This window comes from Amblyomma mixtum, chromosome 3 (assembly GCF_055824585.1).
Source record: "Amblyomma mixtum isolate Tamu chromosome 3, ASM5582458v1, whole genome shotgun sequence".
Lineage (NCBI taxonomy): Eukaryota > Metazoa > Arthropoda > Arachnida > Ixodida > Ixodidae > Amblyomma > Amblyomma mixtum.
In genome coordinates, this window is record NC_143014.1 from 192,050,971 (window position 1) to 192,172,866 (window position 121,896).

Sequence of the window (121,896 nt, forward strand, 5' to 3'; positions counted from 1 at the left end):
CGCTTGCTGTGCAGTACCACTGTGCAGGGAGAAAAGGCCAGTGACAGAGCAGCTCCCACAAAAGATGGTGAAGCTCAAAGCGCTGTGACCAAAGGAACACAAGTATGACTTCCTATGAAGCCTTAACTAGCAGCACTGGAAACAAACTTCAGAGCATAATTTGCAGCAGTTTCCACAATGAATTATCAGTCTTCCCCAGTTTCGTGTAGCATCACAGATATTTGTTTTATCACGATACAACAGGATTGTTAATTTTCTATGCAACAAAGCAACACTGTGGGCCAAGAAACTTGTCATAATGGAGGCCTACGAATTAAATTTGTAAGAAGCCTCAGGCATCTTTGCTGCATGATTTTCTTTCTTTTCCTATATCCTTCCATTTTAATATTTAAGCTCGGCTACAAATTTTATTGTAATACTACTGTACAGTTCTTTAAAGTTTATCACTGCATGCTTCAACATTTTTCCACCCTATATGCTCTTCAACATTAATACTACACATTTTGCATTTTGCCACAATTTACTTCTACCCAGGACACACACCAATTGTGGAAAATTCAGATTGCAGTTTTTAGCCACATCATTTTGAAATGAGTTGCCTTGTAAAATAAAAAAAAAAAGTGCACTTGCAGCTTTTTAAAAGGAAATGAAGGATGTTGTATAATTGCTATTAACACTTTGTTTTATGCCTTGTATCTTACTACTTGTTTTTTTTTTTTCCAACGCCGGCATAAAAAATCCTGCTCAGTTAGATAACCTGGGGTCCCTCAATCATACCACCATGTTGTAAAAAGAAACGAATCAGATTTTATTTCCTCTCAGGGTTTAGATGCCATGTTCAATGTATGAACAAAACGTTCAGAACAAAGCCACCTTCTTGAAAATGGTGCTGTTCATTACTCCTCTTGATGTTCTACATCCTCTTAATATAACTTTTCATGCCTCTCCAATGATTTATTATATTTCAGCATTTAATAAATTTTAATTCACTAGTTATGTACAAAGCACACATACTGCTGGGTACTCTACATAACTGCCAAGCATACAACTCGAGTTTCATTCTCATGAAGGGAACAAGCAAATTTTTAAAGCCTGATCTTTTTTATCAGAAACACTCAGCACATCTTGTCTTTTCGAGAGAAACTTTTATCACAGAAGACAAGTAGAACCAGGCTTTAAGGGGTGCTTTGGCAGGCTTAAGAAATTCTGAATGCATTAACAGTGTAGAACACGTGGTTTTTATCACCCCGGCAAAACATTACTGTTTTGCGTGTCACAGAGGAGCCCACTATGCAAGAAGGCCACATGCACTTCTTCCCAGTGGCTGCAAAAATGTCCTTGGCCCCTGCCTCCATATAGGCTACCGCTGATGAAAGTAGGCTGAAAAAGAAATAAGGCTATGTGTGCTTTGGCCATGTGCCGGGATATTTCACCACTGCTGAGATTCTCGCCAGAAATGCCATCCTTGTTCACTGCAGTCCTCGAAAGGAGCCACACCATGTGCCGATGACTACCAACACTTCAGTTGGTCAGTTCATAACATTTACCATCTTCCCCTTTTACCATGAGCTAGGAGAAAGGAGAATGGCGTCATGCAGTATGGGTACAAGATTAGATGACCGACTGATATCCAGACAGGTGTTAACCCGCCCATGTAGCCCGACTTTGCTCATGGTGTTATGCATGGCATGCTTATACATGGATGTTTGTGGCGTGCGTGTACTTGAATGTGGATGAAGGGGTCACAAATAACTAGAGCAAAGTTTCTGCCCACTGACTGTGATTCGTCACTACTTTCCCTGCATTAGACCTGATTCAATCAGCTCCATCTTGGTGAGATATTTTAGCAGAGTAGCATCTGGAGGTTGTGAAGTAAGGAAGTGCTCCAGGTGAGGAGGCAGCAACAGCTTGGCCAAACTTAAATACCAATACCTCTTCTGTTTCCATTATCTGGTTTTGTAAATAACGTGGGTGCATTCATGCGTACGTACATACACTTATGTACATGTGGAAGTGTGTACTTACTGGGGACAGAAGTCTCTAAGACATGCATAAAATGATTTAGATGCATATACTTTGTTTCACACTTAGTGGGCAACAAGGTGGAAGCTACGCAAGCAGTGTGCCCACAAAAGCTTATCACTCCGGTGGATAGGTCGAATGATTCACTCATGAGTAGACTCACTAGCGCTCACTCAGGCTCATTTCAGACCATGATCCGAGTCGTGAGTGTGCCCGGACTCACATTCAGATCATGATATGGGTCGCGAGTGATTCCGGACTCGCATTCAGATCATGATCCGAGTTTTGAGTGAGATCGGACTCATATTCAGATAATGATCTGAGTTGTCAGTGAGTCCTGGCTCATGTTAAGATCATGATCTGAGTCATGAGTTCGGCCTCACATTCGGATCATGATATGAGTAATGGTGAGAGTGGGCTCACATTCAGATAATGATCAGAGTCCTCCTAGTCAGTCCGGTAGAGTGTGAAAAGGAAAATAGTGCTGCAAAAAGACGTACACAAGAGAGACTGACACAGGACTTGCGCGTTTTTTTCTGTCTCAAATAATGCACCATCTAGCCCAAATTGACGTTCTTCTAAACCGGTAGAGTGTGGGCATATCAAATCAAATAAGTCCATGATGTGAGGTCGAACAATCCCATGATCCAAAGTTAGTCCATGATGCCAATTGAGCAAGAGTTTGCAATGTTCTTAAACGCCAGTTTTCTGCACACTCTTAAGACTGAAGAGGCTTTTATTTTATTTTTGTTTATTCAATACTGCCAGCCACCTTGTGGTGGCCAAGGAAGGAGTGGGGATGCAATTGCACAGTGCTTTGTCAATAGCAAACAAGTCAAGATGATTGTCAAGATGATGATATAGAGCAATTTCATTTTAAAAAGACTGTTATTCTTAAGTATCTGTGGAGTAAGGAATTCTGCCTCCCGTACGTTCCCACTCAAGCATTACGTCCATGTGATCGTTTAATTTTGCTCAGAATAAGGACAAGATATGGACAATGTGTACGTGCTTTCTATGTGCCAATTGTGTATGTGTTGAATGACTTACCAAATGATGTTTTCTCTTTAAGCAGCCGGAAAGATGTGAAGTCTGTTATCTTGAATTTGTATGCTTGATTTTTATTTTTTTTCTTTCTCTCCCTCTCTCTCCTTTTTCTTCCTGTCTATTCCTTAGTTTTACTCTACTTGTTTTGCAATAAGAAATGAAAGTGCCATATGCTCCGAGTCGACCCATGCTGCCGGGTACTGCCCCACAAGCCCTCTGTTGGCTTGGGCAGGCTCGTACAAGTACCATGACATTGCAGCAATAAAGAATTTATTATTATTATTATTCATTCATGGTATGTTATTTTTGTGGCTTCTGCACTCTATAACATTACTAAAAGGTGAGAAAAGTTGATTAGTCACCACGCTTGGTCTTGTCGGATATTAGCTGCGGCTTGCTCTATTGCGGTTGTCCTAGTTCTTCCTTTACTGTTCTTTAATTGGTTTCCGAACACATGCAGCGGCCTCAGATTTTTATGTCCCTGGGCTTTACGTCGCTGGGCTCGTAATTTGTGAGGACGTCTTGGGGCTTCTGCTGCTGCCAGTCAGTGTAAACATCTTTATCTACCACGGCACTTTCACCTGCTATGAAGTGGCAAACAAGGTCGTGGCACTTCTTGAAGCGGCTTAACCAGCTATCGCTGAATTTGAAGTTTTAAATTTCCATCTCGAGTGCAATGTCTCTCGCCTTCTCCTCCAAAATAGGCCCAGTCACTGGAAGGTGGAGCTTAGGGCATGCTTGAACCACAGGAAAAGTGTGTTCTCAAGGTCCTCGTGGTCGGCCAGATGCATCCTTTTCCTATCGGGGGCGAAAGCACCGCTGTTGTATGCCTTCTCAATCTTGTCACGATCCTTCAGAATCCTTGAAAGCGTGCACTTTGGGATGCCATGCCTTTTCGCAATAGCAGTCTTCGACTTCTTAGCACACCTCACGTCATCAAGAATTTTCATCTTGGCTTTTAAAGACAACTCATTATGGTGACGTTTTTTAGCAGCTCCTTCCATATTGCACGCTCATAAGAAGCTAGATAACACTGCTGCGGAACAAAGCGCAAAATGGCGTCCACACGACAAAAACAGTGCGCAACATGGAAAAGGTATCCTTGGATTGCATTTCATTCTGAATATCAACATCAACGAAGACTGCGTATGCTCAGTTTCGGTTTCGCTTATCGGTGTTACATGCAAAATGAAGTTTCGATTGTCGAGCGCGATTCAGCACTGATTTTACAGGAAACCGATTACTTGTTTCAAAACTGTTTCATATAAGAGGAGTTTTCGTTTCTGCAAGCTTCGTTTAGCGCGCGTCTACTGTACATGAACAAAACATACTCGGGCAATTTTATCTATACCAGCTAAAGTCCTTTGTGTGTCCTTTTGTATTTTTTTTACCTTTCCTCATAACTGGCTTTTTTTGAACTGCACCACTGTTACGTAACACACCTATGAATGAAGGAGGAAGTAAGATTGACTGTTGACTGAGATACCACACTTTACGCTGCATGCAATGCGAACACCTATACCTCCTTTCTTGCATTTTTCTGTTGAAGTATATAGACATCATGAACAACAGTTACATCAGCTATTACAGGGCAGCATTTGTGCAAGTGGAAGCATATTTTCCAATCTGCGATTATTTTAATCCTCTAATATCGAAAAAAAAAGAAAAACCAAAGAAAATATTGTTACCTCCACATTATGAAAGCTAACTGACCCACATTCAAAAGTCAATATCAAACTTTTGCTAGCGCCACTAAAATTTGAAAAATTGGTATGCTGCCAATTAGCAACAATTAGCATTTAGTACATTTCATGCACGTAGTCTGAGTGGTTTGAAAGAACAAATCAATTCAAGCCAACTCGAAGGTCTATGGACAGTAGACAATTTTTTATCCGAGAAATGTCTTCCTATTTTTCCTGCAATAGTTGTCAGAAAATAAGAGACGAGGAACCGCTGGATGCCGGCTCAAAGTCACACATCCGTGCCGCTCTTTTCTTCCCACAGCTTGCTCACAGCACTCCAAACATTTTGACTGGAAAGTGCTGGCTGCTGAGAACATGTTGACATGAAACTTGTATGCAAGATTCATGTAGTAATGAGTACATGGTGTGTAAACACTAACACCACTAATTCGTGACATTTGGCATTAAAGGGTTTACAAAGTAGCCGAAGAAACTTTTACTTTACTGCACTCAGCACTTCTAAAGGGTCCCTGACCACCCTCTCATCGAATTTTTTTTTTTTAAACATTAACAGCGGATATAAAGCCGTCACAATCAAGTCATTGCATCACACTACTCTCTGCCACGCTCTCTTCAAAGAAGCACTTTCTCTCTCATCCACTTAAACCAATATCCTTTGAAAGTAAAACCTCCCTTTCCCCTCTACAATGTATAGCAGACGCCTGTGTCCCGCCTTCCCAGGCACTTTTTCTTGCTTTCTGCTACATGGTGCATTGTCGACAGGGTTTTCGTGCACTCAGTTTATATTGTGTCCAACCAGGCTGATCATCCCAGGAGGATTCCTTCATGATTGTCCTCTGCATTGCAACGAACCGGCCTTGTGAGCACAACTTGACAGACTTGTGGAACAAATGATTCCAGTAGAATGGTGCGCCCCTGCAGTTTGCTACTGAGGGGTGTTACCTACGTCTAGTAGGTCATGACACTTATCATATGCACATGTTGTCTAGAGACAGCGCTTTACGGTGCACAGCACTATACATGAGACACTATTATTTAAACCGCAGAGCAGAGGAGCATGGCAAGGCATGTGCAATGGACTAAAAAAAGAGCTATTCTTCAGCTTCCTCTGGAGATAGACTGCTTGCAAATATGCTAACGAAAAGATAGAACCAGATAAACGACAAACAGGTGGCACAGCACACATGTCACGATTAAACATACATGTACCAAAACAAGCAAAAAAAGCCAGTTTTTTCATGACCGAAAATGAACAGCACAACAAAGAAGCATAGGCACAACAAGGAGATGAGACATTGTGAGACGTACTACGTCATTCCATACTATGTGTACCATTTGCCCATCAATCAGCATGATGAGCCAATAAAAAAAGCTTACAGCCACTCCCATTACAGGTGTGCCTTAGACTCCGATGGAGTGGATTAGGAGATTAGCTTTGTTGAGAGAGAACAAGCTACAATTAGAATTTTCATCACATTTTAGGGTGCATATGGCTACAACATTTTTAGGGATGATTTGAAATCCATCAATTTGAAATCTATCCACCAAATTTGAAATCAAATTTGAAATGTCCAAACCAGGTCAAGCACCTCTTAAAACAACTGCCAGAATACCTTTCAACATGTCTGCAAGACGTGAACTTCACGAGTGAATATTATGCAACAATTACTAACATTGAAAAAAAAAAAGCATATGAGTCTTCTGTGCATAATCTGCAACTAACACCAGTGCTATATCAAATACAGAGATGTGGCTTGTGCAAATGAGATGTTTACAAGAGACAATATGGGATGGGCACAAACTTACCACTGAGGTTTATTCGAGACACATACAATTACAGTAGACTCCCATTACGACACTCAGTTAGGGTATGAGGCCGCTTTTGAAAAGCAATATTTTTGATAAAATTCATGTTTTCAAGTTTTGTTTAATAAAAATGCGGTATCATTCCTGAAGGAACTGTAATAAAAATGATGCTTCTAATTAACACCGTTACAAATATACAGCCAAAGTTGTAACCCCCTGCATATTTTTGCGAAACCAAAACTAAACACTTTCCAGCCAAATAAACACCTCACATTTGCGTTATTTTTTTGTTTGTTTTTCAGTTCAGACTCATAATAACTTTTTGTTACCATCTATGCCTATTTTTGTTCGTATTATAATAAAATAATCACAAAAGCGATGCAAGATGTTCAGAACACATTAAATAGGTACGTCAGGATGCCAACACTGCAGTTTGGTTTGTACGATGGCATGAGTCACTTCAAAAATGGTAACAGAGGAACGCTAGTTGTTCTGAAGCACATAACTATCAAACCGGGTCCGCTAACATAGAAAGCTTGCCTGATAGGTGGCCAGCAGCATATCTGGAAATCTCTCCTTTGGTGCACTAATGCGCAAAAGCACGCACGCGCGCGCACGCACGCACACACGTGCACACACACACACGCACACGCACACACACACACACAAAAAGTAAGCGGCCACACGAGCAAAATCAAGGAAAAGCAAGACTAAGGAGAAGCTGAACTACCAAATTGGTGGATTTTAAGTATCCGGGACACTGGCTTAAGGCATTTGTAACTATTCTGAATTGTTTCTTTGAAACTGATTATTTTGCCATTCCTCCTTATGCGAGTAATCTCTGTGTGAAATTTTTCATCGAAACTTTGCACACTTATTTCTTATACATCTAGCGTGGTGTACCTGCTCGCGGAGTTGGTAACAGCTATGCTTCAGAAGAACAAAAATAAGAGACACACGGCTACCTTGCTGGGCATTCGAAGCGCTCGCAGCAGGATGGAAAGCAAAAATCAGAGAAAAGCCCCTCCCCTCCCGACCACCTACCCACACACGCACACACAAATAGCAGCCGCTGTGGTATACAGTGAGAAAAAAAAGATGGTGAAAAAGAAAATAAGAACAATACAACTTTCAACCAGGATAACTGGAACCTGTTTCATGCTCTCAGTCTCCAGCTCACTTAATGCATAGTGCAATAAATGCTCTATCTGCAATTATTCTCACTCTTAGAGGATATTTTTAGACCTATTTTTCTTATTTTTAGTCCAATCCTAATGGAACTGTACCACCTTGCTCAGTTTTTTATACTGATTTCAACAATTAAATTACCTTTCTTAAAAATTAGTTGGTTCCCAAGATAATTAATTTTAATTAGTCATTCATTAGTACCTCGGTGCAAAAAAAACTGCTCAATAAAAAACCATTTTTAATCCAGGGCCGCATAGTATGGTGAGTAAAGAGTGCAATAATCAAAACCATTTTTTTCATTTTACCCTCATTAGTAATTTTACAGCATTTGGAATATCAATGTTCAAGGTGTGAATGTAGTGCATCAATAAACTTTGTGAAATTATAAATTTTTGAAGTTCGATTGAACAAACCTGCTTCGATTATTGCACACACTGTGCCTTCAGCTTCCCTTAGCAAACAGTATGACATCTCTATCTGTCCTCGATGTGGAGATATCGACATATTGAGACAGCCAGATGTCCAAAATTTTCATGCCATTAAATTGTCGGCTCCTGCATAGATTCAGCCCACACAATGATCTGAATTTAATATTATCGTCAAAATGTTGATTCCTTGAAGGAAAAAATGGTACAGTTGGAAAATAATAGCTGTAGATTCCACAAATCTCATTTTTTTAAAATCGATTTTTCGGTCACTTTTTGGTCTCAAAGACCAGTGTCCCTCCTTAACATAGGCATGGTGACGGCAACTATGCATGACGTCCGAGATTTTGTACCTGGCTGTTGCTTGTTCACGGCGGCCTCAAAGGCTTCAGCAGCTTGCTGAGCTAGCTTTGCTGTTGAGTGATGGATGACCTGACCAGCGGCAAGATACAGAAAATCAGGTGTGTCGTAGTATCGCTGGTACCCTGAATCCGAAGCCGCACAGTCATGCACAACACCACGAAACGAATGAATTGAAGCTTTAGCAGATGTTTGCTGCGCATCTTTTAAGGCATAAGCCTTAATTGCCCCACTGGGAGAAAACCCACCCCTCTCTCTCTTTGTATGTGCGTGTGAGAGAGAGAGAGACAGAGAGAGACAATACTCGATGGTACCCATAAAAGATGGTGTCCTCATGCAACCTGGCAGGTGGCGGTTAAACCTGATTGGTCGCGCAAGGTTGCTCCTCAGGACAACCTAGATCGCACAAGTTCCACCGGAGGCAGCACCTGCCATCACAGGGCAGTGGCGCACCACTTAGCCACTGCACCACTGTGCCAGGAGTAGTAGGAGGACTCCCAGGGATCTATGAATGTTATGTAGAGAAAGACCAATTCTGCATATATGGGCACTGATCCATCAGAAGGGGTGCGATGGCTACGTAGAGTGCCATGCAGAGGTAGAATTGCCAGCTGCATGGCATCAAGTTACATCATGTTGGAGCGCGCGGCGACTGCGTTCACAAAGTGAGTGAGCGGGCTTCCACCTTCTCATACGCAAGTAGTCTTAAGTGTATCTGCCAACTTTTTTTCTGGTGCCTTTGGTGTCAAGTTCCATGCGCCTGGTTGCAGTCATAGCAGTCAACTTATGCAGTGTGCCACGGCACAGTGGTTTCGAAATGTCGTTTTTTTGCAGTAATTATCACGCCAAAATGCTTCAAGACAAGATTGAAACCATGCGTGAAGTCGACATCAGTGCGTTTTTGAAAGAGGATATTGCCAAAAAGCACGCTCATTGGTTTGGTACTTTGCGACTCGGGGTCGGAAAGCTGAAAAATTGAGCAATGTACGTGTGGCCATCCTGGCTACTTTTGCTTTTCGACCTAAGTGGTCGCGCAACATCCACAACTCGCAAGTGTGAATCTGTGAGTCGCGGAGGTTGCACTATTGTTTTGATAGAAAAGCGGCAGTCACATGATAGTCACACGCTGCTCGATTTTTCCAGCCTTGCAGCCATGCTCACAGGCGGTCGCAAGCCCTTCGAGCCTCCGGTGCAGTCTCCCTGCTACCCAGCTGGGAGGTGCTGAATGCTGCCCACCCCTTCAGTTTTGAAGGCGAAAAAGAGGCCTTCAGATATTTTCGGCCTTCGGAACAGAAGGTGCTGGCCAATGCCTTCCAGGAATAAGAGAGAAAAGTGATGACTGAATATTTTATAAAAATAAAATAGGGTAATCTCACTACCAGACTGCTTCCCGACTGCAATGTACCACATATTGTGTTCACTTTAGTTAGCTCAAACTTCAGTTAGTTCGAACTGCACTGGCGTCCCCGTGGAATTCGAATTAACGAGGTTTTACTGTATGTTCCTCCAATTACCTCATGGCATATATGTTGATTTCATGTCATGACAGTGCCTGTAAAGATATAGTAATACAATGTTCAGGGTTTCTTTTTCAGTTCTTGCGTTCAAAGTCTGTGATTTCAGTGTGTATAAACTTTGCGGCATAAAAGCGCACTTCCCTGGCCAGCTGTTCAAAACCAGACAAATTCTTGGTGAATACTTCATTCTTTGGTTATACACTGTGGCGCTCTCAGATTGCATAAAGGCTAAATTAAATGTGCACATAAGCCAGTCACCTGTAGTGCCCATCTTCTAAACACTTCTTTTGCACTAAATATATTGTATTTATTCCAATGTCAGGTGAGTTCTTTTACCGAAAATAGAAGTGAAAAGATACCCCTCACATTATAATAAAATATTGCCGCAAATCTTTGTAATGTTTATTTGTTCACAATCAAGGCTGCTGGAACGCAGCTTTATCACTTTGTTTATGACGCAACATGCGACCATACTTAGCTTGAATGATTGTAGCCAGGTGGAACCTATTCTACGCTGTTTGAGGCTGTTGTGGTTACTTTCCACACCGTATCTCTAAAGTTCTTTGTCAGCTTTAAATTGAGCACGGCCGAGAGCAGTAGGCATTCTTTCTTTGACAGCCGGTGAGCATGCTTGTTGCTATCATTGCTACCATCGAGTTCAGTTCTTTGTGGGTGCAGATCAGCCCAATAAAGAGCATTGTTTGGAAGCCTTTCGTTGTGTTCCTGCCTGCCGGACTGCCGTCACTACAACATGATATTATTATATGTGTTAGAATTGAATATTACTCTGAAACAAAAGCATATTATGTCTTATTTGCTCACATATTCTTTAAAGCATCGTGCAGGCTGGTCCCCAACTTCGGGAAATGGAAGAGTAAAAAAAAATTTAGAATGCCACATTGATCGACCAATGGAAGCTCCGAGCCACATATCCAACTAAGGCGAACAGCACGGCGCATCACACATCGAAGCAGCAGCAAAGCAGCTAAAAACTAGTCACTGGAAACAGCGTATTTGCGAACTGAGCACAAATACAACACATCATCATGAGGAAATGCGATAGAACACTCGATGCATCTGGTGCGCTTTATGGTGACGAACTTGAGTGCTGCCAGCATTTCTCTGATGGCTCCACATGCAAGATGACTCATTCAAATGCTGCTGAGAATGGCCACCCACATTCGGGAAGCATTATTCGCCCCATGGTGGAGTGACTGGGTTAAGTTTCATTTTTAAGGCTAAGCCTCTAAAGTGCATGGTCATCGTGATGATGGTGTGGTGGCACTCCCTGCTCATCTTTGTGTCTGCTTTATCTGATAACCCTTTTTTTTTTTTTGTAGCTCTCTTGGAATAGAAAGGGCGCGTGAAAGCCATTTTTTTGAGGTACTCTGGTTCATCAACTTCTACCTGACTTTCCTTACGTGGCTGCTTTCTTTGCGTTAAATTTGTGGTCTTTTTTTTTTGCACACATAGTCGACCCTCATGTTACAATTGTATGTGCATTTTTTACCCCATTTCGCACCCACAAAGTCAACCCTCATGTTACATTCAAACAAACACAGTAAGTAGGCAGCAGACACAAAACAACTTTGCCAAAGGCTTTGCCACGGTGCTTTGTTCCCTTTTCTCACATTTGATAGATGCACCAGTCCAATGCAAGAAATATGGAGCAGAACATGAGAATTATCGTCATACTGTTATATTATGACCTCAGTAGGAACAGAGGTGAAACTAGTAAAGCAATCTAAAATCAGTAAAGCAGATAGCTGCAAGAGCAATGTCAATTAAACTAAGGCATTAAACTATCCTTCTATGAAAGCTGATTCTTTGTCTGAAAGTAAAACTGATAAGATTTTTAACAGATTTCACCTCTTAATTGTATATGTCTATATATTTTACTTCTGCCGCTCTGTCTGAGCAAGACTAGGTTCCTAATGCTGAGATTTTAGCCCCTATTCCTGGTGGGGTCGACTTTGTGTCAACGTATATACATGTGTACTGTGCTTGACACGCAGCTATCTTCTTCGTGGGATCCTTAGTGACAAGTTTTGTATCTTTACTAAGACAATGGCTCCATGATTCCACTGTATCGAGTTGGAAAGAGTTCTTATTTTTCATGCACCGTCTAGGTATAAAAGCACGCTTGATTTCAAAATAAAGCCGGTGCCTGTATGTCTCGAGTGTTTTCTTCTGTTTTATCTTCTGCACTGTTTTTCTGGAAATATGCCATGCAAAACCAACTAGTCCAAACCAGACTTTTGATTAAAACCTCTCTGCTCATGCTACAAAACCTGCTGCTGATGGCAGTGCCGGAAAATCTTTTCAACATTGTTCCAGAACACTTGTCTGCAGCACATGAGCCAAGCCTTCAAAATGTTACCATTTAGGAAGTTTCGGCAAACTAATAAACTGACTACTACAACTCTTGAACATATACACCCCCTCACCATTTTCCAGCTACCACAACTAAAGGGCTTATCTGACTCATGACTGAAGATAGAAAACAGCAAGCAAATGTTATTCCTGCTAAAAGGAAACAAAAGCCTCGACTCCAAAATAAAACAAAGTAATATTTTATGTGGCTTCTATTGACCTAGTTCGAAAAAGCTGCTTCTCTATGCAGTTATGAGGACAGAGCTGCAATTTAGCCTTAAAGAGGGAAAGTATAAGTGTTTGGGATACGAACTCTTCTTCTCACTCAGAACAGCACAGTTGTGTATTCTGAACAGAAAACCCAGGCGCAAATTCTCACTGACATGGTCAGCGCCTTCAGGACACCCTCATTCCATTATAGCAAGCATAAATCCCTCATCCCAGCAACTGCAACAGCACGCAAATGCAAAGGAAACAAAGAACCACAGAAGAGCTAAGCACCACCAAACCTGCCTTTCCCAGTTATCTCTCTTGGTTCCAAAGGACCTCAAAAGCCTACCACATACCAGCGCACCACTGCAAGTACCAGCAGCCACTGCTGCTTGGGCACAGATGCTTCTATACCTTAAAGTGCAAAGAAAAAAGAATGCTCTGTGCTTTGATTCGAACAACCTCAAAAATAGTTATACTAACCAAGATATTTAAATATTATGCATTTCAATCAAGGCAAACTTAGCCTGCTCTCAAGTGGCTCAAATTCTCTCAAACGTGCAGAAATATGCCACCACAAACCAGCAAAAATTTTTACTTAAGAGCTCAAACATGGCCATGTTTCCCTCGAACTTGAAAGATAACTGAAGTAAACAAATTTATTGTTGGCAACTTAATCAACGTGGCCGACAACACCACAACTACAAGGCAAAAATACATCATTCTACTGAACTGTGCACAGGTAAGCACATAGCAACGTGTTTGAGTGTGTTGGTGGGGTATGTACACACATGTGCTACAAAACGAATTCACTTCACATATGACTGAATTTCTGTCCTTTCAAAAAGCTACAAGCACAATGCACTTTTATGTTCACTCACAAATAAGGAGCAAAGTAAACCCACCTTGAACATTCGATGTAGTTTTAGGACAACATGACAGAAGATAAACCTCAGCATCAACAACCTTAGGAAGTCATCACCATAGAATTGCAAGTATGCGGGATCTAGGGGACAAAAACATCAATACACTCATCAATACACCAATACAATAAACATCAAGTGCAACTAGGACTTCAGCATGCAAGTGTAGAAAAATCTGGCATTAAAGAAAACCGAGAAATCAAGGTGTCTACCAGAACAAGATTACCATATTTACTCGTGTAATGAACCCACTCACATAATGAACCCACCCCTCCACTTTTGATGTTGAAATTTTACATTTTTTTTTTAACCATTAGTTTCTCACGATGGGTTCCTGCCTTTGATGACATCTGCAGCACAGACTTTAATAACACGCCAAGATGCTGGTGACAATAACATCCCGATGTGTTTGTTAATCTTTTGACGAGAGCTCTTGCGAGGGGGGGTGGCGCGCTCGGTGAACTTGGTAGAGTGCCAAGACGTTGTGCGCCCTTGACAGAAGTGCCAGCGGCGATGGCTTGCTCGGCATTCTGCCTTGCACTGGCTGCGCCGCTGTATGCTCAGAAAGATAGTGAGTGCTTGAGCATCGGAGAGGAGCGTAGCAGTATAAACCAGAACGCCATATAACATCCTCTACACTGCAAATGCTATGAAGGAAGCAGGACCTTCAGACCCCCAAGCGATTTGGTGAGCTCAAGATCAGGAACAAGAATGCCTAACCCCTCACCACAGCTAAGGCTTAAACATTCGAATAACACACTCGTGACAGTCCTGCGAGTTTTTTTTTTAACCTCACATAAAAAATGCACACCTCACCTTCAGGGCCAGTGTTCAGCATTTTCATCTTATCTAGCTGCGATTGGTCAGTGCCGCTGGCTATCACAAAATTGTCAAATCGCGCCCAAAACTCCCAAAACTCCCCCAAAAATTGTTAACTTTTTTTTCCCACATAATGAATCCTTCCCCCAAATTGATGTCAACTTTTCTGGGGAAAAAGTAGCTTCATTACGCGAGACATCAAATCCCTTGATTTCTCCAGGCTTTTTTCCTGGCTGTTTGATTTAAAATTTCCTGAAAAAGTCGCAGTTGTAAACAGTGATGCCAGAAGCATCCTACATTACATGGAGTTATGAAATAATGTACTTGATGGATGAACCATACATAGCCCTGCCTTCTTATGGTAGCTGATCATAAATTCCAGCATGAGGCTGACATAACAGGGGGCGCACACACTGATAAATTCTCGGTAAAAATCATCTACAGCGTTTCCGATAAAACTGCTGCGGAATAGAGCACTTTTTTATTTATTTATTTATTTATTTATTTATTTATTTATTTATTTCAGTACCCTCAGGGCCCGAGGGCATTACAGAGGGGAGTGGGGTACAATAGACAAAATGACAAAAGAACAGCAGTTACAAGTAACACAAAATGAACAAAAATATGGCTCGCTCAAATCAGTAGGTTACAGCAAATACAATCAAACAAATTAACAGTCATTTAACACGAAATTATGAGCAAAGGATAAAAGTAAGCATACCACGCAAACAAAAAAAAAAACACGAGGAAATTGTTGAAAATGGCAGGAAAACACTGGTGCACACATTCTGTCATGCCCTTAAACAGCAGAAATTGTGAAGGGGAAAAAAAACAAAAAAAACACCAGGTCTGTTTGAACTACAACATATGCTGAAAAGAATAAATGGCAGGGCGCAAGAATTACATGTACTATGTTACCATCAAGTTAGTTAAAGCTGATTTAAACACAGAATGGTCACTTATTTCGACGACCGATCGGGGAAGGTGATTCCATTGTGCCGATGTGCTGGGGATGAATGAGTTGTAAAAGTGGTTTGTTTGGCATGAAAGAATACCAACTTTATGACGATGATCGATCCGAGCTGAAACGTAGCAAGGTGGCGTTATAAATTTTCTCTTAAGGATGGGGTTATCATAGTAAATCTTATGGAATAGACAAAGGCGGGATATATTTCTACGTTGCGTCAGTAATGGGAGTGATAAGCTTGATTTCATGGCACTGACGCTAGAGTTACGGTGATAATTCGAGAGAATGAAACGGGCTTTCCACAGAATGCTTTCCGTTGCAAAAAAAAACTGGGTTCTTAATATTCACTATTCTGTCCCTTAATGGGGAATGCGGGGAATCAAATAAAGAAAACCTCAAAAAAGAATGAATTTTAGAAAACACCACATTTCGCATCTTTAAGGTTTTTAATTACCCTATGTACCAAAAAATGTTCCCTGCAAATAGCCCAGAAGTGACTTTAAAAATGTTTTACTGACTGCAGGTACCAAGAAACTGGCTGAAATAACCGTGAAAATGCCAGTTTTCTCAAAAGCGTTTTTTGACCCGACTGTCCTGCTTGCAGAAAGCACAGCACAACAACAGCTTCATAGATTTTTATGCAGTCTGTTGCAAAATTCTTTATGCAGTGACATTCCTTTATTCCTGAAATACTTTCTCAGTTTTTCACTCTTACTAATATCACATGACGATAAACAGTACATTACGCAAGCGTGGATATAATTCTGTGTAGAAAAAAATCAGGCTGCTAAAAATATTTGGAGAATGTCACTGCATCAAGTACTTCTTTGGGTAAAACTTGACTTTTTTTGTCCCGCCAGGTTTTCTACAAGTAAGGTATAGCAATGAAGTACGTAAAAATTATTAATGTCAAAACAGCTCCAGTCCATGGTAGAGAGAGGGTGTGGTTGATGGTTCTTTGCGATCACAAAAATGAACAAGGGAGGGGAAAACCTCAGGTTGCTTGAGCCAACGTTTCGACAAGGGGACTTGTCTTCGTCTGGGCAAAGCGTTCATCATTGGCAGGGATTAAATAGGGCCTTCGCTCCGAGGAGGAAGGCCCCGGGGGTGGGGAAGGAAAGTGGTGTGAGAGGGGATGCGTGTCAGGAAGGGGAGGGAGGTGGACCTTGATTCGGTGAACCTTGACACGCATCCCCTCTCACACCACTTTCCTTCCCCACCCCCGGGGCCTTCCTCCTCGGAGCGAAGGACCTATTTAATCCCTGCCAATGATGAACGCTTTGCCCAGACGAAGACAAGTCCCCTTGCCGAAACGTTGGCTCAAACAGCTCAAGATATTTTAGTGAAATTTTGTATTCAAACATTCATTGGACTTCCCAATTAGCACACCAAATTTAATTGCTCTGCACCGAAATTTAAAAAATCACCTCTGAACCCCATGTCCCTTCAGCATAAGCTGTGGTGCAAGAGGGGTTAGGAATTTTCGCTCCCTATCTGAAGCTCACCAAATTTCAGTGCTCAGTGTTCAAGTTTAAACTGCTACGCTCCTATCCGATGCTCGAGCGTTTGGCGGCTTTCTAAGCATACACTGGTGCAGCCGGGTGTGCAGCAGCATCTTGTGCTCTGCCAAATTCGCCGAGCGTGCCATCCCCACAAGAGCTCTTGCCAAAATATTCATGCAACATGATGCGATCGGCCCACAGTATCTTGGTGCGCTACCGAGGTCTGCGCTGCGGAAGACGCGAAACTGAGGAACATGCTAAGAAAAGCTAAAGCTAACACTACAATGACAAAAATGGTGGGCGGGGGACAGGTTCATTATGCAAGTGAGTTAATTACCCAAGTATATATGGTAATAAGTAAGGCAATTATCGCTATCCTGAGGAAACTGGCCAAACAAAAATCATGCAAGAACACTGCAGGTTATGAAAGCACAGCAGGAAAATAGGAACCAACTCTTACACTCATCACTACCAGTGGCAACCATATCTGAGCATTGGACTCTGTGCGAGTAAAGCCTAAATAAAAGCCTTCACACCTTTCTGTTAAAATATAAGGCATTTACAAATCAAACCAGGCTTTTAGTCCAACCATTATAGACATTTTTAGATTCATACCATTCGTTCTTTCATGGGCTGATAATCAGGCTATCGCTGGGATTTTCGGGAACCTTGTAGACTGAAATTAGATTCTGGAGAGACTCTACAGCTTACAGTAAAAATCTTGATATCGTAAACATTCTCTCTGGTACCTAGAGGTTGGAAATGGCGAAGTTCTACTGCACAATGCATACATGATTCATTTTCCTTGTGGGGAGGTGCCATTTTCGTGTCCCCCAAAGTTTAACTTCCACGCATAACACGTGTGAATTGTCTTGCTCTGCTATACTAGTAGCTACCAAGAGCAGGAAGCAGTGCTGAGTCACATCAGAGCAGAAGAAACAGTTCTTTGGAGTTGAACTTGGGCCAAGTCTCACTTGGGAAGAACAGAGCTGTATCAGTCAGCCATGTACACCAATTTTATAGAAATAATTTATTAATTACATTAAACAAAGTAATTATTTATTTCGTATAAAATTGGTGCACATGGCTGTCTGACGCAGCTCTGTGCTTCCTCAGCGGAACATAGCCTCGGAACCCATGTCGTCCAACCTCAGAACACTCCCAGTACTGGCATGGGCCTTATAACAACAATGCTGGTGAGTCAAACATCCTCAATCCTCTAACAAACTCCTTCCGAAGAACTTCTTGCTCTGGGACAGTAAGCAAACTTATTATTTTAACTGCAACAAATTTCATTTGTGGCAGCATGTGCTGTATCCCTATGTTCTCAAGAACATACCCTATTTTGGTCAGCTTACACTCTCATTTAGTAACTGCGATCACAAGGTAGTGTGACAGCTTGACTGTGAGTCAGCCACCGAGATCGTGCATTTCTTCCAATTACTATCCCAGAACTTAAACTGACTTTTGCACCACAATTATAAACACATAGTAGTGCTGACTTCTTAGTGTCTAGACTTGCAAAGATAAAACTAGACTGCAGATTTCATCTGGTACTAAATTTGATGAAAATTAAGTAGTTCATTCAAAATTACTGAAAATCTGGTGCTTTTGCAAGAGGCTGAACAAAATGTCAAAATGTCAGGATACTCATAGCTGTAACTACTATGGCAATATCTGTTGAGGGAGGAGCATCTCTATGTAAACTTCTGAACTCTATGGCACACATACAGTCCTCTCTGACAGATGGCACAACAAAAACTTGTGTGCATAAGTTCTATGCCTCATGACCCAATGATTCATACTGAAGAAATATCTGGCAACACTGCAAGAGCGGGGGCTAGTTGGTGCTTCATACTGATCAATTCGCGCTACAAGGAACATACACACGGAAACACAAACGCACGAAGCGCGCTTCGTTCGTTTGTGTTTTCGTGTGTCTGTGCCTTTTAGCACGAATTGATCAGGAAGAAATATGTATACCATATTTACTCGCGTAATAGGCGCATTTTTTTTTCTTCAGAAAATCCGGCTCAAAGTTCGGGGTGCGCCTATTACGTGGGGTACAATTTCCAGAAATTTTTTCGACTCGTGAAATTGAACCAACTGCATAAACGCATCCGTGTACGGGCCGCACCATTTTCCCAAAAAATATTTAAAAAAAAGGTCACTGTAAGGGCTGCACCCAAACTTTCCACAACCCACGCGGGAATAGCTTTCGAAATGCATGCGCCGTGGCCTCCGCGATCAGCTCCGGCTGCGAGCAACATGCGCTTGGTGCCGCCCCAGCTTCCAGGTGCCGCCCACGGATGACGCCCGGGGCCACACTTATCATCAACTTTTTCCTCCACCGCAAGCTTTCGCTATCCATATCGGCATTAGCATCACCAGCTCCAGTTTTTTGTGGCTGTCAAAGGCCCGGGATCTGTGGTAGCGTGTTAGTTCATCGTAGTTGTGGTTTTCGTGTGCTGCTGCCGAGCGTTGCTATTTTAGCACGACGAGCAAGTACCTAAATAGCTACACGGCTGGGAATTCGCTCTCGAACAAGGCAAGAGTGCGGCGGGCCGGAAATTAGACGTGGCCAAGAAGTGCGGCAGTTGCAACTGCGGTGTGCCTAAATCTTCGTATGTGGCTCCTAGTGCCGTGGTTTTCATGGGCCTAATAAGTCAGGAAGGTTTCCGGCTGGAGATGAAGCTTTCCAAACAGACGTTTAAAGTGAGCATCCCTGAAAACTGTATGCGGCTGTTCCATGCGATGCTGTTGTACGTGCTGTGGGTCCACAGCAGCTGCAACGGCAGCAGCACTAGTGAGGACTGGTAGTCAGTTCAGCAAAAACTTTGTCAAAATAAAGATTGGAAGGGGGGGGGGGGGGGGGGGGGGGGGAGACGTCGGCTTGCAATCGTGTAAATACAGTATATTGATCACAGTGCCAAGTTCGGGGTGTGCTTATTATACGCGGAAATAAAAAAATCTGATTTTTCACGACCAAACTGGGGGTGCGCCTATCATGCGAGTAAATACGGTATATGTCCCCAAAATGGTGCAAAGTTTGCTATACAAATAACTATTCACTCTCTAGCATTATATTCCATCCTCCGGCATAATCGACACAAGTCCCAATCAAGCTTATTATGTACATAACAAAAGACAAGGTATGAACCCTCTCGCAATACAAGCCACAGAAATGCATGTATTTAAGGCACTTCCCACAAGAAAATACAAATCACACTGCAATGTTGTCCAAGTAAACCGACCACTGCAAGTTGTACACACCACAGTGAACGGTGCAAAAGCGGGGAGAAGTGCACACAAGAACATTCACTCCCTCACTACAGATATTAGTTTGGGCTAAAAAAAAAAAATTAAGTGAAATCACACGGAATGGAATTGGCAAAAGGTTTCTGGAAACCCTCTAGCATGACTCTCTTACCAATTTCTACACATAAAAGGGCCAGCAGTCTGAGCGTACCTATGCTGCGGGAGCGTATGAGGACCCGACTGGCCTCTGCCATGAAGCGGTTGAGGTGGCCCAGGGCCTTGTCCCAAAGAGACACTGGCACATCCACAACATGGCACACGAAGCACAGGGCTGTCAGTGGGCTGTGCAGGAACAGTGTCAGCAGGTTGCCCTTGTGCTGTTGATCTGAATGGGCAACACGCAAAGCAGGTTACAGACTGAGTTCAACGTTTTTCAGTCAAAACTGAAAAATGCAGGAAAAAGCATGAAAAAGAAAGTATCGAAATTTTAAACCAAAAGCCAGTCCAATGAAAGCAAGCATAATAAAAGTGGTGAGCTTGGTAATAGTTTCATCACCGCTCTTGTGTAGTGACATGTCATTGCCTATGCCAGCCGCACACAATCAAAGACAAACCAACTACTCTGCCTCTGAAAAAGAATGCCTCGCCACCGTGTGGGCAGTTTCGAAATTCAGATCATACCTTTATGGCCGCTCTTTCAAAGTAGTGACCGATCATCACGCACTATGCCGGCTAACCAACCTCAAGGATCCCTACAGCCACCTTGCACGATGGAGCCTTCGACTTCAAGAGTTCGCTATCACCGTCATTTACAAACCTTGTCACACCCATGCAGACGCCAACTGCTCATCTCGTGCTCCCATGTAACCAGCTCCAGACGACGCTGCTGACGACGAAGTATTCCTGAATGCAATACACACCAACGATTTCGCCGAGCATCAACACACCAAACCAGATCCCTGCAGCGCCATTCGTTATCTTGAAGGTGCCAGCAGCAGAGTTCCTAAAGCTTTCAGGCGTGCTTTGTCATCTCTCTGCATATGTAACGGTGTTCTCTTCAAGAAGAATTTCACTGCGAATAGTAGGCAATACTTGCTGGTGGTCCCCGTGAACCTAAGCAACGAAATACTTCACGCCTATCAAGACAAACCACGTTCGCTTACAATACAGCCGCACGGGAAACAACTCGCATGACACTGTTTAGTCTCGTTTATGGACGTCAGGTGACAACACTCGATGCCATGCTGCCTCATGTCGACGACCACCGAAATGACGACGCTGCATCCTTCTTACAACGCACCGAAGCTGCCAGCCAACTCACATGGCTTCGAATTCAAAACCAACACGGCCAGGACATGCAACGCTACAACCTACGGAGGCAGCATATTGAATACCTCTAGGTGTATATTGAATACATGTTGTCTGGTTTTGGCCCCAAATACAACGATGCGGACTGAGTGAAAAGCTCTTGCGCCGCTTTTTTGGTCCCTACTGAATTGTGCGACACCTTGGAGCCCTGAATTATGTCATCCCTCACGAGACTCAACAATCTCGATGCCATCACCACCCCGAGGTGGTCCACGTGGTTCGACTGAAGCCCTACTACACAAGGACACCATAACTCTTCTCGAGACCCCCTGCTTTCGTTTCAGCATCGGGTCGATGCTTTCGGAGGAGGAGAAAAGGGGGGGGGGGAGGGGGGGGGGGGGCTAATGATGCCGATGCTCGTGCAGATGAACGCGCCAGTCAAGAAAAGAAAGAACCGTTGTGGAAGCGCACGTCCAGGACTACACCGCTGTTGACCCTCGGCCGCTTAAACCAACGTGGCAATATGAGCACCCGACGTAGTAGAAAAATGTGCTTGACAAGAGTTTGGAGACAAGCTAGTGTTTGCAAGACAATGTTAAGAATACTAGCACAGGGATGCTGTTTTTGTACCCTCACCGGATTCTTGGCTTTCTTTAAAAAAGGTATCATCAGACTCTGAGCAAAACTGCTGGTCAGAGAGCAGTTCAGTCAAAGACTGGTGGCAGCTTTCTCTAGGTGTCACACCAACAGAAAGGTGAGCACCTGGTTGGGGGACACCTGTGGTCATTAGAAATCTGCAGGATCAGCAGTATCAGGACCTGAACCCAGCACCTGTGACATGCTCCAAACCATCACCAAAAAATTTCCAGCAGAAAATAAAAAGAAAAGAGCAAAACAGATGATGAAAATAATATGAGAATGAAGGAAAGTTGAACTGTAGCAGAGAGGAAGAAAAATGAAGCGAAAGAAGCAACCAAGCCTAATTGGCTGAAAAAAAAAAAAAGAATAAGAAATGCTAGCTTCCTAAATCATAAGTCCATGGTAGAGAGAGGGGGGGCAGATGGTTCTTAACAACAACAAAGTGAACAAGGGAGGGAAAAGCCTCAGGGTGCTTGCCTGAGGCTTTCTTCTCTCTTGTTCACTTTGTGATAAGTGATGAGAGTTAATCATGACAAAAAAAAATAAACTAATAGAAGAATTCAATCAGGACCACATATCAAGTGCTTTTGAAAACTCTCGTTTTCGCCACTGACAAGGAGATGCACTGCTTTCCAAGCCTCTCTGAAGGTATCAGGCATGATTTGGTCGATTCCATGCCACCAGCAGTGTGCCATAACGAGTTTTCTCGAAGACCACCCGAGGTCGACCTTGGCACTACACTACAGAGTAGCCTAAAGTGATTCACGTGAGCAAATGAATTTTTCTTTACTGATCGTAAACTTCAGCATCAAGAGCTGTAACTCTGAACACTCCTTTCTTCTAGAGTAATGTACATTTTTTATTCTCTGATTTTCTGAGTGAATATATTTAATATCTTTGTGAATTTTTGCGCCAGTCCCTAAAGTTTTTTTGAATGAAACATTTTTTTTTTTTCATATCCTGTTTTTTTCTTTACGTCCTCAGAAAAAGAGCTCTATTAGCTACACTATGATGCGCTCCAATATAGGAAAGGTTTTCAATTCATGAATAAATAATTATTTTACGCACACCGCCCTGAAATTGCTTGTTTTCCCAAAGTAAGGAAAGAGTTAATGCGCACTGGCATTGCACAGTACACGGGTCTGTAGCATTTCGCCTCCATCGAAATGCAACCACTGTGGCCGGGATCGAACTATTAGGAGTTTTAGAGCAGCGCAATCTACTACAGAGATCCACTTCTCCGGGGACCCAGCGGCACCTGCACAGTGTCAGGTGTGCATTCCTCGGGGCTATCTGTACTTACTGTGCTTACTGGCTATATCTCCTACAATATAGCAGGACTCACTTGTAGGTGTCATCTAGAGCAAGTGGCGCAAAGCTAACACTATAACAAACACTTGTGACAAAGGCACAATTAGCTGAAGAAAAAAAAAAAAGTGCACACCATTTGTACTGTTACACGGGGGCTCTAATTCCCAACCTGGTGGCTGCTGGATCTGTTAGCCACAAACAATAAGTGACAGCTTACTTCTCAAACACATGCTCAACACTTCAAGCACAAAGCACAAGTATGGATGTACTAGTCTGTGGACTAGTCAGAGAGCACCTAGTAATTGTGGCTACGCCAATGATAGTGCAGCATGGCTGCAGTAGGCTATCACAGCAACTTTGGAATGATGCCATGCCAATATGGCACTTTAGCGCCCTGCATCACCAGTACAGGCTGCCTCACCAAGGTCTACAGGACCTAACGCTTTGCGAGCCTTTAGAATACAGACTTTCAAGTGTCTGCAGAGAGCACTGAGCCCTTACATGAAATGCACAGCAGTCCTGACAGCAGCAGGTATGTAGGAGCCTGTGTACTTACCATGAAAAGCAGGTGGCACATCCTCGGGAGACATGAGGGCCACCAGTGGCTGGCCAAAAAAGCGCGGCATGTGCTGGAACACATGGCTGTTGTCGCTATCCATGATGAGGAAGAGTGGCTTCCGTGTGTATGGATACAGGTCACCGGGGTACAGACTGGGTCCATGCGCCCCCCATTAGTAGGAGCCGACAACCGGAAGAAGGCCAGATAGGGAATAGGTTTAGCAGAGAGAGAAAAAAGGAAAACTCAGCCCCACTGCAGAGGAGGAGACATGCAAGGAAACATGTCACCAAAGGACAAGAGTGCACCAGAGAAGGTGTCAGTAAATGACAACCACCATGGTTAGTAAAAAGCATAAAAGCCTTCCAAGGCCCCTGCCTCACCAGTGCATATCTTTGAGCTGGACGTTGCGCTTGTTGGAGTGGTCAGGTTCCCTCTTGCTGTTGGTGGTCACTCCACCGTAATCATAGCCAACTGCATAAAGCAAGCAAAAAGATGCAAAAATTTGTCTCAGCTTTTAGCAACCCCAATTTACTCACCAACCAAGCCATGGATTCTGAGTGTTAACTACACAGAGAGAAAGCAGCAAGGATTAGAGAGCAAACATGAGTTGAGGAAATTTTTGCGGAAATTAAAAATAAGAGCTAGACATGGGCTGGCCATGTAATGCACAGAACTGACCACTAGCTGTTTATTAGAGGCCACGGTGGGTACCAAGAGGAGGAAAGCACAATCGGCAGTGGTCAAAAGCCAGATGTAGCAATGAATGAAGGAAATTTGCTAGAACAGCATGACCATGGCTTGCATAGAACAGGAATAATTGGAGGTCACTGGGAGAGGCCTTTGTCCTGCAGTAGGCTTAACTGGATGATGATGACAATTATGAAGTGGTTTATCATTCATACCAAAAAAACTCAAGGGTGTCAACAATTCCAGAAAAGCATAACTAATCTTAGTGCTCCCGGAAATAGAATTTGGTCACTTCAGAAATGGGGCAATATCCCAAGCGCTTAACACACAGGCACATTTCCTTTGGCAGTGCTACTTCATAAGACTGATGAGTGAAATCTCAGAAATGCAGTAGAGCCTCCTTTGCACATTGCTTCAGACTTATGTGCCCTATTCCGAAAATCCTGCTACGCCACAGAACCTAGATCAACTGCGACAGTGAGTTGGAAAAATGCTCACTCACCCTCCTCAGGATGTTTCACATTGGGGAAACTGCCGTCAGCAGAGACGTAGAGTAGCAACACCCCATTGGGCGGCAGCTCCTTGAAGCCCGAAGCCAGGAACACAAACAACTGGCTGAAAGTGGGCTTGTAGAGCAGGTACTTGTGTGGGTTCTCACGCTTGCCAGGACGGCTGTCACCTGTGCCCCCATTCTCAGGCTGCATGCAACAAAAGCCCACATCAAGCACACTGCAACACACCTGCAGATCTGAAGATCCTATCAGTCAATGGCTTCTCTTTATCAGACACAATCTGATTATCGCATATTCAGTGGCCTGACTGAAATAAAAAATATTTCAGCAAAAAAAAGTAACAAAATATAAATAAAGTATGCCATATGGTGTCTCCTTGTGGTAAGATATTTAGGCAAATTTTGCAAAAAATAAATCAAAATAAATAATGGTCTTGTTCTATCCCCTCGCCAACAAAAAAATTGAGCTGCAGCGCCAAGTACCATCAAAATCTCATTACAGGTAAAAAAAATTAAAAAAAAAAAAACTGGCAACAAAGCAGCACCTCACTTTTTTATCCAAATTTGTGGCTAACAGGCTTTATCTCACTGTCAAAAATTCAAAGACAATCTTGGTCATGCCACGGTTGCATAAATCAGCGCTAACATTTTCATCCTTGTTCATTATTCATAAAAGGCACTACTTTTTTAAGCTACATCAATGACCCCATTCAGCCCAATCATTCTTCATTTGAGCTAAACATGACATTTTACATAATTAGTCATTTTGCAGACAGCACCAAGCTGTTTATGCATACCAGAATTCTCACTGCAATAATTCCATTCGGAATGAATGCTTAGTTTCTAGACACCAGGCACAAAGCCTCTAAAGCCAGGTGGAATTCACCACTGCTTCCTCAATGCTTACTGCCCTGACATTCAGCTGGTACTTGTGTTCCATAGCCTCCAAGCTATGGACTATTACATAACCTCCTGGGACCCGGCAAAAAAAAAAAAAGTGTCCAATATACTGGAGAACAAAAATCACAGGCTTGGCAGCCATAGAAGAAGGTTTAGTTTAGCTCTGAAAACTCTGCTATGCCAAGTTACCTCATTCTTAATAAACGAAGAGGATACGGTGAAGTATGTGGGTGGGATACATCTAATGAATGTTGCAACGCTAAACGCGCACCACGAAATGATTCTCTTGGTTAAACTACTCGGCTGAAATTTGACACAGAGGTGGCATATGACAGTCTTTTTGTTTCAATATTACATTTCGATGATGTACTCCACTTTTTCTGCAGCATTGGCAACCAATAACAAGCAGCTTTCGCATAGAAGATACAGGTGGCTCCATCTGGTGCCTATCCGAGGAACGATAATTTTGCCATTCAAGTTGCATGAATGGGCGGGGCGGGGAATGACCGCCTCATTTGAAGATGCTTTCTCGGCTCCTTTAATATTGAGCAAAAGCAGTCGAGAAAGTATCATCACTGAGCCACTCATTACCCCCCCCCCCCCAATTCATCGCAGATTCAGTGGTAAAATAATCGTTTTTCAAATAGGCACTAGATGGCGCCACCGGTGCCACCTATGCAAGGTATGGGCTGCTGATGCTGCAGAAAAAGCGAATTTCCAATCAGATCTGATTGAGTCAAGCAAGTACATTAGCCAACTGTAATACCGAAACAAAAAGACTGTCATATGCCATCTCTACATCAACATTTAGCACGGATAAGAGAGCGGTTTAACCGAGAGAAGCATTTTACGGTGCGCGTTTATCGTTGCAACTTTCAATAGATGTGTCCCAACCATACGCTTTACTGTATCCTCTTCGCTTATAAAGGATTAGGAAACTTAGCACAGAAAAGTTTCCAGAGCTATAACTATACTAAGTTGGCAGAGCAAATAACGTGCAATGATGACAAGTGCGTGCTCATGCATGCATGATGCAGTATTCTATGCCAAGCCATGGGGAATGTCAGTTCCACCATTTAAAGTGCATACTGGCCTCTGCCTTTGTTTTTGATGAAGCCAAGGAACCACAATATACTCTATTCACATCTTCAAAGCTGCAAGGATAAACCAACTGGTGGCCCCATGTTTCTTCTGTTGAAAAATTAATTCTCAAGTTAAGTTTCACTTCGCAAAAGCTTTAATGAAGTAAACACTGCTGTGAAAATTAGTTGTTGTGGAGGAAAACTTGATGATGCTTCAGAAACAACTAGCTCGCCAAAACGTATTAACACAATTCAACTGTACTACCACCTTTTTCATCAAAATAAAGCAATCTCAAGGGAGAGCAATGTACTCAGGTGGTTTGGCAAGTAGGTAAAGGTCAATCATAACATGCTTGCATGCGCAGCAATATGCTGCAGTTACTGGCATATGAATGAGCTGTTCATAAGCTCAAAGATCATATGTCTGCATGCTGTGTTCATTATCACCCACATTTCAGTCAAAGTGAAATATCAGAATATGTAATTGGTTGCGTCAGCCTATACATTACTTAAAATCCGCCATGTTCTATCACAACAGTCTACAATTTCTTACTGATTCAAAAAGGCAAACGCAATGCTGCAGCTGTATGTTTAAATATATGGTGAAGAAGAAAGGTTCATCTCCTTTTCAGCTGCCGTAACTGACTGTAACCATGCTCAGCAACAGACTAAAGCTCCGCCAGTGTTATGAGCATCTTATTTAAAGCATGACTACCTTCTAGACAATGATACCTTTTGAACAAACTGCACCACAACACTTTTTTTTTCACCCATGTATTTTTATGTACATCATCTGGTTAAAATGTTTATTCCACTTAACTATCATGTTTACATGCATATAATGTGACCACGAATATAATGCAAGACACTTTATGAAAGTGAAGAAAAAACAACAAATTTTTAAGCAATCACAGTTTGTTTAAAATCAACTGCAGCCAAAGCGCCGAGGGGTTGGAAAAATAAATATGGAGACTGCATGCAAAAATAGTGAAGCAATGGATATGGCGACATTATTTGATAGGCAACGCCTCAGAGATGCACACGACACCATCGACTGCTGCAAAGCCTCCGATGCTAACACACTCGGTCTGCCACGCAGCAGTAGCTGCCATCACCACCACACCAGCGCTGCTAAGAGTTTTGTAGTGCCCAATCCTGTGCTCATTGACTCTTCTTTCCTTTCCCTGCTCCACTTAACTCTTTCATCGCCACCTCCTTCTCAACAGGCCGAACCCCATTCCCTCCACATTCATAGCCGTCCTTGCCCGTAAGCACACGCTGGCACACTGCGCAAATAGCGCTGTGCATCCGTACTCTGATTATCCCCGATTCACGCATTACCCCAAGGTTATCGAAAAGTTGGCTTCTCCTTGCAGCTTGTGAGTCTGGTGACGAAGGTCACTGTAGCTATCTCAAGCAGTTATATTCGATTATATTTGTACCTTGGATCCAAATATTACACGGGAAACATTCTGAAACTGATAAAGTGATGAAAACACTTATTTTATCTTTGTGTAAATACGGTAATTATCTGTTGACAAGTGAAGCAAGGTAGCTCCTTGCCACGTGGAATAGGCATTCGTGGGCTATTATTGAGCATGTTTTCCTGTAACGCACCACTCTTTCTTTCCTCTGCAACAGCTGTGTCATGCCTTCAGAGCACTCTAAACCGTTTTCTTGTGGCATGTTGGATTACCATTTGGATTTTAGAATGAAATCTCGCAATGGCAAAATGTGCATAGCAGCAAGAACCAATTTCTTGCACTTTGCGAGCTGAATTTTTTTACTCTTCTCTTTTGCTGAAAATCCATTTCGACCAAGTTGAACTTCAGAAACCACCACTCTCACCAAAAAAAATCATCAGCCTTGAGGTGTCTCGCAGAAGATGTAGGTTTAAATTTCCATAAAACATCGAGATTCCCTACTTTTGAAGTGGCATATTCACTGTCAAGTGACGGATTGTTAAGGAAAAAATAAGGTTCGAACCCACGTACAAAAGGCACCCTTCCCGGAGCAGGCGAAGCATCGTACAGCTGTGTGGTGTCTTCTTGTGGCTCCCGCTCCAATGTTTGCAGCATCCGGAACATGTCCAGTGTCAGCTCACTGAACTTCACCTGGGGAGGGTCCGCCATCTTGGCATCAACACCAGGAGAGAAGCCGCGTGTTACCCTTCTGCAGCACTCTTCCGATTTCTCTCCCTCTCAATCCACTTCTTTCTCTCTCCCTCTCAAAAAATTATAACACAAGGCAACATGTCCACCCAGGGGTACACCAAATTATTCAAATGAGATCCTTCAGGTCTCCCTCCATGATTCTCCTCAACACAACAGAGAATGAACAGCATAAGAGTGGCTTGTGTAATTCAGAACACTGTTAGATAACAAATAGGTGCTGGTATGTGCCGTAAAAGACTGAAGATCACAAAACGCACATTTAATGAGAAAATCTAGAAAAATTAATGTCTGGCTCCGGGTTATCACCTCACAGAAACAGTACCAAGCCACTGCAACGAGGGCAGACACTAGGACAACACCTTAGCAGCGACAGCTATGCAAATTTACACTGAACTCGCTTATCCACAAGGCACGCAGCTATAGAAGGGATTCACTCTCAAACTCTTCATGACAGACGACAGCCATAAAACAGCACAGCTTGCAATAAATGGCGTTAAAAAGAGGCAGCGGCCTGGTGAAATGCACCATGCAAACTAACATTCATTCACATTAGAGGAGCCCTAATTAAACTAGGACGTCACAATTCCACTGTCAATATAAGAGCCAGTATCTAAAAAGGAAGTCCCGTTATGCAGACACCAGCAGCTTTTACGTAGCAGTAACTGTTGGACGAGCAGAACAGAACAAAACAAATCAGTAAAGATGCCAATGATAGATAAGGACTAACTTCTAACAGTTGGAATAAAAAGGTACCGATGGAAAGTACAACCGCAAAGTAACTTGTTTTAGTTATCATTAATGCAGTTCCTTAAAAGGGTCGTGACATGCTCGTTCAAAATATTTCACTTTTTTATTCTGGTAACAGTATACAAGTTCTAAATGAAAAAAAGACAAAAGCTGTTATTTTACACGCGCGACATAGGAGAGTCATGTCAGAATTTCAGTTTACTATTGGAAGTTCGATCATAGAAATCGTAGATACCATCAAAACACTTCGAGTATTTTTGAACAAGAATATGGTCTGGGACGCTCAAGTTGATACAGTTCTGTCATCTTGCAAAATGTGTAGGAGAGCTAACAAGATTTCGGTACTTTCTTTCGACGTCTATAAGAATGATGATTTAAAATAGACTGTTCCTACCTCACTTAAATTACTGCTTCTTGGCGTGGGGCAATACAACACAGGCAAACATAAATAAAATATTCATGCTCCAAAAGAAAGCCGTCTGACACAGCAAACATGGATTACCGTGCGCACATGGAGGAATTGCTTGCTCGCTTTCACATCACCCCAGTTCACAACCTATATGAACATAATTTGGTGATGAGATATTAAAAATATATCCATTACCACCAAAATAAGTTTCTAGAACTATCGTGCCTCAAAGCAACCAACACAGGCGCTTCGCAATCAATCATTTTTGTGCATTCCCTTCTGCCGTACAGAATGCGGACATTCTATGCTGCGCTCTGCTCTTCCACATTTATTAAATAAATTGCTGAGTAAAGGCATATCTGTGGAAAAGAGCAGCCCACGTGAAATTCATGACACCCTGATACTTTGACTTTTATGCTCTCATGATATCTGTGCCGAGATTTTTATTTTTTTTTTTCAACCTTTTCTGCTCAGCTAAAGTTTTATGAATACATTTTCTGTTATAATATCACATGCAAATAGTCTTAGCAATCTTCTTTAACTGTGTATGGTCTTTTTTTTTTCCCAACTAGATGTACCCGCACTGTTAAATGTTGTTGGATTCATACTCCTTCTTGCCCAGCTAATCTGTAGTACACATCAGTTACCCAAGATGCTCTGTCGTTTTTATAGTTTTTTGCCTTGTACAAAGGGGGCTGGGCTACTTCAAGTGCAATGTATTTCACATTTTTGCCCGCACCTACCTACATCGCCCTGATGTAAATAAAGACTAGTACTTGACTTGACTTGACTATTGGGGATAAAAGTTGTAACACCCTGGGAGCTCTGCATCATAATGAGAGACTAAAATTGCAGTCGAAGAGTTCTTCTTATGACAGCAACCACTACGAAAGAAACGCTCAGCATGTTGTTATAAACTGATGCCCACCACCATGCGATATGCAATGCCAGGTATGCTGCGCAGCTAACACGTAGCCAAAACTACATGCACCATCGCCAGTAACTGTGGCTTTGGGTACAAGCCTTCACAATTTCTAATGACAACTCACTGCACTCCACAGAACATTTCACAAGTGGAGGCCCCCTTCACACTCTATATTCATTTTTGACACAACATAAGATCTTACAGTATTAACGATATGCCACCAAGTAGTCCCTTTTGAACAGCATCAGCCGGGTGCCCACTGGCATGTTCATATCATCCACTGCGGGTCCAGAATTGTTTGCATCATCCCAAACCGTAACGCACTGTATATAACACACTCTGGCCGGGACAATTTTAAAATTCCTATCACCGCAAAATTTCGATCAATCGCAATCATATCATGAGATTCGACTGTATCTACAAGGTGCCATCTACCAGGAGTGTTCAACAATCTAACTTTATTTGCACTGCTGAAATTAAGGAATCTTGACTTGACAAAATTCACAATTTAACAAATTTTTCGACTGCAAATATGACTTTGTTATATCGAGATTTAACTGTATACATGGATTACCAAGTGGTATTGACCTACGACCACCAAATAATTTATAACAGAATTTCTTTTTTAAAGCTGTTTCACTTTCGGTTTCAACAGCCAAGAGATGACTGCGATGTCACAGTTCTGCATAGGTCACATGAAGCATAAAAAATTGCAATATAACCGCTGCTGCGTCATTTTAATTCACTACAATGTTAAAGCAGAAAGATAATGAATGAAGGACGAACAATTATATCGCAGTTTTTTTCATGCCTCTTGTGGCCTATAAACTGAAAAGCCATCGTTAAGCTGCTGAAACCAAAACAGCACGAGAGAAGAAATTCAATTATATATTACTTAAAAGTCGCAAGTGAATCCCATGTAGTGATCCAGGTTTACTAATATGTTACGCATCACTACAAAGACAAATACAAGCAGCAAAAAATTTCTCGTCTATACTCCTTAAAGGTGCAGTGAACAGGAATCTGAACTCGTCTTTTTGCCGCGGGAACTCGATCTACACGTTCCGAGCATTCTTAGAAACTTCGACTTATTGCCCTGTGTGGCCGATTTCCCTAATTAAATCGGATTAACGACCGGCTCCCGCCTTTTTTTTTTTTTAATTCTCCCCGTAAGGTGGGCGGAGTCGACCAACGCGTGGAGTGCCTTTCAGCCAGCTCCGTGGAGGCTTTGCTTTCGCTTCATTTTGTTTTTTCGGTTTCCGTGAATAAATAGTTTCATTCGCAGATAACATAGCCGCAAAACAAGCCCGCAGAAATAAAAATACGCGTAGACTATCTGCTTTCGCATATTATTACGTATTACTCTGCCGATGGCAGAGCGGCAAGCCTCCACGGAGCTGGCTGAAAGGCACTCCAAGCGTTAGTCGACTCCACCCACTGTATGGGGAGAATTAAAAAAAAAAAAGGCGGGAGCCAGACGTTAATCCGATTTAATTAGGGAAATCGGCCACACAGGGCAAGTCGAAGTTTCTAAGAATGCTCGGAACGTGTAGATTGACTTCCCGCGGCAGAAAGACTAGTTCAGATTCCTCTTCACTGCCAGATACATCAGCACACTAAAACTAGTGTGTTACAGAGACCTTGCTATGTTCCCTTCATCAGACAGCAAGGCTTTCAAAGTGCGCACTGACAACATCTACGCTAACCAGCTTTGCACACAGTCGCAACATTTGAACAGGTCTTCTGAGAAGCTTTGCACAAGAGGCGGGCAACACAGCTTCAGGTAGTCATCAAGATTCTAGCAGCTGCTAGTCAGTTCCTGAGCTAGTAATTGGGTTAAAGGTTAATAAATTTCCATGTGCCAAAGCAATGCGTGGGCTATTGCGTATAACATGGTGAAGAGCTTTGGATTATACTTCAACCACATGGGGTTGTTTAATGGCACATTGAGGACAAACTGAAGTCGGCCTGTATCGATAGTGCACTGCATTCTAATCACAAAGAGACCACTTTCACCATAAGCAAAGCTTTTATAAGTTAGAAAAGACAGGAAAATGAAATATAGGTGTAACCATCACCAGCTGATTTTGCAAATGAAGTGCAGTGTGTTGACACAGTTTTTTTAGCATAGATCCCCGAGGCTAGGCTACAGCGCTATTCATTCAAAACAGTGATCACGGAGTCCTTGGCAAAAAAGACTGCTTTGTTGAGCTAAACTCGTGCCACTGGTAGCGGATGTCAGAAAACAGGTGAGCTGTGTTAACTAGAGAGATAGTTAACTCCACTCTAACAGTCAACTGTTAACTATTATAGATGCCTGCCTGGTTTTAATTAAAGATTTGTAGCTGGCTGTTTGTAATAGTCAATCAGTTTTCAGGATTTCTAGTAATGACCTTTTTGAAGACATTACTCCGAGTACTATCGCGCTCAATATGAGTTGCAACACGCGGTCATCGACCGGGGCTCGTTCCGTGGTGTGTCTCCTCCAAACAGTTGCTCGGAAGTCTGGGAGAAACTTTTTCCTGAGCGGGGGTGCTGTTGTTTCCTGGAACAGCAGTCTCTCCCAGAATTCCGAGCGATTGTTTGGAGGAGGCACACCACGGAACGAGCCCCGGTCGATGACCGCGCGTTGCAACTCATATTGAGCGCGATAGTACAAGCCTGCACTAAATGAAGCAACGAATCAGGAAGTTGTTAAAAAAATTTGCTGCCAGGCAAAATTCACATCCATGTAAATTTGATATCACGTAAGTGTCAATGGACTGAAAAAAAGAATAGCCTCTTGCAAGTTCCCTTCAAGAAGGCCAAACAGCTGCATTTATGTGTACCATGAATGCACTGGTAACATCCTTGTAACTACTCCAACCCATTTGCAGCACATAAAGCAGTGAAGTGCCACTGTCCATCCGAATGCAGGCTTCGATCATGTGATGAAATGCACCATAGGTGTTTGGCTCATCCAGGTACAACAACATTACAGCAAGCCTATCATACGTTTATCACTATGATTCTGTAATCTGAATCCACCATTTGTAATAAATCATTTTTAGCTTCCAGTTTACGACTTGCATCTCGAACTGTGCATACAATGTCTCCCAAGTCCTCTAGCATGCTTAATGGAATTCCAACAACCATCACACAGCTGGGACTGACTAAATGACAGCCTCAACACTGAGAGTATGATGAACCACAAACAGAAACACAAAGTAAACTTAGCACATGATTGAGATTTCCTGCCCTTTCATAAGCATTTGTCAAAACCACAGTATCATAACTTACTACAAGTTTTATTGGGATCGCTCTATAGCCTGTTCATGGGACAAGGTGCGAGTTAAAAAGCTATCTCAGATCTTTGAACTGGTCTTGAACCCTGAAGAATCGCTCTAACAGCTTTTCCAGCTATGATATCACTCACGCACTCAAATATGTTATCAATCTAGGGTCACAGCTAGAGGCTGGTACTTTTTAACTACCAGTAGTAGTTCACTAGTCAAAGCACAAAGAAAGTATTCCTCCAAAGGCAAAAGTGCCGGAATCAAATTCCTTAAAAATATATTAAAGTGGATTTGGATCATGTGTACAAATTGTAAAATAAGCTACTTATATAATATTAGAACATTCAACCATGCTACAAAGCTTTCATCTGTTTACATGTGTATTGAAAACTCTTCACAATGGCAGTAGTGCTTGCATGAACTCCTGTATAACATAATAATTAGAACAGACCATTTCATTCTCATAGTGTTTGCATGAGCAAGTTAGATTAATTATACCACACCAAGTCATTTATATAAGCCAGCATACCCTTGTTACATGGGCATTTTCAACAGCAGTTTTCAGCTGAGCAATAGTTGAACTGAATCAAACCAACACTGAGCTCTTAGTGAGATCAGGGGTCCTAGATGAATACGTGAATTTATAGGATACTGGTTTACAAACCCACCGTATTGGCAAAGCCAGTGACATTTTCTACTGCCATACGTTCTTGAACTACACGAAAAATTGCTGTCCTCAATAGTATATCCTCTAATATATAACTTTCACTAGCTGAGTTTAGCAGACAGTGCCGTGTAATCATAGCCAACAGCCATTCAGTTCACCAGATGCAGGAAAGCTGAACTATCATTCAAGTGCCTGCATAACAGGAAGTCAAGCTTCAGTAAGCAAGTAGGGCCATTTCTTTAGTAAAGATAAAGTAATGACCGAAAATTCACCCATCAGGGTGAGCTTTAGGAATTATTAGCGTTTTAGCTTACAGAGACATATCAGAACAGACATATATAGAATTAATGTATGCCTGTTGTGCATGTGCAGTGGCAGATGAGCGTCCCACCCTGCTCCACATCCTGCAACTGTACATGGGCAAATGGCATACTTAATGCAGTATGTGTTTACGCTAATGTGTCTCACTATGCTAAAACCCTCCACCGTTAACGTAATCACGGATCATGTCCCAAGTCATGCAGAAAATGCAGACTGAAAGAAATTTCCTCATCGAAAATTGTGTTTAAGTTAGGGGTGTGCAAATATTGAAATTTTCAAATACAAATTGAATACGAATATGAAGAAAAAAATGGCTTCGAATCTTGAACCGAATATTGAATATCTGTTCAGTAAGAAAAAAATATTTAAGAAAAAGATATACCCTTACTTGTTGCCCTTACTTTTTTTTTTCTTCAACTTAGTGTGTGGTCTTTGCAAATGAAATAAAAGCTAGACCGACTCAGCACCATTAAGGAAAACATGATGTGCACAGAAATGCATACTATTTGATTAAACAGCATAACAATATGCAACCTGCAATGTGGCTACGCAAAATGAAATTCATGAAATGACAACTGGCAACTAAAGCTAACATGATAGCTAGCAAAATCTTACCAACTTGGATTTCAAGGAACCAGAAAAAATGCTCAGATTATCCGAAGGTTGATTTTTAAATGCCCTGCGCCCCTCCCCTCCAAAAAAAAAATGCCGAAAATGCGGTTAAGCCTTATGAGGAGGCTCCATCACACAAACACTAAAATGCCCGTGACAAGTGCATGGTTTCGGCGTGCTGGAACAACGCAGACATAAACGAGGGGGACGCATATGGGCGTTGGAATGAGGAGACTGCTTTTAAAAAGCAGAAGCTCAGAGACCAAAACTATGTGGCCAGGCTATTTTTTGACCTGATGATAGGGGGCTCTTCTATCATCGTACCGCCTGCCATTAAGGGCATTTAAGAGGTGAATGTGTTACAGTGCACCGCGCAATAGGCATGACTTTTACACGATCGCTTGCCCTGATATGACACCTCGACTCGCCCCTTCAGGAGCCTCGTGCAAAGTTCCACAAGTGGCCTTTCCTGCATGTCATAGTTGACCAAAGCGAAATGGTGGAGCTCATGCTAAGAGAGTTATGAAAGCAATAGGACAAATGCCATGAGTGTGCACTTTAGGTATGTAACACATTATGGAAGCATCAAAGAAAAAACAGCATCTTTCCCGTTGCAATTATTCTAAGCAGGTGGTATGCCAACTTGTTCATATCAGGTGTCATATGTGGGGAAAGCCCATTTGCGGAATTTCAGATTAACCCTAGCAGCGTCCGAATGCGATCGGTCCAAAAGATAAATGCCGGAGAAGCGTTAAGGACACATTTGTATTGTTTTCCTGGAACTTTACACTTGATCACCCGATAATTTACACAGATATTGTAGTTTTGCCATGGTCGAATTTATGGAAGTTGTCGCGGTATACAATCGCCAGTGAATATGTGAAACCTCTCGAATATCAATTTCTCGAATACAAATATGAACTGAATACAGATTAAACATATTCAACTTGTATCCGAAATTTCAAATATTCACATACCCTTAATTTAAATGTACATGAAATGCCATTTATGTAGTTAGAAAGCCCAAACTCTACTACTAATTCCCATGAAGCAAATAAGATGATGTACAAAATGATCTTTACTGTCCCTTTGAGGGATCTTTCTGCTTTCGTTGCAAAGCAAAGGTGCAATGAACGAGTGAATTAAGCAATAATAAGATAGATGGCTCACTGGCTGAATTCCATAAATTCATAGGCATTTATCAGGCGGATGGCCTATGACCAGGGGCATGGAAGGAGAATGACCAGTAAACAAGAGAGAAAAGGTAACAAGAGGAATTGGGACAGAATTCCCACTTCCCTTCCAAATTCATAGAAGACGAATCATAATAAAGCAGGTTATTGGTTGGGTCTCACCCAACATTAAAAAAGGGCAGTTCTGGTCAGATGTTTTGTAGGGCCCACCAAGCACTGTCGCACTCACTTCAACACAAAACAGCCAGGCTTTTTTACTTGATTGGTGACACTGGCTCTTGAAGAGTTTTTGAACTAATGCTATTCAAGAAGGTGTCACTGTTTTGGCAAAAAAGGGCATCGCAAGATTACAGTGTGCATTCCATATGCAGCATGGCACACTTTAGCATAACGACACTTCCACCGCATTCGTTTTACAAGCAAATTCCGCATGTTTAAATGTAATGAAGATGACTTGAGCGAAGAGAAGTATGGTCTTCATTAAGAAGATTCCAGTAATAATCGCTGCTGATCAAAATGATGAAAGCAACACGGATTATTGATACGAGGGCAGTTAACAGAGTTGACCACTATTGTGCAAGCCATGCATTTTCAAGGCAATCTGTTCAATGGAGCAGGAAGCTTTTTCTCTGGTTGCTAGTTGTTGCTCAGCATTGTCAGTGTCCTGATTATGCACACGCAACTAGCCGCTCAAAGACTGAAGGCCCAGAGACACTTCAAGTATTGGCAGAACCTTATCAAGCAGCTTTTCAACATTCAGGCTCTCCCCCAAGAAAGGGCTCTTCGCATATTTTGAAAGCAAATAGAAGTTGAACAGAAGGCTGCATTTCATTCAGAAGACCCCCCCCCCCCAGAACAACAGTAAAGATTGCACTGTTTGTAGCGAATTAAACACAAAAAGATGCCAAAGAGTGACACCTTGAGCTTCTAGAATACATGCCGTGAATGTCCTAGTCTCCGCCCTAGAGAATGCCTCGAGCTGTACGAGATTTTTTTCTAAGTATTGGTATGCAACCCAAAAATGATGGAGAAACACAAATAAATATTTAATCAAGAATTTTCACAGAGGAATGGCGCCATTCAGACTGTCAAAATTTCACAAAAAAGTTTCAGATTGCAAAAAGTACAGAAGAACAAGCTTACAAAAACATTTTTTTGTGTACTGGCTGGCAACAAAAGAAACCAAATGCAAAGTGCCACAACACAGCTCAATACTCACGCTAAGACTAGTTAAGGAATCAAACAAGTTAGCCATACCACCATCTGTATGATAAAAACTAAATGCACACTACATACAGCTACCTGCTGATGAAAAAACACAATGGCAATACTAGGCTAGTGCTGCTAGTATTACCATTTCCAGCAAATGTGAAACAACAGTTACATTTTGACTACTTTGATGTTAAAACAAAACCATCCAGATTGCATGGTTTTGTTGCCACCACATGATTTTACCCTGCAGAGTGCACAAGTACAGATATTCACCACACTGCAGGTAAGTTTTACTAGTGGCTGAGTATTCATTACAAATCAAACATCTCTCAATATTTGCACACCCTCCCCATTACACAATTCAAACATGGAATGTCACAGTGCTATGTATCCCTGCAAGTGGTGCAAGCAGAGACTTAGTGGAGACATGGTACTGCACAATACGTCAGGAGAATGAAAGAGATGGAGAAAGAGAGAGAGTGATTGAGAGAGAGGCAATGGACAAGACCAGAAAGGGACTAGGCCGAAGAACTGCCTCCAAGGAGAGGGCTACAGCAAGCACTGTCAGACAGGTACTACGCAAAAGGGTAACATACAGACCCAACAGAACACACTGTGGCAAGCGCAAACAGCAGCCGCCTAAGGCTCAGCCCTCGCAGCCAGCACATGCGTTGCCTCTAGGAAGAAATAGGACGTAAGGCATTTGGCTCACACAAGACCTATTCCAGCTCCTTGCAGCTAAAGGCCTATCAGAAACACTTCATGCAAGCACACAACTAAAGGCATTTGTATTCCCTCTAGAAAAAAGGGCCCTCCAGTGTCACCAACATTCTATATTTAGAACATGCCACTACCGCTTCCAGGAAACTCGCAAGGCCGGGGCTATTTACAATAGGTCAAACTAACAAATACACATTTGCCCAATGTTCTTAAAAAAGAATGAAATTCGTTTACTCCAGCATAACTATAAAAATGTAAGCATTGCAAAAGCATCCTGAAAGTGTAACATATATCAGACAAGCCTAATGAGAACAACAAAACAAATATACATATGCAATATACTGGTAATGGCAACAATATGCACATGGTCACCACCCTAGTTTGTGCTGTATCCTCTACCTGGCTAGGTGGACAGCTCAACAGCCAAGAATTCCTCGTAAATTGCCACAAAAATAAAAACTATCACTATGGGTTTCGTTGACAACAACCTACAGACGAGTAGTGCTAATACGCAAAAAATTACAATGCCTACATTCATTTAAATGTTTTTCTCCAAACATGAAAGTAATTCGCCATAGAAACATCCAGGCCTTGAGTAAAGATAGCAAGTGACTGACACAGCAATGCAACAGAGCTTCACAAATAAATTACACTGAACACTTAAAAATTTTTCTACACAGAAAAAAGCTGTAGCTCCTGAAGAGTTTCTATAGCCTGAATTACTGGTTATCACCATACAAATTATAGGTTAAGCATTATTCTACTTTTTTCCTCCAAGATCCTAATAACACATTATTTGCCCTTGCAGAGTTGTTTTTAATGCTTTGTAACATAAAATACCAACCATGCAAAAAATAACTCTCCTAGCAGGCATCATGGCATTCATGCCTCTCAAGTCATCCTATCTGCCATTCTACATATATCACAAAAATAAAACAGAATTCACATCTCTTAGTCACTAAAAACTAGCAGCTAGGATGCTAAAAAAAAAGCTAAAAAACATGAGCAAGCAAGACTCTCACAGAACCATGATATCATGTCACAGGCAAACACAGGCTCAGCACACTACATGGCCACTCACTTGGTCGCAGCAATTGCCAATGATAAGAATCTCCTGAAGACTCAGATGACTGGAGGGAACTTTCTCCATGGGAGGGGTGTTCAGAGGACTCAGTCGGTGGGAGAGTACTATAGAGGATGAGTCTAGGTCCACCACATTCACCAGGTTATCAGCCTAATGTAGATATGAGAGAAAAACCAAGCACCAACCAATTAAAATATGAATGAAGTGATGTAAAGAGACATACATAGCACAGTATGTTAAGACAATATGCAGCAATCTTATTGCAGCATGCAACTAGCCTCTCCGGATGTATACAGTTGACACATACAATTATGTTAAGAAATGCTTTTCCTGCAAACTGACTGTAAATAGCTGGCCTTACTAGAGTTATGTGCCCACAAAGCTCTATATGGTAAATTGTGGGGTTTAACTACCCAAAGCAACACATGGGCTATGAGTGATGCCATAGAGGGGGGTTCCGGGTTAGTCTAGACCACCTGAGGTTCTTTAATGTGCATTGACATCGCACAGCACAAGAGTGCCTTCTGTGTTTCGTCTCCATCGAAATGCAGCCACCGCCGCCGGGACTGAACCCAGGTCCTCCAGCCCAGTAGCCAAGCACCCTGACCACCGAGCCACGACGGTGGGTTCACAAAGGGTGAAGTTAACCACCTATATACAAGAGAGGGATGCTGCAGCCAATATAAAAGCCATCGAGTCATGCTCAAGCACTGAGTCATGTACAATTACAGCAAATTTTAATTAATTTGCTCAGATCAGCAAGTCTAATCCACTCAATTCTTGAGAAGACAGCAGCTGATGGTGTCAAAGTTTAATGCTATGCTTTGTGATAAGAGTTACACTTTTCTGTACTCTAACAATAATAATCCAATGACAGCAATAAAAATTACGAATAGGTCACCAAAGAACAAACTTAAGGCCCCATATTTGTATCACACACATTAAAACAGATGAACTATACTACATTAATATAATAATTAACGCAAACAGAATACAGCACGACATGGTTTGTCCTAAAGAACAATGTTTAGGCTAATTTGTTTCAAAACATCTTAGGGAGCCACCGCAGTGGCTCAGTGGTTATGATGCTCGGCTGCTGACCCAAAAACACAGGCTCGATCCCGGCCTCAACCTCGACGAAGGCGAAGTGTTAGAGGCCCGTGAAATGTGCGATGTCATCAACATCATCAGATGTACGCTGCATGCGTTGGCATTGGCAACGTTGTGGCAGAAACGCGGCACTGAAGCCATAGGCTGTCGGCGTTCATTGTGTTGATTGGCGCTGGTGCTGAAAACATTTTACAATGTGCTTATTTTAAGGAAAGGAAGTGCACATAATTGGCTCCCTGGGTCAATGGATGCCTGAATCATGCTAATGGATACATGGGGTGATGAGAGAGAGATGTGGGCTGCATGAGCTAGCGCTGACAACGTTGTGGCAGACACGTGGCACTGGTGCAATAGGACGCAGTGTTCATTGGGTGATCAAACTCTCGCGATCAACCATTCACTTCCACCTGCCACGGTGGCAGGGTGGGTGCGCTGCCTATCCAGTGTCCGGAACGCACTCAACGTTACAGATGCCAAGCCGCTTATAGTTGCCCGATACGCCATAGCTTTCGCTCTGTAACCAGGTTCAGCAGTAGTTGAACTACACCATTTTTTGCTAGCAAGCGTATTAAGTACCTCCTAATTTTTTCTTGGTAAGGTGTGAGTGGAGTTTGATCGCGAAAGCATGCACCGCATCATTACAGCCCCGACTGTTAGAAAGTAGCAGTGACGGCAAGTAAACTTGCAAGAGTAATTTAAGTGATGTGCAAGGTTATTCACAAATTACTGAACATCCTTATTCTCGTACATTTAAAACAGCAGTGTAATACAGCTCCCATTGTCCCTCCTTGAACCCTAAGATGGATGAAGTGACTGGAAGTTCACACTGACATTTCAGCGGTACCACCTGCATTTCATTTGTTAACAATCTCATGCAGCAATGTACTGACGCCTTCTCAAATACACTAATGAGAATAACAATACTGACACCACAAAAATAACAGTAATGTAGATTCCATATGAACACGCTGAGCCCTTGCAATACATTAAGCTTATCACAGGTTCAGCTCAAAATAAAGGCACAAAAATGTCAGGTTCTGCAAGAGCACGGCAGTACTATTTGTGAGCTGCTAGTAAAACAAGCATAAATGGTGAGGAGTTTGCAAAGGAACATTTACGAGACACTCTAAGGACTTTTCTTAGGAAATGTCATACACCCCTGTCAATGACCATTGAGTTGTTGCACTAGCCTTGCCTACAAAATTTTTCTTTTTTCACACATTTGCTTCTTCAATTCCTCAATATTTGCAAAGAATGCTTGCAATTTTCATGTTCCCGAACGAATGGTTATTATTTTCAAAAGTAAGAATTTGCTTAATTACATGAGACACAAAAGAGAGCCCAAAAATCACAACTGCTCTTGCCAGGTTAAAAGAGCCCCTGCAAGAGAAACCTTTGCAACTGTGCTCTTGGTCTCATATGTGGATTTCTGTGCCAAATTCTTTTACCGCACAAAGTAGAACACAGTGAGAAAATGCTCAGCACTCAGTATTGTACAATGCTAATTGGTGCAGTACTAACGGTTTACGTTAACCGATGTGTACGTGTGTCAACTTTTTTAACACTCCACTCAGTAGACATTAAACAAAAATCGCTGAACTTTTCATTTTGTCGGAGAATTTAGCAAAACATGGGTTCAACCTAAAGGCAACCCACTCAAACAACAACCGCCCCAAGATTCAATGGAAACAGCAACACAATGTGCAAAACCTAGGCTGTACCTCTCAAACACCTTGTTCTAGTAAACCAATGTGCACCTTTTAAATTAATCAAATTCATTCATACGTCTTTTACCCCACACATAAGCAACATAAAAAGTGACTTTTTAAAAGAAACAAATGCAAGGCTTGCTGTCACAAATACATGGAAAAAATATGCATTTCTGACAGAAAGCACACACAGTAAACATTTTTCTGTTCTTTTACAGTAGCACCTGTTAACAGAGGCTCACTACAAGGCAACATCATGACTATATAGCATTTCATGCCCTCACCCAACCCCCCTTGCATTCTTACCAGCGGCATACCTCGGCACCATGAGAGATGGCTCAATCACACTCACGGCCACTCACACTAACATCCACTCATTCACACTCGCACTCATGTCCGCTCACAACCACTCACTCGCACTCAGAGACGTGAGTGTGAGTGAGGCGATATGAGTGCACTCATTGTCCCAAGACCCAGCCGCCAAAAATGTGTCCAATATACTAGACATCGGAACCGCAGGTGCGGCAGCCATGAAGGAGGTTAAGTGCTTTCTCAACAACTTTTAGAACCTGTGCTGCTATCCAGCAAGATTGCTTAAGTCTTATTGTTTCCCTCCTCTTAAGGAGTCCTCGAAAAGGTAGAAGTCAGTGCGAACATGGTTTACAGTGGTGATGAAAGCAGCAAACCAATTAACATGTATTTAACAGGCGGTAAGGCACTTTTAAGACCAAATTAGCACTCTTGCTGGCACACATCTGAGCAAAAAGGGGGCTCTAATTTTCCTCCGTGCTTCGGAAATTTCACAGTGGACATTCTCAAGCACATGTCCAAAAATTCGAAATGCAGCAAAAGACATTCAAATAAATTTTAACGTCCCAAAGCGACACATGGACTATGAGGGATGCCACAGTGGGGGCCCCGGATTAACTTAGAGCACCTGGGGCTCTTTAACATGCGCTAGCATCACACAGCACATGCGCACTTTTGCATTTCACCTCCATCGAATTCAGTCATATCTGGAAACCCAAATTACTATATACTAAATGTTTGAGAACATAGGAGGGGACACTTAAGCTCCACCTTAATGGTAAGACGCAATAGCATATATGCAGAAGGTCATTCTCTTCTTTACATTCATTAATCCCTGGGAGTCCTCATAGCCCTCCTGGTGCAGTGATGCAGCAGTTAAGCGATGTGCCACTGCTCTTCTATGGCAGGTGCTCCCAGAGGTGGGCCTTGTGCGGCCCAGGTTGCTCTTCCCGAGCGACCAATCATTAATTCAACTGCCACCTGCCAGGGTGGGCAGTTTGCTCACTACCCGGTGGGCAGACTGTGATGAAGCTGCAAGGTCCCGTGACCTAAGGGACCCACCTGACCTCCTAGGTTGCTCTCTGGGGACCACCTGCCAGAGCCATGCCCGTGCCAATGCCAATGCCAACACCAACACCAATGCCGACACCGGATTTTCTGGAGAACAGGGCCTTTAACGCTATCACATTAATAATTGGAGACAAGATTTACACTCCAGGTGCCAGGAAAATATGCCATGGAAAGGAGGCCACAGCTGTTGAGTCCATCTGAGTCTGACTAGCACAAGCACAAGTGACGAGAGGCTTTAAATGTTAACAATGGCAGTGAAATGGCATGCAGAAGCATGCACAAGAAATAATAAAGAAGAGTAAGCATCATACCAACACCTCACAAGAGCCCACAAGCCACTGATCACTGACCGAAACCAGGTCATGCACAATAAATTTCATGTACCCAAACGTTCAACATACATTACCTAAGCAAAAGGATATTTCAAGTTACACATAAATACTTGCTCTTAGTTAGCTGTATATAATTTGTAACATGTATGCTAGTTAAGAATATATGTTTCATTCAAGCAAGGATTACAATTAGTAAATTCAGAGCAATTTTTTCCAAGAGACGAGGGGACTACAGCAAATAGCAGAAATGATGTTCGATTTAACTTGACAAACAAAGCTCCAACTTATCAGTAGCACCATGGAAATCCCTAAACTACCATAACCCTTGAAGAATAATCCTGAAATCTGATGCATACGTCAATAAAGGACTTGATCTCGCCCAACACAAGAGACCATTCCAACTGGTCCTCAGGCTCGTATGTGGCAGTGTAGTCGTCAATCTGCTTGGCAAGTTCCTGTGAAACAAAAGCACTCGTCACACAGGCTAAAAGCACCCCAAAAAAGCCACCAATGAAGCCATCAACACAACTCCATAATGACAAAGCTAAAGCACCCAACTAGCAAGCAAGCATGCAACTTTTTTCAACACATACACACTTATGTATAGACTATCAGCAGACATGACACTGCAATTTGTAAAAGAGAGAGATATAAAATATCTCACTAAAGAGTGTTTCTGTTGAGGAATACAATTTTTACGAATGCACACTTCACATTTCAAGTACAGAGCACTCAAGAATGAATTGTTTTCTGTGTGTGAAATGTGGCCCTGCAAGCCATGTTACAATTAACAAAAATAATAGTGAACAAAGAATGCTTAACAAATTTATTGCGGCTTCAGGGACTTACTGAATATCAACTATAACTATAAAATGGTATCTCAAATACAGTCTTCTCCACTTATGTTCAGCCATATACTGTTTCAATCTGCTGTTGTTTTTTTTACTCATTTTCAGCAAGCATGGCCTTCACTGTATGGCCCAAAAGCCTCGTGGGAAAGCCATCTTTACATAACCCACATTTATTTATGTAATTATTAATTCATTCAAAACACACTTAGAGGCCTTCAGCAGAAGATATTACACAAAACAGGCATTGAAAATTAAAATTATGAATACGCATCACATAGGTTTTTTTTTTCTTCAACATTTGCCAGAGCCTGTACAGGGCAGATCCTCTGTCCTTAACAAGCACTGACAAGCACTACACTGATTCTGAATGACACACAACTAAAAATATTCACCAGCAGTAATTACAACAATAGGCAGCAGCATAAAATCGAAATTTTCTAACCCAGAAAAATGCTCACCCGCACTAGGTCACGCACAAGCTTCATCTTCTTGAGCAGGAGACAGACGACAATAAAACGAGCATAATAACGCAATTTTTTCACCATCAAATCTGAGCGGTGGGAGTATGGCAAGCTCTCTTCTTTGCTCGCTTTGGAGTAATATCCTCGAGCACGGATGGCCGCATAAAATGAGAATGCTTCATTCAGGTAATTGGTTTCACTTGTTCTCAGGCTGCAAAAAAATGCGACACAACAAAGCCTCAATAACAATAACTGACTAAGCTGCACAAGTTCATACAATGAAGAAACAAAAATTTATTGGAATGCAGCAAGCAGAAAGGAATGTTACACATCATAAGGGTACTCACTAATAATGGTAATACAACTGCCCAATCTTCGAGGCAATCTCTCCTATTTGCCATCTTTTTAAACCATACTTAATGTCCAAAATTTGCCTGCACCAGAAAAAAAAAAAGAGGAAAGAAAGTGATCCATCGATTCCACGTTGAGTAACACAGAAATAACAAGCAAACGATACAAGACATACCTATGCTGCTGCTGAAATTTCCATAATTTAGTATACACGTCGAACGTCCGTCCGAAATAAGCTTGCCACTGTTTATGTCCATATTGCGGGAGGTCCCTGCACGAAAGTAACAAGCTATCAACTGGAGAAGACATACTCAGTTCTTCCTCTGACAGACAATATTTACAGCACTACGAACAGAGAATGGCTGAAACTTGTCGTATGTATGGATTGCACTGTGAAAGAAAAAAAAAAGCGAAAGGTAGCAATATGCCCTCTTTTGGGGCTCGGAAGAAGACCCAAGTGACAAGCACCGAGTTTGGACAAAAGTTTGAATTCCTTTCAGCGTACCCAATGGCTTCAGTACGAAAAAATAATCGGCCCTGATCATAAAAAGTTGAGCCTGCACAACACCAACGCGTGATTGGTGTGCATACCTCAGACCGTTGAAGAGCTGTTTGGACTTCTCCAGCAAATGACAGAATTCGTTCACTATTTTCCGCTCCTGTTCCTCAATTTCACTCATAATGGCCATTCTTCGAGGTGCATGCTGTCCCAGATCCTCCGGACCACCAGAAGCAGGGCGTTTCACGGGGTCCAAACGATCGTAGTAAGAGGCGCTTCCCTTCTGCATCAAAAGCGCCCACCTACGGTTCTCTCGCCGTTGCCTTGCTCACCCGTCGCTTTCGCTGCCGCAACAAAACACCAGAGATAATTACGAAGGCCCGCCGCATGAGGCAGTAACCATAGGCTTTCCTGTGATTATTGTACGAAACTCAGTGCCGTAAGCCGCGCACAAGCGTTTCACCACCGGCGTCTACACCGACTACACATGACAACCAACCAAAAAACAAACGATACAGCCAGTAGGCCTAACTTGCTAGTGATGTATCAGTAGTAGTTCTTTTTGTCAACGCCAGGCGGCTGGGCCTCTGGGGCGCTAGGCATGCCGCTAGGCTACAGGGGCTACCATAGAGCTATACAGTTAAGTAACGGTCCGTTCGATTCGCCTGCACTACATGAACTGGTTCTCGCGGCACTGCACTTAGCCAACCTCGCCATCCGTTTCAGCAGTGCAACATGGCGCGCTCTGCACTACGCCATTCGTTCCAAAAAAGTGCAGACGTTATACAGGTCTAGTTTAGGAAAACTGTGCTCCTGCTCAGTGCCGAAATCGTTCAACTGCAGAAACTCAAGTTATTCCTTCGCCAACCAGAGCGGTGCCCAACTCAATTGGGCCCGACTCGCACGTGCCCTACCCGAGAGCGCGGCGAGTGGCGACGGAGGGCGCGGACGGGCGTCGGCACCTCGCACATATATCGACGGACCCGCCACCGGCATATTTCCTTTCTACCGATAAAATTATAACAACAACACTCGACACCAGGTATGTTAACTAAACAGCAAACACGTGCATGCAGCATGATGCACGTTGTTGTAAAAACCGCACTGTAACTCGGCGCGCGTACACTTCAGTTGTTGGGTAAAAGAACACATGTGCGTTTCGCGGCAGCTGCCGCAAAATGCACACGCATCGAGGCTGTTTCTTTACGGCAACACTTCTATGCGATGTGCTGTTTGAAAATTCTTCACGCGGTTCGCTAAAAATTGCGACCTTTGAGGTGAGCGGCACACAGCTGGCTGCAATCTGCTTGCGACGCCAATGTGGCCAAGGCTAGCAGACGACTAGGGCTGCACTCGGTCATTCGTTTTGGCCTCAGCCAGTGCCGAAAGCTGCACTTGAAACGCCGGAACTGACGCTGCACGCTCGCGGAAATGCCGCAGAACTTTACAGAACTGGTGCAGGAAGTGCAGGCGAATCGAACGGAAACCTAGAAGTCGGGATAGTGGAGACAGCGGGAGCTGCGGCGCTGCGGCGTGAAGCCAAAAGTGACGACTGCCGACAGGAGCTCCGGCGTAGAGTTAGTGGCGCTGGCGAAGAGCGATATCTGCAGTGACTCTAGCGATATCTAGTTCTCAAATTACTGCATATTCTTTCAGAAAAAGTTCACTGAATACAATACCGGCGCGCCTTCATAAGAAACAAACACAGCAGTCGACCTTCGCGCATTTATTTACTGTACGAGACTTTATTGCCTAATTTCCAAGCGGCAAACAAGCAAATGATTTCAAAAATTTGCGACCACCAAAGCAGACGTCCAGACCAGTCCAGACGTCGTAGACGTAGCGGGGGCGGAGACCGTACTATAACCGTACTAACCGTACGTCGTCTGCTCGGCAGATGCTCACGAGTGCCATTTATTGTACAGGCTGTTCCGCAATTAAACGCGCGCCGTAGAATGCCCCTCGCAGCTAATCCAATGAATTATTCCAGCTACAATTTCGCACAGAAATGAAACGTGGTTGGTAGATTTGTTTAGTTTCATTTTTGCGGAGTACTTACCTGAATTAATAAGGAAAGGTCGGATATACACATCGTCTGAGGCGACGACGAAACGAAACAGACCGCTCTCTCAGCAACTGCACCGGTGGCGCCATCTCCTTGGACGACCGTGGAGATTAGGCGAAGGGTCTTTTGCGAGAGGTTTGAAGGCTCTTCAGTGACTGCTTTATCAATAATCTCAGAAAACTTAGTTTGACCAAACGTGCACTAATTCTGAATACCTTCGTGGTACAGCATTGTCAAACATCCTGCAAAACACTCTTCCACCTTCTTTGCTAAATCTCCACGGCCGACAAACGAGATGGCGCCACCGATGAAATCGCTGCGAAAACTCCTAGTTTCGTTTTTTTCGTTGCCGCAGTCGATGCGAATATCCGACTATTTATTACTGATTCAGGCAAGTACTCCAAAAAATTGTGCATAAAACAATTCTGCCGACCAAATGCCATTTCTGTGCAAATTTAGAGCTCGAACAACTCGCCGGTTATATTGTGAGGTGCATTCTATTGCCGCCTGTGCGTCACAGTTCCGGCTTGTTCATTTGAGCAAATATGTAACCCGATGATACGTCAGTAGATATGCGGATGCATTCATGCGCAATGATTCTACGAATTAGTAAAATTAATATTGTGCGCACATAAGTGTTTTGGTTCCGAAGGACCCAGAAAGCATGCATCATTTTGGTAAACAACCGAGTAAAAAGCGGTGATAGATGCCGAAGGCCAGGCATATGTGAATGCATGAATGCACGTTTGATAAGTCATATAAAAACGCGAGCTCGAAGCCATCTCTAAACTTCTTCTTCCTGCATGAGCCGAAAATAAGCGACAGAACAGGAAAGCAATCCATGCATACCTTATATACAGGGTGTTTCACCTAAGACTTTCTGCAATTTTTAAAAATAAGCTATTTGAATTAGATGCGCGCTTTTTCTGGCATAGCATTGTCAGTGGTGTAGTACATCATAATGCAGCTAAGACGTGCTAACTAGCAGGCCTACATCGCGCCAAAATACATGCGGTTTGAGAAGCTTGCAGGCAAAACAACCTCTCCAGTGCACGTAACTCGTCGAAATAGCCAAAATTTGTTGGGCCACAGCGCCGAGGATAATCGCGTTCTCGAAATTCTAAAAACGGATATGGACATCACTTACGGTGGGCTGCATGTCTCTCAATAATTAAGAGCCCAACGGTAATAGTTTAAAAGTTAACTATTAAATATTGGTTAACAAGCCTGCTAGTTAGCACGTCTTAGCTGCATTATGATGTACTACACCACTGACAATGTTATGCCAGAAAAAGCGCGCATCTAATTCAAATAGTTTATTTTTAAAAATTGCAGAAAGTCTTAGGTGAAGCACCCTGTATATCCATGCCCTATTACGTCATTTCGGCACCACGCGCGCTTGTGGTGCCACGCTCTGCCACGACCGAAGTCAAGCTTCGATAAATAGCTAATTAAGACGCTTCGTCACGCACCTACCTCCGGAGCGACGCGCGCGCCTCTGACGGCTGCGCGAGCGTTTCGAGCGAGAAGGTGACAGGAATGCGGCGTGCGCGGCAGTTCGGTGAGCGGCATCTTGCAGGTCGACCTAGAAATTCTTTCAGGCACCCATGTACCCTAAAAAAAGTAACGCTAACTGCTGTGCCGTTCAGGGATCAAGTTTTAGCACTTTCCGACACGACATTGGTGCAGGAGCAGCGAAAAAGTTGCATGTTTGCTACTGGTTCGTTGTCAGAAGTAAGTTCTTGTTATAACTGCCTTCGTAATAATTTTCATCACACATGCCTTTGTCTGGCTAGCGCATGGTGCCCATTGGTACACTTTTGGTCGTTGGATACCAGCCGCAAATCGGTCAATAACTGATGTGCATTTAATTGCGTTGTACTCACACACTCACAGGCCAACGACGTAAAGTTGACAGCTCTGAATGCGACTGAGACGTGCTTTCCAACACAGACTTTGCATTCTTTGAAAGAATGATGACTTTTGCAGCGAGAGCTACATTACCCGCAGTCGCGCCGTTTCGCTGTGGGCCTTCGGCGCCACTTGTGCGCATGCGCGAGGAGCCGAGTGACGTCACAGCCGCCCCACTGGTGCGCCGCGCCGCTCGCTTTCGACAGAGAGAGAGACTGCCCAGGCAGTCTTTCTGGCAGTCAATAAAGTTGAATAACACGTGCCGCCTTCACCACATGTCTCGTCTTTAAATGTCTAGCACGTAGCCATGACGATAAGCAAAACAACTATACGTAACCAGGGATACACCGTACCTCTCGCTACGTATATCCTGGCATAGCTGAACTAAGCCACTGCCAGTCTTTTTGCGTGTTGTTAGTAATGCTTCCAAAACTTCATCAAAGGAACCATGAAGCGATATTTGCTAAGGCTAAGAAAAGCGCATGAGATTGATTGATTGATTGATTGATTGATTGATTGATTGATTGATTGATTGATTGATTGATTGATTGAAACCACGTTAAGCCCATTGTTGGCTTGGGCAGGCTCGTATTTGTACTATGTAATTTTTCAAATAAATAATTTATTATTATTATTATTATTATAGCACATTAGAACGCGCCGAAGGCGCTACGGTGGAAGGGGAGGGGATATTGTAAAGGAGAAGGGCTAAGGCTGCCTCCGTTTTATTAAAACTTCCTGGAGGCAGCCAAGTGGCGGCTGCGTGCCTCTCGTGAGCATTGCGGAGCCGATTGCCGACCAGCGGCGCCTCCGAGTCCTGGATGAACGCGAGGAGTGCCCGGCAGAGCTCGATGGCACGATCTGGACACGAGATATCGGGGCAGGCTCAGGTCCATATAGAAGAAGGCCATGGTCCCCGCTTAACGGCGGGCAGGGCTCGAAGACGAGATGGTGTGTAGAGAGGACATTCCCAGAACAGGTGGTTCATATCCGCACGGCAGTTGCACCTGGAGCAGGAAGCAGGTACCAACAACAGAAAACTGGGCAAGTTGGAACAGTTTCATTTTAAAGCAGCGCGAAACACGGTACGTAGTGGAAGAAACAAAAGACGACACGAGCGCTAACAGATACAGATGCCACCCCGATGAAAGCGGTTCAACAAGAAAGGGGTAAGATTCTGAACATTGTAGCGCTGACAGACGAGGCACGAAGGAAGGACGAGACACACAGGGCGTTGCTTGTTTGAATCCGCGGCAGCAGGAGCGATTCTCGTCGCGTGAATACCATCGGGGGAAGCGCAGGTATAGAGAGGGGGTTGCCCCCTGCCGTGAGGTATACGCGGTGCGATGTAGTTTCATCACAAGCTTCTCCGCGATCGGATCTGAAACCTCAGGTGTGGTAGCGACAGAAGGAGGAAGAGTGTCGGAGGCTCTGGCTAGCACGGTGCGAGAGATGAGCGCGTGCTAGTCTATGAACCTTCTCGTTTTCAGGGATACCGCAGTGCTGGGGGCCCAATGGATGCTAACGTGCTCACCGCGTTTGCGAAGCAGGCGTGCGTTATGCCTTGTCTTCTAGATTACAGGGTCCGTATAAAGAATGCTGGCACATGATCGGTAGGCACCTTGCGAGTCCGTGTAAACATATGGTGAATGGGGTCAGTTTCAGAAGAAACTGCGAGAGCCGATTCCAAGTAGTCTAAGATGGCCATTAACTCGGCTCGGGTACGTAAATTGGTAAATTGGTTTTTGAGGAAAGGAAATGGCGCAGTATCTGTCTCACATATCTCGGCGGACACCTGAACCGCGCCGTAAGGGAAGGGAGGAAGGTAGGAGTGAAAGAAGAGAGAAAGAGGTGCCATAGTGGAGGTCTCCGGAATAATTTTGACCACCTGGGGATCTTTAACGTGCACTGACATCGCACAGCACACGGGCGCCTCTTGCGTTTCTATCTTTATTGGCGCTGCTCTTAGCTTGCTTATCACCGTTGCTCGCGAGGTATTCTCGCCGTCTGTGGCAACGCGCCTATAGCCACTGAGCCATCGCGGCGGCGGGTATAAGATGCGTTCGCTCGCTTCCCGGCTCCATCGTTATGCCGCCTGAAAAACAGAAAGGGAGGCTACGTCGGCTTCCGAAGCCAGGAAATGACAACGGGCTTCGGAGACAGATGAAGAACGCGAACAGCGCCTTACTAAGCGGCGCGCTCAAGACGCTGCTAGACGGGCGCACCGCGCCTCTATCGAAACCGAATCGTCTACAACCGGTGATGATCCCGAATGGAACGCTATGGATGCTTACGGAACCTACCAGGTTTAACCAAAGCTAAACCTTAGCAACTTTTTTCAAGCACGCCTCCGAAGGACTAACTCGGGAATCTACACCCCTCACTAGACCCTCAGAGCGTGCCAAGTGCGGGGAAATAGGAGCGCTCACCGAGTGATTTCCAAAGGAGGAACACCTCAGCAAATCTATAATACAGGCTTGGTCAGACGATCTGCACACAAAGCCTCCTCAGTCGAACTGCCGGACGTCAGAAATCATTTTGAAGAGAGGTGAGATAGCCTGCAACGCAGTCTGGGCAGCATCCGGGTTGTTCAACCTGGTGACGACCCTACCCGAAGGGACGAACCGCAGCCCTGGTCTCGTGGCAGAGCACCCGCCTCGGCTACGGGAGGTGGTGGGTTCGACTCCCGCCGCCGGCCGGGTACCCACCGGTTTTCTCAAAATGGGTACAAGCTATGCCCCGGCCTGGTGCTCGGCTTCCCAGGGTTGCATTGCTTGGGAAAGGAGCCTGCGCCTACAAATCTCGTCACTGTGGGCAAATAGTCACGTGGACAAAGCGAAAGAGATGCAGAAAGCTTGTTTGGAAAAAAGGAAAAGCACAAAGTGGCACCACACTTTCCCCCCCCAAACCCCAATTCACACAAACATAGGGAGGAAAAAAATGCAGTTAAGAAAACACTGGGTACTGTCCTGCACTTTCCCATCGTCGCACCTCTCGGCCAACCCACTCTTGTCCGCTCCTTTGCCGAGATGGAGAGAGCTTCATTGTCCCGATTCCTTGAGGAATTCTTCGTAGGCTGCCGCAATCTCATCGTCCATGTCGTCATTGCAGCAGTTGTTGGCGTAACCGCTTCCATCAGACATTTCGATGTTCCCCATCCGTTCTGTGAGGAGGACCTCTTGGATAAACCTCTCCTCTTCACTGGAGACCGGCACGCCGTCGGGACCACAAGTAATGGGAAGGCTGTCATCCGCCTGGCCAGCCGATGCGGAGCTCGAAGACGACGAAGAGCGGCCCCAGTTCCTCTCACGAAGTTCGAGGACATTCTTGACCATCAGCGCCGCGGTCGGGTCAATGTCCTTCTTCTGAGAGATGTCGCAGAGCTTCTCAAACACACTGTCGAGGGCACAACAGTCGGTTTCGGGTGAGCCCACCTTCTCATAGTCCTCCAGGCAGGCGCCAGTCAGTTTCAGCACCTGGATGGTGCATTTGATGTTCTCCTTGGTGAGCGACTGCAGAAGCGTGTGCATCATGTTGGGAATGCAGGCGGCCAGGTGCTTCACCTTGTAGGAGTGGGCCTTCCGCAGAAACACCATCTGAGAGAACAGTTCAGCAATGAACAGCAGCAACCCGCGCAGGTAGGCGTCGTCAAAATCACCGGACCCCAAGTCGTTTCGCTTGACGCACTCTTTGTGACACCGGTCTAGAAGCATGTTTGTAAAGTCCTCCTCCACGCCTCGAATGTGAAGGTTGCTCCCAAGATGGTTGCACAGGCGTGCCGCGCTATACCTGAAGTTAGCCTCTTTCAGTCCCTGTTGGAAGATAGTGTCGACCACCTGACAGAGACCGCCAGCGTCGGTAATGCCACTCAATATGCTTGTGACGTCTTCTAATTTGGAGTCGAACTCAGCAGGACACAGCGTGACGTCGTCAATGAAGCTCATGAGCTCCAGCATTGCATACTGGTTCGCGTCCTGTGACTGTGGTGAAGGTGGATAGGGTGGGCAGGGCTCTGCAACTTCCTGTGGCAGAGGGACTCTGAAGAGCCTTGGTACGAACACCGGGGCCTCTGGTGAAAGCGTGCTTTTCAGCACGAATGATGGCATGCTTTTATCGTCAGAGCAGTCTGCCGACGCTGGCCCGCCTTTCGGCGATTGTCGTAGCAGTGTGACCGCTGGCCCGGGAACGACGGCGCTTGCTGTCTTCGGGGTACCGGAGTTCCTCCTTGAATCCATGTTCACCCGCGCTTCGGAGCTTGGCGGGGGGGCCTTGCGATGTCACCTCGGAAAAAGGCGCCCAGGGGAAGGCTGGCCTACCACAGGGAGTTCCCCTGACCAGGAGAAGACGTCGACAGCCGCCCCAAGACCAAAGGCAAAAGCGCTGCAAAGGGAAGAACAAACTTCTTCTTCTTCTTCTTCACCTCTTTATAATGGCACATACCCACGTGGGGGGATTGGCCGAGGTGTAGTGGTATACATAAGAAAATTTTCATAGGATTAAACGTGAATTTTGAAAAATGTATTCATGAAAAACGACAGAAGAATATTTGAAGTGAAATAACAAAGAACATTTTGGCGAGAATAATAATAATTAAAAAAAAACAAAAAAACTCCGAGACTTTTAAAGGAGTTAGCAAATCAACCTACCAGTTGCAATTATGTAATCATGTAGATTCCCACAAATTGAACTCAAAGCAAATCCTTTGGCGCTCGCTCCGAACGATAACAACACTGGCATAGATAACGGGAGCCCTAACCTGGAGAGAGGGACCTCCAGGTAAATCTTTCTCTGAAGTGCGAACTTTGGACAGTAGAGCAGGAAATGGTCCACAGATTCAACGACCCCGCATGAGTCACATAGGTTTGTTGGAGACCACCCACATCTGCATAGGTATAAATTTAAACTGGGAATCCTGCACCGCAGTCGCGTCATTGATACCTCACAGTGCCTGGTTTTACACGAACGGACGTTCCATTTATACGCTAAGTGCTGATAATCAGCAGTATTTAGTAGGGGATCGCGTAACCTGGCTGATATGTGTTGGAACCGCTGAAACCTGGAGATCACCAGCAGACTGAAATTCGGGACGGGATGCGTTACTGGCCCGTCAAGAGCTGACCTTGCTAAATAATCAGCCACCTCGTTGGAATGAATGCCTGCATGACCAGGAACCCAGACAAAACGGACCTCCTTTAAAGTGGACGGGACAAAAAATCGCAGGCAGCGGCACAAAAAATATTTTTGGGAAGTTTCAAGGGAGACTAAAACTGACAAACAATCTGCCAGGATGATAACGTGAGATACATGACACGGAATTTTGTGCAGGGCCATTCCAAGAGCCAAAAATTCCGCAAAGAATATGGGGATATAATCTGGGATGCGGACAGAATAGCTCCATGCCAAATCCTGCGAAAAGATGCCAACTGCAGCTTTTTGGCCGCTGACGGAGGCATCAGTAGAAAGCACCACATGATGGGGGAATTCCGCTATATGACCAGAAAGAATGCCGTTTAAAATGTTTGTGGGCATGTGTTTCGCATGAGATGGGAAGATGTGGTCAAAATGGAATTCCACTGCTGCCGGCGTGCCGTCAACCCACTGCAAGGAACTGAGATCAACACCAATCGGGGTTAAAAGTTTCTGCGTTAAGGTAATTTGTGGCATTTTATACCGTGGCCAATGATGGTAAAAAAAATAAGGCCTGCTGAGACACAAAAATAGGAGTACTGACATTAGTCATCGGGTCCAACGACCTGAGGAAAGTTCGCACCGTGAGTATTTGAAAGCGGGAAATTAAATCGGGCATACTGGCTTCGAGATAAAGCAGGGCGTTTGAAACTGATTTTGGGAGACCAAGGCAGAGACGTAGAGCGCGCCTTTCCAGTAAGATTAGGGGTTGGACCTTGTAGTTTGCGCTACCAGAGAACAAAACGCAACCAAATTCAAGTATAGGTCTTACATAAGCTTTGTAAAGTAACAATAATGTGTCGCGGCGCATCCCAAACCTTTTATTGGCGATTCGTGTCAGCCGGCCTAGAGCGCGTTCTCCTTTACGCACGTTGTTCTTGATATGAAGGCTCCAATCTAAGGTTGGATGGTAAGTAACACCTAGATATGTAACAGATTCCACTTGTGGAATCAGATTAGAGTGATGGGCTAATGAAATGTACAAAGGCGTGTCTGGAGGAAATACCAGTGTGCCACATTTGTTAACATTCAGGGATAAATTAATACGGTGCAACCAAACTCCAAGAGCATCCAAATATCCCTGCATAATCTGGTAAAGCGAATGGATATCCGTGGCCGAGGCGAAAAAAGCTATGTCGTCTGCATACACAAAAACTGTTATATCAGGACGGATGGGGATGTCACTGACCAAAATATTAAAAAGCAGCGGTGATAGTACCGAGCCTTGCGGCACTCCTCTTGATTGATGGTAAGTATTAGAACGTAGGGTACCCTCTGCGCAGTAAAAGTATCTGTCCTTTAGAAATTCAGATATCCATGCATAAATGTAGGTTGGAGGATGTAACTGCGCAAGTCTGTCAAGTAAAATAGTATGTTCTACACTATCATAGGCCTTTGCTACATCAAGAGTCACCAAAGCTGAAACTTCTCTTCTGCGTATCGAGAGCCGGATTCTACTCTCAAGATCCACATGCGCGGTCCATATAGAGCATCCGCAACGAAAGCCAATCTGTGCTGGGCTAAGGCCATTAACATCCTGAACATGTTTTGTGAGACGGCTGTGCACTACCCTTTCAATTAATTTGACTAAATTTGAAGTTAGTGCAATTGGCCGAATATTATCTAAAACGTACCCTTTACCAGCATCTTTCCTCAATAAAATAATTTTCGCTATCTTCCAAATGCTTGGAATCCATGCATTGTTCAATGAAGTATTGACAATATCTAAGAGGTTGCTTGTGAAATCCTTGGCTAAAATTTTAATCATACCAACAGTGACACCATCTTGCCCGGGAGCTGCAGGGTGCATCATTGCTAGGACTGAGAGGAGCTCTGACGCATCAACCTCGGTATAATCTGAAGAGGGTGTGATTGCGCGCAGAGGGACAATTCTTTGAGTCTGGAAACGTACCGCTAGTCCCTGAGCAATACTATCCAGGGTTTCCTGAGCCTGTTGTGGGGATAACACTGTTGAAGAATTAAGGTGAGGGACTGGAGAACTCTTGTTACGTTCCATAAATCTATACAGGGCCTTCCGATTACGAGGATTTGAAAGATAAGTGTTCAAATTTTGGTTATAGTCCTCCTTGGCTTTTGCAATTGTTCTTTTGAAAGATGCAGAGAAAAATTTGTAATTTAACCAATTTGCTGGACTCTGGTTGCAGGATAGCCTCTTCCAGGCCGCTTTTCTGCAACGATAGGCCTTCTCACATTCTTGTGTCCACCAGGGAGACGGCTGTTTATTAGAGACTGCTGCGGGCACAGTGAATATTGCATGGTCTACTGCACTTTGCAAAAATGAAACCGCCTGCTGAGCTCTGTCATCCCGGCTAGTACTGACTATAGAGGCAAGTGAGGCGGACATCAAACTTTTATAAATATTGTGGTTGACAAATTTATGGTTTACACAACTATTTTTGTGCGGAGATAACCGGATAGTGAAAGTTATAGGAAAGTGGTCACTAGAAGTACCCGAATCTTCTGTCAACCAGTCAGTCACCTCAAGCCTACCTGCCGATAATGTTAAGTCAATGGCTGAGCGAGCACCGCCTCGCATAAATGTTATATCTCTTGAATTACAGCAGCGTACAGCATTCGCAGACAGCCACCACCAGAGAAGCTGGCCGCAGGAATCAGTGCGACAACAAACAAACAAACAAACAAACAAACAAACAAACAAACAATCACATTCTTCTTCTTCTTCTCCACAGTAATCATGATACATACCCACGCGGGGGGATTGGCCAAGGTACGGTGGTGAATGCCAACGTACTATATGTGCGAAAAAAAAAACTAAGCAGAATGGTAGAATGACTTAAATTATGGCTATGGTTCATGGGGTTTAACGTCCCGAAGCGACTAATACCACTGTCACACTAGCAAATTTAATGTCATTCGAACCTAATGGCATTCGATGCATCGAATGTCATTCGGTCTCTTTCCGTGCTACACGGAGAAAAGTAATGTCATTCGAAAATGATGGAATCGACGATCAGAGAAAAAAAATAGTCCAACCGAACGTCATCAGCGCGCATAAAAGATGTTTGAAATTGTTGTGCAGTGTTTCAAAAGCGCGCGAGAACATTTGTGTGCCGTATTTATTATTATTTGCGGCCATTCTGCACCACTTTAGCCATCAAAAGCCAAACCAAGTACAAAGTCAACCACAAATCCGATAAATGTAAACAAACAAAATGGCTGACATGGCAGCGCGCGGACACGCGCGGAGCTTGGAAATGACTTCCAAAAGGTGAACTGCTCAGTTACGTCTTTAAGTACCTTCGAGCTTAACAAACATGGCACGCCAGCCAGCAAGAATCACGCATCCCAAAATAACCGACAGTCGCGGGAAAGGCGCTGCTTCGCGCTCGGCCGCTGCTCTAGGCTGCTGAGATCGAGAGTAATAGCTATCCACGACAGCCTCTAGTGTGAACAGATTCACACCAACATTAACTTTTTTTTTAGCAGAACTAAATAAATGCACTTTCTAGGTTTGGCAGTGTGCACATTATTTTTTCGCGTCGCTTGTTCCTGCTGCGTATCTGGTGTCCAGAGTTCGCATACGGTTCGAGGTCGAATGCGAATGAGTTCATTCGATGGCGAATGTCATTCGAACCTAATGACATTACATGTTCCCGTGTAGCAGTCGATTAATAACATTAGGTGCTAATGTCATTCGATTCGAATGACATTAAATTTGCTAGTGTGACAAGGGTATAAGGCTATGAGAGACGCCGTAGTGGAGGGCTCCGGAAATTCCGACCACCTGGGGTTCTTTAACGTGCACTGACATCACACAGTACACGGGCCTCGAATTTCTCCTCCAAAGAAATTCAGCCGCCGCGGCCGGGATCGAACCCGCGTCTTTCGGGCCAGCAGCCGAGCACCATATAGCCACTGAGCCATCGCGGCGGCGGGTATAAGATGCGTTCGCTCGCTTGCCGGCTCCATCGTTATGCCGCCTGAAAAACAGAAAGGGAGGCTACGTCGGCTTCCGAAGCCAGGAAATGACAACGGGCTTCGGAGACAGATGAAGAACGCGAACAGCGCCTTGCTAAGCGGCGCGCTCAAGACGCTGCTAGACGGGCGCACCGCGCCTCTATCGAAACCGAATCGTCTACAACCGGCGATGATCCCGAATGGAACGCTATAGATGTTTACGCAACCTACCAGGTTTAACCAAAGCTAAACCTTAGCAACTTTTTTCAAGCACGCCTCCGAAGGACTAACTCGGGAATCGACACCCCTAACTAGACCCTCAGAGCGTGCCAAGTGCGGGGAAATAGGAGCGCTCACCGAGTGATTTCCAAAGGAGGAACACCTCAGCAAATCTATAATACAGGCTTGGTCAGACGATCTGCACACAAAGGCTCCTCAGCCGAACTGCCGGAGGTCAGAAATCATTTTGAAGAGAGGTGAGATAGCCTGCAACGCAGTCTGGGCAGCATCCGGGTTGTTCAACCTGGTGACGACCCTACCCGAAGGGACGAACCGCAGCCCTGGTCTCGTGGCAGAGCACCCGCCTCGGCTTCGGGAGGTGGTGGGTTCGACTCCCGCCGCCGGCCGGGTACCCACCGGTTTTCTCAAAATGGGTACAAGCTATGCCCCGGCCTGGTGCTCGGCTTCCCAGGGTTGCATTGCTTGGGAAAGGAGCCTGCGCCTACAAATCCCGTCACTGTGGGCAAATAGTCACGTGGACAAAGCGAAAGAGATGCAGAAAGCTTGTTTGGAAAAAAGGAAAAGCACAAAGTGGCACCACACTTTCCCCCCCAAACCCCAATTCACACAAACATAGGGAGGAAAAAAATGCAGTTAAGAAAACACTGGGTACTGTCCTGCACGTTCCCATCTTCGCACCTCTCGGCCAACCCACTCTTGTCCGCTCCTTTGCCGAGATGGAGAGAGCTTCATTGTCCCGATTCCTTGAGGAATTCTTCGTAGGCTGCCGCAATCTCATCGTCCATGTCGTCATTGCAGCAGTTGTTGGCGTAACCGCTTCCATCAGACATTTCGATGTTCCCCATCCGTTCTGTGAGGAGGACCTCTTGGATAAACCTCTCCTCTTCACTGGAGACCGGCACGCCGTCGGGACCACAAGTAATGGGAAGGCTGTCATCCACCTGGCCAGCCGATGCGGAGCTCGAAGACGACGAAGAGCGGCCCCAGTTCCTCTCGCGAAGTTCGAGGACATTCTTGACCATCAGCGCCGGGGTCGGGTCAATGTCCTTCTTCTGAGAGATCTCGCAGAGCTTCTCAAACACACTGTCGAGGGCACAACAGTCGGTTTCGGGTGAGCCCACCTTCTCATAGTCCTCCAGGCAGGCGCCAGTCAGTTTCAGCACCTGGATGGTGCATTTGATGTTCTCCTTGGTGAGCGACTGCAGAAGCGTGTGCATCATGTTGGGAATGCAGGCGGCCAGGTGCTTCACCTTGTAGGAGTGGGCCTTCCGCAGAAACACCATCTGAGAGAACAGTTCAGCAATGAACAGCAGCAACCCGCGCAGGTAGGCGTCGTCAAAATCACCGGACCCCAAGTCGTTTCGCTTGACGCACTCTTTGTGACACCGGTCTAGAAGCATGTTTGTAAAGTCCTCCTCCACGCCTCGAATGTGAAGGTTGCTCCCAAGATGGTTGCACAGGCGTGCCGCGCTATACCTGAAGTTAGCCTCTTTCAGTCCCTGTTGGAAGATAGTGTCGACCACCTGACAGAGACCGCCAGCGTCGGTAATGCCACTCAATATGCTTGTGACGTCTTCTAATTTGGAGTCGAACTCAGCAGGACACAGCGTGACGTCGTCAATGAAGCTCATGAGCTCCAGCATTGCATACTGGTTCGCGTCCTGTGACTGTGGTGAAGGTGGATAGGGTGGGCAGGGCTCTGCAACTTCCTGTGGCAGAGGGACTCTGAAGAGCCTTGGTACGAACACCGGGGCCTCTGGTGAAAGCGTGCTTTTCAGCACGAATGATGGCATGCTTTTATCGTCAGAGCAGTCTGCCGACGCTGGCCCGCCTTTCGGCGATTGTCGTAGCAGTGTGACCGCTGGCCCGGGAACGACGGCGCTTGCTGTCTACGGGGTACCGGAGTTCCTCCTTGAATCCATGTTCACCCGCGCTTCGGAGCTTGGCGGGGGGGCCTTGCGATGTCACCTCGGAAAAAGGCGCCCAGGGGAAAACGCTGGCCTACCACAGGGAGTTCCCCTGACCAGGAGAAGACGTCGACAGCCGCCCCAAGACCAAAGGCAAAAGCGCTGCAAAGGGAAGAACAAGCAAACAATCACATTCTTCTTCTTCTCCACAGTAATCATGATACATACCCACGCGGGGGGATTGGCCAAGGTACGGTGGTGAATGCCAACGTACTATATGTGCGAAAAAAAAACTAAGCAGAATGGTAGAATGACTGAAATTATGGCTATGGTTCATGGGGTTTAACGTCCCGATGCGACTAATACCCCTGTCACACTAGCAAATTTAATGTCATTCGAACCTAATGGCATTCGATGCATCGAATGTCATTCGGTCTCTTTCCGTGCTACACGGAGAAAAGTAATGTCATTCGAAAATGATGGAAAACGCGGTTTCGATTCCGCCGCGGGATCGCAACGGAGTCGCGCGAAACGTGCTTTCTCTTTGTGGGCACTGTTTTGCAGAGGCGGCGAAAGTTGATTTGTATCTTTATTGGTGCTGCTCTTAGCTTGCTTATCACCGTTGCTATTCTATTCTATTGAACATTTTTGCAGTTGTGAGTGATGCTGTCACCAAAGTACTGTTCCTAATTTTTTTTTTACTATTTATTCTCGATTATATACATTTTGTAGATTCAAGATCCGCAATAAAGTAATTTGACCACGTGGAATAGTTTTCTTCAAAATAATTCGACCCTCAAAGGGTTAAAGCTTTTCTTGTTGCATAAACAAAATTGTTTTTGTTGGATTGTGGTGATTTAACGTCCCAAATCAACTCAGGCTATGAGGGACGCCGTAGTGGAAAGCTCCGGAAATTTCGACATCGCACAGTACACGGGCCTCTAGCATTTCGCCTCCATCGAAATGCGACCGCCGTGGCCGGGATCGAACCCGCGTCTTTCGGGCCAGCAGAACACCATTGAACCACTGAGCCACCGCGGCGGCTACTGAACAAGAAGCTAATCACGAGACGAAATTATAAGCTCAAGAATTTTGATACACCTGGCTTCTTCGATTCAGTCGAACGTTAAAAATCTGCTTTTGTTCACTTTTGTGATTGATCAGATAGTAATACAGGCCGCCGCGTACCGTAGTCAGTGTTACCAACTGCGTTTTTTTTTTAAGCGAGGGCTCTACTATCCTAGCGGCGTCGATTTCGCTGTGTCTGCACGAATGACCTTGAACAGGAGGAGCGGAGCTGCATAAGTAACCACGTGACTCGCAGCAGCTGCAGCCTGCAGCTGCGCGCTGCCTATCCAGTGTCTCGATATGGACGAAGCAAGTCAGCCGAAGCCCTCGAGAGTGGGTACTCGCAGACGTCGGGTCGAGTCTGATCATCCGGTCGACACTGCCAACCGTGCGAGGGATTTAGCCATCGACAGGGAGCGCAAACGCGCTAAACGGGCAGCCGCCGACGAAGAGCGGGAGCTTCGAAAGCAAAGGAAAGGCGCATAACTGGCACCCTGGGACAGTGGACACCTTAGTCGCGCTTTAAACTAAGTGGCGGTAGGGACAGATGTGCGCTGCATGGGTTGGCATTGACAACGTTATGGCAGAAACGCGTGACTGGAGCTATGGGCGCTCGACGTTCGTTGGCGTTGTCCTTAGACAACGTTCTAGGCTCAGATGATTTTGAGGAAAGGCTCTCTCGGTCAGTGAACGCCTCAACTGCGCTTTGAGGTTCGTGACGGTGGTGAGAGAGAGATGTGTGCTGCATGTGTTAGCGCTGAAACCGTTGTGGCAGGCACGCGGCACTGCAGCAATAGACCGCAGCGTGACTTCACGCTGGTTATGCAAGCGTGACTTTCGCTTGCATAACCAGGCTGAAGTCACGTTGCGGTCTACTGCTGCAGTGCCGCGTGCCTGCTTTCATAACCAGGGTTAGCTGGGCTAAGCTGCAGCCATTTTTTTAGTTGTATCCTACTATAAGTCGTTAACACCGAAGATACCGACTATCGGACTTCAGCCCCCCCCCCCCCCCCCCCCCGAAATTTTTTCGAACTGTCACCGACCGTCGCATTATGCTAGCGTACGCCATATAGCCATAAGTATGCCATAAGTATGCACATATCGCGACTTCTGCTATCAAAGTTTTGTTCTTGCCTGGACGGCTTTCCTTGTGTAAAGTTTACCATCTGTGATTGCGCAAGATGTTTATTTGCCTTGTTTGACGCATTATATAGAGTGAATTTTGCTTAGATGCGTAGATTTAATGAAGACATACGTGTATTTAAATATCTTGTTGCGAGGTTTTGTATACACATACAGCGACTTTGTTTCCAGTGACACTTTTTTGTCCTTTATCAAGTTGTATCTTCGCATTTTTAATACTCCATTTTATCTTCACACTTCTAATGTATATTTTGCAAAACTCCTCGTTTATACATGTGCTCGCTGTTGCGACTAAAATTTCGGTGCAATTGCTCGCAATACATGACCGGTGGCAGCTGCTGCTGCGCAGTACACTGGAACGAAGGACAGCGTCATCGAGATTTTTCCCTGGCCGTTGCATATGTATAAAAACTTAAAGGTTCTTGAACGACAAAGATGAATTAAAATATTTGTCCTCCACTTGCTCATTTCATGGCCTTTACGTTTTTCATATCAGTGGCATGCACTGCTTGGCTGGTTTCGAACCAATATAGTTCTAGACTTCGTGTGATATGTTTTTTACTTATTAAATACGCAGAAACATGGAAGCATTGGTATCAGTTATGTCTGCCACGATTTTTAAGACCTACGAATACATTCTTTTTTTAAAAAAAAAAATACATATTTCACTTGTCTAGACATTGGCATTGTCAATGGCAATGTGGTTAATATTCTTGCGTTTGTTCCCTCCACAAATTTTATGAGAAGATTTCAGGATTGACAACAACACATCTGTTTATGAATTATACAGTATTAATGGCGGTTACATACAGTTTGCATTTTATTGGAGAAAAATATTCCTAAGCTGCCTATAATTCAGCGCTAAAATGTCTACATCTTTAGACAAATAGGAGTTTAAGACCGAAGGAATGCGGTGTTTTAGGGTTTGTGCAGCGTAATTTGTTCAGCAGGAACCAACTTTCCATTATTCGGGTTTTTTTGTGAAGTGACCTGGCGAACTTTTAACGGCTATTTGTGCTAATTTTTTTTAGAATATTGTTGTTTTGCCTCCTTTCTCGAATTAATGTGCGACATAGGTTGTAATTATACATCTCTTTAATGTGCAATAGGCCAAGCTTGTGGAATAATGGTTGTACATTAGAATCATGTGCAGAGTGTGTAATGATTCTAACTGCCTTACTCTAGTCTGCTAAGTTTCTGCATACCGGTCATTGTGGTCGTTCCCCACACGAGTATGCAGTCATTTAAGTAAGACAGAAAAAGAGAGTTGTATAGAAGCATCATAACATTTTTCGGTAGGAAATATTGGTTTCTGTGGAGAATCCAGGACATCGTTTCTGTAAAAATTCGTTTTAAATTCGTCGACGACATCTATCTCCGAACCATTTAATTTAAGTCTTAACTCAGATGGAACTAGTCTTGATTTCGTGCGAAAAACGATCGCTTTTGATTGCGATGACCCGAAAGACGCGGGTTCGATCCCGGCCGCGGCGGTTGAATTTCTTTGGAGGAGAAATTCTAGAGGCCCGTGTACTGTGCGATGTCAGTGCACGTTAAAGAACCCCAGGTGGTCGAAATTTCCGGAGCCCTCCTCTACGGCGTCTCTAATAGCCTTAGTCGCTTTGGGACGTTAAACCCCATAAACCAACCAAACCAACCTTTTGATTGCGAGTTATTAATTATTTGTCCATTGTGTTTTGCCCAATCACTTACTTTAGCTAACACCGAGTTTGCAGTGCTAAACAATTCTGTACATTTATCGGAAGTACAAAAAATGCTAGTGTCATCGGCATAGATGACGAACTTAGCCTGCTTATCCGCGTTCACAATGTCATTTAAGTATATATTAAATAAAAATGGCCCCAAGATACTTCCTTGCGGGACTCCTGATTTAGTACAAGTCACGCTTGAAGAATAACCATTTAGCTCAACATATTGCACTCGATTTGAGAGGTATGATTCAATTCGCTCTAATGGTAGCCCGCGAACACCGTAATATTTTAATTTTTCGAGAAGAAGATTTCGGTTGAGATAGTCAAATGCCTTTGTAAAATCCAGAAATATGCCTACCAGATACCTTTTACTATCTATATCGGTTAAAATGTATTCTTTTTGGTCAAGCAAGACAAGTTGTGTAGATCGAAATTTCCGAAAACCGGAATCAGTTATACTGTTCATTTCTTTTTTTAAAAAAAAAGTTTCAAAGCGCATTAGAATAAGCTTTTTTAACCCTTTAGAAAACACGGGAAGAATAGAAACTGGGCGATAGTTACTAAGATTGTTATGATCGCCTTTCTTATGTATTGCCCTTACTTTTGCTATTCGCATGTCATTAGGAAAAACTCCAGAGCTTATGCACAAATTAAAAAAAATATCACAGGATGGGTGATATATAACATCGAGGACATACTTTACGGGCTTAGTTTTCACGTCATGGACATCAGAACTGGTTGAATTTTTTTGTTGCATCATTGTTAAGTATACTTCCTTGGTGGTAACAGGATTCAGGAAAATACTGCTAGGATTTTCTTTATTGAGGGACTTTGCATGATTATGATTAGGTAATACTGGTACAGGTAAATTAGCAAAGTGGTCGTTGAATGCATCCGCTAAGGCATGGCCAGATACCATCGCACCATTTATCTTCAGCTCGCTAACCGAGCCCGAAATAGCTGAACGGCCAAGAACATCATTGAGTTTTCGCCAAGCAGACTTGCAGTCATGCTTGACTGCGTTAAGAGTTTTCAAAATAGGCACTTTTAGCTTTCTTGATTTCTTTATTAAGACAATTTCTTTATTGTTGAAATTCTTTCAGCTTAGCCATATCTCGGGTCTGTATAAACCTATGAAACAAGTCATTCGAATTTTCGAACTCGAATTTTACACAATAGGTGATCATTTATCCAAGGTTTCCTGATCTTCTTAGACACAGTAATAGTTCGGAAAGGAAAATGTTTTCTGTAAAGCTCATTGAACCTATCAGTGAATAAGCAGAATGAGACATTAGGATCATCTGATTCTAGAACGTGTGCCCAGTCTGCCTTATTTAATTCATCCCGAAATTGGTATAATTGTGATGGTAAAGTTTGCTGGCAGGTAACTGTGCGATTTACTTTTTTCCCCTTATCTAGAAGTTTCACACATAAAAATTGGAAGATGATCACTGAGATCGCATACAAGGACACCTGATTTAGTTTTATTGGCTGTGTAATAGTTAAGAATAAGTCAAGCAATGTTGACGAACTGGACGTAATACGTGTTGCAAGGCATGTAGTGTTCCTTATATTTTGTACTTCAAGCAACAGCTTAAATTCTTTGCTACGACCTGAAGTTGTTTCAAGGATGTTTAGGTTGAAGTCTCTCCCGCAGACAAGGCCAAGTTTGCAGTCATTAACGTAAGAAAAAAAGAGACTCAAGAAAATCGAAGAAAACTGGCAAGTTTCCTTCGGGGGGTATATATATACCGCAACAAGAACCATCTTGTTGCAGCGTAACGATAATACCTCAAAATTTGTTGTTGATTTCGTGAAAGCTGACAGCAGTTCGTATTTTATGTCCTTCCTGATCAGCATGGAAACAACGCCTCCTCTGCCGTAACTTCGGTTAAGATTACATGCCTGATATTCCGCGATACAAAGTGCCTCATCTTCGTAGCGATACCATGTTTCTGTCAACATGAGTATATTGAACTGGGTCTTAATTTGACTGAGCAGAACCTCGAGTGGCGTGCTTTTATTTCGAGCAGATTGCATGTTAGCATGAAATATTTTAAAGGACGAATGAAGTCTTCGCCTACAGAAGTGTCAAAGTTATTCAGAGAAACATTATGTATCCATGGCAGAATCTGAGGAAAACAAAATAAAAGCACAAACATGGAATTATCGAGGGCCGCTTCTAGCAACTTTGTTCAGTTTGTTCGAAGCCTGGATGCGCCATGCACGCTCTCCGTCTCTGCGCCGTAGAAAAATCCTAGCATTTCTGTGCCACACATACTGGAAGTCGTGTTCTTTGGCCCATTTTTTCGCTTCAAAAAGTAGTTCCCGTGAGAGCTTTGTCAAGTTTTCTTGTATGTAAACCTGCGATGAGTGGGTGCTTAAGGCACGCCTCTTCTCAAATCATTCTTCTCGTGTATCTTGTCTGGCGAAGCGGAGTATAATGCCAGGAACCCTACCGGGCTTGGCCGGAAGGCGGTGAATGGCTACAATTTCACGCTTGGCTAACTCTGGAACATCTATTGTCTCAGCGAGAGCATTGATTTTATCAAGCAGGTTTTCTTGTTCACTCTCTGCGACTCCGTGGAACTCTAGGTTTTGCTTACGGTTCCTCCATTCAAGGTCATTTAGCTGTTCTTGCATAGTTTGCACTCCCACTGTGTTCAAGTTTTTCAACCCTACCCTTAATTTACTTGATCTTTGTTTCATGACGTGCTGTGTCCTCGAGAATCTGGTCGTACTTGTCAGACATTAATTGCACAGCTTGTTCATTGTTTTCAACGGTGCTCTTCAGGCTCAGAAGGGTTGCAAGTTTTTCTTGTATATCCACAAGAGCTAGACTAATGTGGGACATTTCGTTTGTCTCCTCTGCAGCCTCTGAGGAACTAGCTTTCTTCGATGCACCTCGTGATCGCCCTACTCGGCACGTCTGGCATCGCCATGCCTTTTTTGTCGTTTCCCTCATACCGTTAAACTGGGCTTCGCCGATACCAGTGCATTTCCCCAAGTGATAGACATAATTGCACTCATTACACTTCAGGTAGGATTCATCCTTGTCTATTTCTATTGAACACGTCAAGCATATCAATTCATCACCCATGTTTACAGCACAATTTTCTGGCAGCAGCAGGCAACACACGTACGAAACAAAAAAAAAAAGAAATCCGCGCAATCGGCACAAGAAAAAGAAGACTGACCTGTAAAAAGTCAGAAAGTTACCTTAGCCGGGGTTGTCAGCGTGTCCCCTGTCGCTGCCATCGACATGTTTGTTTATTTATTTATCGTACAACTCAAATGCCCCTAATAGGAATATTGCATATGTAGGCTGCGAAGAAAATGTCATACCAAGAATTACAACCTAAAAAAAATAAGATATTCATCGCATTTGATGTGGTTCAAAGAGTGCAACAAAATAAAAGGGGTCAAAATAGACCAGACAGTCGTGAAGAAATCAACTCCTCAAGGTAAGTAACAGCCTAGAAAGCAGTTTTGAGAAAAACGCAGAAAGAAAACCCCTAGAAGCCTATCTGTAGACAAAATTGTAATTCCCGCGTCTTCGCGTCTTTCCCTCTCTTTTTGAGCCCTCCACTACAGCATCTCTTTATCTGTTTCACTCCCACCTTCTTTCCTTCCTCATGGCGCAGCTGAGGTGTCCATCGAGGTGTGCGACAGCTACCGGGCCTTTCATTTCCTGATAACCAAATATCCTCCTCCGGCCCCACCCTCTCGGCCCCTCCATTACCTCCGCCTGCTGCCGACGCGCGCGGGAATTCCCCGGGGGGCGGGGCTTCCTGATCCGCCGGAGTGGCCGCGGTCATGGTGGCTGCGTGATGTCTGAAATTTGTGTTTGCTTCTGCGCGTATAGCGTGCAATCTATAGCTGAGGCGGCAGTTTTGAAGAACAAGCTTCTTGGCCAAAGACAGCGCCGCAAAGATACCTGGTTCGAAAAATGCCATTTTTTGTTTACTATTTCAAGCACCACCGCGGTTCATGCAACATTAAACCCCCATGTCGGAATAATCTGTCCCTCCACCTAAAGGCTCGTTTGCCATGCAGGTGGCAAAGTGGAGAGAGAAATCTAAGAGGAAGGGGGAGAAAAGACGAAGAGATATGGGGAGGCGAAGGGTGGCGCAGTCTCTAGATGCACCCTCTAGTCTAGAGGGCTCATCTTCCTTCTCGAGCGCAAAGCTCCAGCTTTTGCTGGCATGGTGACGCTAGCTGTAAGAGAAAGGAATAAGACTGAGACATCGCAGCCATTTGGTGCCGTTTATGAACGGCAACTGCCTTTTCAAACTTGCCTCCACAAATATTTAGCAAGATGTCACATCTTGATGAAGGCTTAGGGGTTTATAGAGCAAACTGGCACAACAGGAAGTTTTAATGAACCTGTCACATGACACGGTGTACATTTCTGCTGCTAAACTCAAATTTGGACCTCTGCCACAATACCTCGGGAGCGCGTACGAAGCGAAAATTAAGACGAAAGAATTTGCTTAAAAGTTTCCGAATATAAAACACTCAGCACAATGTTTCGCATTAGTGTTTATGCCCTCGCTATTTACGCCAGCGCATCGCGCGCACGATACCACAGCGCGCCTTGGGTTCGGCACAACTCACACGTCTCTAAAGCCGATATTTTCACAAAACTCAAGTGCAAGCATGGTGCAAAAACCGAAATAATGAGGCGAGCAGTACACCTACTCTCGCAGAGCTTAAAATTCAGCTGCCTCGTCGACATGTCAGCAGGTGATTTTCCAACGGACGAAGCAGGCGTGTCTCGTACCTTCCCTCGATTTTGCAGCGAATAATGCGCCATGGCCGCGGATAATTTTTTTTTGTCGCACGCCAGAAACTTTCCTCCCCGACAGTACACGATTACTTCTGCAAGAATGCCATATCAAAACAACTAAACCATACGCCTCATATATTCGACAACTGAGAACATCGATCGAGTGCGTCGCTTATTCGCTTCGCAGTGATCATAATATGTTCGGTATTTTGAGCAGGTAACAAAATGAAGATTTACCTCGAGGTACACGTTGTAAACGATTTGATCGCTGACTTGTGAAACGCATTCCCCGCTCAGTCGCGCTTCGTTGTTGTCAATCGTCTGCTCAACAAGATATACGTGATCGACGAGCTTTTCACCATTAATCAAGTTCGCTTTCCGAAATAGCTGTCAAGCTGGCAGATCCTTTTGGAGCCGCACTGCAGATGGAACATCGCGACGGGCCTGATGCAGCGCGAGAGCTCTGCACCTACACGGGGCAGAGGAAATGCGGCGGCGAAAGGAAAAAAAATTGACAACGATTACGTTACTTCCTAATGCGAAATTTGAGCGCAGCTCATCAGCTGTTTCAGCTTTTCGATAGATTGAGGCAAAGAATTTGATCGAGACATGTATGTACAATTACAGACAACTTATTTTTCACACATATTCCTTCTTCAAGAAACACTCCACTAACAGTTCTTGATTGTCATGAAGGAAGCTTTGTGAACGGAGAAAAGATGGATATATAGCTTCGTCCTCGTTCTGTGTGTTTCTTTCTGCGTCCGCGTTTTGTTGTTCCTGCTGTACCCACCCAGAAGTATGAACCAACTAGCTGAGTTTTCTACTCTTTTAATGGATATATGCTCGACTTGCTGTACCAATGCCTGGTTCTCAAAGTCGAGGTCTGCGCAAGTATTTCGCGAGGTTGTCACAGCTGTGGGAGCCGTTACGAGCGAGAGGAACGGGATGTTCTCCCGCATAAGTGGTGAGAAATTCCCGCTTGTCTTTATGTCTACATTAAAGACAAGCGGGAATTTCTTACCACTTATGCTGAGAGTCCACCGCCACACAAACAGCATTTCTCGTGTTGAGAAGAACACCCAGCGGGGTCATGGCTCTCTCCACACCCACAGCAACGGAAACTCGATTTACAGGCCTTGGCGCTATGGCCAAACCTCCAGCAATTACGGCACTGAAGGGGCCGAGATGTAAATTGATCCACACGGAAAGATGGACAGGACAGCCCCGCAAATGTAACAATAACAGTGTCCGTCGGTATCTTTGTTCCATCCACCACACGACTGCATCGGTGAATGGCGATCACGCCAGCCGAAGACAGCTTTTCTAATGTCTCAGACGCGCTTAGCCGTGGGTCTACGCCACGGACTAGCCCTTTCGAACATGCCAGATGAGGAGGTATGAACGCGCTCACCGGGTGATAGGCAAACGACGAACACTTGAGTAGGTCGGCTACGCATGCCTGGTCTGGCGATCTGCAAACGATATCCCTCCACGGCCGAACTGCCGGACGTCAGTGATCCTCATGTAATGAGGGGTGGTCGATTTAAGAGCAGCCTGAACAGCGTCGGGGTTATGCAGCTTGATGGAGCCCTCATCCTCGGGGACAAGAACAACCGGAATGCTGCTTACTCCGCCACGGAAGAAACAATCAAGAGGCAGCTCATCTGGGGAGAGACAAGCTGACCAGGGGGAGTTCCCCTGGCCTGGAGAGCTTGTGGACATCAGCCGACGTTCCCGCGTTCAGTCACCCTGGAAAATTGTCCTCTTCCCCAGCCAACCGGTCCCTTCCACCTTCTCTTCCTTCCGGCGGTGAGGCCACAACGAAGCCCGCTTCCGACGAAACTCGGACTTCGGCGGCAGACCCGAAGGGCTCCCCCCGCTCCCCCCTCCCCGCTAGTAGGAAGCCTCCAGGAGTTGGCGACCGCTGAGGCGCGCGGACATCAAGGCACCCTATGAGTCACCGGCCAACAGCGCACCGGTGACGACAGTGGTCGACTGCAGCGTTTTATCGCAGGATCCCGACATGCCCTCTGCTGCAGCAGCGCCATCAGTGCGAAGCGTGGACAACTCCGCGATCCCAACTGCCCTGAAGGGAGCCGCGCAGCTCGCCGCGGCACCGGGTACCACGCCCCCCCACAGGTTACCAGCGCTGCGGAGGCCAGCCACGCGCACGTACCGTGGTAGGTGGCCAAATCCAGGGCCCAGCAGCGGCGACATGCTGCCTTGAAAAAGGCAGCTGAGGCAGTCCAGGCCTCCGACAACGCCGTGGGCACCACCCTGTTCCGGCCAGCTGACCGCGGCTTGGCCTTCTCCAAGGAGCAGGGATGGGAGCACGCGGAGGAGCTTGGACCACGGCCGGGCGTCTTGGCAGTGCGTGTCAACACGCCCCGCAACGCTGCCCGCCACATATCTATGGGCCTCGTGTTTGGAGTGGACGCCCAGCGCACTCCAGAGCAACTCCTTACTGGTCTTGAGACTGCTGTCCCCATCGTGTCGGCGTCGGTTTCTGGGAGCACTCTGGCCCTCAGATCTGCGGCGCCGGCGCCACCGGAGCTTCTTTTCAGGAGGCGTCTGGCGGTTCGAGCCTGCAGACCACGGCCGCTGCAGTGCACCCGGTGCGCGAGCCTGGGGCACATCACAGAGGCCTGCAGCGCGCCTGCGCGCTGCCCTCGCTGGGGCGGACCTCACGAGGATGCTCCTGTGGGCGGAAAACACCACACTGCATTAACTGCGGCGAGCGACACTCGGCCACAAACCCAGGCTGTCCGCACTGGCAGAGAGAACGCCATGTGGCCACTTTGCTGGCCACTTCAGTGGTCCCTCTCTCCAGGCGGGCAGTTCGGGTGGTGGTGGTACAGGCTGAAACCGCGCTCCCTGCGCAGCATAGCCAACCACCGCGCCAGCGCTCCTACGCGCAGGTGGCCGCCCGCGCCAAGCCGCAGAAGCAAAAGCCGCAGCAGCCACATCAGAAGCCGAAACAACCACAGCAGAAGCCGCAGCAGCCACAGCAGAAGCCATGCGGCCAGACACCGTCCCTGCCTAGCGCAGCACAACACGCCACCGCATCAGCTCCCCCCTCCCGTGGCACGCCTCCTGATGCGCAAATACTTCTTATGGAGAAAATCCTGGTCGCTCTGCAGGCGGTCCTCGTGGATCTCTCGTAGGGATCTGATTCCAGACGGCGCTGCTTAGAAGCTACAGCGCTTCCTCACAGATTGGCCCGCACTGTGGCTAGTCGACGGGCGCTCCCCCGTATCCCATCCATTCTTCAGTTGAACGTACGCTCCCTTGCGGCGCGATATCCCGAGCTCCGTGGGCGCGTGTCGGAAGACTCGCGCGTAGTGATCGCGCTGCAGGAGACGTACTTACGTTCGCACGCAAGATGGGGCGCCCCAAGTGCGGCTGCCAGACTATGTATGCTATCACTCACCCACTACATGTGAGGAGGCGCCTTGTGCTGTGCTGTGATCCCTCCCACAAGCCCGGGAAATCTCGGTGTGCTGTGTTTGTGCGGCGCGATGTACAGCACGTCCTCGTTGGTTCGGCGCCGGTCACGAGTGACGTGCAGGAGTGCGTGGTGGTGTCAGTGCGCGTCGATGGTGTTGACACGTCGATGGCTAGTGTCTACGTGCGCCCAGTTGTTGCGTGGAACGCGCTGTGGTTTCGTGCAGTGTCATCATGTTGCGCTCCGCGCCAGATAATTGTGGGTGATTTTAATGCGCACCACTGCACGTGGGGCAGTGCGCGAAACAGTGCGCGCGGCGATGACCTGCACGACGCAGCTACGCAACTGGGCCTCACCCCCCTCAACACCGGCGAGCCTTCCTTCCGACGACGCGGCACACCTGGCTCCCGCATCGACGTTTCCTTCGCGTCCAGAGGCATCGAGGCGGCACCGAGCACCATCTCTCTGGAGCTCAGATCGCTACTTCATCCTCATCGAGCCCACTGCTACGGAAGCGCGCGCTAAGCGCACCTACTCCTTTGTAAACTGGAGCCGCTTCCGTAGCGAGGTTGATGCTGCAGCCGCATCCGGCGCGGGCTTTTTCTCCAACCTGGTCCGAAGTGCGCTCGCAGCAACACGGCGCGCTGAGGTTCAGGCAGGCCAACCCACGCCCGACAACAAGCTTCTCGACCTGCTCGCCAAGCGAGAGCGATCTGAACGACGCGTTCGACGGACCGACAGGCAAGAAGACTGGACAGTATACAACCGGCTGAATGCGGCAGCGCGGCGACACGGTAACAAATTGTACCGCCGGCAGTGGGCCTCGCTCTGTCAGAGGATGGAGGAAGACAGCAGCTCGCGGCAGCTCTTTTACACCTTGCGGCGCATCACACAACCGCAAACGAGCCCTCAGCCGCTGGCCGCTCTCGCTATATCGAGCGGCCTCAGCTACGAACAGCTAGCTGAGCGGTTCGCTGACCGGTTCGCGCCGCAACGTCCCGCGAGCGCAGCCAGCACTTTCGAGCACCGGAAGCGATGAAAGCGCCCCCCCCCCCCCCCCCCCCCCCCCCGTCATCCACCTCGGAAGGTCCATGCGACGCACCTTTCACCGCAGCCGAGCTCAACCACGCGCTCCAGCGGTGCAAGCGTCGCTCCACTCCAGGACCGAATGGGTTGACCTACCAGATGCTGCGCAACTTGGACGCGGAGCAACGTCAGGTCCTTATGCAGCAGGTGCACTTGGTGTGGGAACGCGGGGCGGCGGAGGCGGATTTGTTTGACGAGCGGCAGACGGGTTTCCGTATACGATGCGGTGCACGGCTGATTCCATCTCTGACGTTGTTGCCGCGCTCGAACACGCCGTCGCGGCGAGGCAGGTAGCACTGCTGCTGCTGCTAGACGTGAGGGGCGCATTTGACAATGTCAGCCGCGTACCCATCCTTGCGACGCTTGAAGGGGCCGGAGTGAGCGGGCGCACTGTGTGCGTGCGAGTAGGGGACGCGCTCTCCGAGCCGCGCCCGCTGGACCTAGGCTTGCCGCAGGGCTCTGTCTTGTCACCTTTTCTGTTCAATGGGGCCATGTCAGTGGTGCCGGGCTGCCTTCCCACGGGCGTCCGGCACTGTGTGTACATGTCCATTTACGCAGATTACATTGCCCTGTGGTGCCTGGGGCCGCCGGGGGAGGCGCTCCGCGTGCGTGGGTGCCTGCACGAGGCCTTGACCGCAGTAGCCGCTCGTTTACGCGGCCTCGGTCTGTCTCTCTGTGCTGCCAAGTCCGTCGCGTTGCGCGCTTGTGCGGTAGACCGCCGCCGCTTGAACTGGACGGGACTTCCCTGCCGTGGAAACGCTTGGTGCGTTACCAGGGTGTGGACATCGACGAATGCCTCTCCTTAATTCCGCCCCGCGGCGACCAAAGCCTGCACGCAGATGAAGAGGACCACCGCCACCGTACACAAGCTCACCGCTCGAAGCGGGCATCTCGCAACAAGCCGCGCTGCGGCTCTATAATGCCGCAGCCTTGGGGGCCGCTCTCTACGCGCTCCCGCTCGTCACGGTGCGCAAACCGAGCTCGAGGTGCAACACCGTAAAGCCCTACGTGTATGCATAGGCCACTTCGCGAACTCGCAGTGCGCGGATACACTAGCCGAGGCGGGCGCGTGGCCACTACAACTTCAGGCCATGCGGCGGGTGTTGCACCACACTGTTAGCAAAAAAACACCCAAAAGGAAGTAAATGGCTTGTCCTCTAACGCACACCCAAAAGGTTTTTTTACTCCATATGTATGATTTTTTTTATCTACTCCCTTATATAAGGGAGTTATTTTGGAGTGTATGGGAGTAAATTGTTTACTACCCACAGAAATGGAGCCCAAAATGGCGTCATCTTTATTTATTCTCATTCAGGCTCATTCTTAGAGCAGTGACAGCGGCGGAAACGGCCAGTAGCTCTGCGGGCCGCCGGCAACCCAACTTGGGAAACTGCGCTGCCCTAATGTGACCCCGCGTCATGCATTCTTTTCGCCGTCTGCAAGCCCAGCGGCGGCATAGGCGGCGGGAGTCGTCTGCTTGTCGTCTCCTTTAGCTGTACGAGCTCGTTTGTTTGAGCTTGTTCGTAGATAAAGGGATGTAACGTTATAATCAATAGTTGAAAACTGAAAAGGAGTCGCTGGGTAGTTTTCACGGTCATGCACCACTCTATATTTGACTAAAAACCAGAGCAGAAAAGCTGAAAACGCCCCTGATGGTAGTTTGGAATGGCCGTGTTTGCCTTCATATTCACTTCATTAGGGCTTGGCTTTTCAATGTGACTGAGGGAAAATGTAGCCTCATCAGCTCAGTCAAGAGCTCAGCGTTGACACTATGTTCTATCACAGTTCCATGTTCATGCAACACATAATCTGCTGCAACACAGTGCGAGAACCACACTGAAAAAAGCCTGTGAGAATTAGGCCTAAGCGGGGGCTGTAACGGGGTGGCGACACTAACAAAGGAAAGTAAAATATGGTTAGAGCACTGGAGGCTTCACAGGAGCAATTCAATTATGTAGCGTACTGTAGCGGAAAACGGCGACAAGACAATATCTTGTACCGCGGCAGGCGCTCGTGAAGGAGCATAAGAGAGCAGAGATCCAGCGACAATAGTAACCAAGCGGTCTTCACTCATCGCCATTATCAGACGACTGACCAGAAGCAGACGAGACGCTAAGTGGCGGGGCGGATTGCACAAAATGGTGTTTTCTTGCTCCATTTCGACACTGGTGGAGTATTTGGCACAATTAACTCCCTTTCTAGACTGGAGTAAATCCTCATTCTTCAGGACAGTCCTCAGTCAATCCTCAGGACAGTCCACCTTTTTACTCCACACTCATGGAGTAAATGTTTTCACAAATGGAGTAAAAAGGGTGGCCTGCACCATTTATACTCCCTTTTGGGTTTATTTTTGTTTAGAGTGCACATCGACAGATTACACCGTGCACCTGACCGCGGACCGCTACTTCAGCGTTCGCGCACCCACATTCGCGCTTGGGAGCGGAGCTGTTCGAGTACGAGCAGCTACGCCCCCATACGGCCTCTGTTCGCCCTGGCCTGCTGTTTCGGAGGTCCATCGAGACATCGTCGGCACCGCGGGAAAGTGGAGCACCCCGCTCTGTGCAGTGCAGCAGCTGGTCGGAGCCGTCATCTACGAGGAACTTCGAGACTACCTCCTCCTGTACTCCGACGGCTCCGCGGCGAGCGAAAGCTGCTCGCTTGCAGCGGCGGCGACATCATCCCCGCCCGGCATCTGCACCAACAGCAACACGTCACCTTTCTGGGCTCCTCCACCACGGCGGAGCTTATGGGCATCCGTTTGGGGATTGTTGAGACTGGGCCTCCGAGCCTACTCACGACACTTTGGGTCTGGAGCATCTCAGCCTGCTGCCACTGTTCCGCAGAACTGAGCGAAAAAACGGTCAAGGCGACGGTGAGTCAACGGACGTTTACGTACAGTATGTACAAGGGCTTTACATAATAGGCAGAAGGGCCGAGAGCACAAAGGAGTATGGCGATGCCCTGCGGAGCTCGTCTTTCTGGCGTGATGGCTCGTCTGCTACCCGTCTGCTGCTCCGGCTCAACGCGGCTCTGTTTTATAACCGCCGGTGACCGTTGCGGCAGCCAGCCGTTCGAACACTCCAATCAGGTCACGCCAATGGCCACCGTTCGAATTGGACGAATGGTCGAGAGGAGCTCGGCCGTTGAAGGTTTGCAGCCTGGGAAGGGCTGCCGGCGAAGCGTCGTATGAGTCTCGAGCCAACGCTAGTGAGGAGGAGGAGGAAGGGTCTGCGCCGGGAGCCAGGATGACTCATGTTGCAAGCCGCGGCATGTCGGCAAGTCCGGGCTTGTTTTGCGCAATGGCGGGCGCGCAGCGCTGGTTTCCGGAGGCCAGCGGAATGCGGGCTCAAGCACTACAGGCTCGACTTGCTCCACTCCCTTGCTCCACCGGCGCCGAGATGTGCTCTGCTATGCGACACCCGCGCCGCCCTCAGCCGCCTGCAAACCCTCAGCCGCGGTACCCCTCTGTTGTGTGAAATCCGCGCGCGCTTCGAGCGACTGGCGCAGCACGGCTGCGCCATTCGTGCACAGTGGGTGTTCGGCCACTGCGGAATTGCGGGCAACGAGCAAGCCGACGAACTCGCGACAACCGCACATCAGTTACCTCCTACCGATCTCCCTCTGGCACTGGAGGACGTGCGAGCCGTCATCTACGACCACCTCCGACAGCAGCACCCCGACCAGCGCATCACACGAGGGGAGCGCATCAACAGCATCAGTGGCCGCTCCCTGACACGGCTGCAGCGCGCGATGATCCTCCGTGCGCGTGTGTGGCCCGGGGACAGACGGGTGCGCCACGGACTAGCTACAAGCGACGTGTGTGGCGATTGTGGTGCAGTTTAAACACTGGAGCACTTGCTGCTCCGCTGTACCGCGTTCGCCCAACCGCGTCGCGGCATGCTTGCGGCTTAAAGGGCGCAGGGACTCATTCCGGACAGTGTATCGGCGCTCCTGTGGCTGCAGGACAGCGCGCACCCCTGAGCGGACTCTGGTGAGCCTTTGTGTGTACTTCGAACAGTCTGGCTTGACGTCCCGTCTGTTCCGCGCCAGGTAGTTACCCGCAGTGACAAAACGCTCCGCATGCGCTACCTTCGGACGCTTTACAGCTGCCCCCCCCCCAGCTTATCTTTACAGTGAGCCGCGAGCGTGTGTTTTTGTCCGTTTTTTCCTTTCTTTCGGGACAGGACAGGGCACGCGCGCGGCATTTCAGCATTTACCTTTGAGCGGCCGGCCTGCGACGACCAAGTGAGTGTGCGCGTGCTCTGATGCTCCCTCACGAGCAATGGCCCCGCGCGATGCTCTCACTAGCGCAGGGCAACGCATCTGTGCCGGCCTGAAAGTCATCGCGTGGGCCGCAATCGGCCGCTACCCCTCGCAATTCGCACGCCCGCGCACCGCGTACTCTCGGCAACCTTGCGTTGCGCAGCACCCCACATTCATTTTAATACCCTGTATTTGTACATAGTGTATACTGCCGCCCTACCCCTACCCCTTGGGCTGGCACATGCCTTTGTAACGAGTAGAATTCTCTACTCAACCCCGTACCTTCGCATGCCGTAGTAGCGAAAACGCAACAGCACATGACGCCAATAAAAGGCTTCTCTTTTCCGAAATGCCATTAAAAAAAACCTCATGTATTGTTTGAGAAACAAAATTTTTTTTGAAAATATATTTCTTTTTAGAAGTGTGCCTGTTAAGCCCGAAATATTAGTTTGTGTAGTGTGCAATACTTGGCCAATAGAAGAGCAAGCCATCTCTTATTTTGGGAAAACTTTGAATTTACATTTTTATCTGCTCGTTTGTTGTAATTTATACACGATATTGAATGTTAGGGCATTCTTGATTTAACAACGTTTATTTTTCTATTACTTTTTGGCCAAAAGTTGTTCTGCAGTCGATATCGCACCTGCCCATGATGCTTAGAGCGCCTAAGGTGGCTAAAGTGGTCTTGAGGAAGCCCCATGCAAGCTCCCATGGACGGGGCGCCAGCTTTCCCTCTATAAATAGATACTCGATGGTCACCACCATCACCACCCTAGAGATGGCGCTCGCGTCTCTTTGAGATTGAGGCATCATATCTGAGATTAAAGCGGCGACAGAAAGGGCCGAATCACCGGAGCAAATTTTCCGAGTGTCCTTATCTAAAAACGGTGGCCCCAGCCGGCAGTCATCCCCACGCGCACGTAACGCGATTTTTTAAAATACGTCCGCTTTGAAATGACGCTTCGTACTTTCAGAAGCTGTTCTGGGATCAATTTCGTTGTTCTTCACGAAGGGACGACATCACAGGTGCACTGCGAAATCAGAAAACTGCGTTGAAACTTCTGCTTCCACGTATTCTTATGGGCGCTAAGCCTACTTTTCACCCCCAAGTTTTTCCCCAGTCGTTCCAGCCATAGAGTTTCTTACTATTACCTAGAGGGAAAGCTGGCTCCCCTTCTATGGGAGTTTGCGTGGAGCCCCCTCAAGACCACTTCAGCCACCATGGGCGCTCAAAAGCACCATATAGGCCGGTGAGCTACCAACTGCAGAACCGCAACTTTGGGCGAAAAAATAATGCAAAAATAACGCTGTTCGATACTCAAGAATGCCCTAACATTCAATATCCTGTCTGTAAATGCAACAAACGAGTAGAAAAGCATGTCAATGAAAAATTTACTCTAAATAAGAGATGGCTAGCTCTCCTATTAGCCGAGTATTGAACATTACAAGAACTAATAATTAAACACGAATTGATGAATCCTTGACAGCTTCTTCCGGTGTTCCGATATCATACGCGTTGTATACGACGCCCTTAATGGCGTTGTCGGGAGTCGCGACGTAGGGTGCCATGGCGAGGGTCTTCTCCCCGATAACTATCGTCTTGATCCCCACGTAGGTGCTCGCGCGTTGGCGATTCGGTGTGCGGATCGAGTGTGTGTTGTTCACGGAGTTCATTCTTGAACTGTCTTCGTCCAGGACGTCTCCACATGGTAGTTGCGCAGCCGCGCAGGTGGCCTGCAGTAGGTGACGTGGCACGTAATCGTTCAAATTCCAGCCTCTGGGCCTGAAGATCATTTTATAGTCGCTCTCCGTGAGCTTCGGCATCGGTGTCCTTTTTCTGATGTTCGGATCTTGCCTCTTTTTCTGAGTGGCAGTCGATTTCTTCTCCCCGGCGCTGTTCTCGCCAGCGTTCCCGCCGAAGTTCCCGGCAGCGTTTCCGCTGACGTTCGCGGGCTTCCCGCCTTTTTTTTTGTCATGCGGTCGTGCATGCTAAGAACGGTCTGCCACTTACCGTTCTCAAATCCGAGGGGGCTAGTTCGTCTCCGTCGACGGCGTTCATCATCGTGGTGGTCACAGGGCCGCCCCAGGGCCCGGCTCCCGTCGATATAGCTACGCTATAGGTCTGGGCGTTAGGCCTAGCTAGCTCTCACGCGTCCGAAAGGTGAAAAGTCCCATGAAATGCGAGATAGTCCACCGTTTGCCAGAAATCCGATGTCCTTTTGCACGGAGTGACAATCCGGATCCGTTCGCGAGGTTTCCAGCCCGCAGGCCCAAGTTGAACGCCGAAAAACAGCTGCTTGGCGGGAGCACATGCGACGCACGTCCGCACCGCTGGCCAGTCTCGTTGAATTTTTCTCTTGGCGACAAAAATTTGAACCTGGCTACGTTTGAATTCGAAGCTAGGACTTAATAACGGACCTATTTTTTCGCCAATGATTCGAGTGCATATTTGCCTGAGTGAGTCAAAATGCCACAAGTGAACACTATTGTTCTGGGGTTGAAAATTTACCTGTAATCTTGTCCTAGATTTAAAATACTTCTCGCTCCTGTGTTCACTTAATGGTCGCCGGACTTGTTCTCCTAGCCGACACTCCGAAACTCCAACTCCGCTATGCAATGCTGATATGTAGCAAGAACTAGCAATAAGAAATGTCGTATCTCCATTCACTGAATGCGTCTCAGGTAAATAGGGAAATGACTTGTTACATATACCTTGTGTCCTCAGTTGACTGCTGGTTCAAAGCGCGCTGATCGGCCGCACATGCTAGCCCGCCGAGACTAAGAACTACAGTCCTGGTTCAAATTTTTCAGGGCACATGGTTTCCTTTTAGCCGATTAGTGGGGAACGGGGAGGAACAAAAAGTTTTGAAACGTGATGACCAAGGATCATCGTATCGTACAGCGATATAGAGCTTCAGGGAATCCATAAGTGGCTGAGAAGCAACCAATGTGAACTGGAAAACTTTGGCCAAGGCTGTGCTTTCTACGCCTTCAATACGGTACTGCACTTGGCGATCAGCCTGTCTTTGCAATAGAGAGCTGGAAAAAAGATCACAAGAGAAAAATGGGAAAAGAAATAGGCGCATGAAATCATGCGCTTGTTCACAGAGCAGTGAAAAAATTTCGTGCAAAAAACAATGCCACGCACGCCATATTTATATGGGAAATCATATTGTTATTGCAGTGGCTTAGGAACACAAATCATTTCTCCTCTGCAGAGAGGAAAATCTCTTCTGGTTACTTTTCCTACACTTTCACTAGACGATATGCGAAATTGCTTGGCGGTCTGGCAACACCACGCCCACAGCTTCTGGTTTCCATCTTGGTTCGGTTACAGTGAAGTGTAGTTCGGTCGAGCTTGTCGAGCTGGCGCATCGTTTTCTATGCGTACTTTCACGGTACCGGTTCAAGCAACGCGCATTATCATGGCTATTTTATTTTCAGGTGGACGCGATTTCATCTGGTAGGGGCTAGCGAGTGATTATTTTGCGCTGAGCGCACAGGTGTGTTCACAAACTTCTGTGACAGTGCGAATTTTCGTTTGAGCTGATGCCAGTAGCTTCGTGCATTGCAGTGTAATCACACAAGACCCTTGACCAGCTGAGTAATGACATTCCTTTACTGATGTGTAATGCACATCCGCGGTTTTCAACGTCACAGTTTCAGAGCCCGGCGCCGGTTGATTTTCGCTTCAATTTGTTGAAACCGCATCTTGCAATGTTATCAATCGATATTATGAAGAGGAAAGTAGGCACATTTATATTTTAACTCCCTTTTGTATCAACTTCGTGTTCCTATCGTGTATTTGCCTTGTACCGCGTCCGTTGTACCGCTATTATGGTTTATTACTTCTACATATTCCTTTTTCGATATCCCCCTCACCCAATGCTCTTCAGGGCCTGTTAGGTACAAATAAATAACATAAATAAAATAAAATATTGTTAGGAAAGACGCAGTTTTTTTTCCGATATCGTATACTTGCGATATTGAATCGAACTATATCCTTATTTTGCAACAATATGTTGCGAGAAAAGCCAGGAAAAAAGTTGCGCAAGGAAGAAATCACGATCTCCCAACCTGTTTCAATAACAGCACTGACGGTAGCGCGGATCTTTATTCCCCCCTGCTATGAAGCGCGCGCTAGATTATATGGTTTGGTTTTGGGGGTTTAACGTGCAAAAGCGACACAGGCTATAAGGGATGCCGTAGTGAAGGGCTCCGGAAATTTCGACCACCTGGGGTTCTTTAACGTGCACTGACACCGAATAGTACACGGGCCTCTATAATTTCGCCTCCATCGAAATCCTCCGTCGAGCCGGGATCGAACTCGCGCTTTCGGGTCAGCAGCCGAGCGCCATAAGCACTGAGCCACCACGGCGGGGCCAAACTCGGATTATATTCGTGGCTGCACTGTATTTGTGCACATGCTGCACTTCCAGAAAAAGTAAACAAAATTGAAAATGCGGTAACATAAAATGCAATAACTGAATATAAATAGCTGCAGATAAAAGGGACGATAAGAACAGGATGGAAGGCATTTCTGAGTATTTTTTTTTATAAACCAACACACTGTGTTTAGTAAGTAGCAAACTGTGTTGTGTTGGGTTTAATGGCACATAGGCAGCTAAGGCCATCATGCGCCAAGCACAAAGTAAGTAGCCAATTAATAACCAGAAAGCAACCTCAGAGCCATGCCGCCACTAACAACTGGGACGGTGGAAGCCTCAGTCGCGCTTTAAACTAAGTTGGTTTATTGGTTTCCGTGGGTTTAACGTCCCAAAGCGACTCAGGCTATGACGCACGCCGTAGTGAAGGGCTCCGGTAATTTCGACCACCTGGGGTTCTTTAACGTGCACTGACATCGCACAGCACACGGGCCTCTATAATTTCTCCTCCATCGAACTCCTCCATCGAGCCGGGATCGAACTCGCGCTTTCGGGTCAGCAGCCGAGCGCCATAAGCACTGAGCCACCGCGTCGGCTCGATTAGAGAAAGGTGCTACAGCTGTAGGTGCATGCACGGACTCGATACGTTGGTCAAGCTGTGTGTGCAGGGGTGAAATTCGCATGTTCGGTTGCTTCCAACACTTAATTCGCTTGTTCCCAAACCTGGACAAATGGCGTTGTTGCGAAGCAAGCTGTTGGAGCTTGTCAGAAAGATAATAAAATCAGACAGCCTGAAGCGTTTTCAGAACACTGTCGCACGAACTTACTAGTTCGGAAAGGCGTCCCTCCTTCCCAATAAAGTAGCTATACATTATCCTTTTTTTTTCACAGACTGTCATCGCCACACATATCGAATGTAGGAATCCTAAAAAAATAAAGCATTCGCACCTCATTTTTTGTACGTATAGGGTATATTGCTTCACAAAGACGATTAAACGCGCACAAGATATATCGCTCGATCGCGCAACATTATAAGAAAAGAGTGTGTGGATGTTGCATTTTTGTTATGCTCAAATGTTATTTCAATGTACTTAATGTCCTTTTTTCTAATTTTTTGTAATGTTACATATAAATGTTCGAATGACCTTCCCCAAACATTCATGAAACATGTAAACAACATAAATGGAACTTTCTCGAAAATGGTAAAGCAGCCCCGCACAAGCATGCAGGCCTGCCATTGGTGACGGCATCAAACTCACAACACTTTGCAAGAACCAACAAGAGCGACACCTTCTCCACTACACCACAGCACAACATGCAACTCGTATTCACTCACCTCCAAACGGATATCGTGCCGTCGAGCTTATATATTCACTACTGCGGGATGTCCCATGAGCGATAGTGGGGAATGGGTAATAACTAAAGTTTTGTGACAAAATAATGGGGATCTTCATGTAATCTATAGCGAGTGCTATCTAAGAGATGTGCACGGTTACAAGGCACTGTTAGTTGAAAAACATATTTACTCTAAGAACAGTGAGAAAATGTCTGGAAATCCGTGCTCGAAATATATTTGCAATGTTGTTTTATAGTTGCGACTCTAGCATTATAATAAAATTTATAAGATTATATTAAAACAATGTTTGTTTAGAACGTGAAAGTAACGTTTCTTATATAGCTTATAGCGTTATATGTTAATTTGTAATGTTAAGGTAAAGTTACAATGCAACATGTAACATTACTCCAACTTGCATAACATTTTTATAACACTATTCTAATGTTCGGTGCTCGGAAGAACCGCATGATCCAGAGAGCTTGCGAGCCCTTCTAAAACTAATTGAACACGGGATAAAAATTAACTGAACACATTGCAGACTAAGCAGTAATCGGTGTGTGGTTCTTCGAGTGCACTTAGAGCGCCACGGCACTATTTGCCTGCACATTAATGTACGCGCATCTTCGCGAATGGAGTACACGCTTGAGGAACACGGGCGCAGGCCGCTAAAACTTTGCATAATTCTCGTCCGACCGACTATGCGCTATAGGAGAGTTAATAAATGCACGAAATCGGCTTCTAATTTCGATCAGAGACAACAAAGGTTGTGGTCCTTACCTGAATTAAAGCGCAAATCACCTAGAAAGCTTTCTTAAAAATCAGCGCAGAAAACGAAACCTGTGCACTGATCGGCGGGCTGACACATGATACATCGATCGCACCGCATTTGGTGAACGCTGGGACAGAGTGAAAAAAAAAAAATAGAAAAGCGAAAAGCTGGAACTCACCTGGTTCTGGCACGCATCGTAGTGTCTTTGCATAGTGGACAGCGTAGCGCAAGAGTGCATCGGCGCATTCACTTTTCATACGAAGCGCAGCCGTTTTAACCCAACGCTGGGCCGCGGTTTCGTTTTCTGTACCGAACCAACAAGAAGGACTTAGTTCTCGGAGCGCTGAGAGATGGCGTTGCGCATTTCGCATATCATCATCACCATTGGAAGCCACATTGGCGGACATTCCAGCGCCAGCCACGTGGATGGGGCTTGCACTGGCATGGACAGTGATAAGAAAGTAAGTCAGACAAGTGTAGACAGGAACAGGTGGCAGCTAGAAAGTCTAGTGGCGATAGAGAGAAGGAGAACAAGCTAAACCCAAGGAATGAGGTCACAGTCACTGATAAGAGGCAGCAAGATCCGGCAGTTAGGAGGGAGGGGGAGAGTACCCTAGTGCTTATCGCTGGTGACTCAAACATGAGGCGCTGCAAAAGAGCTATACTGGAGTTTGTAAAGGGTGATAGGCGGGTAGCAGTCGGGGTATTCCCAGGGAGGACAATGGACGAGGTACTGAGAGAGACAAAAAGTGAACTTTCGGAGAATCTTGCAAGGTGTAACTTGGTAGTGGTAGCAGTGGAGCTAAATGATGTCCTGAATGGAGACGCCGCACAAGTAGTGAAAAGATTATCTGAGGGAATTCTGGGCGATAGCACAGCAAGCGCAGATCGTGGTGTGCACAGTGCCGGAGGTACAAGGAAGGAATGGAGAGGTTGCTAACGATGTTGTGAATCTTAATCAAGAGATAAGGACGTTAAGCCTCGAGAGACGCTTTGAGGTGGTAGACATAAACAAGGAAGTGCACAGGGCAGGCTTGGGCAGAGGCTTTAGACGAGATGGCACCCATTTCAGTAGAATGGTATGAGAAGAGATAGGCTGGCGCCAGGGAGGCCGAGCGGTAGCTTTTTTAGGGAGTCCACGATGGCTCAGGGCGTAGGGGTGGGTAGAAGCGAAGTAGTAAATGTAACAATGGCGGTTGAGTCCAACAAAATGGCTACTAAGAGGCCCAGAAAGAAAACTACGAAAAATAAATTTAACGCCAGGATCAGTTACATAAACATGGAAGGGGGCAGAAAGAGAGCGAAATGGCTAGAAATAGAACAGCAGTTAAGGGACGAAGAAGTTGGTGTGTACGCTTTATGCGAGACACATCTGAGGGATCTAGAAGATCGACCTTTAATCGATGGCTATGTCTGGGAAGGGTGCAACAGAACAACAACGGAGAAGAAGGGAGGAGGTGTAGGTATGCTGATACATCAAGGAACAAATTGGCAAAAAATAAAATCAACTTGCAAAGAACATGTCTGGGTATCAGGTACAATTGCTGGTAAAATGACATAGCTAGGGGTAGTTTATTTAGGGACCGGGGACAAATGCAGACAAGAAAACAAGAATCTAGTTAAGTGCCTCAATGACGATATAAAGCAGTCTGGAGACGGTGCCGATATTATTCTGCTTGGAGACATGAATGGCCACATCGAGGACCTGGATGGATACACGGATTGTAACGGGAAGTTAATGCTAGACTTCTGTGAGCGGCACAACTATAGTTATTGTCAATAGAGAAACTAAATGTGAGGAATAAATCACGTGGGAATCCCGTAACAGACAGACAACCATTATAGAAATAGATGAAGAGGGGAAGTACAGCCTAGGAAGTGATCATAAACATAGTCTACCTAGTCAAAAGAGAAATGCAGCGAAGTAAAAAAGACAACGCAAAATTAAACGACGAACAAATAGCGCTAATAGCAGCCGACATAGAGGAAGCAATCGAGAAACGTCCCATGGAAAAGTGGAATTATAATCAGTTAGAACTACTCATCACTACAAAAATGAAACAAGTGAAAGGAGTAAACCGCTGGAGAGGAAAGAGGAAGCCACGAAGCTGGTGGAATATGGAAATTAAGGAGGCCATCGAACAACGACGGGTGGCTTCAAGGGAACACAGAGAAGCAAAGAGGGCGCAGTTATCTGAAGAGGAAATAGGCGAAAAATGGGAATCTTATCGACGAAAGAAACAGCAAGTTCAGGTCTTCGTCCAGGCTAAAATAAAGCAGTCCTCTGATCAATGGTTGGCTGAAGTTCGCGATGCAAATAAAGAGGGGCCAAGAAAATTCTGGAACCATATAAGCTGGCTGGGAAAAACAAATCAAAGAAAGCTGGAACAGATTAAAGATGCTGAGGGAAAATGTTTAGAGGGAGACGATGCTGTGAACCACATTACGTCAGTTATAGCTGCGTCTTTTAGCAACGACAATAGGGTAATCTCCCCAAGTGAGGGAGCAATACAGGACAGCACAATAGAGAACAGCTTAGAACTGACTAGTCTTAACTGGAAGAAGGCGGAAGCAAATAGTCCTAAAACCACATCCGCAGGGATAGACGAAATTCCAATTAAGCTGATTAATGAACTTGGCCCAAGAAGCAAGGAAACGCTGATAAAAGCATTGGAGACAGTCATAACAAATAAGCAAATTCCGCACAGCTGGCGACAGAGTAAAATGAATTTGATTTATAAAGGGAAAGGGGATAAGATGAACATAAAATCCTTCCGTTCGATTACGATAACACCTGGCAATGCAGGGCTGGCAATGCAGGCGGTGAAATTAAAAATGCAGTCATGGGTAGAAGGTAATAGGATACTCGGAGAACTTCAGAATGGGTTCAGAAGGGGTAGGCGCTTAGATGATAGCCTGTTCGTGCTTATCCATTGCATAGAGATAGCTAAGGCGGAACACAGACCTCTGTATTTAGCCTTTCTGGACATGAGCGGTGCATACGATAAAGTGAACAGGGAACTCATGTGGAGCATATTAAAAGATGCAAATATCGGTCATGAGGTAATTGATTTTCTACAGGAAATACCGAGATAATAAAGTTGAAATTACATGGGAAGGGATAAAAATTACAACTGTGGGGGTACACAAAGGATTAAGGCAAGGTTGTCCTCTATCACCGCTGCTGTTCATGTTTTATGTGATAAATATGGAAAGAAGTCAACAATAAAGTAATCTAGGTTATAATCTGTCGCACAGATTGGGCGGAAATATAGTTGAGCAGCGGCTCCCGGGTTTAATACATGCGGACGATATTGTATACTGTTAGCAGATAGCCAGGAAGATTTACAAACTTTGGTTAATTGTTGTGGAGACGAAGGAGACGCTCTAGGATTCAGTTTTAGCGCAACTAAGTCAGGCGCAACTGATCAGGTGCTTACAGTACAAGGCCACGAAAATCCAAAGTGGCCGAATACAAATATACCTCAGGATATGGCTAAACGAAGGGCAGATATACACGGAAAAGCATGAACAGTCTCTTAGGGCAAAAGGACGAATAGACGCCGGGATAATGAAACATAGGGCATTATGGGGGTACAACAAATATGAAGTACTGAGAGGTATTTGAAAAGGAATAATGGTGCCAGGGCTTACTTTCCGGAATGCGGTTCTGTGCTAAGGGCAGAAGTTCAGGCGAGATTAGACGTAAATCAGAGAGCTGTTGGATGATTAGCACTAGGTGCCCACGGCAAAACCACAAACGAGAAAGTACAAGGGGATATGGGCTGGGCATCGTCCGAAGCACGGGAAGATAAGAGTAAAATACTATATGAAGAACGCCTAAGGAAATTGGACGATAACAGGTGGGCAGCTAAGATATTTAAATATTTATACAGAAAGTGCGTTGACTCACAGTGGCGGAAAAGAACTAGAAAACTAGCCAGTAAGTATGCCGGTCAAGAGGACGGAGAAAGAAAGAGCATTAAACGACAGGTTAAAAACGCGGAAGTTAGAAGCATAGCGTAGAACTATATCGATACTGGAAAAGGCAGATCAAAAAAGAATTTTTCAATGATGACTCAAGAGGCAGTCCTACTCTTTGAAGCTAGGTCAGGGAGAACGCGCAGCTATAAAAAAAAAATGGCTGAGGCTTAGCTAAGGTTAAGCCTAGTCAGATGCGAAGCATATTGATGGCTAGGCTTGGTAATACATGGCTTTCCTTGGTTGACGTTCATCCTGCTCTTCATCGGTCTCTGTGGCACGCTGAAGCTTTCGCTTCTCGTTCAAATCAGCCCTGCTTCTAGACGGCATCCCAACACCTGGCCGCCTCGTAAGTGCCCGGAGATGGTGGCTGCGACTGACAGAAGGATGAAAAGGAAAATGCACGGGCCTACCAACTGGCTCAGGCCGAGCCACCACCGCTGCCACGTGCAGATAGAAGAGAGTTGAAAGATAAGGGGATAGAGTAAAAGACAGAGTAAAGACGCGCGTCGCAACAACCGCGTCCGCCGGAGCGGACGCTGGCTGAAAAATACAGATACATGGCCGCAGCCCGAAGGCTGCAATCCGAATGCCACAGACAACATAAAGTGCCCGGAGTTGTTGTTGTTGTTGTGACTGGTGAGAGAAGAATGAAAAGGAAATTGCACGGGCCTGCCAACTGGCTCCAGCCGAGCCACCACCGCTGCCACGTGCAGATAGAGGAGAGTTAAAGTTCAGAGGAAAGAGAAAAAGGAAAGAAAAGACGGGCGTCGCAGCAACAAGGCAAGCTCAGCTTTATACCGCTGCTGTAGCGTCACGTGGTCAGCTGCAGCGCCTCTGATGTGGACATAGAGTTTCTTACTATTACCTAGAGGGAAAGCTGGCAGCCCGTCTATGGGAGTTTGCATGGAGACCCCTCGAGACCACTTCAGCCACCATGGGCGCTCAAAGCATCATGGGGCGGTGAGCTACTTGTTGCGGAACTGCAACTTTTGGCCAAAAAATAATCAAGAAATAAAGCTGTTTGATAACTACAAACGTCCTAACATTGAAAATCTTGTCTAATGATTGCAACAAACGAGCAGAAAAGCATTTAAGTGCAAAGTTTGCCCAAAATAAGAGACGACTCGCTCTCCTATTGGCCAAGCATTGAACACTATAAAAGCTAATATTTCGTAATTAACAGCCACATTTTTAAAAGTAAATATGTTTTCAAAAAAAATGTTGTTGCTTAGATACTTCAAGAAGTTTTTTAATGGCATTTCGAAAAAGTGAAACCTTTTATTGGCGTCGTGTGTCTATGCGTTTCTACTACTATGGTTTTTGCACACTGCGTTCGCGTGAAAGTCGTCTGCGCCCACACGAACAGCGTTTTCGGAATGAAACATCTCAGTAGTGCCACTCCGTGTTCTCGATAAACTACGACTGTCTCGCAACAAGTAGCTCACCGCCCCATGATGCTTTGGGCGTCCATGTTGGCTGAAGTGCAGCGTCGCCAGCTTTCCCTCTAGGTAATAGTAAGAAACTCTATGGATGTGGAGCCTCCACCGCCGCGGCCGACCGCGCGAGCCGGCAGCCCATCTCTCCTCTGCTGTGACGTCATGTTGTCACGTGGTGCACTTGGTCACGCTAAAGGTCAATGGTAGCTCCACCGCCGCGCTCGACGGGCTGTAGTGTAGCTCTAGTAATATGCTTCGCATAAAAAAATCAACGAAGATGACGACACATGTGCAGTGAGTGGTAGATCTGTGGAAACGATTGAATACCTCATACTCAAATTTGATGGTATTATCCGGATGTCGGTGCAGGCACAGTCATTCTTCCTAAGCTATATTAACTCTATGTTCCTCTCTAAGTTAGCAAAAAGCGATTGGAGGATCGGTGGCTGAAATGCAGAGATGTGACATAATTGCCACCACTCCGTTTCAAAGAAGGCGCTCCTATCCATCCATCCACTGATCCATCCATCGTCTGATGTTCATGTATTTTCTTTCTTTGATTAGCAATGCTTTTATACTTCAAACTTAATCGCATCAACTATTTACATCTATCCTGCAAGAATTATAAACTTCTTGCGACTTCTACACTTATGGTGCCGCTTTTCTGCAGCTTTTGCGCTTTTTTGGCTACTTTTGACACTTCGGCGACACGATGGCTACTTTTTGGCTACTTTTGGGATTTCTGTGGCTCTTTTTCGAGCTTAGGAGCTGGCAACTCAGCTCGCTCGCAACCTGGGGCCCGATTCTCGATATTCACATTCGCCTGTCGGCGCCATATTGCCTCTCTGATTGGCTGTCAGAAGTGTCAATCGCCGTCAATGGGCGTGTCAATCAGGGTCGGTTACGCGAGCACTTTTCGCGGTGACGTCGATTTGACGTGACACTGAAAATGCATTTTCGTAGCGCTATTCTTGGTGCCCGGCTGGTACATATATGTGATTGTGAAGGGAAAAGAAGCTACAAGCGGTCCGTGCGAGAGCACTTGCGCTCGACTTGCCAATTCGGAGAAAATAGCTGCACACCGGAAATGGCAACTTCCTAAAATCTGATTGGTTGGAACAATATCACGTAAATCACGTGATAGGCACACATTTTGGAGTGATGTCAGAATGACGTTTCATCACGTTTACGTTGTGCCGCCATTGCAAAAAATGGCTGAAATTCGCCGCCATCATTTCGCCCGGCGAAAGGTACCCGAATCATGCAAATGAGTTAGTGAAATGCTGATTTATACGGCGTTAGGTAGCCGCATTTTAACGGGTATTTATTTCAAGACAAAACTAAGCTTACAAAAGTCTTGTTTTGATTGCACAATGTAATGATATCGCGTTGTAAGAGCTCATCTGAAATAAGCAACCCTCGAGAGCGTTAATAGTGAAGGCTTAAGCGTACAGCCGCATGGGGGCGCTAACTGCTCTCCCGTTGCAAACCCTTCGCTCGCGGTGAGAAATCATCCGTCCGTGCGGTTAGTGAAGCGCGAAAATTGCTCGAATGGCGGTGCCGGCGCTGCGATTTGCTGCTCCTTGCATTCATTCGTCGTTTGTTAAACCCTAGAAGTGGGAAAGGTGAGCGACTTTCGAGGTCACCGCGATGCTTTCGAGTTGTCTCTGACTAGACAGCTCGTCTGTGCAATCATCTGACGAGGCATATATGTGGTGGCTATGCAAGGATGCATTGCGGCGAGAAGCAGTGCCGAACTGTCGAGCTCTGAGGGACGATCGCCAGCTGTGAAACGTCGCTGAACGGATGGGCTTTGCCTCGCGTGATGAGCGGATGACACGAGAGGTGTTCGCGCGGCCGAGCAACAAACTCCAGGAATGTGTCGGGCTTCTTGACGAGACATCCGTGTGTGTGTAGCATCATTCTCATTCCTTTCGCATGCATGCTGGCGATGACTTTAAAACAAGAATCCGAAATTTGTATTCGGCACTTCGCGTTGCTTTTTTCATACTGTGTTTCAGTTTTTGCACACAGCGCCAAGTTGAGAAAACAAAGCCTAGCATGCTAGTACGTTGATCGATTTCTTTGTGTTTGGTGTTGATGAATGTGAAAGGCAGCATCGGTGAAATCAGCTGAAAGGCGTCGTTTCCTTAAGTGTGAAAAAAAAAAAAAAATGCGTGACATTGTAAAAGAATACTATAACCTGTCTTAAGCATTATTAATGAAGCACACTAAAGTGATTTCGCTATTCAAGCTGAAATTTTCATAACAGTGTTACATCATCAGTTACGCAGCAGTCACGTGGAAATTACCGTAGGAGGGTGGAAAAAATTATTTCTCTAAGGGCACACGGAAAACAAATATATATGAGTCTTGTACATTTTATTTACAGGTGTGGTGTTCCTGCCGGTGAAGGTTCCAGCTCACAAGAATCTGTGCGGGATCCATCCATGACCCATTTATGTGCAGTCTCTCTCCATGTGCTGCCCGCATGGAAATCGTTAAACTGGTGAGCACGTGCTTAGTGTGTTGTGGCAGGCATGAAGGGATAGCATGTTTGCCTGCAGTAAGATTGCATGCGGCTAATGATATCTGTCTCTATTTATATATAGTTTATTGAGCAAGGAAGAACAGTGTAAATAGAACCACATGTAAATTAATCATGTCTGTACTTTTCAGGTGACAGTGGAGATAGGTGTGGGTGACACGCAGTGTTGTTCTCTGGCTTTGGATTTCTCTTAGTGACCGCAATGTCAAGGTAGCCTCATTTCAATTGGTGCGAAATGAAAAAGCATGCATATACTAAAAAACTCATGGTAGTCATAAACAGTTCAACTTGTGCCCTTCCTTGCAGTGCATTCTGTGGTGGTTTTCTTGAGTATAAAAAGTGTGTATTAATTATTTGTATCCGTCAGTTTGGGAAATGTGTCATCAAGTACCTCTAGCTATATGGCAACACTTCGTTTTGATACTAATGATTGATTTTGCAGTCAGCGTATTTTACATTTGTGCGTAAAACTAGACAATAGTTGAACTTGAGGCTTCAACAATTTCTCATATTTGGAAACGCAATGTCTAGCTCGTTGGAAGATTTCAGTGCACAGCGTTGATTAATGTGCAGGTGATGGTTTGCATCTTATGCAGATGTGGTGGACTACTCTCACCGTGGGGTCTCGTGTGCTCGGGAGCCATGATGCCAGATTCATCTTCGCTCACCCCTCGGCTGGACTGGCTGCCTAGCTGGGTGGTGATACCGGGTTCCTGAACGATTACATGAGGTGTCTGCAAAGGTGTCATGGTCATGGTACGCCATGGTCAAGAGTTCTCTGCAAAGGTCAGCGGAGCTTGCACTGTGCAACACAACATATTCATCCACACTCAGCTGCAGGACCATGACACCACTGGCAGGTGGTGATAACAGAAGGAGCACCAACATCTACAGCAGGGAGGAGGACACAGCACCATTTGGATTCTACCTGACAGACAGGAAGTGCATGATCAGCAGCTGCTTTCGAGAATTGCACTCACTGCCGTGATTGTCATGTGTAGCTATGCCACAAGTAATCAGCATACATTTGCTCTGCTTCAAGTTTGATAGCATACTGCCAGAAAGCTGATGAAGTCTTCATCATTTTGGTGCTGTTCTTTGAATAGGACCATATTGGTGATATCCATGACAGTAGAAATCATTTTTGTCTGGTGCTGCAGTTTTGTGTGAGTCAGGAAGTGCCCCAAGTGTTTTCAGCCTACCGTCTGCCAACTTGCTGAGTGCATGCTTCAACACATGCTTTGGTGATTGTGAAGAAGTGCCATCCCTTCGTGTGGTGCCTCCCTACGTGTTCTGCTTGTACACAACGCACATTTTATTTGGTGCTTAAGTTCAGTGAAGGACAGGAAAGCACCAAAATGTTTTCCTTCCAGCACCTGGGTGTTGACTGGACATGCTTTCACCAATGCATTGTTTGCTTTGGTGTTTGTTGAGAGCCAGCAGTCCACAACATGCTCAACATACAGCATGGTCGCTGTGTCTCTAGTCATTTACAACATCTGTTCTTCAGGGTGCAATACGTCTTGTGTGGCACTGTTTGCGTGATGAGATCACAACATGCTTTGCCTCATGGCATTTGGTTGCCTCTGTCTGCTTGCTTTTGACTGCTTCTTTCACATGCTGCACGTAGTTATACAGCAGTGAAGTATTTTTCCTGAAGGAAAAGTCATGTAATTGTTTCACGGTCAATTTCCCAGATGAAAATGCAAGGCCTGGCCAGCGTTCTGACACGTGTACCCATTCCCATCTTCTAGCTGAAATTTGTACCCCTGACGAAAACCTACAAATTGTACATTAATTCAGTTGAAGGTAACTGGAAGTATAAATTATGCAGCTGGACATAATTTGTGTTTCAATAATAAAGCTCTAAGCGCTGGCATTTTGTCCTTCTTTTGTGTTGTCTTTCACTGCGCTGTTTTTCCAATTCGTAAAACATGTATCAACCAGCCCATATTTGCCCTCTTCTGGAACTCCAAATGGCATTTTGTAGCTGGAAGGGCATGATTCGGTTCAATAAGTTAGCTGGAAATGGATCATAATAGTAGTAGTAGTAGTAAACGCTATTGATTTTTCTGGGTTACACAGCCGGTCTTCCCAGGTTCGGGATCTTTTTCTCTTTCCAGGATTTGAGGTCCAAGATCTTTTTCTGTGCTGGGCTATCAACCTTGAATGCAACCTTGAATGGAAGGTCACTGCCCACCTGTCCTCCCAGTGAAACTGTGTTAGATCCCATTTTCATTGACTCATCCCCTTGCACTTTTCATTCATATAAGTTGGGGTTGCTGTTTGGTCATTTTAAGACAAATCCTAGACAACCTGTTTACCCTCTGCACCCTTAGTGTGACTGGACCGTATCAGTGTCCGTGCTGCCATTTTTCTGTTTAGCAAAGGTGGCTACTTCAGCTGGCTACTTAAGTTTGCAAACTAGGCAACACTAATGTGCATGTACACCACTGTCAAACGGTTATGAAAGATAAGTCTGTCCCAAAAAAATTCTTATCTTTGTAGACGAGACATATTCGTCAATGTGTATTGTTGCACTAGGTAATGATTCGCAGTTAGGCTGCATAATGAATTCTAGGATGCATGAAGTTCAATGATGGAAATAAATTATTTTGCCAATAATGGCTTCCACAAACTTTTCACTCTGCATGTAAAAGACACCTCACTTTTTTTGAGCAAATTGCAACACCTAAGAGGCAATGCAACTTGTCTCGCTCCCCAAAAATGTAGGGGCACACTTAAGCTCAGCATTCATGGGTATCACACAACAGTGTTCATGGCTCCCTGCAGCGGTTTCTCTTCACACACACAGTCACTGTTCTTCATTCATGTTCACACATTTATCAGAGTTGCCTCAGCACAGGTTCCCAATTCTTGTCTTTGAACTCTTCCACACTGCAGTTCACCTATGTAATGTTATTGTAATTAGTTTCTCACTAATTGCCACATCTCTAGTTCACTGCAGTAATTACATTGCTAGGCTTCAAATTAAGCCAACAGCACCCACACATCACCCCCCCCCCCCTTTGTACCTCAGCAAAGTCAATGTGCCTACACGGTCTAGTTGGTAGCGTGCCTGGCTGGCGATCCAGGGGTCATGGGTTTCAAGGCAGAAAGAAATTTATTAATTTTCTGTACGTAAAATCTATTATTTTATAAAGTGAAGTAGTTTCAGACGTGTGCTGACGTGTGATTCAGATTACAAATCCTCTTTTCAGTGACTTGCACTGTGGACATCCACGCGTAAAGCTTGTCTTTTGACGCAATGCCGGCTGGATAACACTGGGTTTTCTGCTGAATGGCAGCCTCTCTCCTTGACAGTGGTGTGTGCAGGCTTTCCGTACCTTTCTTTTCTGGCTGCACATGGCACCCAATAACTTCTTAGCACTAATTGCGATGCCATCACATACCATACAGCACTAATAATATTACCTGGTGGTAGTCGGAAAAAAAAATTATTCTTATAGTGTGAAAAAAGAATAGCAGCCTGTTTCCACCTGACTTGGTTTGGTTTCATACCTCTGCTAGAACTTTCAGAGAAATTAGCCAGCAAAGCTGTACAAGACGGTAATTTTTCAGGGAGCTTAAATTTTATGCACAGGCACTTGCAATGACTCCAATTTCATCAACATTTTGCAGCCTGTTCTATCATTATATTGGTGGTGAATAGCTTCTGTTCATTTATTTAACACTCTCCTCGTGGAAACTCTGAATCAGACTTGCTTACCATTTTTCAAGCTGCCTTAATCATGCTCAAAAAAACAATTTACCCTCCATGTGCACACACCACTAGGCATTTTAAGTGTTCTGTTTTTTTTTTTTTTCATGCAGTGGAGTGTAATACATACATAGAGGGGAGAAATCTCCAACCTGTCACTTATGCTCGAGCACCAGAGCGGATTTTAAACGCTCATATCAGGCTTGCCCAAACAAACCGAAACCTCCTTTCCAAGGGGTGGAATCACAGGAGCGATGGGAGGCTTCTCTGCGCAGCTCACAGGCAGAGCTTCACCTTTGCATCATGGCCTGGGCCTTGAAGGTTGCTGCAGCCAAACAGTGCCTGGTCACCTAAAGTGGCCTGAGGGCCGTCGCCGACCTCTTCAACACCCCTTCACTAACCCTCACCTGATCCACTGAAGTGGGACTAATAAAGTTATTACCAACCAAGGGCTGTAATAGCCTTCCTGCCAACGCACTTCACCATGGTAATTTTGAACTGCTTCTTTGAACAAATAATCTCTGAGCTGTACACAAGCTTTGTTCTCAGTACAGGTAGGCCCTTTGTTATTGGAATGCCCTTCACTGAACTGTAGATATCATATTTTGAGTGTACATAGAGGGTTGTCTATTTTAGTTCACAGTAAAGGAAGGTACTTTGAGAGTGAACGCATTTCATTGAGCATTACTCTCCTGCTTTGCGCAATAGTGGCATCACAGGGTCTTTATTGCATCAGTGTATGGTGTAAATGTTGCCTAACGGCATTGTGATCCACCCCTCAAAGAAAACCAACAATGGCCCTGATATGTATGTGGTCAGGAGTGTGCACAGAGGGAAAGTCATGCACTTGCACATCAGGCTAGAAACATGACTGAGGCCTCTTGTAGATTGCTCATGGCGTGCACAGGGCTTGCCAAAACCAATCCACATCATCCAATGTTATCATGCTGCATTAAGAGACCTTTTGCTAGAATACCACTGCTTGTCTGTGATGCTGCCTCCCTCAAATACTGTGGGTCATGTTAGCCTTGCATTTATTGCTCCCTTTGTGTGTTATCTTGCTGCTGTGCATGCTTGTGCTTTTCTTGTTGTGTTGCTGTTCTTCCTTCTTAACTCACCGTTGTTTTTATTATCCTTCAGCTCCTTGACCTGACCCAGAGCCATGTTCAGGCTTAATATGACATGCGCACTAGATAATGCGCGTGTATGTGCATGATATGATAATAACTTGCATGCACGTTAAAGAACCCCAGGTGGTCAAAATTTCCGGAGCCCTTCACAACGGCGTCTCTCATAGCCTGAGTCGCTTTGGGACGTTAAACCCCAATAAACCAAACCGATAACTTGCATGAAGCAAATAAAGCAAGTGTCTGGCACACTGCATTACCTGTTTGTGATGTGGCATCACACTCCACCTTCATTATCCCCCTCTATATTCGTCCCGTTCCCCAATGTTGAGTAGCATATGTGAAGATATCTTTTTCCAGCCGACTTCACCTTTCTTGACATCACACATTGCCCTCTTACAAGGAATCTTGCTGCATTGAAAGGAGCTGCCTGGTGCTGCTGTGGATGCATTACTGTTGTCCTACAGCAAAGGAATTGTAGGGATGGGCATGACAAATTTTGTTTCACCTCTCACATTTTGGTGCGTACTTGCATCACACGAGTGGTGTACCTGCCTATATGCCCTTGGTAAGTGCTGTGTGCTCATTGTTAGACAGAATTAACGAGATTGAGGGCCTTTTCAAACATTGAAATCAAATAGCATTATTGAAAGCCTTTTTTTATTTGAATGAAATTATGTACCTGCCACTCTATGCCATGCATTCGTGAGGTGCTTTTATATAAAGTCCGTGAAGTCTGCTTGCAGGCAGGCTTAGTTAATGTTCACAAAGCAAAAGATGAGTGCCATGTCCTATTGAGATTAAGTGAAACGCCAACACTGTGAAATACATGCTTCTGTTGACAGTGGACTTTTAGCTTTGTCTGTTTTTCTTTAAGTACTGGCGGGAAACAATATCTCCCTATTTTGCTTTCGCATTTGACGCTTTTGATAATAAGACGTACGCGCTCATAGCGTTGCACTTGACGCGATTCGCAGTCGCGTTTCGTGCGCGGCCGCTTGCAAACGTAACCAAGGGTAGCGTTAAGGTCTATGCACCTGAAGAAGTGACACGGTGAGGTAAAGCTTTCCAACGCCACTGACGCGTTGAGATTACGATCGAGAGCCAGCCGTTTCTCCGCCAATTCCTCTCCCCGTGACGCTGATCGCATCTCACAAGTACGGAGACGCGACACGCTACGCGATGGCTTCGGGCAATAAGCGTTCGCTTCATGCAGCACAATTACCGCTAAACTCTTATTTCCGTGACGACCGGCCACAGGGTCTTTAGCGTCGCATTCAGCACCATCACTGTGCGGCGAGTACGCCGAGACCGCCGCCGCAACGCAATTCACCGTCCATCTCTACGGCGCTACTTTGCTAACTCCCCTTCGCGCCGCAACTCGGCGGTGTTTTTTGTACTTGCCGCCAAGTAGCAGACGACACCGTTTATTTTTTTGTCATACTTTTTTCTTTATTCTTAAATGTCGTCATTACATTCTGCTGTTACGCATTTTCGGACCGCCCCGATTCACACGTCACGGGTACGCCCCGCTCATGGCGGATTGGCGAATATCGAGAATCGGGCCCCTGGGGCCCTATTCTCGATATTCACATTCGCCTGTCGGCGCCATATTGCCTCTCTGATTGGCTGTCAGAAGTGTCAATCGCCGTCAATGGGCGTGTCAATCAGGGTCGGTTACGCGAGCACTTTTCGCGGTGACGTCGATTTGACGTGGCATTGAAAATGCATTTTCGTAGCGCTATTCTTGGTGCCCGGCTGGTACATATATGTGATTGTGAAGGGAAAAGAAGCTACAAGCGGTCCGTGCGAGAGCACTTGCGCTCGACTTGCCAATTCGGAGAAAATAGCTGCACACCGGAAATGGCAACTTCCTAAAATCTGATTGGTTGGAACAATATCACGTAAATCACGTGATAGGCACACATTTTGGAGTGATGTCAGAATGACGTTTCATCACGTTTACGTTGTGCCGCCATTGCAAAAAATGGCTGAAATTCGCCGCCATCATTTCGCCCGGCGAAAGGTACCCGAATCATGCAAATGAGTTAGTGAAATGCTGATTTATACGGCGTTAGGTAGCCGCATTTTAACGGGTATTTATTTCAAGACAAAACTAAGCTTACAAAAGTCTTGTTTTGATTGCACAATGTAATGATATCGCGTTGTAAGAGCTCATCTGAAATAAGCAACCCTCGAGAGCGTTAATAGTGAAGGCTTAAGCGTACAGCCGCATGGGGGCGCTAACTGCTCTCCCGTTGCAAACCCTTCGCTCGCGGTGAGAAATCATCCGTCCGTGCGGTTAGTGAAGCGCGAAAATTGCTCGAATGGCGGTGCCGGCGCTGCGATTTGCTGCTCCTTGCATTCATTCGTCGTTTGTTAAACCCTAGAAGTGGGAAAGGTGAGCGACTTTCGAGGTCACCGCGATGCTTTCGAGTTGTCTCTGACTAGACAGCTCGTCTGTGCAATCATCTGACGAGGCATATATGTGGTGGCTATGCAAGGATGCATTGCGGCGAGAAGCAGTGCCGAACTGTCGAGCTCTGAGGGACGATCGCCAGCTGTGAAACGTCGCTGAACGGATGGGCTTTGCCTCGCGTGATGAGCGGATGACACGAGAGGTGTTCGCGCGGCCGAGCAACAAACTCCAGGAATGTGTCGGGCTTCTTGACGAGACATCCGTGTGTGTGTAGCATCATTCTCATTCCTTTCGCATGCATGCTGGAGATGACTTTAAAACAAGAATCCGAAATTTGTATTCGGCACTTCGCGTTGCTTTTTTCATACTGTGTTTCAGTTTTTGCACACAGCGCCAAGTTGAGAAAACAAAGCCTAGCATGCTAGTACGTTGATCGATTTCTTTGTGTTTGGTGTTGATGAATGTGAAAGGCAGCATCGGTGAAATCAGCTGAAAGGCGTCGTTTCCTTAAGTGTGAAAAAAAAAAAATGCGTGACATTGTAAAAGAATACTATAACCTGTCTTAAGCATTATTAATGAAGCACACTAAAGTGATTTCGCTATTCAAGCTGAAATTTTCATAACAGTGTTACATCATCAGTTACGCAGCAGTCACGTGGAAATTACCGTAGGAGGGTGGAAAAAATTATTTCTCTAAGGGCACACGGAAAACAAATATATATGAGTCTTGTACATTTTATTTACAGGTGTGGTGTTCCTGCCGGTGAAGGTTCCAGCTCACAAGAATCTGTGCGGGATCCATCCATGACCCATTTATGTGCAGTCTCTCTCCATGTGCTGCCCGCATGGAAATCGTTAAACTGGTGAGCACGTGCTTAGTGTGTTGTGGCAGGCATGAAGGGATAGCATGTTTGCCTGCAGTAAGATTGCATGCGGCTAATGATATCTGTCTGCATTTATATATAGTTTATTGAGCAAGGAAGAACAGTGTAAATAGAACCACATGTAAATTAATCATGTCTGTACTTTTCAGGTGACAGTGGAGATAGGTGTGGGTGACACGCAGTGTTGTTCTCTGGCTTTGGATTTCTCTTAGTGACCGCAATGTCAAGGTAGCCTCATTTCAATTGGTGCAAAATGAAAAAGCATGCATATACTAAAAAACTCATGGTAGTCATAAACAGTTGAACTTGTGCCCTTCCTTGCAGTGCATTCTGTGGTGGTTTTCTTGAGTATAAAAAGTGTGTATTAATTATTTGTATCCATCAGTTTGGGAAATGTGTCATCAAGTACCTCTAGCTATATGGCAACACTTCGTTTTGATACTAATGATTGATTTTGCAGTCAGCGTATTTTACATTTGTGCGTAAAACTAGACAATAGTTGAACTTGAGGCTTCAACAATTTCTCATATTTGGAAACGCAATGTCTAGCTCGTTGGAAGATTTCAGTGCACAGCGTTGATTAATGTGCAGGTGATGGTTTGCATCTTATGCAGATGTGGTGGACTACTCTCACCGTGGGGTCTCGTGTGCTCGGGAGCCATGATGCCAGATTCATCTTTGCTCACCCCTCGGCTGGACTGGCTGCCTAGCTGGGTGGTGATACCGGGTTCCTGAACGATTACATGAGGTGTCTGCAAAGGTGTCATGGTCATGGTACGCCATGGTCAAGAGTTCTCTGCAAAGGTCAGCGGAGCTTGCACTGTGCAACACAACATATTCATCCACACTCAGCTGCAGGACCATGACACCACTGGCAGGTGGTGATAACAGAAGGAGCACCAACATCTACAGCAGGGAGGAGGACACAGCACCATTTGGATTCTACCTGACAGACAGGAAGTGCATGATCAGCAGCTGCTTTCGAGAATTGCACTCACTGCCGTGATTGTCATGTGTAGCTATGCCACAAGTAATCAGCATACATTTGCTCTGCTTCAAGTTTGATAGCATACTGCCAGGAAGCTGATGAAGTCTTCATCATTTTGGTGCTGTTCTTTGAATAGGACCATATTGGTGATATCCATGACAGTAGAAATCATTTTTGTCTGGTGCTGCAGTTTTGTGTGAGTCAGGAAGTGCCCCAAGTGTTTTCAGCCTACCGTCTGCCAACTTGCTGAGTGCATGCTTCAACACATGCTTTGGTGATTGTGAAGAAGTGCCATCCCTTCGTGTGGTGCCTCCCTACGTGTTCTGCTTGTACACAACGCACATTTTATTTGGTGCTTAAGTTCAGTGAAGGACAGGAAAGCACCAAAATGTTTTCCTTCCAGCACCTGGGTGTTGACTGGACATGCTTTCACCAATGCATTGTTTGCTTTGGTGTTTGTTGAGAGCCAGCAGTCCACAACATGCTCAACATACAGCATGGTCGCTGTGTCTCTAGTCATTTACAACATCTGTTCTTCAGGGTGCAATATGTCTTGTGTGGCACTGTTTGTGTGATGAGATCACAACATGCTTTGCCTCATGGCATTTGGTTGCCTCTGTCTGCTTGCTTTTGACTGCTTCTTTCACATGCTGCACGTAGTTATACAGCAGTGAACTATTTTTCCTGAAGGAAAAGTCGTGTAATTGTTTCACGGTCAATTTCCCAGATGAAAATGCAAGGCCTGGCCAGCGTTCTGACACGTGTACCCATTCCCATCTTCTAGCTGAAATTTGTACCCCTGACGAAAACCTACAAATTGTACATTAATTCAGTTGAAGGTAACTGGAAGTATAAATTATGCAGCTGGACATAATTTGTGTTTCAGTAATAAAGCTCTAAGCGCTGGCATTTTGTCCTTCTTTTGTGTTGTTTTTCACTGCGCTGTTTTTCCAATTCGTAAAACATGTATCAACCAGCCCATATTTGCCCTCTTCTGGAACTCCAAATGGCATTTTGTAGCTGGAAGGGCATGATTCGGTTCAATAAGTTAGCTGGAAATGGATCATAATAGTAGTAGTAGTAGTAAACGCTATTGATTTTTCTAGGTTACACAGCCGGTCTTCCCAGGTTCGGGATCTTTTTCTCTTTCCAGGATTTGAGGTCCAAGATCTTTTTCTGTGCTGGGCTATCAACCTTGAATGCAACCTTGAATGGAAGGTCACTGCCCACCTGTCCTCCCAGTGAAACTGTGTTAGATCCCATTTTCATTGACTCATCCCCTTGCACTTTTCATTCATATAAGTTGGGGTTGTTGTTTGGTCATTTTAAGACAAATCCTAGACAACCTGTTTACCCTCTGCACCCTTAGTGTGACTGGACCGTATCAGTGTCCGTGCTGCCATTTTTCTGTTTAGCAAAGGTGGCTACTTCAGCTGGCTACTTAAGTTTGCAAACTAGGCAACACTAATGTGCATGTACACCACTGTCAAACGGTTATGAAAGATAAGTCTGTCCCAAAAAAATTCTTATCTTTGTAGACGAGACATATTCGTCAATGTGTATTGTTGCACTAGGTAATGATTCGCAGTTAGGCTGCATAATGAATTCTAGGATGCATGAAGTTCAGTGATGGAAATAAATTATTTTGCCAATAATGGCTTCCACAAACTTTTCACTCTGCATGTAAAAGACACCTCACTTTTTTTGAGCAAATTGCAACACCTAAGAGGCAATGCAACTTGTCTCGCTCCCCAAAAATGTAGGGGCACACTTAAGCTCAGCATTCATGGGTATCACACAACAGTGTTCATGGCTCCCTGCAGCGGTTTCTCTTCACACACACAGTCACTGTTCTTCATTCATGTTCACACATTTATCAGAGTTGCCTCAGCACAGGTTCCCAATTCTTGTCTTTGAACTCTTCCACACTGCAGTTCACCTACGTAATGTTATTGTAATTAGTTTCTCACTAATTGGCACATCTCTAGTTCACTGCAGTAATTACATTGCTAGGCTTCAAATTAAGCCAACAGCACCCACACATCACTCCCCCCCCCCCTTTGTACCTCAGCAAAGTCAATGTGCCTACACGGTCTAGTTGGTAGCGTGCCTGGCTGGCGATCCAGGGGTCATGGGTTTCAAGGCAGAAAGAAATTTATTAATTTTCTGTACGTAAAATCTATTATTTTATAAAGTGAAGTAGTTTCAGACGTGTGCTGACGTTTGATTCAGATTACAAATCCTCTTTTCAGTGACTTTCACTGTGGACATCCACGCGTGAAGCTTGTCTTTTGACGCAATGCCGGCTGGATAACACTGGGTTTTCTGCTGAATGGCAGCCTCTCTCCTTGACAGTGGTGTGTGCAGGCTTTCCGTACCTTTCTTTTCTGGCTGCACATGGCACCCAATAACTTCTTAGCACTAATTGCGATGCCATCACATACCATACAGCACTAATAATATTACCTGGTGGTAGTCGGAAAAAAAAATTATTCTTATAGTGTGAAAAAAGAATAGCAGCCTGTTTCCACCTGACTTGATTTGGTTTCATACTTCTGCTAGAACTTTCAGAGAAATTAGCCAGCAAAGCTGTACAAGACGGTAATTTTTCAGGGAGCTTAAATTTTATGCACAGGCACTTGCAATGACTCCAATTTCATCAACATTTTGCAACCTGTTCTATCATTATATTGGTGGTGAATAGCTTCTGTTCATTTATTTAACACTCTCCTCGTGGAAACTCTGAATCAGACTTGCTTACCATTTTTCAAGCTGCCTTAATCATGCTCAAAAAAACAATTTACCCTCCATGTGCACACACCACTAGGCATTTTAAGTGTTCTGTTTTTTTTTTTTTTCATGCAGTGGAGTGTAATACATACATAGAGGGGAGAAATCTCCAACCTGTCACTTATGCTCGAGCACCAGAGCGGATTTTAAACGCTCATATCAGGCTTGCCCAAACAAACCGAAACATCCTTTCCAAGGGGTGGAATCACAGGAGCGATGGGAGGCTTCTCTGCGCAGCTCACAGGCAGAGCTTCAGCTTTGCATCATGGCCTGGGCCTTGAAGGTTGCTGCAGCCAAACAGTGCCTGGTCACCTAAAGTGGCCTGAGCGCCGTCGCCGACCTCTTCAACACCCCTTCACTAACCCTCACCTGATCCACTGAAGTGGGACTAATAAAGTTATTACCAACCAAGGGCTGTAATAGCCTTCCTGCCAACGCACTTCACCATGGTAATTTTGAACTGCTTCTTTGAACAAATAATCTCTGAGCTGTACACAAGCTTTGTTCTCAGTACAGGTAGGCCCTTTGTTATTGGAATGTGGTAATCTACTGTTGCAGAGCAACTTCGATTAGTCCTCAGTGTCCTTTCAGACATTTGCCGACATTTCAGCACCTACATCTGGTATGGTGCCCTTCACTGAACTGTAGATGTCATATTTTGAGTGTACATAGAGGGTTGTCTATTTTAGTTCACAGTAAAGGAAGGTACTTTGAGAGTGAACGCATTTCATTGAGCATTACTCTCCTGCAGTGCGCAATAGTGGCATCACAGGGTCTTTATTGCATCAGTGTATGGTGTAAATGTTGCCTAACGGCATTGTGATCCACCCCTCAAAGAAAACCAACAATGGCCCTGATATGTATGTGGTCAGGAGTGTGCACAGAGGGAAAGTCATGCACTTGCACATCAGGCTAGAAACATGACTGAGGCCTCTTGTAGATTGCTCGTGGCGTGCACAGGGCTTGCCAAAACCAATCCACATCATCCAATGTTATCATGCTGCATTAAGAGACCTTTTGCTAGAATACCACTGCTTGTCTGTGATGCTGCCTCCTTCAAATACTGTGGGTCATGTTAGCCTTGCATTTATTGCCCCCTTTGTGTGTTATCTTGCTGCTGTGCATGCTTGTGCTTTTCTTGTTGTGTTGCTGTTCTTCCTTCTTAACTCACCGTTGTTTTTATTATCCTTCAGCTCCTTGACCTGACCCAGAGCCATGTTCAGGCTTAATATGACATGCGCACTAGATAATACGCGTGTATGTGCATGATATGATAATAACTTGCATGCACGTTAAAGAACCCCAGGTGGTCGAAATTTCCGGAGCCCTTCACAACGGCGTCTCTCATAGCCTGAGTCGCTTTGGGACGTTAAACCCCAATAAACCAAACCGATAACTTGCATGAAGCAAATAAAGCAAGTGTCTTGCACACTGCATTACCTGTTTGTGATGTGGCATCACACTCCACCTTCATTATCCCCCTCTATATTCGTCCCGTTCCCCAATGTTGAGTAGCATATGTGAAGATATCTTTTTCCAGCCGACTTCACCTTTCTTGACATCACACATTGCCCTCTTACAAGGAATCTTGCTGCATTGAAAGGAGCTGCCTGGTGCTGCTGTGGATGCATTACTGTTGTCCTACAGCAAAGGAATTGTAGGGATGGGCATGACAAATTTTGTTTCACCTCTCACATTTTGGTGCGTACTTGCATCACACGAGTGGTGTACCTGCCTATATGCCCTTGGTAAGTGCTGTGTGCTCATTGTTAGACAGAATTAACGAGATTGAAGGCCTTTTCAAACATTGAAATCAAATAGCATTATTGAAAGCCTTTTTTTATTTGAATGAAATTATGTACCTGCTACTGTATGCCATGCATTCGTGAGGTGCTTTTATATAAAGTCCGTGAAGTCTGCTTGCAGGCAGGCTTAGTTAATGTTCACAAAGCAAAAGATGAGTGCCATGTCCTATTGAGATTAAGTGAAACGCCAACACTGTGAAATACATGCTTCTGTTGACAGTGGACTTTTAGCTTTGTCTGTTTTTCTTTAAGTACTGGAGGGAAACAATATCTCCCTATTTTGCTTTCGCATTTGACGCTTTTGATAAGAAGACGTACGCGCTCATAGCGTTGCACTTGACGCGATTCGCAGTCGCGTTTCGTGCGCGGCCGCTTGCAAACGTAACCAAGGGTAGTGTTAAGGTCTATGCACCTGAAGAAGTGACACGGTGAGGTAAAGCTTTCCAACGCCACTGACGCGTTGAGGTTACGATCGAGAGCCAGCCGTTTCTCCGCCAATCCCTCTCCCCGTGACGCTGATCGCATCTCACAAGTACGGAGACGCGACACGCTACGCGATGGCTTCGGGCAATAAGCGTTCGCTTCATGCAGCACAATTACCGCTAAACTCTTATTTCCGTGACGACCGGCCACAGGGTCTTTAGCGTCGCATTCAGCACCATCACTGTGCGGCGAGTACGCCGAGACCGCCGCCGCAACGCAATTCACCGTCCATCTCTACGGCGCTACTTTGCTAACTCCTCTTCGCGCCGCAACTCGGCGGTGTTTTTTGTACTTGGCGCCAAGTAGCAGACGACACCGTTTATTTTTTTGTCATACTTTTTTCTTTATTCTTCAATGTCGTCATTACATTCTGCTGTTACGCATTTTCGGACCGCCCCGATTCACACGTCACGGGTACGCCCCGCTCATGGCGGATTGGCGAATATCGAGAATCGGGCCCCTGTATCTACTGTATCTTCATGATGTGTGGCCAGTGGCCGATTTCGAGCATTTCGAGTGCCTCAAAATCGGCGTCTGCAGGCGATTACTCGTGCAGTGCAGTGACCGACAGCCTTGTCAGATGGGGCTGTTTAAAAGGCACGCCCTTGTTTTGACGAGTCTAGTGTGTTGGCTAAGCTCACTGTGTCTGTTTTGAACATGAACGCTCAGGGCGAACCAGCTATTGCTGTGGACTCTGTATTAAGGAGGTCCGGCGAATTGCCGGTTAAGGACAAAATTGAAGTGAAAGGCTATGACTTCAACGATGGAATCGACTACTCTCGTATACTGGAAAGTTACAAATGCTCCGGCTTCCAGGCGACTCATTTTGACCGAGCTGTCAACGAGGTAAACCGCATGGTGAGTTGAAAGTATTCTTCCTTAGGCGTGTTCTCTGGACTTGACTGCATGAGAGACTGAATTCTTCATATATTTGATATTGCTTGAGAATAGCCAGAGCCGTTGACATTTTGGTTTCACTTGGACAATTTTTTTATATTTGTTTCACCTAGTTGGAATGCAGAGCTGTGCCTCTCGGAAAGGACCAGCTTGATGAGCACGAGACGGATGAATTCATTCGTAGAAAGTATGGCTGCACGATTTTTCTGGGCTACACCTCCAACATGGCGTCTGCTGGGGTCAGAGACGTTATCAGGTTTCTTGTGGAACATAAAATGGTAAGATTTCATACTGTCATGAAAATGGTGCCTTCCCTTGTTATTGTTCTACGCAGTTCTGACTTGACACTTTCGAGCTTTCTGCTCGTACTGTGAACGTTTGCCAGTGCACGTATATTCAACGGAAATGAACTACTGTGTGCTTCATTTTCAGGTTGATTGCATTGTGACTACTGCGGGCGGTGTTGAAGAGGACCTCATTAAGTGTTTGGCACCTACCTATATTGGCGATTTCACTCTGAACGGGAGCTCCCTCCGTGACTTGGGCATCAATCGCATTGGGAACTTGCTGGCTCCAAATGACAATTACTGCCTTTTTGAGAACTGGGTGATACCTATTTTTAATGCAATGCTCGAGGAGCAGCGCACTCAGGGGACCATCTGGTCACCATCCAAAATGATAGAAAGGTTTGGAAATGAAATCAATGACAAAAGCTCCATTTATTATTGGGCTGCAAAGAACAAGATCCCGGTGTTCTGCCCTGCATTAACAGATGGTTCCCTTGGTGACATGATCTACTTTCATTCATACCGAAACCCAGGTCTGATTGTGGACATAGCTCAAGACATTCGTCGCATCAATTCCATAGCTGTGAAAGCGGTGCGATCAGGTATGGTGATAGTAGGTGGTGGTCTAGTAAAGCACCACATTTGCAACTCAAACATGATGCGCAATGGTGCAGATTTTGCTGTGTACATGAATACAGCTGCAGAGTTTGATGGCAGTGATGCAGGTGCAACTCCTGACGAAGCAGTGTCCTGGGGAAAAATCCGCAAAGATGCCCGCCCAGTTAAACTTTATGCTGATGCTACACTTGTGTTTCCTCTCCTGGTAGCAAAAACGTTTGCCACTTGGCATTTTCGGCATAAGCAGCTGTCAAATGGTGGTCAGTGAAGCTTTGTTTGATAAGTTACACACCTTTTACGACTGAAGAGTTGCAATCTGGCTGGAACAGTAGTGTTTACACCTTGCAAGATAATTTAGGCACAGTTCATGAGCATTGCTCCATTATTGGAAAGGTGTAAAACAAATTTTCAAAAACCATTTAAAAGTAAAGTTAACTGCTTTAAATTGAAGAGTTCAAAAGCTGTTGTTAGGCTTTCTCATAAGAGCAGCCTGTGTGAGAACAAATTCAATCTTGTAACAAAAAAGGTTTTTCCAATATTTACTTAGTTATAGCTGAGAACTTGCACCTTGTAAATGAAACGAGTATAATGACCAGGGAATTTTTAGGGCAGTTTGCACTGCAAAAGGGTAGTTCCCATTGTCAAGTGTTAACTACTGTTTTTAATAGTGTTGCAAGTATCTACGAGAAGGATACCTGAATAATAATTTTTCTTTTTTTTTAGTTGTTTGAGTGCAGGTACACTTGCACAGTGCTGGAAATAATTTTTTTCGCTTTTTATGTTTTTCATGCAGATGCGTAATGTACTCCGGTTATAAATAGGAGTGATGCAAGAGTGTTTGGAAAGTGCCTCCATAGCTTATTAAAGTCCACTTTCAGCATATTTGCCATGTTTCACCTTTGTGGTAAACTGATGTATGGAAGGGCTTATTTTTCATTTAAATATTGTAAATGCTCTAGTTGGTGTGCAATTTCCATATTGTCCTTCAAACAAATGCTGCTATGCTGTTCAGTGTATTTCACTAATGCCAAAAAGATAGACAGAAAATGTTGATAGTATGTTTTGATTTTATTTCTCTCAGTATGCATTAAGCAAACTGTTCTTACTAAATTAGTGCATTTTAGGCTCTAGGGTAATCACTTTTGCAAACAATTTCACAAATGCAAGCAATGCTATATTTTGTGCTTCAATAAAGACAGTTCCTATACTTCCAATCTCAGATATGCCATATACACAGGTTGAACAGTGTTCACACATCAGTGTTGTGTTAAAAGCTTCTCAGCCTTGCAGGGGTTTCACTACTGTCTGGTAAAAATATTTGTGGCACCCCAACTGGGGAAATGGTTGTAGTGCTTTGTTTACAAATGCAAGAGGAAATTATGTGCTTACACTCATATTATCATGTGTGGCTGCTGTACATGGCATGATTTGTTTTTTCTTGGTGTGATAGTGGTGTGCTAGTTTTTGACTGGACATTCACAGACTATGGCAGCCTTTGTTTTAATTTGAGAAGCTTGTGTGTTTTATCTTGTCACTTTGCAGTGGGTGTCAGATAGAGCTGTTAGAAATCTAGTGAACACCCATTTTGAATATAGCTCAGCAACATTGCAACTTTTTCTGCTACCTTTGCATTTCTTCTTTATGGCCCGGGAATACAGACTAACATATTTATGTCTGCACATAAAGATGCCCATAAACAAAAACATGTATTGTTTCTTGTGCTCTTTTTTTTATCCTTACACAGCACTGATCCTATACTTGTGATATCACAACTTTTAGGTTTCAGGGGATGAACATAATACTGACATACTGAGACTGGATGCATATCTTTTTTTGTCATTAGCTAAATACCAGCAGCAAACTTAAAAGTTGCAATTTCACTTGCATCCTGTGAAGAATCATTCAGCGAAATTTCTTTTGCAAGAGCTGTACAAAATATTCTCAGTACATTTACTCAACCCATTCCGAGGATGCATCTTGGCTGGGTATCCTGTAGAGATGCAGAATAAGATCGAAGCATTCCATGTGTCTGAACCACTTCTGTGTTGGACGTTCCTCTGAAAACCCAGATGTGAGTGTTCATTAGTGAAGCTGCTCGGGTTGCGTTTGGTCTTCAAGCAACACACACATTGCCATATTTGAACTGGGAAAGAGGTTCGTAAACCCCTGCCTGGCTCCTGCTAGAAAGCCACTTCAGAAGTAATGCTTCTCTGCTGCTGTTTGCTCCAAAAGGAAACTGAATTTGATTGCACACTTTTTTCTTGCATTTCCACTGTCACTAAACAGACAGATGGTGACAGAAGCTCGAGAAAATTTCATTCAGTCAGTTAGTTAGTCAGTCATTTATTCAACAAAACACACAAATCATACATCAAAATCTGTTGGGCCCATAGTTCGCACACTTGGCATCACAAATACAAATAGTGCCAAAGCATCCTAGACATAACTCAAAAAAGAAAAACATAAAATTGGAAACACTGCATGTAATTACTACATACTACTAAGAAGAAATATTTTTATTGGGTATTCAAAGTTCGTGGATATTTTCACCTCTAGTGGGATATCATTCCAAATTTTTGCACCATAGAACTGCAGCAGCTGCTGACCATAAATGTTGCGTGTTACAGGGAGATTGAAGTTGAGATGGCTAGTATTCCTGGTGACAGAAGCCAACAGCCACAGAAACCAAGGGGCACAAGGGATTTTTAATTTATGTATTTATTTTGTGGTGTTGATCAATTTAGAATATTACTGAATATGTTATCGATTAAAGCTAATTGATTGGAAAAGCAGAAGAAAAAACAACCACATGCCGCCGGTGGGATCCGAACCCACGACCTCCGAATTACGCGTCCGGTGCTCTACCTCTGAGCTACGGCGACGGCTGTCAAATCTTCTGCTTTTCCGGGGGTATTTATGTTTACAGGTAACCTTACCTTGAGAGTGTTCATCAGCGCCACCCACGTTCATAAGCGGCGGACGTAGAACGTCCTGAGTTACCGCCGGTGTGACGTAGAACGTCATCGAACGGTGAAGGTGGAAGCTGCGTGAGAACCCTCTTATGCTTCCTATGGCGTCAAGGCTGCCAGAACCGAGGCCCTCGCTAAGCAATTAAGCAAACAAGGGAAGGGGAATGAGGGGCTCGTTATAAATATGACAGAAGCCAACAGCCACAGAAACCAAGGGGCACAGGGGATTTTTAATTTATTTATTTATTTTGTGGTGTTGATCAATTTAGAATATTACTGAATATGTTATCGATTAAAGCTAATTGATTGGAAAAGCAGAAGAAAAAACAACCACATGCCGCCGGTGGGATCCAAACCCACGACCTCCGAATTACGCGTCCGGTGCTCTACCTCTGAGCTACGGCGACGGCTGTCAAATCTTCTGCTTTTCCGGGGGTATTTATGTTTACAGGTAACCTTACCTTGAGAGTGTTCATCAGCGCCACCCACGTTCATAAGCGGCGGACGTAGAACGTCCTGAGTTACCGCCAGTGTGACGTAGAACGTCATCGAACGGTGAAGGTGGAAGCTGCGTGAGAACCCTCTTATGCTTCCTATGGCGTCAAGGCTGCCAGAACCGAGGCCCTCGCTAAGCAATTAAGCAAACAAGGGAAGGGGAATGAGGGGCTCGTTATAAATATGACAGAAGCCAACAGCCACAGAAACCAAGGGGCACAGGGGATTTTTAATTTATTTATTTATTTTGTGGTGTTGATCAATTTAGAATATTACTGAATATGTTATCGATTAAAGCTAATTGATTGGAAAAGCAGAAGAAAAAACAACCACATGCCGCCGGTGGGATCCAAACCCACGACCTCCGAATTACGCGTCCGGTGCTCTACCTCTGAGCTACGGCGACGGCTGTCAAATCTTCTGCTTTTCCGGGGGTATTTATGTTTACAGGTAACCTTACCTTGAGAGTGTTCATCAGCGCCACCCACGTTCATAAGCGGCGGACGTAGAACGTCCTGAGTTACCGCCAGTGTGACGTAGAACGTCATCGAACGGTGAAGGTGGAAGCTGCGTGAGAACCCTCTTATGCTTCCTATGGCGTCAAGGCTGCCAGAACCGAGGCCCTCGCTAAGCAATTAAGCAAACAAGGGAAGGGGAATGAGGGGCTCGTTATAAATATGACAGAAGCCAACAGCCACAGAAACCAAGGGGCACAGGGGATTTTTAATCAATTTATTTATTTTGTGGTGTTGATCAATTTAGAATATTACTGAATATGTTATCGATTAAAGCTAATTGATTGGAAAAGCAGAAGAAAAAATAACCACATGCCGCCGGTGGGATCCGAACCCACGACCTCCGAATTACGCGTCCGGTGCTCTACCTCTGAGCTACGGTGACGGCTGTCAAATCTTCTTCTTTTCCGGGGGTATTTATGTTTACAGGTAACCTTACCTTGAGAGTGTTCATCAGCGCCACCCACGTTCATAAGCGGCGGACGTAGAGCGTCCTGAGTTACCGCCGGTGTAACGTAGAACGTCATCGAACGGTGAAGGTGGAAGCTGCGTGAGAACCCTCTTATGCTTCCTATGGCGTCAAGGCTGCCAGAACCGAGGCCCTCGCTAAGCAATTAAGCAAACTAAGCAAATTAAGCAATTCCTGGTGTTACTTGTAGACATGGCAAAAATATGGATTGGGAGTAGGTAATTGGATATAATGTTGTGTACTGTACTTGACACCTTGGCATGAAGCACAAGCATGAACGGAAGTATTTTAACTTCTTGATAAAGCGGATGGCTTGGTTGGTGTCGGTTGAAGAATGTCATAATACATATCGCCCGTTTTTGAAGGCATATAACTGGATCCAAGTAGGTTTTAAAGGTAGAGGCCCATGAGTTGCAACAATAAGCGAGGTGACGAAATATGGAGTAGTAAATGATTTTCAGGACAGTTGTGTCAAAGTGGGCTCTACTGAGTAGAGCATAACATGATGATGCTAATTTGGAACACACATGTGCAATGTGTGGTTTCCAGTTAATGTTGTAGTCCAAAGCAACGCCTAGATATTTTAGTGTCAACTTCTTCCGACAGAGAATTATCAAAAGAAATATTTAGAAAATGCGTGTCAGTATGCCGGTACGCAGAGCGAAACACTATGTACTTTGTTTTAGAGGTGTTTAGTATTAAGATATTTACCCTTAGCCACATTGATAAGTTTACTAGCTCTTCGTTCATGATGTTGATTATCTGTTCCAGTGTTTTCCCAGAAAAAACGAGTGGCGTATCATCGGCATACATGACTGTTTTAGATTCTCGCATAATTGAGGGTAACTCATTAGCATAAAGAGAAAACAGAATTGGCCCTAGAATGGAACCCTGAGGTACTCCTGTTAGAACTGTTAGGCATGAAGATGAAAGTTCGTTTATATGAACATACTGTTGACGGTTCTTTAAATAGCTTGTGAAAAATCCAAGAGTTCTTCCTCTAAACCCGTACTGCTGTAATTTGTCTTTTGAACAAAAATGAATGCGCTATGGTATCGAAAGCCTTCTTAAGGCTTTTGTCTTAAGCCAGTTTACCGATCTAACAAACATTTTCCCAACAATTCTACTTGATTGACTGGTGCAGAGGATCAGAGTACATGCACCTGGTATCAAACGTTGATACTGATGCCCCTTCCATGTTTACAAAACAATTTTTTGGGTTCCTTTATGTATATGAGTATGACTTGTTCCAGGAAATCGCCATGCAGTAGCTAATGTTTCCAGCGGACACAGCTATCAACAATGCACATACGAACTTCGTACTGTTACTTTTACAAACCGGTGTGTTGATCTGACATTCCTGGACATGGATACGCGAAGGAAAAATTGGATTTGTGTTGAGCGAGCTGAGGCAGCCGTCTTCTCAATAAGAACATAATGTAACAGTGATTCATACCTGCCATATTGTTGTGGACAACTTGAGCAGCTGTGGGGCTTGCAGAGGATTCAAAGAAAAAGAAGTGTTGTGATACCTAGTTTATGTAACTAAAGGTGACGAATGACTGGCTTGTTTTGTGAATGTACGCTACCACCTTTCTGGTTTCTGAGGCTAGCCAAGTTGCCTTTGAACATGTTTTGCTAATTACCTGGGTATTTCATCTGAGTCTTGTCAAAGTTAAACAAAACATGTTTCCACAATTTATCTCTGCTCACGCTGAGGCATTGGAAATTCGGAGGTGCGGAATGTTGGTACAAAAGCTTGGCATTTAGCCGCTCGCACTGCACACAGAATGTCTGCTAAACTCCATGAGTACTTGCAGTGTACTTTTATCTGTGAACTATGTTCAGTTTGTAGCTGACTTCATGTATACATTTCATGAAAAAAAAATTTGCTGATGATTACCATGCCTGTTCGACCACAACATTCTGTGACAGAAGTATGCGGGATCTCGGTTATCTTTTGGCTCTCGCAGCATCGTGTCTGGGTTTTCTCGGTTTTGCCATGGCATTTTGCGTGCCACTGCACATCGCAGGTGCCATGAATTCAATGAGCAGCAGTCTGTTGAAGTGTTACTTCAAGCTCTGCTGCGCACAGAGAGCGCCACGGATCTGGACTTGGTGTTCGGCCAGCTCGACGGCGCAGGGCTGCACAGCTGCCCTCTCCTTTCCTCTCACTTCTTTTTTTTTCTATGCCAGTGCCGGGGTGACATCATCACAGTAGGACTGGCAGACGTGCCTATAAGTTAATTAAAAGACTAGCGCATAAAACTAAGACAGAGAAGGAGACAGGACGAGCGCTAAACATCAACTGAAAACGCGAAATTAGCTCCTGAAGCACCACCTTGCGCTGCCAAAAATTCTATCACATCTTTTGAGTTGCGCACTCGAAAAGGGTCTTCTACGTCTAGTTGGCTAAGGTGCTCTAGTAGGTATTTTGACACCAGGCCTTGCCAGGCTTCTTTCTCTGATACAATAGCTCTGAGAGGCATGCCCTCTTTGTGTGTCTTCGCAGAAAAGAAAACGTTCAGCCCCTGCTCATTCGCTGCTTTAACTGACTTATGAAGTCCTGTCAAATTGATCTGTTCGCAAACCTTTAATGCCTCAGCCTTTACTTTCCTGCCAGATCTTTTTAGGAGAACAAAGTTCTTGTCAATAGCCTGCATAGCCTTTTCATGAAACATTGTTTTCGGCAACACGACGAATCCCCCCTCTTTATCTGCAGTCAATAAAGAAAGATTATTCCTTTTGAGGTAATGAACTGTATTGCTCACTGCTAGCGTTTCCACACGTGGACATGGTTTTTTACTTAACAAGCAGTCGACACCTTCGGAAATACATCTAGCTTTCTCTTCCACGTCTGCACATTGCCCTACTTTCCTAACCATGGTAAGGAGACCGAGCGGGGTCTCATTAACTTCATTACAAAATTTAGGCCCGCAGCTCAAAACCCTTCGAACTTTATCAGGGAGACCACATTCTGCTAAACACAACACTTCCTTCTTAGGAACATTTTGAGAGTCCTCTTCCGCTTTTTTCCAAGCACACAGAGATGGCAGCCCACAAGACCACAGGAACTCGGTAACATTAGCTGCCTCCCTAGCCCAAGTCCTGATCATTGCATCACAGGTTACCTTGCAGCTTGTCCTGGTCGCGGCATGCACACGCAAGCACAGCTGGAAATACCGGATGTGTCTCCAAAGTTCGGCACGGAAGATCTTGGTGATTCTTCTAGTATGTCGCACGGACGCTTGGCAGGGATGGAACAAGGCTTGCACCTCAGGCGGTACCAGTCCATTCTTGAGGGCGAAGGAAAGCACTCTTGCCCGATAAGTAGTTATTGCTATTAGGTTCACATAGGTAACTGAAGGATCACTACACATAAAAGAAGGAAGAACAGGGCCCGATGTACGAGAAATCAATGCAATCAAGGCGGAAAGCTGGGCTAGTTGGTTTGACATAGTTAATTAAAAGACTAGCGCATAAAACTAGGACAAAGACAGAGAAGGAGACAGGACGAGCGCTAAACATCAACTGAAAACGCGAAATTAGCTCCTGAAGCACCACCTTGCGCTGCCAAAAATTCTATCACATCTTTTGAGTTGCGCACTCGAAAAGGGTCTTCTACGTCTAGTTGGCTAAGGTGCTCTAGTAGGTATTTTGACACCAGGCCTTGCCAGGCTTCTTTCTCTGATACAATAGCTCTGAGAGGCATGCCCTCTTTGTGTGTCTTCGCAGAAAAGAAAACGTTCAGCCCCTGCTCATTCGCTGCTTTAACTGACTTATGAAGTCCTGTCAAATTGATCTGTTCGCAAACCTTTAATGCCTCAGCCTTTACTTTCCTGCCAGATCTTTTTAGGAGAACAAAGTTCTTGTCAATAGCCTGCATAGCCTTTTCATGAAACATTGTTTTCGGCAACACGACGAATCCCCCCTCTTTATCTGCAGTCAATAAAGAAAGATTATTCCTTTTGAGGTAATGAACTGTATTGCTCACTGCTAGCGTTTCCACACGTGGACATGGTTTTTTACTTAACAAGCAGTCGACACCTTCGGAAATACATCTAGCTTTCTCTTCCACGTCTGCACATTGCCCTACTTTCCTAACCATGGTAAGGAGACCGAGCGGGGTCTCATTAACTTCATTACAAAATTTAGGCCCGCAGCTCAAAACCCTTCGAACTTTATCAGGGAGACCACATTCTGCTAAACACAACACTTCCTTCTTAGGAACATTTTGAGAGTCCTCTTCCGCTTTTTTCCAAGCACACAGAGATGGCAGCCCACAAGACCACAGGAACTCGGTAACATTAGCTGCCTCCCTAGCCCAAGTCCTGATCATTGCATCACAGGTTACCTTGCAGCTTGTCCTGGTCGCGGCATGCACACGCAAGCACAGCTGGAAATACCGGATGTGTCTCCAAAGTTCGGCACAGAAGATCTTGGTGATTCTTCTAGTATGTCGCACGGACGCTTGGCAGGGATGGAACAAGGCTTGCACCTCAGGCGGTACCAGTCCATTCTTGAGGGCGAAGGAAAGCACTCTTGCCCGATAAGTAGTTATTGCTATTAGGTTCACATAGGTAACTGAAGGATCACTACACATAAAAGAAGGAAGAACAGGGCCCGATGTACGAGAAATCAATGCAATCAAGGCGGAAAGCTGGGCTAGTTGGTTTGACATAGTTAATTAAAAGACTAGCGCATAAAACTAGGACAAAGACAGAGAAGGAGACAGGACGAGCGCTAAACATCAACTGAAAACGCGAAATTAGCTCCTGAAGCACCACCTTGCGCTGCCAAAAATTCTATCACATCTTTTGAGTTGCGCACTCGAAAAGGGTCTTCTACGTCTAGTTGGCTAAGGTGCTCTAGTAGGTATTTTGACACCAGGCCTTGCCAGGCTTCTTTCTCTGATACAATAGCTCTGAGAGGCATGCCCTCTTTGTGTGTCTTCGCAGAAAAGAAAACGTTCAGCCCCTGCTCATTCGCTGCTTTAACTGACTTATGAAGTCCTGTCAAATTGATCTGTTCGCAAACCTTTAATGCCTCAGCCTTTACTTTCCTGCCAGATCTTTTTAGGAGAACAAAGTTCTTGTCAATAGCCTGCATAGCCTTTTCATGAAACATTGTTTTCGGCAACACGACGAATCCCCCCTCTTTATCTGCAGTCAATAAAGAAAGATTATTCCTTTTGAGGTAATGAACTGTATTGCTCACTGCTAGCGTTTCCACACGTGGACATGGTTTTTTACTTAACAAGCAGTCGACACCTTCGGAAATACATCTAGCTTTCTCTTCCACGTCTGCACATTGCCCTACTTTCCTAACCATGGTAAGGAGACCGAGCGGGGTCTCATTAACTTCATTACAAAATTTAGGCCCGCAGCTCAAAACCCTTCGAACTTTATCAGGGAGACCACATTCTGCTAAACACAACACTTCCTTCTTAGGAACATTTTGAGAGTCCTCTTCCGCTTTTTTCCAAGCACACAGAGATGGCAGCCCACAAGACCACAGGAACTCGGTAACATTAGCTGCCTCCCTAGCCCAAGTCCTGATCATTGCATCACAGGTTACCTGGCAGCTTGTCCTGGTCGCGGCATGCACACGCAGGCACAGCTGGAAATACCGGATGTGTCTCCAAAGTTCGGCACGGAAGATCTTGGTGATTCTTCTAGTATGTCGCACGGACGCTTGGCAGGGATGGAACAAGGCTTGCACCTCAGGCGGTACCAGTCCATTCTTGAGGGCGAAGGAAAGCACTCTTGCCCGATAAGTAGTTATTGCTATTAGGTTCACATAGGTAACTGAAGGATCACTACACATAAAAGAAGGAAGAACAGGGCCCGATGTACGAGAAATCAATGCAATCAAGGCGGAAAGCTGGGCTAGTTGGTTTGACATAGTTAATTAAAAGACTAGCGCATAAAACTAGGACAAAGACAGAGAAGGAGACAGGACGAGCGCTAAACATCAACTGAAAACGCGAAATTAGCTCCTGAAGCACCACCTTGCGCTGCCAAAAATTCTATCACATCTTTTGAGTTGCGCACTCGAAAAGGGTCTTCTACGTCAAGTTGGCTAAGGTGCTCTAGTAGGTATTTTGACACCAGGCCTTGCCAGGCTTCTTTCTCTGATACAATAGCTCTGAGAGGCATGCCCTCTTTGTGTGTCTTCGCAGAAAAGAAAACGTTCCCCCTGCTCATTCGCTGCTTTAACTGACTTATGAAGTCCTGTCAAATTGATCTGTTCGCAAACCTTTAATGCCTCAGCCTTTACTTTCCTGCCAGATCTTTTTAGGAGAACAAAGTTCTTGTCAATAGCCTGCATAGCCTTTTCATGAAACATTGTTTTCGGCAACACGACGAATCCCCCCTCTTTATCTGCAGTCAATAAAGAAAGATTATTCCTTTTGAGGTAATGAACTGTATTGCTCACTGCTAGCGTTTCCACACGTGGACATGGTTTTTTACTTAACAAGCAGTCGACACCTTCGGAAATACATCTAGCTTTCTCTTCCACGTCTGCACATTGCCCTACTTTCCTAACCATGGTAAGGAGACCGAGCGGGGTCTCATTAACTTCATTACAAAATTTAGGCCCGCAGCTCAAAACCCTTCGAACTTTATCAGGGAGACCACATTCTGCTAAACACAACACTTCCTTCTTAGGAACATTTTGAGAGTCCTCTTCCGCTTTTTTCCAAGCACACAGAGATGGCAGCCCACAAGACCACAGGAACTCGGTAACATTAGCTGCCTCCCTAGCCCAAGTCCTGATCATTGCATCACAGGTTACCTTGCAGCTTGTCCTGGTCGCGGCATGCACACGCAAGCACAGCTGGAAATACCGGATGTGTCTCCAAAGTTCGGCACGGAAGATCTTGGTGATTCTTCTAGTATGTCGCACGGACGCTTGGCAGGGATGGAACAAGGCTTGCACCTCAGGCGGTACCAGTCCATTCTTGAGGGCGAAGGAAAGCTCTCTTGCCCGATAAGTAGTTATTGCTATTAGGTTCACATAGGTAACTGAAGGATCACTACACATAAAAGAAGGAAGAACAG

General features: G+C 45.3%; 3 protein-coding genes, 2 long non-coding RNA genes and 2 pseudogenes across 17 annotated transcripts in view; 3 read left to right on the forward strand and 4 right to left on the reverse strand.

Moving 5' to 3' along the window:
• LOC149353077 (protein SCAI) overlaps positions 1-47,874 on the reverse strand; it is a 68,260-nt gene extending 20,386 nt beyond the window's left edge. For 2 of the 6 annotated variants that reach the window (XM_089582295.1, XM_089582291.1), the window contains exons 1-12: positions 47,242-47,872; positions 46,826-46,921; positions 46,647-46,733; positions 46,297-46,510; positions 45,344-45,442; positions 40,454-40,606; positions 29,112-29,231; positions 25,127-25,322; positions 24,318-24,408; positions 23,935-24,089; positions 20,332-20,505; positions 13,557-13,657 (exon numbers count right to left, since the gene is read on the reverse strand). In XM_089582295.1, the coding sequence (XP_089438421.1) occupies positions 13,557-13,657; positions 20,332-20,505; positions 23,935-24,089; positions 24,318-24,408; positions 25,127-25,322; positions 29,112-29,231; positions 40,454-40,606; positions 45,344-45,442; positions 46,297-46,510; positions 46,647-46,733; positions 46,826-46,921; positions 47,242-47,438 (1,683 nt within the window). In that variant the 5' untranslated portion in view covers positions 47,439-47,872. Of the gene's footprint in view, positions 1-13,556; positions 13,658-20,331; positions 20,506-23,934; positions 24,090-24,317; positions 24,409-25,126; positions 25,323-29,111; positions 29,250-40,453; positions 40,607-45,343; positions 45,443-46,296; positions 46,511-46,646; positions 46,734-46,825; positions 46,922-47,241 lie in introns of all 6 variants that reach the window. The other 4 variants (XM_089582292.1, XM_089582290.1, XM_089582293.1 and 1 more) reach the window with 3 other exon arrangements.
• Positions 47,875-49,883: 2,009 nt separating this feature from the next.
• LOC149353078 (uncharacterized) lies at positions 49,884-54,108 on the reverse strand (annotated as a pseudogene).
• Positions 54,109-54,166: 58 nt separating this feature from the next.
• Positions 54,167-55,360, reverse strand: LOC149353079 (polyadenylate-binding protein-interacting protein 1-like). Its single transcript, XM_089577276.1, has one exon. The coding sequence runs from the start codon at positions 55,358-55,360 to the stop codon at positions 54,167-54,169; it is 1,194 nt and encodes a 397-aa protein (XP_089433402.1).
• A 5,587-nt stretch (positions 55,361-60,947) lies between these two features.
• On the reverse strand, positions 60,948-62,413 carry LOC149353080 (polyadenylate-binding protein-interacting protein 1-like; annotated as a pseudogene).
• A 30,342-nt stretch (positions 62,414-92,755) lies between these two features.
• Positions 92,756-96,244, forward strand: LOC149353081 (uncharacterized). 8 transcript variants are annotated; one of them, XR_016290904.1, is made up of 4 exons: positions 93,095-93,726; positions 94,210-94,326; positions 94,497-94,575; positions 94,962-96,244. It is a non-coding gene; the product is annotated as an uncharacterized LOC149353081 (long non-coding RNA). The 8 variants fall into 8 exon arrangements; XR_016290900.1 differs by lacking the exon at positions 94,497-94,575 and having other exon boundaries at positions 94,962-95,151; positions 95,206-96,244; XR_016290901.1 differs by lacking the exon at positions 94,497-94,575 and having other exon boundaries at positions 93,095-93,442; positions 93,546-93,726.
• Positions 96,245-100,774: 4,530 nt separating this feature from the next.
• LOC149353082 (uncharacterized) lies at positions 100,775-106,472 on the forward strand. Its single transcript, XR_016290908.1, has 2 exons — positions 100,775-103,320; positions 103,375-106,472. It is a non-coding gene; the product is annotated as an uncharacterized LOC149353082 (long non-coding RNA).
• Positions 106,473-108,983: 2,511 nt separating this feature from the next.
• LOC149353083 (putative deoxyhypusine synthase) lies at positions 108,984-112,099 on the forward strand. Its single transcript, XM_089582296.1, has 3 exons — positions 108,984-109,440; positions 109,593-109,757; positions 109,912-112,099. Exons 1-3 carry the CDS (start codon positions 109,240-109,242, stop codon positions 110,650-110,652), a joined length of 1,107 nt encoding a protein of 368 aa, XP_089438422.1. The 5' UTR covers positions 108,984-109,239; the 3' UTR covers positions 110,653-112,099.
• The last annotated feature ends 9,797 nt before the right edge of the window (positions 112,100-121,896 follow it).

What these genes read in the sequence shown, in the direction of transcription:
- LOC149353079 (XM_089577276.1), bottom strand. Translation starts at nt 55,360, where the DNA reads ATGGATTCAAGGAGGAACTCCGGTACCCCGAAGACAGCAAGCGCCGTC.
- LOC149353083 (XM_089582296.1), top strand. Translation starts at nt 109,240, where the DNA reads ATGAACGCTCAGGGCGAACCAGCTATTGCTGTGGACTCTGTATTAAGG. An exon ending in TCAACGAGGTAAACCGCATG is followed by an intron (nt 109,441 to 109,592) that starts GTGAGTTGAAAG and finishes TGTTTCACCTAG; the next exon opens with TTGGAATGCAGAGCTGTGCC. An exon ending in TTCTTGTGGAACATAAAATG is followed by an intron (nt 109,758 to 109,911) that starts GTAAGATTTCAT and finishes CTTCATTTTCAG; the next exon opens with GTTGATTGCATTGTGACTAC.